The sequence below is a fragment of the Equus caballus genome, chromosome 7, assembly GCF_041296265.1.
Source record: "Equus caballus isolate H_3958 breed thoroughbred chromosome 7, TB-T2T, whole genome shotgun sequence".
NCBI lineage: Eukaryota > Metazoa > Chordata > Mammalia > Perissodactyla > Equidae > Equus > Equus caballus.
The window spans coordinates 50108016-50227075 of NC_091690.1; the positions used below are offsets into that span (position 1 = coordinate 50108016).

General features: G+C 43.3%; 1 protein-coding gene and 1 pseudogene across 4 annotated transcripts; both read left to right on the forward strand.

Moving 5' to 3' along the window:
• The first annotated feature begins 21499 nt into the window (after positions 1-21499).
• Positions 21500-76981, forward strand: LOC100066337 (zinc finger protein 709). Of its 4 annotated transcripts, none has more exons than XM_070274061.1 (4): positions 21500-21592; positions 30875-31001; positions 31460-31520; positions 31913-35147. In XM_070274061.1, the coding sequence occupies exons 2-4, from the start codon at positions 30968-30970 to the stop codon at positions 33486-33488; spliced, it is 1671 nt and encodes a 556-aa protein (XP_070130162.1). In that variant the 5' UTR covers positions 21500-21592; positions 30875-30967; the 3' UTR covers positions 33489-35147. The 4 variants fall into 4 exon arrangements, with proteins under 4 accessions (XP_070130162.1, XP_070130159.1, XP_070130161.1 ...); XM_070274058.1 differs by having other exon boundaries at positions 21550-21712; XM_070274060.1 differs by lacking the exons at positions 31460-31520; positions 31913-35147 and adding exons at positions 74397-74457; positions 74828-76981 and having other exon boundaries at positions 21575-21712.
• A 12752-nt stretch (positions 76982-89733) lies between these two features.
• On the forward strand, positions 89734-93153 carry LOC138925240 (zinc finger protein 709 pseudogene; annotated as a pseudogene).
• Positions 93154-119060: the final 25907 nt, after the last annotated feature.

Here is a 119060-nt window from a genome sequence, read left to right on the forward strand (position 1 = left end):
GGGACAATCACCCAAAGACTTCTTTAATTATCTATTGGGACACACGTAAGAAACAACCTTGTACTGCTCTCATTGACCCTGGAGCGCCAGTTACAGTGCTTCCTGGGAACCCCTCCAAACCTAAGCCAGGGGCGCCCTTTAAATTACCAGGGGTAGCAGGTGGGACAGGAGACGGCGTTCAACTTCCATTGGCTGTTGCTGTCCAAACAATCTGCATGAAAAACCTTCGGGGCCGGCCCAGTGGCACAGCGGTTAGGTTCGCACATTCTGCTTCAGTGGCCCAGGGTTCGCGGGTTCAGATCCTGAGTGCAGACATGGCACTGCTTGGCAAGTCATGCAGTGGTTGGCGTCCCATATATATTAAACAAAAGTGGAGGAAGATGGGCACAGATGTTAGCTCAGGGCTAATCTTCCGAAAAAAGAAAAAAAATCTTTTAGTGGTGGTGACCTCTCTGGCCATACCCTTTCTTGTTATAGTATGGACGCCTCAAGGTGCCACCACACCATCTGGAACAAACCCACATTCCTGGCCTTCCTGGTGGGAGCTGCCCATTGGGAGCCAGTAAACTACCACTCCTGATTAAGGACTGTAAATACCCCCAATATTATTTCCAATAGGGACTGAGGAATTACGGCCCACAATTCAAGATTTATGAAACACTGCGTCTCCTGTCGATTCTCGCATTTGGCTGGGCTAGAAGCCTGCTACTGTGGAGTGGGGCCTCACAGTCCACGATGGAAATTTAAATGCTCAGGTGCCCCGTATTAAGGCTCCCATTCCCTACATTGTCCAATTAGTAGAAGACATCCAAAGGGCTACAGAGGACTACTGTGCCATGAGCAATCTAGCTAATGTGTTCTCTTCAGTATCGATCACCAAGGAGTCCCAGTCCAATTGTTTGCATATTTGAAGGGACCCAACATACCTTTACCCGGTTGCCTATGGGTGATCTTAACAGCCAGGCTATTGCCCACAATCTTTGCTGGCAAAACCTGGATGCCCTTACAGTGTCCCCTCCCACTCTCAGACACTATATTGATGACATTGTAAGTCAGGGCCCTTCAGAGGATGTGGTGCATGAGAGCCTAGCATGGCTGGTGACCCACCTACAATGTAGAGGATGAGCTATGGCCCCACATAAAATTCAAAGGCAGCCACAACTGTTAAATTTCTGGGACTTCATAGGTCCTCTAAAGGCTGGGAAATTTCACTTGCAAATGAACATCAATTCTTAACTATTCAGCCTCCCATCAAGCTACAAGCCCAACACATCTTATTTCTCTTCACATTTTGGAGGAACACACACCACACTTAGCCATCACTCTCAGACTCATTCACGCAGTCACACAATCCCCCACAATTCATCAGGGAGAATCTCAACAGCAAGACTTACAGCTGGTGTAAAGGTCAGTTCATCAACCTCTCCCCTTGGGTGCTCCTGGCTCCTCCTTCAGATGGAGGCCCTGGCCACCATGGACTATGCGTCCTGGACCCTTGGACTAAACATGCCTCCTCCTGGTTGCCTATGGGCTTCTAGAACAGAGGGCTGCCTCCCCCAGCTGCCTGCTATACCCCATTGGAATATGAAATTCTGCCCACTCATTGGGCTTTGTTAGAAACAGAGGCCTTCACAGGACAGGGGCCTGGTCTCTGCATGCCCACATTCCTGTCACATCATGGATAAGGGATGCCTCCCAACAGTGGCTCAGCATGGCCACCAATGCCTCTTAGCTAAACTGGAAATGGTACCTTCAGGAATGGGCTACACCTGACATGGCAGATCTTTCTAAATTACAGGAGGATGTGACTTCCCTGAGCCTCACCCCATGGACCTTGAGGAACTGGTGACGGTACCCCCATTGCCTAAGCCTCTGGTGGCCTGGGTGGACCCTGGGAAGAGCTGATGGAGCTACTAAGAGTCCGTGTACTTCACAGACAGCAATGCCACCACTGGACATGGTGGAGCCTGATGGAGAGCAGTAGTGTGCCTTCCTGCCAGTGGTGCCACTCATCAAAGATGGCAAGTCAGGGTTGGCTCAGCTTTGTGAGCTGGTGGCAGTACAAATGGCTGTGCAGAGTCCCGTTGCCCATGACAAGCCTCTTGTCCACATTTTTACTGAGTCATGGGCAGTTGCTAACAGGCTAGTGGTTTGGTTGGGCCAATGGGAGTGGGACAATTTTCACATTCCAGGCCGTGGTGTTTGGAGAGCACCAATTTGGAGGGACATTCTCCAGGCACCAGTCACAATTATGGTCACTCACATTTCAGAACATACAAATGCTGTCGCATCAGAGTTACTTTTCAGAAACTCTGAAAAGTAGAATTTAGCCTTTGTAAGAGACAGGTCCATTTGTAAAGGAAATCTCCATCTGTAAAGGTGTCTCCCTCTGTGTACCAGGAAGAAGGGGGGATGACCTTCTCTCTAGAAACTCTTCTCAGTGTAGAAGGCAAGGACTCAAATCTGCATAATGACCTTACTCTTGTTTACTGTGCTTTTCTGGGAACCTCCCATAACTGACTTCCCCGACCCCCAGCATCCTCCTTTGTCTTCAGCTGAGGAGTGTATTTAAGGTGAGACACTCTGCCATTTTGGTGAGTTACTCAGTTTTTCTGGGTCTCTCCCGTGTATACATGTTATAAAGCTTTGTTTGATTGTCTCCTGTTATTCTGTCTCATGTGAATTTAATTCATTGTCCAGGCAGAAGGACCTAGAGTGGGTAGTGGAAATGTCTTCCTCCCCTACATATACATACATTTGTTTAGTTGAAATGAATCTGTAAGATAGCAAAGTGGAACTCTAGAAGACTCATTGCCAATATAGCCTTGTCCCCTCCAGTGCTGTTAATCTAGCCACCCCCAATATAGTTCTGATCATTTCTTTTTTTTTTTAAGATTTTATTTTTCCTTTTTCTCCCCAACGCCCCCTGGTACATGTTGTGTATTTTTAGTTGTGGGTCCTTCTAGTTTTGGCATGTGGGATGCCGCCTCAGCATGGCTTGATGAGTGGTCCCATGTCTGTGCCCAGGATCGGAACCAGCGAAACCCTGGGCCACCAAAGCACAGTGCACGAACTTAGCCACTCGGCCACAGGGCCGGCCCTTGATCATTTCTTGAGACTGCTGTCAGTGTTTCTTTAGATAGGTCAATGGGAATGCATATGTTTCTTAACCACATTTGTCCTTGTAATGAGCAGTCAGACTCTACATTTTGGGTGACTGCTCACAGCTTAAGTCCCACCCACCCTCTTCCCCTTGTGCCCCGACCTGGACAAGCTGAGGAGGAAGCCTGGGTGCTCTCTCCTCTAGAGCAGGCAGGAGATTCCGACCACCCCAGCCCCTGCCTGTGTGCAGAGCTCTTGCCCCGGCCCCACCCCCAGGGCCAGTGAACCCCCAGGCCAGACTCCATTCCTTGCTTTCTGAGCCCTGTGAGAGCTGCTTGAGAGGCTGGCCCTGCCCTCCCCTCAGACCTCTCTTATGTGAGTCCTGAGCCTTTTCCTATCCTGTCTGTGTGTGTGTGTGTGCCACCCTGGCATCAGTGTCAACAAGGGAACCAGCCCTCTGCAGGTGACCATAACAGTTGGCACCCTTCGCAGCATGTCCAGACATGACCCTACCCGTGGGTCTGTCTTGTCCTGCTCTGACTTGCTTACCGGCTCTGCCACCTTGTGGTGACTGGCACTGTGGGTGCAGCTTCCTGGGGAGCTCGTGCTGTGAGCTCAGTGGCCCCATGCTGCATTGCTGACCCTATAGTTCTAAGCCACAGTTGTAGGTTCAGCTGCCCAGTGCTGGCAGTTTGAAGAATTTATAGGCAGTTGGGAGCAGGACTGTTACAGGCTCTTAACATCAGCACTGATATCAGTTCCCCACAATGAACCCAGAGTATATGGGGTGAAAACTAAAACCCACCACCCCCTTTCCTGCTTCTCTAGCTCCACTCATATGTAAATACTTGTTTCTTTAAACTTGGACTCTTTGAGCTTTACAGCTAAATGGAAGATACAAATTGTTAAAAGCCCAGGTGGCCTGGAGTTGGAGGCACACTAAAGTTTAGCTAATCATGTGTCCCTGAGTTTGCCAGGAAAGCTGCTGTCTCGAGAGTATCAAGGAGCAGAGGCTTCCCAGACCTCAACTCCTCGACTCCCGGCGCTCGAACCTGCCTCAAACAAGAAGAGGAGACAACGGCGAAGGACGCCCACCTGCCATCCTCCTATCTCACCCTCCCCCCATGCCTTGCTGCAAGCAGCCTTTCAAGGCCAAACGCAGGCTGGTGGGAAAGCACCGAGCTGCACAAACTACATGTTCCCCCCTCCCCTACCCAAAACCCCAAATAAAAATCCCTACCCATTCCCCATCCGGGAGCTAGCAATTATTGAGGCATGAGCCCTTGCTTTGCTCCCTGTGCCTGGCATAGTAAAAACCTTTCCTCTTCCACTCAAGACTCTGTTTTCATTATTTGGATTGGCATCGGATTCAGAGACCGAACTTTCGGTTACAGGACTATGGATTGGGGCCTCCTTAAATGAGTCCTGGGTCGTGTTTCTGGTGGGATCTTTCTGTTTGTTAGAGTGAAGCTGTGACAGAGGCTGGGTGGGCCCTGACATACTCCAGGGATGAGGGTAGACAGGGACTATACCCTTTGCAAGAGGTGGGTCCATCACATGGTCACTCTTGAAAGAGCCGTCATTTAAAGAAAAAGAAGTGAGGGGAAAGACAGGCAGTAGGTGGCAGGCTGAGTCCACGCTTCTGACACCAGAGGGCTCCCCGGGCTGCTTCAGTACCTCTGCTGCTGCCCCTACCTCTACTGCCACAAGGATCCTGACCTTCAGGGTTGCAGGGGACAACACCCATGGTACCCCTATGACACAAGGGATTAGTTCAAACCTGACTTAAGCCCAGTTGTTATAGGGGAGGCTCAGAACCCTGGTGGTGCTAGGTGTCATATTACAGTTCCACCTGGGAACCCACTAAATTTAAGAGAGGTGCCCCTGATCATCTTAGGGGTGTTAAAGAATATAATATGGAGGACAAATAGGACAAGTATTTCATCTTTAGCCATCAGAACCGTGTTCCTGCCTAAATTCTCCATGGTCATAACACCCATCCTCATAAAATATCCCATAGTGAGCTGAGGAGTTCTGAACCAATGATCAGAGCTAAGTGATCAGAGTTAAAATTAAATGAAGTCTCTGCCACTTACAAATTGGCTTGACAAATTGGGACCCAGGGACCTTAGCACCCAAATAAAGTAGTTAATATGGCCCAATATAAATCACCCAGGGCCTTGAAGGATTGAAAACTTATAGAGGAAGCCTAGTTAGTGAAGGATTGATTATTCCCAGTGCTTTTAACAGCCCAATTTGTCCTATTAAACCTATTTGTCCTCTAGAGCTCCCAGACTTCATTCCTGTGGCTGCTCATGGATCCCCATCCTCCTTTGTATCACTGAACAGTATTTCTTTGTATGGATTCACCACTGTTTGTGTTTTCTGTTCAACTCTTGAAGGACATCTTGCTTAAAATGCTAACTCTTGCCAATTGTGAATAAAGTGCCAACAAACATTCATGTGTAGGTTTTGTGTGTTTTCAACTCATTTGGAAAAATACCAACAGCGTGATTGTTGGATCTCACTCTACATAGTAACAGTGCATTTTGATTTGAAAGAACGTTCCTGTGTTTCACTGTAGGTGGACCTAATTCCATTTCCACCAGCAATGAATGAGGCTCACCTGTAGCTTTGCATCTTCACTAATACTTGGTGTCCTGAGTGTTTTGAGTTTTACTCATTTAACAAGTGTTTGTTGATGCATCGTTGTTTTATTTGCAATTTCTTTTTATTATTGAGTTCATAATAGTTTAGATGAATGTGAGATGTTACTTGTACATTATTTCTTTTTTTGTTTTGAAGGAAGATTAGGTCTGAGCTAACATCTGTGCCCATCTTCCTCTACTTTATATGTGGGACTCCTGCCACAGCACGGCTTGCCATGCAGTGACATGACTGCACCCGGCATCTGAACCGGTGACCCCCGGGCTGCCAAAGTGGAACCTGCACACTTAACTGCCGTGCCACTGAGCCAGCTCTTGATACACTCCTCTATGATGTCTGCTCGAGGGTTCAGGGACTCCATTTTTCTTTTCTTTCTTCCTTTGTGTCTTCCATCTCTAATATTTCTGTTTGATTCTCCTTTATAGTTTAGATTTCTTTTATGAAGTAGCTCCTGAACTCCCTGAGTTGTTTCTCTACATTGTCTTTTACCTCGTTGAGTTTTTTGATGATAGCTATTTTGAATTCACTGTCATTTACATGAGATACTTCTGTGTCCTCAGGAGTGATTTCTGGGTACTTCTCATTTTTCTCTCTGGTCTGGAAATTTGATAATGGTTTTTGATATTGCTAGAAGGGGTCACTCTGTTTTTCTGCATCCTGGTATTATTAGGTTGCAGTTACCTCCCAACGCTAATGGGTGGGGGTCAAGAGCCATGTATGCTGAGCCATCAGCCCTCAGCTGAAATCCCAGGGTCTGGAGCAATGCTGGGTGGGGTTGGGGAGGGGTTCCTTCTCCTGCATGCTCTTGTTGTTTTCCCCCTCTGCTCTCACCATCTGCTCCCCTGGGGTGTTGGCTTGATGAGGTCACCTCCTGCAAAAGCTCTTGCTTCACTAGAGGTCTTCCCTCTAGGCTGCATGGGCCCTCTGGGATGCTTGCTGCTCCCACAAATGAACGGCCCCTCCCCCGTTCATTCCCTCTCAGAGGCCTCCCGCATTCCCCGATCATGGCCTTTGGGTGGGGTGAAGTTTTCACTTACCCCATTCCACCTCCTCCGAGGGGGGCTCCAGCCTCGCCACCCTCCGTAGTAGGGCTGCTTGTGTCTCTCTGACGTTATTTGTGTTGTGTTTAGATGTCCTCTGAGTATGAATGTTTTTTCGTTGTGTATTGGAGGGGGATGATTACCAGGAAAGTTCACTCTGCCTGATGCTGACGTCCTCAGTGGCTCAGGTTTGCAGGTTCAGATCCTGGGTGCAGAGCTACACCACTGTTCAGCCATGCTGTGGCAGTTACATAGGAAATCGAGGACGATTGGCACAGATGTAAGCTCAGGGCTAATTCTCCTCAAGCAAAAAAAGAAGCAGATTGCCAACACTTGTTAGTTCAGGGTGACTCTTGCTCAGAAAAAAGAAGCTGTAATGTTTTGATGAGACAGAATCTCTGGACTGTGAGCTTCAGAACAGGTTGTTAGCGTTCATTCCTCCCCTGTTGTCAGAGAAATTCTGAAGAATCTGGGAGTTGTCTTACAGCTCTTTCCTTGATCAGACAAGGTTTTGGCCAATTAGATTTCTTTGAGTGATGGCCTAAGTTAGCAGAGCACGGAAAGCTTTGGGCATATAGGAAAAGTTTTACCCTGCTTTCCTGCATGAAGCATGAGACAATTTTTTCCAGTCTTCAAAATGAGAACGTCCTTGGGTTACTAGTGGAAATATACATACATTTTGCGGGTTCCCTAAGACTGGACTCCCTGATGCTTTTAACTCTCAAACTACTCCAAACTGTATCTCTAGCAAATTCATTGTTAACCAGATATGTGTTTCCAGGGGTTGCTGGCTGCAGTTGCTTCTCCTCCAGGTAAGCAGTAATTCTCCATACTTCTCAGTTTCTCATTTGGGAAGCATTGGTTTGCCGTGTCATCTCAAATCTCGCTTGGATCTAAGGAGAAGTGTTGCTTTTCAGGTGGTTGGTTTTTTTTCTTCTTGTGAAGATGAGATCACTCAGAGCTCTTTATACATCAGAACAGAAACCATCCATTCACCTCTGTTGCTGTGTTTCCTCTTGTGAGACTATCCCATTTGCACGTGTGAATCCTACTCCTAGAGCAATGTGGGTGGTTTCAAAGTTTTCTTTTTTGTCTAAGGCATCTAAAAAGATTATGTTTTCTCTGGTTTTGGATTTATTTTTCTCATCTTCTAAAAATTCCATTACCTGAATACCCATTTGTTACCCCAAAGACATTTTCCGTTGGTTATCTTCTGTTTTATCACTGGCCTTTTGAAGGTCAGGATTAACACCCTACATAAAATGGGATTGGATGCCACGACTTTGTTGCCACACACATCAAGTGAATAAGAATATGTTCATTGCTCACAGGTACTTTCTACGGAGAGCAGGGCAAGGCTAAGCAGGCTGGAGTGGCTTGTGTGAGGGAGAATAGCTTGAACTTTAAGGTGTATTTGTGTAGAGGCTGCAGGTTTCCAAGCTTTGACCCTCCTAAGAGTTCACACAAAAAAGATACATGTGTCAACCCTCCTGACTTGTTTATCCATTGTGGGCCAGACAGGGTGAGCAGGTAGCTAAAGCTTATTGAGAGTCAAATATCAAAAATGAGGTGACGTCAGCATCATGGCAGAGTGAGATCTTCCCTTAGTCTGTCCCCCTAAGATACAATGAAAAGGATAGTCACAAACAAAGAGAAGAAATTCACAAGAGACAACAGATGTCTGAGCGATCCAAGCCGCCATATGTCTGAAGGTGGGGGTGCAGAACCCCGCCTCAGCAGGCAGTGGGAGGAAGTAAGCAGATCTCTTCTCCCTGCTGAGTGGCAGCCATTTGGGTGTGGGACTTCATGTGGTGCCTGGCACATGACTCAGAGAAGAAGGGGAGAAAGGCAGCCATCCATGGGAACACTCTCACTCTTGGAGTTGCCTCAGCCTGTGGGAATGCTCCACACCAAGGCAGCTAAGCAATTGTGAGGGTGCCCCCACCAAGCCAAACAGCCCAGGCAGGCAGACAGTGAGTGGAGAGCAGAAGTGTGCAGGACCACATGCAGGAAAGAAAGCACCCCTCCTACCTGGTGCATAGGCTCTGCCAGCCAGTCAGAGCAGGGGTCCCTGACAGAGTGACTGTGCCTGTGCCTGTGCCTATGTGTGTAAAGCAGCAGCAGCCAGCAGGCAAACAGAGATGGGCCCTGGTGGCACAGCTGCCAATAATAGGAACAACTGCCAGGGGTCATGGTGGGCTCAGAAAACACAGCTCCCGTCTCCCCCAGGGGTGGCCAGTGGACTCTGCAACCACATAGTACCACTATTTGGTGGGAAATGTCCACCCCATCGAACAGCATAAAGACGTACATTAACACACCAGACCAGAAGCAAAATGACAAGTACCTAGAAATCAATCAAGAAGTCACAGAAATGTAAAATCCAAATGACAGAAAACTCAAAATAGTTATCATAAATAAACTCAGTGAGTTACAAGAAAATTCAGAAAGACAGTTCAATAAAATCTGGAATAAAATTAATGAACACAGGGAATTTTTCACAAAAGAGCTTGAAAGTATAAAAAAAAAGTCCAATCAGAAGTGTTAGAGATGAAAAGCTATTAATGAGATGCAGAAAAATCTGGAATACTTAATGAACAGAGCTGATATTATGGAGAGCAGAATCAACAATTTAGAGCATGTAAATATAGAAATGTTTCTGATGGAGGAGGTGAGAGAACTAAGAGTCAAATGACGAAACCCTTGAGAAATACCTCACTCAATCAGGAAATGCAACATAAGGATTGTAGACATTCCAGGGGGAGAAGGGAGCAGTGAGCTTGTTCAAAGAAATAATCGCTGAAAACTTCCCAACCTGGGGAAGGAGCTGGAATTACATGTAAATGAGGCTAACAGAACCGCTAATAGCATCATAGTAAAAAGACCTTTTCCAAGGCATATATTCGTACAACTGGCAAAATTCAATGACAAAGAAAAAACAGTAAGGGCAGTAAGGCAGAAGAAAATAACCTAAAAGGAACTTCGATCAGGCTTTCAGCAGATTTCTCAGCAGAAACCTTACAGGCTAGGAGAGTGGAATAATATATTCAATATTTTGGAAGACAAAAATTTTGAGCCAAGAATATTCTATCTGGTGAAACGATCCTTCAGATAAGATGGAGAAATAGAACTTTCCCATATTAAAAGGGAAAAGCTGAGGGGGTTCATTTCCACAAGACCACCCCTACAAGAAGTGATCAAGGAGGCCCTCAGACATGAGAAAAAGGATTTAGAAAGCCTTGAGCAAAGAGATAAATAGACAAAATCAGAAAATTGCAGCGCTCTTTCAGAACAGGTTACTAAACACTTAATTATAACATTAAAGATAAATGGAAGGAAAGCATCAAGAATGACTATAATTACTTCATTTTAATCACAGACTCACAACACAAAATGGAGTAAGTTTTGACAGCAATAATTTAAATTTAAACAAAAATTTAAATAAGGGATGGCACCTACTTATACTAAGGAATTAAGAGGCTTTGAGAAAATGGACTATGTCATTTATGAAATCTTTTATACAAACCACATGGTAGGCACTAAACAAAAATCAGAACAGACACACAAATGAGAAACACAGAAAACTGGGAAAACCATCCTAGAGAATCACAAAACTCAATTGGCAGTTGGAAATACACAGGACAAGAAACAAAGAAAGCCAGAACAACCATAAAACAGGTGTTAAAATGGCAGTATCAAGCCCTCATATATCAATAATCCCTCTAAATGTAAATGGATTGAATTCTCCAATGGAAAGACACAGAGTGGCAAGATGGATTGAAAAACAAGACCCAACAATATGCTGTCTAAGGAAACATATCTCAGCTCTAAAGACAAACACAGACTCAGAGTGAAGGGATGGAAGACGATACTCCAAGCTCATGGCCCACAAAAGAAAGCAGGTGTCACAATACTTACATCAGACAAAGGAGACTTCAAGTTGAAAAGGCAATGAGAGACAACGAGGGGCAGCACACACTGATAAAAGGGACACTCCCCCAAGAGGACATAACGCTTACGAATATATATGCACCTAATGCAGTAGCACCAAAGTACATAGGGCAACTATTAACAGAACTAAAGGGAGAAATTAACAGGTACACAGTAGTAGTAGGGGATCTCAAAACCCCTCTGACACCAATGGATAGATCATCCAGACTGAAAGCCAACAAGGAAATAGTGGAATTAAATGAAAAACTAGACCAGAAGGACTTAATAGATATATATAGAAGACTCCATTAAACAACAAGATGAGTACACATTCTTCTTAAGTTCACAGGCAACATTCTCAAAGAGAGACCATATGTTGGGAAACAAGGCAGACCTTAATAAACTCAAGAAGATTGAAATCATATCAAGCATCTTTGCAGTGAAATTAGTGAAATGCTGTGAAATTAGAAGTCAACAACAAGAAAATAGCTGAGAAAGTGACAAATATATGGAGACTAAATAACATGCTACTGAACACCCAATGGATCATTGAAGAAATTAAAGGAGAAATCAAAAAATACCTGGAGACACATGAAAATGAAAATACATCATGCAACTCCTATGGGATGCAGCAAAAGTTGTCCTGGGAGGGAAATTCATAGCAATACACGCCCACCTTAACAAAAAATAAAATCTCAAAGTATCAATCCTAAACTACACCTAACAGAACTAGCAAAAATGAAAGCCCAAAGTCAGCAGAAGGAGGGCAATAATAAAAATCAGAGGGGAAATAAATGCAATAGAAACCCAAAAATCGGTAGAAAGGATCAATGAAACTAAAAGCTGGCTCTTTGAGAAGATAAACAAAATTGACAAGTCCTTTGCCAGACTCACTAAGAAAAAGTAGAGAAGGCTCAAATAAATAAAATAAGCAATGAAAGAGAAGAAATTGCAACAGATACCACAGAAATACAAAGGATTATAAGAGAATACTTTGAAAACCTATATGGCAACAAATTGGACAATCTAGAAGAAATGGATAAATTCTTAGACTCATAAAATCTCTCAAAACTGAGTCAATAAGAAATAGAGAATCCGAATAGACCAATTACAAGTAAAGAGATAGAAACAGTAATCAAAAACCTCCCTAAAAATAAAAGTCCAGGGGCCAGCCTGGTGGCGCAGCAGTTAGGTGCGTGTGTTCCGCTTTGGCAGCCCACAGTTAGCTGGTTCGGATCCTAGGTGCCAACATGGCACCACTTAGCAAGCCATGTTGTGGTAGGTGTCCCGCATACAAAGTAGAGGAAGACGGGCACGGATGTTAGCTCAAGGCCAGTCTTCCTCAGCAAAAAGAGGAGGATTGGCAGCAGATGTTAGCTCAGAGCTGATCTTCCTCAAATGAAAAAGAAAGAGAAAAAAGGAAAACAACTCCAGGACCAGATGGCTTCTCTGAAGACTTCTACCAAACATTCAAAGAAGAAGAATATCTACACTTCTCAAACTGTTCCAAAAAATTTAAGAAGATGGAATACTTGCTAACTTATTCTATGAGTCCAAAATCACCCTGATCCTAAAGCCAGACAAGGACAAAACAGAGAAAGAAAATTACAATATTGCTGATGAACATAGATGCAAAAATGCTCAACAAAATATTGGCCAACTGAGTACAGCAAGACATTAAAAGGATCCTATGCCATGATCAACTGGAATTTATACCAGGGATGCAGAGATGGTTCAACATCCACGAATCAATGTGATATACCACTTTAATAAATGAGGAATGAAAATCACATGATCATCTGAACAGATGGAGGGAAAGCATTTGACAACATCCAACATGCATTCTTGATAAAAACTATCTATAAAATGGGTATAGAAGGAAAGCTCTTCAGTATAATAAAGGGCATCTATGACAAACCTACAGCCAACATCATACTCTTGGAGAAAAACTGAATGCCATCCCTCTGAGAACAGGAAAAAGAAAACAGTGCTCACTTTTGCCACTCTTATTCAGTATACTACTGGAGGTTTTGTCCAGAGAAATCAGACAAGAAAATGAAATAAAAGGAATCCGAGTTGCCAAGGCAGAAGTGAAACTCTCACTGCAGGCAGATGACATGATTCTATTTAAGCAAACCCTAAAGAATCCATCAGAAAACTATTAGAAGTAATCAACAACTACAGCAAAGTGGCAGGGCAGAAAATCAACTTACAAACATCAGTTGTATTTCCTTGCTCTAATAACCAACTACCAGAAAGAGAACTCAAGAATACAATCACATTTACATTTGCAACAAAAACAATAAAATATCTAGTAATAGATTTAACCAAGGAGGTGAAAGCCTCGTACCACGAAAACTATAAGACATTATTAAAAGAAATCAGTGATGATATAAAGAGATGAAAAGTTATTCAATGCACGTGGATTGGAAGAATAAATAGAGTTAATATGTCTATACTACCTAAAGCAATCTACAGATTCAGTGCAATCCCAATGACATTATTCAGGGAAACAGAACCAAGAATCCTAAAATTCATATGGGGCAACAAAAGATTCCGAATAACTAAAGCCATCTTGAGAAAAAAGAGCAAAGCTGGAGGCATCACAACCACTGACTTCAAAATATATTACAAAGATATAGCAATCAAAATAGCATGGTACTGGTACAAAAACAGGTACACAGATCAGTGGAACAGAATTGAAAGCCCAGAAGTAAAACCACACATGTACTGGCAGCTAATCTTCGACAAAGGAGCCAAGCACATACCACACAGAAAGGAAAGTCTCAATGTACGGTGTAGGGAAAACTGGACAGCCATGAGCAAAAGACTGAAAGTAGACCACTATCTTTGACAAAACACCAAAATTAAGTCAAAATGGATTAAAGACTTGAAGGTAAGATGTGAAACCATAAATCTCCTAGAATAAAATATAGGCAGTACACTCTTGGACATCAGTCTTAGCAGCATGTTTTTGAATACCATGTCAACTCAGGCTGGGGAAACAAAAGAAAAGATAAACAAGTGGAATTATGTCAGACTAAAGAGCTTCTGAAAAACCAAAGAAACAAGAACAAAATGAAAAGACAACCCACCAACTTGGAGAAAATATTTGCAAATCATATATCTGATAATGGGTTTTCTCCAAGATATATAAAGATCTCATTCAACTCAACAACATAAAAAGAAACAAGTCAATCAAAAAATGAGCAGAGGATGGGGCTGGCCCCGTGGCCGAGTGGTTAAGTTCGCACGCTCCGCTGCAGGCGGCCCAGTGTTTCGTTGGTTCGAATCCTGGGCGCGGACACGGCACTGCTCATCAAACCACGCTGAGGCAGCGTCCCACATACCACAACTAGAAGAACCCACAACGAAGAATACACAACTATGTAACGGGGGCTTTGGGGAGAAAAAGGAAAAAATAAAATCTAAAAAAAAAAAAAAATGAGCAGAGGATATGAACAGACACTTTTCTGAAGAAGACAGACAGTTGGCCAACAGGCACATGAAAAGATTTTTGAACATCACTAATCATTGGGGAAATACAAATCAAAACTACAGTGAGCTGTCACCTTACACCTGTTAGACTGTGTACAATTACCAAGACAAAAAACAACAACTATTGGAAAAGATGTGGAGAAAGGGAACCCTCATATGCTGCTGGTAGGAATGCAAACTGGTGCAGCCACTATGGAAAACAGTATGAAGATTTCTCAAAAAGTAAAAATAGAAATACCATGTGGTCCAGCTATCCTGCTACTGGCTGTTTATCCAAAGAACTTGAAAAGAACAATTCAAAGAGACTTATGCACCCCTATGTTCAATGCAGCATGATTCACAATAGCTAAGATGTGGAAGCAATCCAAGTGCCCATCAACTGATGATTGGGTAAAGAAGAGATGGGACATATATACAACGGAATACTACTCAGTCGTGAAAAAAGAGAAAATCATCCCATCTCCAACAACATGGATGGACCTTGAGGGTATAATGTTAAGCTAAATAAGGCAGATGGAGAAAGACAGACATCACAGGATTTCACTGATATGTGGAAGATAAACAAACACATGGACAAAGAGGACAGATTAGTGGTTCCCAGATGGGAAGCAGGTGGGGCAGTGGGCATAAGGGGTAAAGGGGCACATATATGTAGTGACTGACAATAATAATGTACACCTGACGCTTCACAATGTTATAAACTATATGACCTCAATAAAATAAAAAGTGGAGAATGAGGTGAAAGACAATTAGTAGATCCGTCTATTTTATGAAGACACAGTTTAGACTGTAGGCTGATTGAGAGAACCAGGGAATCAGACTGCTGGAAGCACATTTGGAAGATGAGAACAGATATCAAACAGGGGCTTCAGGAAGCATTTCTTCAAAGGAGCCAGCATTTCACTGGAGTATTTGGTAGAGCAAGTTATGCCCCCAGGACACTGGTGAAAACAGTAGAGCAAGAGCCAGCAGTTAATCTCGTTTAAGCACCGGTTGTGTCCATGGAAGAGGAAGAGAGCCCCCATGCCACTGTGTCAGGACAGCAGACACAGCCAAAGCCATGCCCGATTCCAGGGGCTAAGTCGTAAGTTTTCCTCTGTGTGCAGGACATGGACTTAGCTAAACTATTCTGCCCAGTCACTGAACAAAGAAACAAGCTAATAATAATAAAGAGTCCCAGTAGGAAGGGGACCAGTACCCAGTTGCTACCATATATTACCTATAACGTGTGGATTGTATCAAAGATATGAAACATGCAAAGATTCCAGAAAGTAGGAACTGTATACTGGGGAAAAAACAGCAGTTGAACAAATAACCCAACAATTAGATGAAACCACAGTAAAATTAACAAGCGATGTCTCAGCAGAGAAAAGGGAGGTTAGGAGGCAGAGGGACAACATATTGTACGTGCACAAATTAAACACCTGTCAGCTAAGAATCCCATATTCACCAAAACTACTTTAAGGAATATAAAGATGAAATAAAGACTTTCCCAGATTAACAAAAACTGAGAGAGTATATTAATAGGCAACTGCCTTATGAGGTTATTGATGGAGTTCTTCAGGTTGAAATCAAGTGAGCCAGGATGGTAGTTGATATCAACCTAAAGAGAGAAGAACAGCAGTCCACGTAATTATGCATGTATATCGAAGACAGGATAAATACCTATTTTTTCTTTCTTTTAGCTGATATCAAGGGAACCGTATAAAATAGTATGTATTTAATGTGCTGTTGTCCTTATTCCATATAGAGCTGTAACATATGTGTAATTTGTTTCTCATTAAAAGCACAAAGGTCCTGGGTGGGAGCAAAGCTGTGTTGTGCTAAAGAAGTGACTATAGACAGCAAAGAAATAAATGTAACAAGATATTATTGGTTCTAGCATTAGTAGATGTAATCTGCATCAGAATAATACCACAAAAATGGCAAAAGAGAATAGAGCTCTGTGTGAGTAAAGATTCTGTGCATCACTGGAATGAAGTTGGTGTAATCTGAAGCTCCTTCTTATAAATTAGGAAGCATGTGTTGAATAGTAGAGCAACCCCTAAAGAAGAAAGAACTTCAAAAATAGAGTGAGGAAGTCATTTAAAAATTGCAATGCTCCAATACAAGATATTCAGTTAATGCAATAGAAAGCCATAAAGAAGGAGAGGAGAGGGGCAGCCCCATGGCCGAGTGGTTAAGTTCGCGCGCTCTGCTTCGATGGCCCAGGTTGTCAGTTCCGATCCTGGGTGCGGACACGGCACCACTCATCAGGCCATGCTGAGGCGGCGTCCCACACGCCACAACTAAAAGGACTCACAACTTAAAATATACAAATATGTACCGGGAGGCTTTGGGGAGAAAAAGGAAAAATAAAATCTTAAAAAAAAAAAAAGAAGGAGTGGAGAAACTAAAAAGAACATGAGAATTGTATAAATTAAAACTAAAAAGGCAGGTGTCATTGCAACTAGGTCAGGAATACTAAATGCGATTGCATTACACGATCCAGGCAGGAGGAAGTGATTGTCACGTCAGATTAAAACAAACAAACCATGATCTAAATACATGGTCTGTACAGGAAGCGCACTATAGATTCAAAGATACAGATTGAAAGGAAAAGCAGGGAAAAATGTACATCTGGATTCAGCCCCCCAAATTCAGCTGGAGAGATACAAATATCTAGCAAAATAGAGTTTAAAACAAAAAATATTACTAGAGCTAATAAGGAACATTGTATCATACCTGCGGGGTGAAAGTTTATGGCCTGCAACTAAAACAGTACAAAGAAATAAATTTATAGGTGTTAATGCCCGTACTAACAAGGAAGAGAGATCTCAAATCAGTAACCTACCCTTTGCTTTAACTGGCTTGAAAAGATGAGGTACCAAACCCAAAAGCAAGAAGAAAAGGAAACAAATTAGAGAACTGAGATGAAATGGACAAATTCCTAAAAGACAAAAACTAGGGAACCTAAAGCAAGAATAACTGGAAAATCGCAATAGAAGTAAACAAGTGAAGGGGTTGAATTGGTAAACAAGCGACCACCCACAAAGTAAGGCCAGGCCCAGATTGTTTCAGCACAGAAATCTCTGAAACCTTCAGAGACCCTTAATACCAATTCCCCACACACGCATCTAAAAATCAGAATGGAGAGAATAATTTGCACTCATTTTCTGAGGCCAGTTGCAGCAAATACCAGCAAAACCAATCCAGGAAGATATAAAAGAATTACGCACCATGATCAAGAAGGATCTATTCAAGGGATGAAAGGTTGGGTTAATATCCAAAATCCATTTATGTCATCAAGGATATCAACAGACTAAAAAGTAACAATGGCGTCACATCATTTCAACAGAACACAGGGAAAATAACTGACAAGATGCAGTACCCTTTCATGGTGAAAGCTCTCAGATTACCAGGAATTAAGGAACTTTCCTAACGTCATAATGAGCATCTATGGAAAAGTCACAGCTAGTATAATATTTAATTGGAAAAGATTGGCTGCTTTCCCCTAAAGAAAGGAACCAACAAAGCATGCCTGCTCTTGCGACTTCTATTCCAGAATGTACTGGAGATTTTAGCTGGAATCTTTATGCAAGAAAAGAAAAGAAAATGCATAAAGAAGGGTTAGAAAGATGTAAACCTATCTCTACTTCCAGCTGAGCTATCTTGGTTTTAGAAAAGTGTCAGGAATCCACTACAAAGTTTATTAGAACTGATAATTACAGTTAGCAACATGGTAGGATACAGGATCAAGATATAAAAATCAATTGTATTTCTATACACTTGCAATGAACAATCTGATAATGAAATGAAGAAATGCATTGACAGTAAGTTCAAAAGAAGAACATCTTTGGAATAAACTTAGCCAGAGAAGTACAAAATGGATGCCCACAAAAGTGCAAAATATGGGCAGAAGAAATTAAAAAGGTATAAATAAATGGCAAAACCTCCCAATTTCGTGAATCAGAAGACTTAACATTGTTGAAATGGCACTATTCCCCAGATGACCTGAGATTCAGCACATACCTGTCATTGATGCCAAGTGATTCCTCTGCACAAAGTGGCAGGCTCGCTCATAAAATTATGGGAATTGCAAGGGAGTCAGAGTAGTCAAAGCAATCTTGGAAACAGAAGAACAAAATGGTAGGACTAACATTTCCTGATTTCCAACTTTGTCATATGCAATGGTAATCAAGAGTGTGTGGTACTAACACAAGGACAGACATACAGATCTACGGACTAGATTGAGATTTGAGAACTAAACCCATACCTCTGTGGTCCACTGATATTTTTTAAAATTGCCAAGAACGGGGTAAGAATATTCTTTTCATAAACGGGTGCTGGGCAAGTGGATGGCCATATGCCCAAAAAGAGGTTTTATCCTTATATGAAATCACATACAATAATTTACCATAAAGGATGAAGACCCAAAACTTAGAGTAAACAATAACACAATCAGATAAAATATAGGAAAAAACTTAAGCACCTTGGGTTTGGCAAAGAATTATTAGATAAGACACCGAGAGCAAAAGCTGGAAAAAATGCGTTATTTGCACTTGATCCAATCAATCACTTTTGTGCTTCAAAGGACCCCATCGAGACGGTGAACACACCCTTTGCAACTCTTGTGCACTACTGCTGTGAATGAAAAATTATTTTGATGGTATGAATGCAACATGGCAATTCTTCTAAATATTACAAACTGAGTTACTCCCTGAACTAGCAATGCCGCTTACGGGAATGGCAGTAGATTTGAAAGCAGGGACTTCAACAGGTATACGTCCACTGCTGTTTATACTAGCATTTTACACATTTGCCACAAGGTGGAAGTAACCCAGGTGCCCTTCAACGGATGAATGGATCAAGAAAATCTGGCACATACATAAATGGTGTATCATTCAGCTTGAAAAAGAAAGCCAGTTCTGACATGGGCTACAACTGAACTGCACTTAAAAATGGTTGAAAATGTAAATTGTATGGTATACGTATGGTACCACAATCAAAAGCAGAAATTTTAAGGCAAGAGAGTGAAAACACAACCTATAGAATGGAAGAAAATTCCTCAAATCGTAATTCTGTTAAGGAACTTGTATCAAAAATACCTCAAGACCTCTTTAATCTTAATCAGAAAAAATCAAAAAACTCTATTCAAATGTGGTAAAGGATCTGAATACACTGTTTTCCAAGGAAGACAGGGAAATGCTCAAGAACATATGTAAAGATGCTGGGCATCCTTAGTGAGGAAGGAAACGCAAATCAAAACCCCAGTGAGATACCACTTCACCCCCACTAGGATGGCTGGAATCAAGATGTGAGGTAAGAAGTGTTGTTGAGGATGTATTTAGAAATTTGAACTCCCACATGTGGGTGGTGAGAATGCAAAATGGTGTAGTTACTGTGGAAAAGGCTCTGGGAGTTCCTCAAATATAAAAGCTAAAATTACCATGTGACCCATCAATTCCACTCCTGGGTACTTAGGCACATTGTGTGTGTGTGTGTGTGTGTGTGGTGAGAAGACTTCATCGGCTGTCTTCGCAAATTTCAAGTATACAAATTTTATACATATATCAAGTCATCGCACTGTGATCTCTCAATATGGACAGGTGTGTTGTTCAGTTATCCCTTGATAAAGCTAAGGGGTGGGGGAAGAGTTTCCAGGTGCATCCGACATTCATTCAAAAAGACGTCCTTTTTCTTATATCAGGGAAGGTAAGTCAACGGCCTTAGATCTGGATGTTATAGCCGTTAACATTTGAGAGGTCTCTAGGGACAAGGGCAAAAACTGATCTAAAATAAATTTCCTTCCAGTGTCAGACGTACACCTGAGAGTTTAATGAACACATGTCACACCCTGGGGTTACACTGAGAAGAGTCCTTGCACCCAGCCTAGGCTGTGGCATTCAAACTTCCCACCAGAGCCAAGTGTCCTGGGATATTTTATCTCTTTTTTTTTCTTTTTTGGAGAGGAAGATGGGCCCTAAGCAATCTGTTGCCTGTCTTCCTCTATTTTGTATGTGGGAGACCGCCAGAGGGTGGCTTTCATGAGTGGTGTGTAGGTCCACATCCGGGATCTGAACCTGTGAACCCTAGACCACCTGAAGCAGAGCGTGTGAACTTAACCACTACACACTAGGCCAGTCCCCATGGAATCTTTATCTTAAGGAGCAAGTGAGTGGGGTGGGGAGGGATGGGTGGAAGGCTCATTGCTAACAAGGATCACTAAATAAAAGGGAGCCTGACACTTTTTCACAGATGGTGAGGTCACATTTAAGTGTCAGTGTTTCTCAACATGGGTCAGAGTTCCACGGTTGGCCTCACAGCCTTATCACAAGCCCATGGCCCCTAGAGGACATAAGATCCCAGTATTTCCACGTGGCCTGGCCTGGGTCACCCTCATGGTCTGTGATGAGGATTATTTCAGGCTGATTACTTTTAAAAACACTGCAGAAGGGAAGGAGGCTCTGAGGAGTGGAATTTGCTTGCCCTTTGATGAAGATATTTGCATTTGTGAAGGAAGTCTCCATCTGTGGGGGCTTCTCCTTCTCTGCACCAGGAGGAAGCGGGGATGACCTTACCTCTAGAAACTCTTAATGGCGACGGCAAGGACTTAAGCGTTGTTTATTGTGCTTGTCTGGTAACCTCATGTAGCTGACTCCCCCCACCATCAACATCCTCTGGGAAGCACAGGACATCCTGACTTAATCCGGTCTGATTCTTATCTAAAGTTATAGGACCCAATAACCAGACCCCACCTGCACTGACATCATTTTAATGACTTGTTTTTACATGTTCTTTCCTTTGTCTTGTAAAGAGATAACTCACATACCTATACCTTAAGTTTAGCTCCAACCCTCAACATTCTGCAGCAGCTCTTGCTGCCCGTGGGTCCTGTCCCCAGGCAGCAGCTCTTTACTGGCCATGGGTCCTGTCCCCATGCTATTCCATACTATTCTCTGAATAAAAGAGCACTACTGCTAGACCTTGAGAGTACAAGAAATCCTTCTTTGGACTCCTCTGCTCGCCGAACCTGCATCAGTCTGTACTTGCGCCATTTGAAACTCAGTCAGTCCTTCCCCCTGCACACCTGGACCCCTGAGTTCACAAAGAGCTGGGTGGAAACAATAGAGGCAGCCCCAGGCCAGGAAAAAGTTCCGTTTCAACGCAAATGTGCCAGCTTAGTCTGGTTCCAGCCCGCAGCCGGCAGCCTAGGCTGGTTTGGCTGAACCCTGCAGCCTCCCTCCTCCTGTCACTCTGGCATGAGGGGGCGGGGCATTTGCGATTGTCCAATGAGGGGAGGCTCTTGGGCAGGAGGGTGGGGCCATGCACTGCACTTCCTGTGAAGGTGGCTTCCGGCTGCTGCGGCGCTGCAGGTGAGCTGTCCTCTGCTGTAAGGGTCCTGGTCGCTGTGCCAGGGCCTCTGTCGCACTGTGACCTGCACTGGCGGTGGGGGTCGTAGGAAGGACTCGGGGGACCCAGGAGCCCTAGGAATGGTGAGAGTGCGGCCCCGGGGCAAGGACACGGCAGGCGGGGCTGGTGGGAAGCTGCGGGGTGGGCCCGGCCTCCCACGGTCCCCTCCGGGCTCTGCGGCCCCGACTCCGCGGTGGCGCCGCTCGGCCCTCAGGCCCCTCCGGCCGCAGCGTGGGGGCGGGGCCGGCAGCCGGGCCCCGGGCGTCCTGTGGTCCCTGCGCGCGGCGACTTGGGCCGGAGCGTCTCTGGGCCGCTGTGCGCCCGCAGCCCCGAGTGTCCCAGACGGTGCGGGGCCCGCGGGAGGGTCCCCAGGACAGTCGGGCCTCGGGCTCCGGGGTCCGGGCGGGGAGGTACTGTGGTCTGTGGGGTCCCCAGGGCCTCCTTTCTCCTCAGGGGGCACCTGTTTTCTCTGAATTTTCCATATATTTGGGGAGCCGGGTCTCAATTCCACAGTCCTGTCCCCACAGGCTGCTCTTCCTGGGACAGACAGTAAATCCGTAAATTTTCAGATGCCTCCCCGCCCTCCCAAAGCCACTTCCCCTCTTTCATTCACAGGATGCTTGTCAACACTTGGTCCTCCATGGCGCGTTTCAACCAGACCCAATATGTTAACCGTTTATCATTATCCCCCAGAGCCATGGATGGCTCTATTTTCAAGATTATATTTGTCTGTGGATATTTTACATGAGAGGAAAGCAGAGAATAAGCACTGGGAACTACACTGCAGGAAATTCTGGTGCCTCTCCCCCTGGATCATCTGGGCCCAGACAACTTATGACAAGGTCTTTGCGTGGGGATTCCCCTTGGAAACATGTCCTGGGTGATCTGTCCCATTGGCATTGCCACACACCCCCCGGTTTCTGAACGAGAAAAAATTATTCACTGATTTAAGTATCCGTTTTTCAAGAAGGGTAAATATATTTAATCAGTAGAGCTTGGAAGACACTATAAAATAGTTCCAGACAGGCAACAAAGAGGTGAATTTCAGAAAAAATATAATATTCCTTCATTACGTTCCATTTGTTAAGAATACTTGTTTCACTCTCTCTTCCCTTGAGTGTCTGTCGTTAGTTTCTGAGGTGTGTTCCTTACTTTTGGATGCTTCCAAAGGAAATTCCGGGGCTGAGACACGCAAACCACAAGTGTTCAAGTGTGATTTCTTGTCATGGAAATGATGTCACCACAGGACCAGGAACAGAGTTGTCATCCAGATTCATGCGTCTTTGGCATAAGGGCTATTTTGAGCTGATGATTATTAAAATGCAGCAGACACAGGCAAAGCTCTGAAAACCTAGTAGAAGTTACCCTTTTGTAAGGTCAATTTACATTCTAAGAGAAACGTCCCTTTGTAAGGGTGCCTCCCTCTGTGTGCCAGGAAGGGCAGGATGACTCTGCATCTCTAGAAACTCTTACCAGTGGAGAAGGCAAGGAGTTAAATCTGCAGGACAACTTGCCCCTTGTTCACTGTGCTTTTCCTGCTGACCTCCCGTCACTAACCCCATCTTAACAGCAGGATGTTAGAGCTCTTTGTCACAGGAGGTGGCCAGCCTGGAGCCTGTGCGGGAGAGGAAGTTTTGATCTGCCAGTCAGACCTCACCCTGCCAGGTCTTTGCATCCCAGCTGGCCCTCCCTGCTCCCTTAAGCCTCAGCCCATGCTCTGGATGAGGGAGACGGAGTTGAGAGCCTGTCCTCCTGTCTCCTTGCCAATCGATGGCACAGTCAACTGTTTCATCTTTCAAAGCCTGGTGTGCCGTGGTCTCAGCTTCTGTGTGCATCAGGTGGTGAGCCCTCACTCAGTAACAGTAGTAATTCACATTTTTTCTTAAAGGAATAGACATTTGTGCTTTTCTAGTTGAAGTGGTAGAAATACCGTATAATTTTTTCCCTTATTTTCTGTGGTAGGACTGCATTTAAGTGATTTTGCTGGATTATTCCAACACTGGGTTTGTGTGATTTAAAATAACAGTGATGTTCCAGAGCATCTCCAGTGGGGAGCAGAGGCCCCCAGTCCAAGACCCAAACTAAGGTCCCCTTGAGCCTGCAGAGGGAAGGCCTTGCAGGTCCAGCTGTCCTTCCTGGGGAGCCTCCCCCACAGGTGTACTACTGCTCACACCCCCATGGAAGGAGCCTTTATCCTGAGAGGAGCTGCAGAGCCCTGGAAAGCTGGGGGTGCACATGCTCATGGGGTGGAGAGTGATGCCCTTTCTGAGGTTGTGGTTGTGGTTCCTTAGGCCTGGACATTTTAGACATTGTTTGAGTTTTGCATCCACACTGTAGGTACACTGAGAGTGTAATCTGTGCAAAATGAGAGTGTCTCTGAAGGTCAGGTGTTCCGTCCTGTGTACATAAGATTCATGAATTTGGAGTTCATGTGGGTCAGAAGCTTAAACTGAATTTGGCTGAGAGTTTCCTCACTTGTGAGGACGGGAGCCTCGGGGAGGCAGTGCTTCCATGCTCACAGGAGAGGGAGGGTGTGTGGGGCTCCCAGAGTGCATTCCTGTTGATGCTCAGGGGACCCCACCCTCCTTCACCAGGGCCTGACCCTCTCCAGGGGATCTGTCTCAACTGGGAGAGTGTACACCTCAAGTCTGGGAATATGGTCCCTTTCTGAGTGTGGGTTTCCTTCTGAACTGCAGGCCAGCAGGCTGCTTCTGTGAGCTGATTGGAATATTCCTGTTTCTGTCCTCAGATTCCTTGATCAGTTGAAGATTACAATCCTTTGATTCTAGTCTCTGTTTGCACTTGAGGTTTAAAAATGTAATTTCAGAAATATGGTGTGAGCAAGGCAAAAAATTGGTGGAAACAAACAATTTTTTTCCATTTAGACAGGAGACCCTCCAGATGTGCGATGGGTGTATTTCAGTTCTCAGGTGCATTTTCCATGTTTAGGTCAGTTTTGTGTGTCCTTGTCCCTAGAGAACTGTGACATTTAAAAGGGTGTACTATTCCTGAGACAAATGAATTGCATTTATTTTCTTGTTGTTTGTGTGTGTGTGTGTGAGAGGAAGGTTGTCGCTGAGCTACCGTCTGTGCCCATTTCCTCCATTTTATGTGGGATGCTGCCAGAGCATAGCTTGATGAGCAGTGGTCGGTCCACACCTGGGATCCAAACATGCGAACCCCAGGGCACCGAAGCAGAGCAAAGTGAACTTAAGGACTATGCCACCGGGCCAGCCGTGAATTCTGTTTTAATAGCTGTAGGGAAAAGGCAGTTGAATTTCCATTTTCATTGATCTGAGGAATCAGGTCGAAGCTTGTGTAAATCTTTGGAATTCCTAGTTCACTCAGGGCCTCATTGCAAACCCCTAAGGTAGTATAATATGCTACTCCTTCCTAAAAATATTCCCGGGGTAAATATAGTGGAGGCAGAAACAAAAATCCCCCTTGTCTTTTTTGTTAGAAAGAGATTGGTAAATTTTTTATGGTTTACAGTTGTATGTCTATTAGTGTTTAAAGGATTGACTCTTGGAATGGTTTCCTATGTAGAAATGTTAAAACTAAAAGTTATTTAAAAATGGTGATCAAACATGGGAAAATATGGCATATATAAATCTCTCCTTATGTTATTTTATGTTTTTGAGCAAGATGCACCCTGAGCCAGGATCTGTGCCCATCTTCCTCTATTTTATATGTGGGATGCCTGCCTCAGCCTGGCGTGGTAAGAGATGCGTACGTCCAAGACCAGGATCCAAACTGGTGAAGCCCATGCCTCTGAAGCAGAGCACGTGCCCTTAACCACTAGCACTGGGCCAGCCTGTGTCTCCCCTTATTTTAAGTAAATAGTACGTGGGAAGGTTTAAAAAGTTCGTAAGAGAGGAAACTGAAGGAGACTCCCTGCCTGCGGTCCTGACCCACTCTTCTCCTCTGACTCCAGCCTCCCTACATGACCAGTTTTGCTCACTGCTTCACCATCCTGCTAGTGGTTCTTTATATAAAAACAAGCCAGTGTGAATGCCTGTTTTTGCCCCCAAGTTTGTTCTTGTAATGAATGGGAGGGTTTGGTACTGCTGATGTTTGATGACTGAACACTTAAGCCTCGCCCTCCCTTTCCCCTGGGCCTTCTTCCCTGGACAGGCTGATGAGAAAGCCTGGAGGCTCCTGCACTGTGGGCTGCTGCTTGCTGGGCAGCTCCTCCTGGGCGCTGTGCTGGCCTGTGTTGCACTGTTGACCCCACCAAGCCTGGGTTCTAACTGCAGAGGACACTGAGTTGGCAGTTTTGGAAATTCTTGTCCTCTGAGTGCAGGAGTCTGGGAATCAGGCCCTCCTTAATGTGATCTTCTGTCAGTGTCTTGGGTGGCATGTGTTTGTGTGTTGAGAGTGAAGGTCAGACTGAGGCTGGAGTCGCCTTGACATTAGGGGGAGTCTGCGGTTATGAGAATGATTATACCCTGTCACTGAGCTGAGCCCATCCGATGGTCACTCCTTCAAGAGCAATTATTTCAGACAGAAAGGAGGGTCAGGAAAGTGCAGCCAGTAGGAAGCAAGATTCCAGAGGGCTCCCCAGAGCCCCTAAGTCACTCTGCCGCGGCAACAGAGGGTCTATTGCAACAAAGACCCTGACCCTCTGGGTCATAGTGACAACACCACAGTCTGAGTTTGTCAGAGCAAAGGGATTGTTTCAACCCAACTTAAGCCCAGGCACTTGAACTCTATAAAGCAACAAGTTGTCTTGCCCCTTTGTGGGCAAAGAACTCTGGAAATCTCTTGACTCAGAGATCCCCAAAATAAAAGTCAGAGTCACACTTGTATGTACACTAATAGGTCTGCAACACCAGGACACTCGTCACCCACCTTGGGGTTCTGCCACTCCTGATAGTGACCATGGCGCTTCTCAGAGGATCCAGTGCTGTGCTCCCCAGCAAGGCATTCGATGGAAGTTACCCCTCCCCTGTGGGTCTCAGGCTCCTAGAGCACAGACTGGCTTCCTGAGATCAGTTGAAGTCATGGCACAACTAGTTTATCATAAATGGATGTTGCATTTTCTCAAATCTTATTTTATATTCCTTCCCCCTCCTTTCCTTTCTGATGTTGGTAATTTCTGTCTTCTTTCTTCTCTTTGTTATCTTGACTAGATATTTCTCAATTTTATTGGTCTTGTGAAACAAGCAGCTTTTCCCTTTTCATTTTCTCCATTGATTTCCCACAATGACATTCATTTCATTAATAATTTTTTTTTCTTTGAGGAAGATTAGCCCTGAGCTAACTACTGCCAATCCTCCTCTTTTTGCTGAGGAACACTGGCCCTGAGCTGACATCTGTGCCAATCGTCCTCTACTTTGTGCATGGGACGCCTACCACAGCATGGCACCCGGGATCCCAACCAGTGAACCCTGGGCCGCCGAGAAGCATACCGTGCAAACTTAACCACTGCGCCACTTGGCCGGCCCCTCTAACTCTTATCATTTCTTTTATTGTGCTTGGTTTGGGTTTAACTTGCTCTTCTTTTTATTCTTTGCTAAGGTACATTCTTGCATTAGTGATTAGCGATCTTTGATTTTTCCAGTGTATTTGTTTGATGGCATAAATTTCCCCCTGGATACTGCTTTCGCTACATCCAAGAACCTTTGCTGTGTTGTGTTTTCAGTTTTTTAACTCAAAATAAGTTTTCATTTTTCTTGAGACTTGTAGTTTGATACTCTGTAGTATTTAGAAATGTAGTTTTGAATCACCACATATGAGGGGGCTTTCCAACTATTGCCAGTATTGCCTCCTAGAGGAATGCCTATGTGGTGTGAGAGCCTATTTTGTATGGATTCTGTTCTTTCAAGTTTGTTAAGGTGTGCTTTATGTCCCAGGGTGTGGTTTGTTCTGGTGAATGTTCCGTGTGAACCTGAGAAGAATGTATATTCTGCTGTTCTGTGAGTATTCCACAGATTACAGTGAAACCCAGCAGTTTCGCAGGGCTGTTCATTGCACCTCTGTCCTTCCTCACTTCCTGCCTACTGAAATGTCTAATTCCCGATGAGGGGGTGTTGACTTCTACAGCTGTGGTACTGGATCTGTCTATCTCTCCTGCATTCCATCAGTTCCTCCCTGAGGTGTGTTGCCCCTCTGTTGTTAGGCAGGTACACATGCAGCGTTGCTGTGCCTTCTCAGAGAATAGGCCCCTTTATCAGTACCTACTGCCCCTCTATCTCTGCATCTTCCTCAGTTTGAAATCCGCATTGTCTATGATGTCTATTCCTCTGGCAGCTTCCTTTGGATTCATGTTGGCATGGTCTGTTTTTCTCTGTCCCTTTACCCTGCATCTCTCTCTGACTTTATACTTAAAGTGGGTTTCTTGTAAACAAGGTATAATGGTTTTTGTTGTTCTGCTTTTAAAGATTGGCACCTGAGCTAACAAATGTTGCCATCTTTTCTTTTTTTTTCCTGCTTTTTCTCCCCGAATCTCCCCAGTATTTAGTTGTATATTTTAGTTGTGGTCCTTCTAGTTGTACATGGAACACCGCCTCAATATGGCCTGATGAGCGGTGCCGTGTCCGCGCCCAGGATCCAAACCCCGGCCGCCAAAGCAAAGTGCACGAACTTAACCACTCGGCCACGTGGCCATGCTGCATAATGGTAGTTTTTGAAATCTCTTACTGTGTCTTTCAGTTACAGTGACTCCGTTGATGATTAAAGTGGTTATTGATTCAGTTGGATTAATATTTCCGAAAATTTTTACTTTCCCCATTTTTACCCTTGTTTGTTTTTGTCTTTTTGCTACCTTCTTTGGCTAAAATTGAGCATTTACTATAATTCTTTTTTTCCCCTCTCTCAGCATATCAGTTACACACTTTTTAAAAAACACATTTTAGTGGTTCCCCTTAAATTTTCAGCATACATTTACAACTAAGCCACCCCTCTGCCAAGTAACACTGTGCCACTTGACTGTGTACAAGTAGCTCTTACCACACTGTCCCCAATTTTCCTTTCCCTGTGTCTTGTCACATTGCTGTCATTTATTTCACTTCTCCGTAAGCTTCTCATCACCAAATACATTGTTGCTAACATTAGTTTAAACGAAGTGTCATCTGTTGTATTAATTATAAGAAACATAAAAGATATGTCCCATCATTTTTTCTTCTTCTAATTCCCTACCTTTGTCATTTACATTCTTTCTTGTAAACTTTCTAACGATTTGATTCAAAGTATGTGTACTCAGGACTAATTTCCTCAAATTTTGTCTCAGAAAGTCCTTATTTCTTCCTGGTACTGAAGGATAATTTTGCTTGACCGAATTCTGGGAAAGTGGGTTTCATTTTCAACACTTTAAATCTTTCAGTCTCCGCTGTTCTTGTTGCATGGTTTTTGAGAAGAAGTCCAATTTAACTCAAATCTTTCTTTCTGTCGAAGGTGTGTTTCCTCTCTGGCATTCTTCAGTACATTCTCTATCTGTGATTTTTCTCTAGTTTCAGTGTGATACCCTTGGGTGTGCACTTTTGTACTTTATCGTGTTTAGTGTTCCGTGAGCTTCCTGGATGGACAGTGCGCTGGCTATCATTAATTTTACAGTATTGTGGTCATTACTACTTCACCTTTTCCTCTGTCTCTCTCTGCCTTTCTTTTCCTTCAGGTTTTCCCATTATCTGAATTTTCAACCTTACCTTAAAGAGGCTGTCCTAGGCTTCGTGGAAATTGGGTTCTTTTTTGTTATTTTTGCCCTTGCTTTAGACTCTGTAAATAGATTTTTTTTTTTTTTTTTTGACTACAGGCCTTATTAAGAACAGAACATGTTGGGCATCTTTCAAAATGTCACTTTTTTTTATTTTTCCCAAGTTCAGAGACATCTATTTACCCTATGACTTCAAGGCTTCTCTGGATCTAAGAGGGGTTGTTCATCTCAAATTTGTTCATTTTCTTCTTGTGAGATCAAGAATGACAGCTTCTAAGCTCCTTAGGTGCAGGATCAGAAGTTGGCAGGCCATCATCCAGAGTGGGTGGTCAGGAAACACTTCCTCTTGAAGTTGGAGAAAGGAAATTTTATGTTGTTTTGGAGGAAACCACTGTCAACCCTTCATGTGTTTTATAATCATGGGCAAATTTGACATCAAACCATTGTGGACTTTAAGGAGCTCCCTTGCAATCTGCAGCTATTTTTTGTGTTCTTTAAAGATTGGCACCTGAGCTAACAACTCTTGCCGATCTTCTTCTTTTTTTTCCCCTGCTTTTTTACCCCAACTCCCCAGTACATAGTTGTATATTGTAGTTGTGAGTGCCTCTGGTTGTGGTATGCTGGACGCTGCCTCAGCATCGCCTAAGGTTCGGTGCCATGTGTGAAGTGGAGTGCACAAACTGAACCACTCGGCCATGGGGGCCAGACTCAATCTGCAGTTCTTAACCTACCCCCAAGGGGAGCAAAGCTCAGGGTACGCTGTTAGCATGTGACCAGAAAGACCTCTTATGGCACATTATTATCAGAGTATGTTCTAAAAATGGTGAGAAGTAGCTCTGAGGCCCATAAGTATAGTGACCTTCTGGTCTATGTTTTCATGGCTTCTTCCTTGTGCCTGAGCTCTCAGTTCATAATAATTCCAGCCCCATCAAATCATCCAGAGTGAGAAAGGTAGAACTGAGTCTGATAGATACGACAAAGTTAAAAGTACTGTTTCACCACAAGACTATTTACATTCAGCAAGCTGCATCTGATTACCTGTAATGGCCTGGAGTAGTTTAGGACAATGTGGGCAGCTGGGCTTGGTCAAAGTTTGATTTTCACAGGCCTCCTGGTCTCTCAGTTTGTTGATGGGACCAGACCAAAAAGCTTCCAGTTGTTCACTCTGTTTCTATTCACTGACACATCCCATAGATTTCACCCTCTGCCTCATGGAGTGCTGTAACTGGTGGGTAATATGGAGGAAGATGAAAGAACTTCTCTTATGAAGAATCATTGGTCCACAAACGATAATATTTGTTTTATTTGTCTAGCATTTCTGTCATTTCCCAACACGTTCTGGAACTTGTTATTAGAGAGAAATAGGATGTAATGTCATCACAGTAAAAGTGTGTAAATATTTCCATGTGTTCATAATATTGTTAAATTGATGAGCATTGTGTACAGAAAAAAGCAAGTTTGTGATGATCACAACATAGAATGAATGTTTGGAGATAACGGAATCCCATGTAACCTTCCTAGAATTGCAGTGTAGATCCCCAGTGCTGTCAGGCTCATGTATCCTCCTCTACACACTTTTGTGGTGTTTTAGGACTCAGTGGCAATTGAGGACGTGGCTGTGAACTTCACCCCAGAGGAGTGGGCTTTACTGGATCCTTCACAGAAGAGACTCTACAGAGATGTGATGTGGGAAACCTTCAGGCACCTGGCCTCAGTAGGTAAGAACGAGGACATTCCTTCACTGCATCATTGAGAGAACAAGTGCTGCTTGCCCATCACGAGTGTTCTAGGAGACTGTCCTGGTGGCATGGCGGTTAAGTTCTCACATTCCACTTCAGCGGCCCAGGGTTTGCCAGTTCAGATCCCAGGTGCAGACATAGCACTGCTTGGCAAGCCGTGCTGTGGTAGGTGTTCCACTTACAAAGTAGAGGGAGATGGGCTTGGCTGTTTGCTCAGGGCCAGTCTTACTCAGCAAAAAGAGGAGGATTGATGGCAGATGTTAGCTCAGGTCTAATCTTCCTCAAAAAAAAAAGAGTGTTGTAAAATACAGAAGGTGGAAAGGGGAGGTTGTTCCTAAATAAAGTACAAATGGCCATAGATTATCAAATACTTAGAATCTACTAATTTTTCTTTAATGTCTAATATTTGAAATAAATGTACTTTGTCTGCATTTCAGGAATAACATGGGAAGATGATGATATTAAAGATCAGTGCAGAGAACAGGGGAGAAAAGTAAGGTGAGTCACACAATAGAAAGCTCTGTCTCATGTGAGAATCCTTGTATGTCAAGAAATTGTTTTTTTAAAGAGCAAACAAAGCAATTGCTTTGTTTTGCTTCCAGTTTAGCTATTCTTAGAAATTTTCACCAAGTATACTTTCTGAAGTGTGAGGTAGAGGTTCACTTTTTGCAAAATATTTCACTTAGAAATACTATTAGTGAACCCTGTCTATGAATATCACTGTTTGGATAATAGCAAGGGTGAAGTCCTCTTGCAGAAAATTCAGTATATTTCATTTCAGAGAATTCACAGAAGGAAGAAAACATGAACATTCCCTATAAATCATAATAAACATTAGAAATATAAAATCAATAGAGAAATCACTAACAATGTGCTTCTCATTTGTACAGAAAGCGTGTGGTAGGGAGACTCTGTGAAAATGAAGAGGGTAGTCAGTGTGGAGAAAACGTCAGCCTTCTTGCAAATCTCAGTCTGAACAAGAAAACTACAGGAGCTAAACCATGGGGATGCAGTGCATGTGAAAGAGCCTTCACACATCATTCATTGCTGAAAACACACATTAGATGTCACACTGAACATAAAACATATGACTATCAAACATATGGAGAGAAGCCATATAAATGTAAGGAATGTGGGAAAGCCTTCACTTACCTCACTTTACTTCAAACACATGAAAGAACTCATACTGGAGAGAAACCCTATCAATGTAAACAATGCAGTAAAGCATTCACTTCTTCCAGTTATCTTAAAATACATGAAAGAATTCATACTGGAGAGAAACCCTATGAATGTGAGAAATGCAGTAAAGCATTCACTTGTTCCAGTTCTCTTCAGATACATAGAAGAATTCATACTGGAGAGAAACCATATGAATGTAAGAAATGCAGTAAAGCATTCACTTGTTCCAGTTCTCTTCAAAGACATGAAAGAACTCATACTGGAGAGAAACCCTATGAATGTAAACAATGCAGTAAAGCATTCACTGCTTCCAGTTCTCTTCAAGTCCATGAAAGAAGTCACAGTGGAGAAAAACCCTACGAATGTAAACAATGTGGTAAAGCGTTCACTTCTACCAGTCATCTTTCAATACATAAAAGAACTCATACTGAAGGGAAACCCTATGAGTGTAAAAAATGCAGTAAAGCATTCTCTTCTTCCGGTTCTCTTCAAAGACATGAAAGAACTCACACTGGAGGGAAACCCTACAAATGTAAAATATGCAGTAAAGCATTCACTTTTTCCCGTTATCTTCAAAGACATGGTAGAATTCATACTGGAGAGAAACCCTATGAATGTAAAAAATGCAATAGAGCATTCACTTTTTCTAGTTATTGTCAAAGACATGAAAGAACTCACACTGGAGAGAAAGCCTACAAATGTGAAAAATGCGGTAAAGCATTCACTTGTTCCAGTTATCTTCAAAGACATGGAAGAACTCACACTGGAGAGAAACCCTACAAATGTGAAAAATGCGGTAAAATGTTCACTTGTTCCAGTTCTCTTAAAATACATGGAAGAATTCATACTGGAGAGAAACCCTATGAATGTAAAAAATGCAGTAAAACGTTCACTTTTTCCAAATCTCTTCGAGTCCATGAAAGAACTCACACTGGAGAGAAACCCTTTGAATGTAAAATATGTGGTAAAGCCTTCAGTTATCCCGCTTCTCTTTCAAAACATGAAAGAACTCACACTGGAGAGAAACCCTATGAATGTAAAAAATGTGGTAAAGCATTCACTTCTTCCATTTATCTTCAAAGACATGAAAGAACTCACACTGGAGAGAAACCATTTGAATGTAAACAGTGCAGTAAAGCATTCACTTTTTCCAAATCTCTTCAAGTCCATGAAAGAACTCACACTGGAGAGAAACCATCTGAATGTAAAATATGCAATAAAGTCTTCACTGCTTCCAGTTCTCTTCGGGTCCATGAAAGAAGTCACAGTGGAGAGAAAGCCTCATGAATGTCAGGAAAGTGAGACAGGCTTTACTTCTCATGCAAACTTTTGAGGATATGCACAAATGCACAGGAGAGGATAAACCATGTAGACATAAACAATTTGGGAAAGACTTTTGTCATCCCAGTTCTTCCTGAAGGCATGAAAGGACTCACTTGATAAAAATGTCTTGAAAGTAAACAGCATGAGAAAGACATCAATTGGCCTACATCCTTCTATGTCAAACTCCCACCAAAAAGAAATGTAAATGTAAGTCATGTGAGAAAGCTTCATGGAAATTAATTGTATATGACGTTGTGGAAAACTTTCAACATGAAAGAGTTGTTATAAAATAAATAGATTGTATCTATCAAGCCTTTCTTAAAGTGCCACATTGGACTGTGGATTTCTATTAATTACTTCAGAAATGAATATTGAGGTGAGATGATTCTGCTAGTCATCCTTCATAGATAGTAAATAAGATTCATAGGTAGTGCTTTTCCCTTACATCAGTTAATATTTTATCTTTAGTTTTTTAATAATGTTTTAATTGTTCTGTGTTAGGGGGCTATTGGAAAGTGGCGGTTTGTATTTGTTGTGATTTTCTTACTGGCCTTGTGTTTACAGTTCTTGCATGTGCCTCATCCATTGTACATATTGTACATGTTTCAGAGAAAGCTCCTTTTTGGGGGTGGTGGGTGGAGGAGCCTGTTTTTATTTTCTGTAGTATTAAACAGTTGGGAAAAATTTATGTGTGGCAAGTTTATCCAAGAATGTACTTCCTGTGAATTCTTATTTTCCTATTTGGGCCTTTGCTGTTTGTCCTTCCTTCTGACTGGTATTGGGTGAATAGACTTTGAGTTAAGTAGAGGCCTGTGGCAGGGCAACAAAATCAGAGCTAGATCTTTAAGAATCCACCCCATTGCTGCCTCCTTGTTGGAATTCCCCAATGGCCGCACTTGCATGAGATCTGGAAGGCAGAAGCACACAAGGCCTTAGGCAGATTTTCGAGCCATCACACACAGAGGGAGACAGTTACATAGGAGCTTCAAGGACACCACCTTCCATCCCTTTTTCTGGATTCTTTTCCCTTCTTGTCAAGAGTATCTTGATAACCAGCAATAACTAGTTGATTTCCATTTTGTTAGAGATGCATTTTCCACCAGTTTCACATCAAAGATCCACTTGAGTTAGGGTCTTTCTGTAAGGCCTCTTGTGTCCACCAGGAAGCCAATTCAGACTTTTGTGGTGGTAGTGTTCTCTGATTCCCCTTTTCTGTAAGTGATAATTGAATACAGTGTGATGTGTATAGGAAACATCTTCGCTGTTGATAGTGCTAGTGAGCACATTTTCCTGCTTGACCGTGCCATCTCCAATGGGATGTAAAAAGAAGCACCTGCGAGTTTGCTTGTTTGCTTCTGGTGCAGTGGCTGCCTTGACCCAGTTCTTCCGTGTGAGAACAATCACCTTTCTCACGTTGGCAAGACTGTGTGTGTTTCCTGTTACTTGTAGCTTGAATGCATTCCGTCGATGTGTTCTCCGTAACCTTTGAGTGTACGTCAATAAGACTATGTCCATCTGTTTGGGAAATGAGCACTTCTGTAGTTGTTCCATTGATGTATTTTATCAACTGTTCCAGTCCATCCTATGTTAATAAATATTAGTGTGGATTTCATTGTTACAGACTATTAATATCCATTTTTGATCATGGATTTTCAGACATACTTTACAGTGTTCTTCATTTAATCATTATACAGTTTAAGTCAATTTTATTGTGTGCAGACCAATTCAGGGATTCTTCCCCAGGCAAACTATTTCTTATTCTTTCACAGTTACAGTTATTGTCATGAAAATAATTCCTCATTCATTTTTAAGCCAACAGTTAACCATCAGGGTGTTTTTCAGTGCCCTCTTCCGGTGACCTGCAGGAATGTGCCTGCAGTCAGATAGGGCTGTCAGGAATTCTAGTAAGAATGACCACAGACCTAAAGGACCTTGAGGTGCAGCGGTAACAGTGCTCAAAGGACTTCTTACAAGATTCTGGCCTGTGTTTGGGGTTGGACTGCTATTCAAGGAGGCACGTTATTTTCTGTCTTCAGTGATGTGAGGAGGTCAACCTAATTGTATCTTTTGTAAGCTTTTTGCTTTGTGAACCGAATCATTGTTTTCTCAAAGGAAAAAACAATGGAGTGAAGGAAAGTTAAGTTTTAAGAAGTTGCAGTTAGTCATTTTAGTAAGAACAAGGAAAAGAGTCGTTTTTAGGATTTGGGCTTTTATCCTTTATCATTTTTCCCTCTATGGTCACAAAATACTGTTAGTTTTGTCTTGGAAACTGTGTACTTTTAATGAACAAGCTGTCGGACACTTTCTCTTCAGCAAGGTAAGACTTGGCCTTGCAGTGGATGCAGCCAGCTCCTGGTCCTCTGGAACAGCTTTGCCTTTCCTACTTACAGTCAAAACACCAATGTGTTTCCTATGGTGAATTAGACACTGTTTACTATGAAGTACCTCATTTAAATAGATAAATTCTCTTCTTGGTATTCTACATAGCATTTTCAATATGTCCTTTAGACTCAGCTGAGGCCTTTGAGTTTAGGGATATTGTGAGACAATGCAAACCCAGCCGGGTAAATAGGAGCACTGTGCCACTCTGAAGCCTTTGCTTCTCTGAGACTGTGCTCTTGCTGGTACCGTTTCAGCGTCCCTCACAAGCCATGCAGTGTGGAGTCCAGGTAGCTGATTACAGGTTTCCTTTCCATAGGCTTAGATGTGCAGCACATGATGTGGAAACTTGGGGAGAAGCAGTAACAGCTTCAAGGTTTAAAACAGCAAGGGGAATGGAATGTTTTCCCTTTTTTTAGTGTAAACTTATGAATTGGAGGGGTTTCATTCCAATGGACACCACGGGATTGTTCTTTTGAGGTGATGGGTGGTTTTTCATCTTTCAGTGGCAGTATTCCTATACGTTTGTGAAAACTCATGAGACCACCTGAAGTATTTTATGTATCTTTACATATGTATTATGTATAATTATTAGAAAATTAATAGTATAATTGCTTTCATGTGATAGAAGAATGTCACGGTCTCCTGAACCTGCATTTTAATGGGTTCAGATCTTTCCACTAGTGTGGGATCCTTAGGAAGGTTGCAGGACTGACAACAAGGACTCAGTCCTCAACAGGCCTGTTTTGCAACCCTCTCTTCATTGAGAAAACGTCCCCTAGGGTTGCACCTGCCCTCAGCTCATACTCCTAACAGGAGTGACTCAGACTCTGTCTTTGAGTGTAAATCAGGTTCATTGACAGGTCTTTGGAAATACCATGGTCTAAAACATAAAAGTGTATCCCAAGCAGAAGCTGCCTGGGACATCCTTATTCACGTGCAGCATCATCAGATCTCACTGCCCTCCATACACCATTTCCAGCTCTTCATTTCCCGACTCAAGCAACTCTGTGCCTGCTTACTTGGAAACATCTTTAGAAATCCACACATGTCCCACTCTGTACATTTTCTCTGAGGCAACAGGAGGGGGCTGTGAGCTGAGAGGGTGACAGAACCAGTGGTAGAAACCATGCCATGAGCACATTGAATTGGGAAACAAAAGCTCTGGAATCTTTGAAGTAACATTCCATTAGTGTCCCACTCCCCACAGTCCTTCTCAAAGATGCCTTAGCAGCTTCTCACTGAGCATCCAAGGATCTCTAAACCCCCATGGTGGACATAAATTATCCAAGGCATTCTTGTTAGAGAACTATTCTCTTCACAGGGTGCTGCACACAATTAGAGAAGCCACTACTGGCAACTGACAGAGTCTTTATGTAAATGGAGGCCCTTCCAGGGCCTGAGTGGATGATGCTCCAAGCCAGCTTCCCATTTGCCTTGGGTCCTGAATGCAGGCCCTCCCATGCTTTCTAGTGAAAAGCCACCTTATTGAAGAGTTGGGTATTTACAGCATGGAGCCAAACATTGCTCCTCTGGAATATCCCATGAGCAGTCAGGAGTGTTCCGTTCTCTGATGGAATCAATTCTGAGGAGATCATTTCCATTTTAGACACACTGGCCACTTGGAGAGTCACTTAAGAACACATGGGTGACCAGGGTGTTCATAAAGTTTATGGACAGTGTGCACCACCCCACCCGACAGAGTCCACTGCAGAGATGCTGCCTTCTGTTGCTACATCAGACAGGCCATCCTTGATCAGAGAATGGACTGAAGCATCACAGTGATCAAACAGCAGTCCTTTTAGCAGTACAGACTTTCTTGGCCTAGAATCCAACCCGTCTGTACATTTTTACAGATCCTGGGCCATTACCCATGATCTAGCTGTTGGTCCCACCAATAGCACCAACCCCTTATCCAAGGTTGCCCTCTGTCTTAAAGAATTCTGGGAATATCTTGCCTCGCAGATATCCAACTAGAAATCTGGCCACTCCTTACTCTGCCCATATGAAACCTCAGCCTGCAGAGGCTGATTTTTATTGCTCAGGGTGATAAATTGACTTAAATTTCTGAGACAAATATCAAAGCCTCAGACCAGATGGCATTAACCTTGACTTTATGGTCCCACATAATGTGAAATCACTTACAGACCTCTAACTTAAGAATCTAGGCCAAATTCAAGCGATTTCCCTCCTCTGCCATGGTTAACCCAGTGATGGACCAGTGAACCTGATGTGAAAAAGCAAGTCACTGGGAGTATCATCAATGGACACACCTGCCAGGATGAGGAAGGGGTCCATACAGCTGATGGCAAGTAGACTTGGTAGGCCCGTCCCCCCATCCCCGGGGCTCCTTGCTGTGCTCCGACCATGGTAGAGCTTGATATGGACAAATTACTCATGCCATCCTACATTAGCCTGCTGAAGCCAAAATACAAAGACTCGAAAAGATGCTCTAAATTTATTGAAACTATCAGCTCAATTCTGCAAAGAGGAAATACTGGGCTCTCAAATAAGTTCTTCGGTGGACATTTTACCTCTTCTCCCACCGCAGGCTACCCACCTCTTAGAAAGGTCTAATGGCCTCCTCAGGCCAATTTGCTTTCTTCTCAATGGGCCTTCCTGCTGTTGGAGGCAGTGATTAGACTCAATCCCAGTCTTCAGGGCTCATTGCTTTGCTGTCATCGTCAGGCTCACTGGCACCTGATAGGTAGAGGCCTTTGCCTGCTGGACATTCCTGCCAGAACAGTCACTCCTACAGGTCTCTGGTTTATTGTTAACAGTGCTCCCTGGCCACCACTGTCATATCCCACTGCCAAGTCTTCCCCTCACATCGCCTGTGGTCTGTGTGCTCTGCGTGTGGATACTTCATTTGGGGCACCTCCTTCAAAACCCCTCTGGCTCATCACATACAGATGTGCTGTTTTCCTACCATTTTCACTCACGTGCTCATTGTCATGGGAGTCACTTCCACTGACCTGGGCACACTTGAAGTCATTCAACAAACATCCTTCCTGCCATTCAAGAAATGTCCCAAACACTGAAAATTTGTGTAGGAGACAGCTCGTGTTTGAGACGTTATCCCTGAAGGAAAACCCCCTGGCATCCGTGGTAGCTGCTGACCAGTTGGCTTTAAAGTATTTATTACCCATCTGGGGAGAGCTCTCTTCCTCTATGGGGCCTGACTGTGGTATGTGGGTAGGAGAGTGTCACCAATAACACAACTAATGAGGCAACAGATTAAAGTAATATCACTTAAATATTTGAACAGAAACCCTACTTACACGTTTCTGCATCCCTCACACATTTGGATGACTCGATTCAAATGGTTTTTTGAGGCTTTGTCATCTCAAACATAATATGTTTGCACTTTTCACATAACTTTAATTAATATTCAAATCAAATTTACTTCAATAGTAGCATCAGTCAGTCAACCAACCTCAGGACTGAACAGTAATAAAGACACTGACCTCATTCTCGACATTTGACTCTCAATCAGCTGTAGACGCCTGCTCACCCTGTTAGGATCACAATGGTAAACATGTGCCCCTTTGCTTTTTGTGTCTGCAGATGGGAGGCTGAGACCTGTAAATCCTGAAGCCTCTAAACCTACACATGTTAAATGGCCAGCCTGTGGTCCTTTGCACAAGCCACATGAACAAGCTTCCCCTCGCCCTACTCTCTGTACAAAGTATTTTGGAGTAATAAACTTTTGTATTAACTTAATGCATGTGGCAACATAGTTCTGACGTCTGGTCTGAAGGTAGCGTATTAATTCTGCCCCCAAAATGGCAGTGATGAAACAGAAGGTAACTCATGGAAAATGTCTTTCTCATAATGCACAGGAGGTCAGTGTAGGCAATTCTTAAAAGATGAGAATAAGAAATCCAAATGCAGAGATCCCTATATGATGTATTTAGATTCACTGGTCAGAAAAGAAAATCTTTGAAACCACCCACATGGCTTTAGCAATAGAATCAGTAAGTGAAAATGGTGTAGTGTCCCAAGGGAAAATACAGAGCAACAGAAGTGAATGGATGATTTGTGTCCTGATTAAAAGAGTGATCGTTCTCTTCTTCACAAGAGAAAACTGAACAACCTGAAAAGCAGCACCTCTTCCTAGACGCATCAGTGAGTTGAGATGACATGGCTACCAACACCCCCAAAATGAGAAACAGGTGTAAATAGAGAATTACCGCTTACTGGGAGGAGAAGTGACTGGAGCCAGCCACCTCTAGGAACACAGAAACTTTTAGGGATGAATTTGCCAACGTGTGGACTAGTCTGAGAGTCCAAAACATTCGTGCCTCTAGTCTTAGGAAACTCTAACAAATTCATGATTTTTTCCTGTGCTATAGGGCCCCTTTTGGAAAACAAAGATAGTCCTCTAAATACCCCTCTGTTGAACTGTTAGAATCAAAGTAAACAAAGCTGCACCTAAATAAGAAAGGTGTTCCCTTCAAATGTGCTGGCGGAGGAACAACTCATAAAGACTCATGACAAATCATAACATGGTGTCACAAAAAGAAAATGACAATTCTCCAGACACTAAAGAAAATCTCAGAAGGTTGTGATCTATCTGATAGAAAATTCACAATAGCTGTCATGAGGAAACTGAATGAGCTACAAGAAAACTCAGACAGACAGTTCAATGAGCTGAGGAATATAATGATCAGAAGTACTTTACCAAAGAGATTGAAACTCTAAGAGAGGAATCCAACAGAAATCCTGGAGCTGACGAACTCAACAAATGAGATGAAGAATGCAGGAAAAAGCATTGGAAATGCAGTAGACAATATGGAAGAGAGAATCAGAAAGCTCAAGGGTAGAAATCGAGAAATGATTCGTGTGAAACAGAGAGAGATCTAAGATTTTTTGAAAATAAAGAAACTCTATGAGAACTGACTCCATTAGAAAAGGCAACATAATAGTAATGGGAATTCCAGAAGGAGAAAAGGGGGAGAAGGAAGCCGAGAGCTTATTTAAGGAAAGAATAGCTGAGAACTTCCCAAATCTGGGGAATGAAATAGATATACAATTCCACAAAGCTAAGAGAATCCCTAATTATGTCAATGCGAAAAGACCTTCTCCAAGACACATTCTATTAAAACTGTCAAAAGTCAGTGATAAAGAATTTAAAAGGCAGCCAAGGAAAAAAGCCAGTAACCTACAAAGGTATCCCAATTAGACCATCAGAAGATTTCTCCACAGAAACTCTGCAGGCCGGGAGAGAGTGGAATGACATATTCAAAATATTGAAAGATAAAAACTGCCAGCCAAGAATAGACTATCCAGCCAAGTTATCCTTCATTTATGAAGGAGAAATCAAGGCTTTGCCAGACAGACAAAACCTACAGGAGTCCACCACCTCTAGACCTGCCTTACAAGAAACGTTGAAGGGAGCTCTTCCACCTGAAGTGAAAAAGCAAAATCACTCAAGACTTTGAGTAAGGTGATAAATAGACAAACCAGAAAATTGCACGGGTATTTCAGAATCGAGTGTTAAACACTTAATTATGGCAAAAAGGTTACAGGTTAACAAATAACTAAAAATCTCTATAGCTACTTCAGTTTGGTAATGAACTCACAACATAAATTGGGATAATTTGTGACCAAAAAAACATAAAAGGGAAGGAGGAAAATCATGGAAGCGGTATAGGCAAATGAAGATAAGAAAGTATCAGCAGAAAAAGGACTATTTTATCTATGAGACGTTTTATACAAATCTCATGGTAACCACAAAACAAAATTTTAGAGCAGAGGAACAAAACATTAAAAAAGAGGAAGCTGAGAAAAACATCATTGGAAACCACAAAGTAAAATGGCAGACAGAAACACAAGGGAAAAGAAAAAATGGAGATATAGACCAATTAGAAAACAAAAGGCAGAATGGCACCGGTAAGTCCTCCTAGATCAATAATCAGCCTAAATGTAAATGGATGGAAATCACCAGTCAAAAGGCCTAGAGTGGCCACGTGGAGTAAAAGACATGACCCAACTCTACACTGCCTCCAGGACACTCAGCTCAGCTCTAAAGACAAACACGGGCTCCAAGCGAGGGGGCAGAAGAGGAGCCTCCAGGCAAATGGCAGCCAAAAGAAAGGGGGTGTGGCCATGCTGACATCAGACAAATAGACTCCAACCCCAAAACAATAACAACAGAGATGGACATTCTATACTGATAAAGGGGCTAAGCCATCAGGAAGACATAACAGTTAATAATATGTGTGCACCCAACACGGGAACACTCAAATAAATACAGCACCCATTAGCAGACCTCAAGGGAGAGATTGACAGCAACGCGATAATAGTAGGGGATTTTAACCCCCCACTTAGATCAAAGAATCTCATTTTACGGTGCATGTCACCCCACACTGGGCTCTCCAACAGGGCATCCAGTGGAACTTTCATCTCCCATATAAGGCACAGGTGTTTTTGAACGCCACTGTGGTCTTGGAAAATCCTGGCTCCTTAAATTTCCAGGAGGTAAACGGACTCCTCAATGGGCTTCCTTGCTGCCAGGGGTGCTCACCACTTTAAACTCTAGGCCATATGGCCATCGTTCTCCTCACACCAACTGGTCTCCCCCAGCCATGCTGCAGATGATTGTCATGGGGGAATCTGATGCCTTCAGCTTATGGGACAATATTATGTCGAAACAATTTGGAGTCACCTTACGCATTGAAAATGTCAAGTGTCTTTTTTTTTTTTTTGGTCAGGAAGATTGGCCCTGAGCTAACATCTGTTGCCAATCTTCCTCTATTTTATGTGGGATGCCACCACAGTATGACTTGATGAGCAGTGTGTAGGCCCATGCCCAGGATCTGAAACAGAGAACCCCAGGCCATTGAAGCGGAGCATGCACACTTAAGCACTATGCCATTGTGCTGGCTGAAAAATGTCAGTCATTTTGTCTTCCAATATTCATTGGCAGCCCAATCAGGGACAGCTGGTTAACTATGACCCCTGGTCATATACAGTCCTGGCCCATTAGAAGAACACAGACCCACTATGCTGCTGCTGGGCCACACTTCCCCACTTGGTCTGCAAATACCAGCTGAAAGTCCAGTGTTTAGTGGCTTTAGTGGAGGCTCATTTCTCCTAACCATCCCTCCCCATAGGAAGTGGGAATAATTGTATCCAGACCCAGTGATGGAATCGTGTGGGTCACTAAAAGGGAGAAGAGGCACTCAGGTCGGTTAACAGCAGCAACACAAGGAGATGACAGCATGGCAATATGGTCACAACATGTGGCCCTACCCGACTTTGGAGGAGGCCACCCATGAACTCCTGACTCACAACAGCCCCATAATCTTCACACAGGGCAGCCGTGGGCAGAGACTAAAGTATAAAATGTGGCTGCTCACTGCTGGCCTTTGTGCCATCTGGGCCATGGGCTTCTCCTCCACCCCAGAGAGGCAACCCTGGAAAGCTGCTGGAACCACACAGCCCTCACCCATGACTGCAACCCCGGATGGGGGCCCGGTGCAGCCCTAGAGGGAAGTCAACCCTAGAGGGGCTGCACCCCAAATGCCACCAGGTGTGCTACTAGCCAGGTGACTCAAGCACTCTACCTTGAATGGGACTAATGGCACCAGTGCCTAAATGTCACCGACCCTCCTCTATTTATGTACCCCACTCAATGGAAGCCGTTTGTAACTCATGATACTCAGCGCCTCTCCGCCAGCAGACTAACCCCCCTATGAGCTATTTCTTCTATCTTCACCAAATGTCACTCTTACTAACTGCCATTCCCTCAGTCCTGCCACTTTCCTCCCTTTGCCTTTTGATGAAACATCTCATGAGTTTCTGACTTTGACAAACCAATTATTGTTCCCCAGGCTGGATTTATAAGAACGCTCACTTGAAAATGCTGATGTAGTTTGCTTTCCTGATGAGTCTTCTCTGAAAGATGAACATATAAAATATAAGTTAGGATATGCAACTGTGTCTTCAATAGAAACAATAGAAGCTGGTCCTTCACCAACAGCTACCTCTGCACAACAGGCTGAACTTATGGCCCTAGCCCGAGCCTGTTATCCAGCCAAAGGGAAAACTGCCAGTATCTATGCGGACAGCAGATGTGCCTTTGGAGCAGGTCATGATTGCGGCATGGTTTGGAAACAAAGAGGTTTCCTAACGTCTACAGGTCAGTAGATAAAAACCAGCTCCTTTGTGTTCAATCTTGTGGATGCCATTCGGAGAACAAGGCCTTCAGCAGTAACACAGCTTCCTGGACATTCTTAGGCAAACATGGAGGAAAGTAAAGGTAATCATTTTGCTGATTCAGCTGCAAAAAAGTGTGGCTCTTCAAGATTACAAACTTCTCTTTGGGTTTGCCCTAAAACCAAAATTATCATTCATTTTCTGAGATATTTAAAAAATGAATCCATGGAAGCCCTTCATTTGGCTACTAGACAGGAAAAGAGAAAATGGACAGAACAAGGTTGCACGTTTCGAGGGAAGAAAAATTTATGGTCTGGTCCTACTGGCCGTCCTGTCCTTTCTGATCACCTCCAGGAATCTATTCTAAGCTTTGTTCATGATTTAATCCCTTGGGATACTGATAAGATGGTGCTTTGGGGAAAACAATATTAGGGAACCAATACACAAATTGGCTTCAAGGGTTTATCAAAGATCCACATATGTCCCAAACACAACCCTGGAGAGCCCATCCACAGTGCCATGGGCCATTTCCTTGACCTTCCGGGCCCTTCGAACATGGCAGTTGGACTTCATCCGACCATCAGCATCTCCAGGGTGTGAATATGCTTTAGGAATGGTCTGCGTGTTTTCCCCTGGACTGAAGCGTTCCCATGCTGCAGGGCACCAGGTCACACTGTGGGTAAAATTGTCCTAGAAAACATTATACCTACCTGCGGTGTCCCCTCAGAGCCTCACAGCAATCAAGGACCTCACTTTACAGGTCACAATGTGCCAACCAAGAAAGTTATTTGGAAAGTAATTAAGAGTTTTGTGTTGATGGCTCACTTGGCCTCATCTATAGGCGAAATCTCTGTGCTAGGACCCTCCCAGTGTTTGGGGACAGTAGGAAGCCTCTCTGAGTGACAGCCTCATTTTAGGAGCTGAGGACGCAGTGCAGTAGACAGGCAGCAGCCAGAGGTCCTCCTGATTGTCTCCTGGCACCTCAGGAACTTCTTTTATTACAGCCGCCTCATGCGCTGGAACAAGGGCAGTTGGCAGCCAAGTCTTGTCAGCTCACCACTCCCAAGGTCTCGCCTCAGTTCCACATGCAGGGAGTGAGACAATAGCGTCCCAACGTTTCCAACAGTCCCACCCAGCGCCTGTTAACCCTCAGCAGCAGGTACTGGGGGCGGGGTTCAGGGTGTTGCATCCTGTTCTTCCTGGGCAGCCCTGTCAGTGGAGCTGAGTGACAAGGTGCCAGGTGCTCTCGGCGCGGTGGTCTGGAGGGGAGTCTCCCCCAACATAGGCTGGGGAGCTGAGGGTGGGTTGTTCTTGGTTCAAGTGCCAAACTCTCATGTTTCTTACAAAACTTCATAGATTTTCTTGAGTAAATGTTCTTCACTTGCTGTTTGCCTTTGGGACTATTTCCAGTGGCTTGAAATGTTTGTTATTAAGTAATTTTTACCAGTTTTATTGAGGAGTAGGTCAGCAGAGCTTCTGTCACGGTCACACCACCCTAATGCACTGAGGATGAAGCCCATTCCAGGAAATACTCACCAGTTTCAAGTAGGAAGGAAGCAGAAGCTCTAACATCACTTGTGAACAAAATAGAGAGAGAGATTTGTATGCTTTGCGAAAAGCCATGGAATACTTCATAACAATCACTGTTTGGAGGATTATACAATGAGAAGTGGCTTCCCACTTAAAATGAATCACTCATTTGGCATATATTTATGAAAAATAAAGTCTGGTGTTAGAGTTTATCAGGGAAACAACCAATATGATCTCTTATGTGCATGTGTGCTCATGCATATATGTCTGTTTTCTTTTTATTTAAGAGAGTGACTCAGGGCAGCCCCAGGGCCGAGCGGTTAAGTTCTCACATTCTGCTTCGCCAGCTCAGGGTTTTTCTAGTTCAGATCCTGGACGTGGACATGGCACCACTCATCATACCATGCTGAGGTGGCATCCCACATGCCACAACTAGAAGGACCCACAACTAAAATATACAAGTATGCACAGGGGGCTTTGGGGAGAAAAAGGAAAAATAAAATTTTTTTTTTAAAGGTTTTATTTTTTTCCTTTTTCTCCCCAAAGCCTCCTGGTACATAGTTGTATACTCTTTGTTGTGGGTCCTTCTAGTTGTGACATGTGGGATGCCGCCTCAGCATGGTTCAACGAGCAGTGCCATGTCCGCGCCCAGGATTCGAACCAACGAAACACTGTGCCATTTGCAACGGAGCCCGCGAACTTAACCACTCGGCCACCAGGCCAGCCCCAGGAAAAATAAAATCTTGAAAAAACAAAAAGAAAGTGACTCATGTGGTTATGGAGACAGGGTCAAGTTAAAAATCTGCAGTCTGGCTGAGCCGGCTGGAAACCCAGGGGAAGAACTGTAGTTCAAGTCCCAGGCCGTCGAGGGGCAGAGTTTCTACTTGTTCAGGGCAAGTCTGTCTTTTCTTTTAGTTATGCTTTTTGGTGAGGAAGATGGGCCCTGAGCTAACATCTCTTGCCAATCTTCCTGTTTTTTTTCGTCCCCAAAGTCTCAGTACATAGTTGTATATCTAGTTGTAAGTCATTCTAGTTCTTCTGTGTGGGACGCTGCCACAGCATGGCCTGATGAGTGATGTGTAGGTCTGTGCCCAGAATCCAAACTGATGAACCCTGGACTGCCAAAGCACAATGTGTGACCTTAACCTCTCAGCCAGGGTCCACCCCCAAAGTCTGTCTTTGTTCTATAAAGAACTGCAATAGAGGGGCTGGCCTGGGGTCACAGCAGTTAAGTTTGCATGTTTGCTTCTTGGCGGCCCGGGGTTCGCAGGTTTGGATCCTGGGTGAGGACATGGCACCTCTTGGCACGCCATGCTGTGGTGGGCGTCCCGCGTATAAAGTAGAGGAAGATGGGCACAGATGTGAGCTCAGAGCCAGGCTTCCTCAGCAAAAAGAGGATTGGCAGCAGATGTTAGCTCAGGGTCAATCTTCCTCACAAAAACAAAACAAAACAGGGAATTAGTTGGCTGGCAGGAGGCTAGCAGGGTTCAGAAGAAATATCACCCAGTGACTTTAGAAAATAGTTCTGGGGCTGGCCCCATGGCAGAGTGGTTAATTTCCCACAGTTTGCTTTGATGGCCCAGGGTTTTGCTACTTCAGATCCTGGGCAGGGACATGGCACTGCTCATCAGGCCACATTGAGGCAGTGTCCCACATGCCACAACTAAAAGGACCCACAACTAAAATATACAACTGTGTACTTGGGAGATTTGGGGAGAAAAAGCAGAAAAACAAATAAAAAAGAAGATTGGCAAAAGTTGTGAGCTCAGATGACAATCTTTAGAAACAAAAAGAAGAAAATATTTCTGTAAAGGAGACCGACTTTTATTGAATTGCTTGTTAGAGCAACTTATGCACCGCAGGACATTGGTGGAAACAATAGAGTAATCAGGGATCAGTTAATGGAGATTACCCACTGGCTGTGGTTCCTGAAGGAGAAAGAGGGCCCTCCCAATATCACTGGCCCAGGAGGGCAGGCTTTCCCCAAGCCATGTCCCCTTCTAGGAGCTGTGTCAGAAGTTCCCCTGTGTTGGGGACATAGACTGAAATCCAGCCAGTCACTGAACAAATAAATGAGCCAATTCCAGTAAAATCCCCCAGAAGGAAGGGGACCAGTTCCTGGAGTTACTACAGTACATTACCTAAAATGTCTGATTTGCAACAAAATTACAAGACATGCAAACATACTGGGCAGAAAAACAGTAGTTGACAAAATCACGGATCTGTTACAAGGAAACCGCAGTCAACTTAACTGCTGACATCTCAGCAGGAAAAAAGGAGGTCAGAAGGCAGAGGAATAATGTCTTCAAAGTGCACAGGGAAAAAAACCTCTCAACCAGCAGTCCTGTATTTATCAGAACTACCTTGTAAAAAGGAAGGTGAAATAAGGAATCTCCCAGATCAAAAAAACTGAGAGGTTATGTTGAGAGCCAACTTGCATGCAAGAATTACTGGAGGAGCTCTTCAGGCTGAAAGCAAGTGACCCCAGGAGGTAATTCAAATCATTATAAAAAACTAAAACACCAGTATAAGTGATTATGTAAGTATGAAAGACAGAATCAGTACCTTTTGCCTCCTTTCTTCACTCAACTGATAACAAAGGACTTGTATAAAATGCTATGTATGTAAAGTGCTGTTGGGACTGTACTTCGTAGATAGGTTCTCTATGTGTAATATGTTTGCTGTTAAATGCAGAAATGACACGATGGGAGCAAAGCTGAATTGAGCTAAGAAAATGACTACAGAGGGTAAAGAAATGTGTGACAATGTATTATTGAGTTATATCATTAATGGATATAATCTGCATAAAAATACCATAAAAATGGCAAAAGAGGATAGAGCAATGTCTGAGTAATGTTTCCATGTATCACTGGAATCAAGGGACCATAAAGCTGAAGCTCATTCTTATAAATTAAGAAGGATATGTTATGGGCTGGCCCAGTGGTGCAGCGGTTAAGTTCGCACATTCCACTTTGGTGGCCCAGGGTCGCCGGTTCGGATCCCGGATGTGGGTATGGCAGTGCTTGGCAAGCCATGCTGTGGCAGGCGTCCCACATATAAAGGAGAGGCAGATGGGCACGGATGTTAGCTCAGAGCCAGTCTTCCTCAGCAAAAAAAAAAAATTGAAAACACTCTTTGGAACCCTTGTGTGCTGTTGCTGGGAAGATAAAATCATATTCAGGTCATGAAAAACAACATGGCATTTCCTCAAAAAAGTACAAATTGAGTTACCATCTGATCAACCAGTTCTATTTCTGGGTAAGTACCCAAAAGACTTGAAAGTACAGACTCAAACACATATATGTCCACTATGTCCCCTCATGTTCACATTAGCATTATCTACAATAGCCAAAAAGTAAAAGTGACCCAAGTGTCCTTCAACAGTTGAATGGATCAAAATTCTGCCAGTGGCTTTTAATAGCTCCACTGTCCAGATAGTGCCCATGATTTTCCCTAAAGACTAATGCCTAGGCATCATGGGGTCTACTTTGAAGAGAAAGACAACTATTTTGAGTTACCATCTGGGAATTTCAGAGTCTGACAACCCTGCTCACTCCGAAAATCTGGACGTTGAGTATGTAATGGCCAGTGCCCAAAGGTCAGGATATTGGTGACCATTTGGACAGGGGTGGTGACTTGTAAGCATTTATGCTGTTGATCCCATTTTAGAGGGTTTGAATTCCCCAGCTAGTATCCATACCTTGTGACATTTGCATACTTGTATTAAAAATATATAAGCATCTGTTATAACCTAATAATAGAAAGTCAAATAACTCAATGTAAAAATGACAAAGTTGTGCATACATATTTTTCCAAGAGAGATAGACAAATGGCCAAGAGCATATGAAAAACTACTGGACATCATTAGTCATCAAAGAAATGCAAATCAAGACCTCAGTGAGATACCGCTTCACAATCACTAGGATGGCTAGAATAAAAAAATCAGACAATATCAGATCTCATCAAGATACACAGTGAAATTTCAACCCTCATACATGGGTGGTACAAATATGAAATGGTGCGGCCATTCTGGAAAACAGCCTGAGAGTTCCTTAAAAAATTAAACCTTAGAATCACCATACGATGCAGCCATTCCTTTCCTAAGTATGTGCCCAAGGAAAATGAAAACACATGTTGGAACAAAACTTGTACATGAGTTTTATGGTAATGTTATTTCTAGTAGCCAAAAGGTGGAAACAGTCCAAATATCCAGGAATGGATCCGTGGATAAACAAGTTTTATCCATCCCCTGAAATTTTATTTGGCCATGATAATGAATGACGTATTTATACAGGGTCCAACACGGATGTACCTTGAAAACCTTATGCTAAGTTACTGAAGCCAGTGCCAAAGTCACTGTCAGCACACACATTGAATTATTCCATTCCTAGGAAATAGGGAGATCTATAGAGACAGAACGTAGACGAACGGTTGTCTAGGGCTGGGAATTGTGGAAGGAAGAGGAGAAGATTGGGAATGACTGCTAAAGGGCAGAAGAGTTTCTTTTTGAGGTGAGAAAAATATCAAAAATTGACTGTGGTGGGTCAGCCCTGATGGCCTAGTGCTTGCAGTTTGGCACAGTCTGCTTTGGCGACCTGGGTTCCGTTCCTGGGTGTGGAAGCGCACCCCTCGTCTGTCAGTAGCCGTGCTGTGGAGGATCATATGAATCATATGCTCGGTCTAGTCTAGTTTTTTGAGGAACCTCCATCCTGTTTTCCATAGTGGCTGCACCACTTTACATTCCCCCAATAGTACACAGGTTTCCCTTCACATCCTCACCACCGTTTGTAACTTCACACTTGTAGAGCTTTATTATTTTCTATTGATGTTTTGCAGTTTTCAGAGAATTTGTTTACTACTTAATTTCTTAAACTTATTCCTATTTTATTCTTCTTGATGCTACTATACGTAGATTTCTTCTGTTAATTTCCTTGTCAGATTGTTCATTGCAGTGTATAACATACAATTTATTTTCATACACTGATCTTGTTTCATACAAATTTGCTGTACTCAATTATCGGTTCTAATAGATTTTTTAGTGGGTTCCTTAGAGTTTTCTATTTGCAAGATAAGACACATGCAAGTGAAAATAGTTTTACATCTTCCTACCGAGCCTGGATGGTTTTTATTTCCTTTTCTTGCAAAACTGTTCTGGCTAAAACTGCCAGTACATTGTCAACTAGAAGAGGAAGGGCAGACATTCTTGCTTTGTTCCTCATTTTTCGGAGAAAATTATCAGCCTTTCCCCTTTAAATATAACATTAGCTGTGGGTGTCCCATACTTGCTCATCATCAGGCTCAGGAAATTTCCTTCAAATTCTGGTTTCCTGAGTGTTGCTCTTGTGAAAGGATGTTTAATATTGTCACGTATTTCCTCTGAGTTTATTGAGCTGATCAGGCCATTTCTGCTTTTCTGTTAATGTGACGTGTTACGTTAATGGATTTTGAGCGGTTAACCTTACCCTGCATCCCCGGAATGAATCCCACTTGTTCATGGTGTATAAACCTTTTAAGTTGTTGCTGGATTAGGTACTAGGATTAGCTGAGCTTTTTCTGGATCCATATTCACAAAGGAAATAGGTCTGTAGTTTTTTGGGATACTTTTGTCTGATTTTGGTATCACGATAACACTGGCCCCAAAATGAGTTGGAAGTGTTGTGTTGATTCTGTTTTGGGGAAGACTTTGTGAAGAGTCTCTGTTAAGCCTTGATTGGATGTTTTGGAGGATTTTGCTGTGAAAATCTCTGGGCCTGGGCTTGTCTTTACGGGTAGTTTTTTGCTTACTTATTCAACCACTTGTTCTAATTCTAATCAGATTTCCTTTTTGAGTCACTTTTGGTAGCTTGTGTTTTTCTAGGAATTTGTGCATTTCATCTAAGTAATATAATTTGCATGCAATTGTTAATTCCTTTCTAATGCTTTTGATTTCTGCAATCTCAGTAGTGATATCCCCTCCTTCATTCTGCTTCTGGGGATCTGAGTCTGCTCTCCTTTTCCCTAGGTCAGTCCAGCTATTGTCTGCTAGTTTTCTATTGTCAATCCTGTTGGTCTTGTCATAAAACTCACATTTGGTTTTATTGATTTTCTTTATGGGTTTTCTATTCTCTATTTGCTTAATTTCTGCTCTGTGTTTTATTTCCTTTTCTCAATACATTTGGTTTGGTTTCTCATCCTTTTGAATTTGAGTTAGGTAAAAGGTTTGGTCATTGATTTGGGATCTTTTTTCTTTGTTAGTTTAGGCATTTGTGGGTATAATTTCTATCTACATAGTGTTTTCAAAGTAGCCCTAAAAATTTGTTATATTGTGTCCTTTTTTTCATTCATTAAAAATATTTTCTAATTCCCTTCTTGACTTCTTTGACCCATTGGTTATTTAGGAGTGTCTTGTTTAATTGGCTCGAATTTATTCTTTTCCCCAAATTTTCCCAAGATATTGATTTCTATTTTCATTCCATTGTTGTCAGAGATCTTACTTTGTATTTTAAAATAGAAATTTCCTAGCATTTAAAATTTATGAGGTTTTTTAATGGTGAAGTTTACTCTATGCTAGAGAAAGGTCCATGTGTGGATGAGAAGCATGCGTATTCTGTTGTGTAAGGAGTTGCACATCAGATGCCACAAACCTCATTCACATGGCCCAGTAGTGATTCCAAACTTAGAAAACAGGTACAATTACCAGCCCAAGCTCTTTAACTTCATGACAGTCTAAACTCACTCTCCAGAGTTTTGTAACAGCAAACATGCAAATTAAAGAAGAAGGGGGTAAAAAATGCCCCCATGTATCTCAGGTTTTTGAGGATAGACCTTGTCTCTTCCATTCCTCCACAGATAAGGTGTTACTTCTGGGCTACTGTCTTTGTTGGGGAGCAGACCAAGAAGCACGCAGTTGGCCTTTCCCACCAGAACATGCCTCACTAAAAGGGTTAGGAAATCCACATATGTATTTTGCACATAAATAAGTACAACTATTTGCATTTTGTATCTTGGGCCTAATGAGCTTATCTATAACTTTATTAAGCATTTAATAATTTATAATTTTATAAGGTTTATGACTGGTCTTTGAACATCTTTATTGCAATGTTTATATTTTGTTTTTGATTGTTAAGACCTATTTCAACTGCTAATAATATGATCTTTCTCTCTATATTATTATTGAAAACATTTTCCCAGGTGGTGTTTCTATATATATTTTTTTTTAAGATTTTTTTTTAACAATTATTTTTTTAAAAGATTTCATTTTTCCTTTTTCTCCCAAAAGCCCCCGGTACTTAGTTGTGTATCTTTTAGTTGTGGGTCCTTCTAGTTGTGGCATGTGGGATGCCGCCTCAGCATAGCTCGATGAGTGGTGCCGTGTCTGCGCCCAGGATTCGAACTGGCGAAACCCTGAGCTGCCAAAGCAGAGGGCGCAAACTCAACCACTCGGCCACGGGGCCGGCACCCCTCTATATCTTTTATTATTAGCAATGATACGTTTACATTTTTTAGCTTTTCAAATCTATTCAAATATCATCTACATTTTTCTTGGAATATCATGACTTCCACTGCTTAAGTATACAGAAATACTTTCTCATGTTTACTTTCAGTGTTTTCATTTTATATTCTTACTGTTTAACTCTTTACCCCATATAGAATTGTTCTGCGTAAAGGAGACAGGAGAGTTCTAGACTGCCGGGATTCACGGTCTCTTTTGTTCCATCCTTGTGTCTGTTGGTAGAGCATCAGGGGCTCATCTGTCCAGTCCACAGTTTCTCAATGTTGACACTACTTCGATGTTGACAAGAGAGTACTCTGTCGAGGGGACTGTTCTGTGAATCGCAGGGCCCCTAGATGTCTGTAGCAGTGCTCCCCACCTGCCACAGTCATGACAGCCTGAAATGCTTCCAGATGCAGCCAAATGTTCCCTGAGAGGCAAAATCACCCTTCTGACAAACAACAGGTCAGTTCTTATGGTGGCAACAGACCATTAAATTATGATAAGTCATTAATTTGTGGAATTGGTGCATCTGGTGAAACTTGTTCTTCTTCCTTCTTTTTAGCAATATTTTCCAGAATACCCTTTGGAGTTATTTTCACAGATATACTTTAGGATTACTGTATTTTGAGACAGAAAAACAGATCCTGATGGAAATTTGAGTGAAACTGTTTTAAAATGTTGGTGTGTGTAGAGGGAGCTGCATCTTTGACTTGAGGAGTCCTCCATGCACCAAAGTTGATTATGTTTCCATGGAGGGGATGCGTCTGTCACCTCACCAGGACATAGGCTTGTGTGCACATAGCTCTCACACATGGCGTTGGTCCTAAACCTCCACATTTCATATATATGTTGCAGGACATGTGATTTTAATTAAATCCTCTGTGTTGTTATATATTATGTGTGTATGTACACAATGTTCAGCAAATGGACTCCATCATCAGTTGTAGTAATTTTATCTTGTCAAATAAACAGTGCTCTCATCTCCAATAACAGTATTTGCTTCTTGCATGTTATTCATCAGATGGATCACTGTGTTTTCTGACGTGAAGTTATAGAGGAAATCGATGATAAACACTTGGAGTGAGAAGAAACATGTTTGGTTCTTGTTTGGATTGGCTCCTCCTTTCGATGGGCTGCCTCTCACACAGCGGTTCCTCTTCATGCTCTGCTCACAAACATCTTCTATGAGTCCTAGGCTGGCCTGGTTGTCATCGTGCCTGAGAGTGACCACGGGATTTTAGCATGAAAAGGTGGCTAAAAATGCTATGGCACCCTCTTGAGATTTCAAGCAAGGGCAAGGGGAATCTGTTTCATGGTGGGGATCTGAATAAAGCCTGCGGGGAAGAACAGAGTTCTTTGTGATTCACACAGAGGAATCAATCCTAGTCAAGGAACCATTTGTCCTAATTTCATACAAAGAGATGAAGTTGCTTGGTGGCAAAGCTTGGTCTGAGTCAGGCAGCCTGGTGATGAATCGAGCACCCTCCTGACTGCCTGTGTAAAGTCACACCCATCACTCAGCTCCCCTAACTCTCTGTTTCCTCTCTTATCAAATAGGATCATGCTGGTGCTTCCCTGTTAGAAGTCTGTGCAGATGAAAAGCAACGAGCCAGTCCCCCTAAGGTGCTGAGTGCCGTGCCTCACACTCAGTAAGCCTCCCCAACGTGCCTTATTACTAGTGTCAGCACTCCTGTTAGTATTCTCACTGTCATTGTCATCATCATCTTGACAACGACTTAGAAAGCAGAACTTCTCTCCATGGAATTAACATTTTACACTGCAGATGACCCACTGGTTCCTTGACATGTAAGTTTGCAACTGGCCCGTAAGATTACGGAGAACTGATGCATTGAGCAGAGTCCTGTGATGACTATTTTGATTTCCTCTATGGATACTTACTTTCCCATACTTTGAAATCTTCACTATATAAATGCAGTGACAATTAGTTTTTGGTAATTCAGGCCTTCCTCACCAGATAGAACAATTTGGTTAATCCTTCTTCCCACTGCTACCTCCAACACCATGCCGATATTTCAGCTAGACCATGAAGAAAAAAGAGTTTTCAAAGTGCCAACATCTATCTATGAGGTCGTGCTGTTTAAAGGTACTTCATCACTCCCAGCACAAGGAGAATCAGTTGCGCTCTCATTGTCATTCAGAGCTAAGATCATGTTGGATGGTAATGTCAGGAGTTCTCCAGGTGACATCTGAAACTGGCTCCCATGCATGGGGGGCAAAGAGAGAGCAAAGAGAGAAGCAGCTCACTCCAGATTGGCAGATGGCCATTTGAATAAGCAAGGGAACATGTATATGAGCTTGTGTTAGGCGAGGCAAAATGAGCAGATGTCTGCACCTGCCCACCAGAATTGTAAAAGTTTCTATAGAGGCTTTGACGGGGCTCAGTAACGTCTACCGTCCAGATGGTCTCAACAGCACATTCTTTCCTCCAGGCTGCATCGTTGAAATGTCTCAGGAACATTGTGAGGCGTGTATATTCCAAGGACAGGGGAGTGAGTAAGAAGCCTCTGACTTACCAAGTCCATCTGGAATGTCAACAAGTGGTCACATCCTCTCAGTGACCTCCAACAGAGAACTTCTGGAATCTTGGGTAGCTCATTCCACTGAGGTCATTTTTCAAGGTCATGGGTAAAATATCTCTCTCCATACCTACAAATAACCCCCTGTGCTTCTTCAGTGGAGCTCTTTGCTTAGAAGACCACCTTATGGGGTATCCTTGTGTCCTCATGGGCTTCCCTCAGTGCAGGTGGATGCACCAGCACTCTAAGTACTTTTTGGCCCTCATGTTTGCCACGATGGAGACTAACAGGAAGAACCTGCAAATACCAAACACAACCTTCAGATATCACATCTCTCGTGCTGAGCACAGTGAGTAAAGGACCTTTGACAGCACCATGAGGTGACCTCAAGACAGAGCCAGGCTGTCCTTAATGTTACCTGTGAGAAGCAGAAGAGTTTATCGATTCATGAGTGGGGGAAGCACATCCTGAGTTTCTGCACACATGGGGCCACTACTGGAGCGGTGCACTTCCCACAGTGTGATGAAAGTAGGGTGGGGAGGGCAGTGATGAAATGTAGCTTCCCCGGCACCATGTTTCTGACTGTGTGAGAGCGGAGCCAGACTCATGCATCTTCCCAGGTGGATGCACATTCTTAGGATGGTGTTTCCTTTGTTTGAGGTGGAGATGAGGAGTTGGGAGTTAAAACAAACAACAGAGGCATTCCTGAGTTAGGAAGTCAGAGTGATTTCCTGGAAACCTCCTTCTAGACTATCATTTTCCAGATAGTTCCTAAAGGGAAGAAGAATAACAGAAAATGAAATGGAAATATCTTCTGCATCTCTCAATGCTTGATGCTGAATATCCACAGAACTTCTCTTCCTACGTTGGACAGGTGACTGATCAATGATGCTACTGCCCAGCTGTGTTCCCCCTTGTATGATGAGCTCTGGTGGCAAACTGGGCCCTTCTTTTCTCTCTTCATTGAGATCACTGTGGTTCTTAGGCCTGGCCCCTCAGCATTCTTCCAGGAATGCTTCTCTGTCCCTGGGTGTGCTGGAGTTATGGTTACACTTTGGGTGGACTTGAGAGGCCTGTTTGTCTCAGATGACATCAAAGGTGAGCACTTCCTCAGGGAATTGGGAGAGGAAATGAGCAGAGATGGTATCTGTGCAGACTAAATGGAAAGTATGCCTGTCCACGTGTCCCCAACACTGCTGGAATGAACGTTAGTCTCTAGTATCACAATGGAATGATCATTTCGATGAAACCCAGTTTTCCGATGTCTCATTATATTTGGATTAAATAGTGTAACCACAAGGAGCAGGTGGGTCATGGCCACAGAGAGTCATTTAACCATTGGTAAGAAAGAGTCTCTGCTTACATTTTTTATAAGATACAAATATTTTAATGTCAGAAATATTTTCTAAAGTTAACCTTTCTGAACACCCAGAAGTCATTTTTCTTCTAAAATGATGGTTTGTTTTTTCTCAAAATGCGCTTATTCTGAATCTGACTGAAGCATTGGAAGGATGCCCACCTACTGCATCCTTGGTACTGTAACTGAACTCAATGGGTTCACCTCTTGGTCAGAGCAGAGCTGAAAACACAAGCAAAGCAGAAGTAGGTGAAGAAAGTTTTATTTCTTGCAGAAGCAATGGAGAACACCAGGGATCTCTCCCAAAGCAGTGTCTCCCCAAACAAGGATTTGAGGGGTCGTTTTATTGAGATCATAGTACAGTTCATGAATATTCAGTTGAGGAAGAGGCACGGGAGCAGGGTTTATTGCCTAACCATTGCGCTCCTTTAAGCTCATTGGTAGAAGGGACACATGCGACTACATACATAGTATGATCCAGAAATGGCTGCCTGGTCCCTCCCAGAGGAGGAGAATTGAAAATATTAATGAGTTGATAATGGGGAAAGTTCACTTCAGAGCAGATCGAGGCGAACAGAACTGGCTTCGGCCAGCCTGCTTGTGGGAACCTCTGGGGGTTAGGCTCTTCCTGTAACTTTCCATGTGCAGACACTCAACAGACAATGTTAGTTTTTTATCGGATCCTCTGTACCCCTTTCTTTGCCTAGTTCCCTGGTCACCGTATCTGTCTGTGTACCTATTTGGCAAAAACTGTCAGACTACAGTTGTCAACAAACATCAAAATGGAGAGAGACTGATCATTGTCATGTGGGGACGGTGAGCCGAAGAGTTGAAAGAAAGATTTCTTGGACTCTCAAGGTCTGGCAGTAGTGCACTTTTGTTTAGAGAATAGTGTGGAATAGCATGGGGACAGGACCCATGGGCAGTCAGAGCTGCTGCTGCCATGTGTTCAGGGCTAGGGCTAAATTTATAAGGCATGGGTACATGCCTTATTTTTACTAGACAGAGAAAAGATGATGTAAAAAGTCATTAAATGGTTTCAGTGCAGATGGGGTCTGGTTATTGTGCGGTCGTATAACTTTAGATAGGAATCTGGTCATATAGACCAGCATGTAGGCCAGGATGCCCTGGGTTCTCTCCCTGGGGCAGCCTTAATCCACACCATAAAATCCATCGCATCATATAAATCAGCATGTAGGCCAGGACACCTTGGGCTTTTCCACCTGGGGCAGCCTTGATCCACATCATAAATCCCCCCCTGAACCCACTTGGCCCCAAAATCTCTTGGGGATATGGATGATGGTAAATCTTCTGTAACTACTTCTGGCTGTACAAGGTCGTAGAGCTGTCCCTAAATGGGGCCATAGGTACAGGCAGGAAGTTCAGAGGACCGGAAGGCTGCACCCGTGGAGTCCAAGGCTGACAAGGTACACGGATCCTCTGGAGACGAGAGAGTCATTTGACGAGAGGTGGTCCAGGAAGTGAAACTTTGTTGACATGTGGAGGACAAGCAACGAAATAGACAGCAAATTATAATAAGAAATACAAGCAATATGATTAATGCAATGAATGAGGCTTTGATAGTAGTCCAGAGACCTGGTCCTGACCAGGAGTTCAAACAATCATTTAGAGATAGGGTAGGGTCACACATGGATTTAATTTGGTGGCTCATATCTGATAGGAAGCCAGAGATATTTTGATGGTAGTCAGGAATATAGACACAACATTCAGTTTTTATAATGGCACAAGTGCCCCCCTGTGCTGCTGTCAAGACATCCAGTGCCATTCGGTTTTGGAGGACTGCCTTACGCATTTGGGATACTTCTAAATTGAGCAGCAAAAGGCTATGTTGTTTACCATTTCATGCCTTCATAGTAAATTTGTTTAGAGCTTCCATGTGCCAGATGACACTTTCATTTCCTAATTGGGGAAGGAAAATTGAGGCAAGGTGATCATACCAGTGGAAGACAGATCATGTTCAGTGCTGTTACGGGTTGGGTAGGTTAGCAGGAGGAGATATAGTAAATGTAGCTCTACCTTGCATCCAGACGAAGCCTAGGGTGCATGATCCAATCCATCCAGGTAGCAGCCAAGGCCATAAGTTGGAGTCACATAGCCACTGAGTGCCATTAAGAGGTAACCAATGTATGCTGGGCCGCCTATCCCAGGCAGTCCCAAACCAATCAGTATTTTTTTAAGGCTATGATATGAGAACACATATAACAGGAAATTTTCCCCATAGGTCGGGTGTTATTGGGCCACGTATCACAGGTGTGATTGGTTTGTTCCCAACATAGAGTGGCCTTTTGACTGAGTTGACCACTACTAGGAGTGAGCCAAATATATTCATCCCAAATTTGATATAGTCCGTCCTGTGTGTATCAATAGGTGCTGGGGTCCAGCCTCGGCAGAGTCCAGGTTCCCGCGGGAGAGACGGCGTCGTCGAAAGTGCAAGTGCAAGACGTGACTCGATGCAGTTGCAAACAAGTACAATTTATTTCGGGGACGGGGCATACATATATAGTGAAAAATTATGTGAGGTGGTCTGACTATTGTCGTCATAAGATCAATAGGTGGGGGGTAGTGCATAACTAAAGATAATTATTTTCCTACATGCGAGGGCTGTTATCCAAAGACCATATGTGCAGCAAGCATAGGTATCAATTGTTAGGGAAGAGGTTATATAGTTTCAAGGTCTTCAAAGAAGCTAGGAGGACCGTGAGTATATAATTAACGGAACACAGACTCCCTCATCCTTAGGGGTAGCTCATTACTTTTAGAGATATGGTTCTGCCTGTTTCCACAAGGTTTCCAGAGCAGAGAGGAAGACATTAATCAATGATAGGCTTTGAAGTAAGGAGTTCAGAAAGGAGGACGAAGGATTCTGCCTAAAGAATTGCGTTCCCTGGAGAAGTGCCTTGCACGATTCTCCTTCCATTGCCAGACCTTGTCACAATGCAATGGTAACTAGAGTGGGGGAATGCTTCCCACAGATAGGTTGGGGACTTTGCCTTTGGAACTTGTTATTTATGATCCACCTGTGACAAGGCAAATCTAGTTAGTATTTGGGCAGTACTATTGAAGGAAAAGGTTTGATTGTGGCCAGGGAACTCCCAGGTATCAGAGATGGATGGCCACAAGGAGACATTATGATTAGTAACAGATGAATCTTGTAGAAGAAAAGAGTTAGAATCTAATATCCATGAATGTGTACTATAGCTTCTACTGAAACATTATTTTTTCTCTCTAAAACCACCCTCATTTTTACAAAAGATAGCCAAATTAAGATTAACTGGTTTGCAAAATAAATGTAGTTTCAACACAACTTCGTCCAATTATTTACATAAGTGCAACAAGGATAGCAACTAATTATACAGGCTCTTTGAAACCTGCTTTGCTGGAATTTTTTTTTTTTTATGAGGAATCTCAGATTGAACTGTAAAGGCCTCTTGACACCAGAAAAGCCAAGCCAAGGACTTGCCATCAGATTTTGCCTGCAATACCTACAGGTTTGGATGGACTCCTCTCTTCTCGAGGTCACCCAAAATATTCTGAGGTTCCTTGCACCTGCCAGATGAGCAATCTTCCTTACTTACCAGGCAAGATTGCCAGAATCTCTGTAAACAAGGTACCAGGCCCATATTTCCAAGTGGCTTTATTTCCAGAGAGTCCAATCTTTGTTCCTGAAAAGCTCTCTTGTCATATCTGAGCCTGTATGTTTCTCTCAAATATGACATTCCAGTCAAAGCTTTGGTAAGATAACCAATGTGTCCTGTTATAAGGAGACCAAATTCTTAGTGAACTTATGCAAATAACTATATTTCCACGAAATAACCATACTCACAAAGATTTTCCAAATTCTGGAGGGATTGGGTAGGGAGAAAAAGCTAAATGTTTCAGTTTTGCTCATAAAGGTATAATTTCACTAAATTGTTGTGTCTTGGTTACCATAAGAGAACAGAGAAAAAGATTTCCTTAAATCTGAGAAAACAAAACAACCCATCAAAACTCAACAATATTTCAAACAGAAGTCATAAAAGAAATTATAATCATCCTCATCAGTTCACACAGTCCTGTCTAATCAATTCTAGAGCTTAATCTTCTGTTAGCAGATCTATGAGCTCAGTTTCTCCGTTAGAATTCTATAATTTCTTACCCAGTTCAGTTTTACAATCTGAAAGTTTATCAGAAACCTGTAGTTTAGAATCTTGTGTCAGATTCCTTTCCAGGAATTTCTCTGAAGATGAAACATATTTGCAAAAACAAAAAGGATCAGAGTAAAACAGCAACTATCTGCAAATGACAAAAGACTCAAAAGGGCAAATGAGAAATAAACTTGGCTACTTCTGTGATCGGACCCTACCCTATCCCTAAATGATAGGTTGGACTCCTGGTCAGGACCAGGTCTCTGGACTACTATCAAAGCCTCATTCATTGCGTTAATCATATTGCTTGTATTTCTTATTATAATTTGCTGTCTATTTCGTTGCTTGTCCTCCGCATGTCAACAAAGTTTCACTTCCTGGACCTCCTCTCGTCAAATGACTCTCTCGTCTCCAGAGGATCCGTGTACCTTGTCAGCCTTGGACTCCACGGGTGCAGCCTTCCGGTCCTCTGAACTTCCTGCCTGTACCTATGGCCCCATTTAGGGACAGCTCTACGACCTTGTACAGCCAGAAGTAGTTACAGAAGATTTACCATCATCCATATCCCCAAGAGATTTTGGGGCCAAGTGGGTTCAGGGGGGGATTTATGATGTGGATCAAGGCTGCCCCAGGTGGAAAAGCCCAAGGTGTCCTGGCCTACATGCTGATTTATATGATGCGATGGATTTTATGGTGTGGATTAAGGCTGCCCCAGGGAGAGAACCCAGGGCATCCTGGCCTACATGCTGGTCTATATGACCAGATTCCTATCTAAAGTTATACGACCGCACAATAACCAGACCCCATCTGCACTGAAACCATTTAATGACTTTTTACATCATCTTTTCTCTGTCTAGTAAAAATAAGGCATGTACCCATGCCTTATAAATTTAGCCCTAGCCCTGAACACATGGCAGCAGCAGCTCTGACTGCCCATGGGTCCTGTCCCCATGCTATTCCACACTATTCTCTAAACAAAAGTGCACTACTGCCAGACCTTGAGAGTCCAAGAAAACTTTCTTTCTACTCTTCCGTTCTCCATTCCCGCATCAATTGCATATGGTGAGGTGACCTTCAACTGTGTGTTTTTATAAACAAGGATCGCAGTCCCAGAAGTCCCCTCCCAGCACTACCTTTCAATGCGAAAGGCCCTGCAGACAACGAATTCTGTCTGGCATTCTGCTCAGACACCTAAACTCAGGGGCTGTCACTCAGACAGACGAGGGTGAGTCTTTTGAATTGTCCAATCAGACGAGGCGCCGGGGTAGGTGGGTGGGGCGAAGTGCCCCAACCCCCGGAAGTAGCTGCTGCTCCGGCGGCGCTGGGGACCGCGTCTCCCCGCCATTAAACCCTTTACTTGGCCCTGCCGCATGTTCTGTCGAGTTGTGGCCTGTAGCGACCGCATTGTCCTAGGAAGGACTCGGGGGATCCAGGAGCCCTGGAAATGGTGAGTGTGCGGCCCCGGGGTGAGGACGCGGGAGGAGAGGCTGGTGGGAAGCGGGGGGCGGGCCTGACCTCCCGCGGTCCCCTCCGGGGTCTGCGGCCCCGAGTCCGCGGCGGCGCCGCTCAGCCCTAGGGCCCCTCCGGCCCCAGCGTGGGGGCGGGGCGGGCAGCCGGGCCCCGGGCGTCCTGTGGTCCCTGCGCGCGGCGACTTGGGCCGGAGCGTCTCTGGGCCGCTGTGCGCCCGCAGCCCCGCATGTCCCAGACGGTGCGGGGCCCGCAGGACAGTCGGGCCTCGGTCTCCGGGGTCCGTGCGCGGAGGGGCTGCGGTCTGTGGGGGTCCCCAGGGCCTCATTTCTCCTCGGAGGGGACCCGTTTTCTCCTGAGTTTTCCAAATGTTTGGGGAGCAGCGTCTCAATCCACAGTCCTTTCCCCACAGGCTGCTCTTCCTGGGCCTAACAGTAAATCCGTACATTTTCAGATGCCTCCCCGCACTCCCAAAGCCATTTCTCCTCTTTCATTCACGGATCCTTATCAACACTTTGTCCTCCATGGCGCATTTCAAACAGACTCGATATTTTAAATGCTTATCATTATGCCCCAGAGCCCTGGATGACTCTATTTTCGAGATTATGTTTGTCTGTGGCTATTTTACATGAGAGGAAAGCAGAGAATAAGCACTGGGAACTACACTGTAGGAAATCCTGGTGCCTCTCCCCGGGATCATCTAGGCCCAGACATCCTATGGCAAATCCTTTTGTTGCGGGGTCGGTGAGCCGAGGAGTGAAAAGAAAGGTTTCTTGGACTTTCAAGGTCTGGCAGTGGTGCTCTTTTATTTAGAGAACAGTACGGAATAGCATGGGGACAGGACCCATGGGCAGTGAAGAGCTGTAGGCATGGGGACAGGACCCATGGGCAGTGAAGAGCTGTAGGCATGGGGACAGGACCCATGGGCAGTGAAGAGCTGTAGGCATGGGGACAGGACCCGTGGGCAGTCAGAGCTCCTGCTGCTGCCCTGAGTTGAGGGTTAGGGCTAATTTTTTAAGGCATGGATACGTGACTTATTTTTACTGGAAAAAGAAAAGATGATGTAAAAAGTCATTAAATGATTTCAGTGCAGATGGGGTTTGGTTATTGTGCGGTCATATAACTTTAGACACGAATCTGGCCATATAGATCGGTATGTAGGTGAGGATGACCCGGGCTTCTCTCCCTGGGGCAGTCCTAATTCATACCATAAAAAAAGTCCACTGGGTCATATAGTTTGGCATGTAGGCCAGGTCACTTTGGGCTTCTCTAGCTGGGGCAGCCTTAATCCACATCACTTTGGGTGGGGATTCCCCTTGGAAAAATGTCCTGAGTGATCAGTTCCATTGGCATTGCCACACCCCGCCCAGGTTTGTGAACGAGAAAAAATTATTCACTGATTTAAGTGTCCGTTTTGCAAGAAGGGTAAATGTATCTAGTTAGTAGAGCTTGAAAGACACTATAAAATAGTTCCAGAGAGGCAACAAAGAGGTGAATTTCAGAAAAAATATAACATTCCTTTGTTACGTTCCATTTTTTAAGAATACTTATTTCACTCTCTCTTCCCTTGAATGTGTGTCATTAGTTTCTGAGGTGTGTTCCTTACTTTTGGGTGCTTCCAGGGCTGAGACACGCAAACCACAAGTGTTCAAGTATGATTTCTTGTCATGGAAATAATGTCACCACCGGCCTAGGAACAGACTTGTCATCCCAAATGATGCGTCTTTGGTATAAGGGCTATTTTGAGCTGATGATTATTAAAAAAAAGCAGCCACAGGCAAAGCTCTGAAAACCTAGTAGAAGTTACCCTTTTGTAAGGTCAATTTACATTCTAAGAGAAACGTCCCTTTGTAAGGGTGCCTCCCTCTGTGTGCCAGGAAGGGCAGGATGACTCTGCATCTCTAGAAACTCTTACCAGTGGAGAAGGCAAGGAGTTAAATCTGCAGGACAACTTGCCCCTTGTTCACTGTGCTTTTCCTGCTGACATCCCGTCACTAACCCCATCTTAACAGCAGGATGTTAGAGCTCTTTGTCACAGGAGGTGGCCAGCCAGGAGCCTGTGCGGGAGAGAAAGTTTTGATCTGCCAGTCAGACCTCTCCCTGCCAGGTCTTTGCATCCCAGCTGGCCCTCCCTGCTCCCTTAAGCCTCAGCCCATGCTCTGGATGAGGGAGACGGAGTTGAGAGCCTGTCCTCCTGTCTCCTTGCCAATCGATGGCACAGTCAACTGTTTCATCTTTCAAAGCCTGGTGTGCCGTGGTCTCAGCTTCTGTGTGCATCACGTGGTGAGCCCTCGCTCAGTAACAGTAGCAACTCACATTTTTTCTTAAAATAATATACATTTGTGCTTTTCTAGTTGAAGCGGTAGAAATACCGTATAATATTTTCCCTTATTTTCTGTGGAAGGACTGCGTTTAAGTGATTTTGCTGGATTATTCCAACACTGGGTTTGTGTGATTTAAAATAACAATGATGTTCCAGAGCATCTCCAGTGGGGAGCAGAGGCCCCCAGTCCAAGACCAAAGCTAAGGCCCCCTTGAGCCTGCAGAGGGAAGGCCTTGCGGGCCCAGTTGTTCTTCCTGGGGAGCCACCCCCGCAGGTGTGCTACTGCTCACACCCCCACGGAAGGAGCCTTTATCCTGAGAGGAGCTGCAGAGCCCTGGAAAGCTGGGGGTGCATGTGCCCATGGGGTGGGGAGTGACACCCTTTCTGAGGTTGTGGTTGTGTCTGGACATTTTAGACATCGTTTGAGTTTTGCTTTGGCACTTAGGTGCACTGAGAGTGTAATCTGTGCACAGTGAGAAAGTCTTTGAAGATCAGGTGTTCTGTCCTGTGGACAAAGAGTTCATGAATTTGGAGTTCATGTGGGTCTGAAGCTTAGACTGAATCCTGCTGAGAGTTTCCTCACTTGTGAGAGTGGGAGCCCGGGGAAGGCAGTGCGTCCGTGCTCACAGGAGAGGGAGGGTGTGTGGGGCTCCCAGAGTCCATTCCTGTGGCTGCTCAAGGGTCTCCACCCTCCTTCACCAGGGCCTGACCCTCTCCAGGGGATCTGTGTCCACTCAGAGAGTCTACACCTCAAGTCTGGGAATATGGTCCCTTTCTGAGTGTGGGTTTCCTTCTGAACTGCAGGCCAGCAGGCTGCTTCTGTGAGCTGAGTGGAATATTCCTGTTTCTGTCCTCGGGTTCCTTGATCAGTTGAAGATTACAATCCTCTGATTCTAGTCTCCATTTGCACTTGGGGTTTTGAAAATGTTATTTCAGAGATATGATGTGATCAAGGCAAGAAAATTGTGGACACAAACAGTTTTTTTCCATTTAGACAAGAGAACGTCAAGATGTGAGATGGGTGTATTTCAATTCTCAGGTGCATTTTCCATGTTTAGGTCAGTTTTGTGTGTTCTTGTCCCTAGAGAACTGTGACATTTAAAAGGCTGAACTATTCCTGAGGCAAATGAATTGCATTTATTTTCTTATTGTTTGTGTGTGTGTGTGTGAGAGGAAGATTGTCACTAGCTACTGTGTGTGCCCATCTTCCTCCATTTTATGTGGGATGCTGCCACAGCATGGCTTCACGAGCAGTGGTAGGTCCACACCTGGGATCCAAACATGGGAAGCCCAGGGCGCTGAAGCAGAGCAAAGTGAACTTAACCACTATGCCACCGGGCCAGCCCCTGAATTCTGTTTTAATAGGTGTAGGGAAGAGGCAGTTGAATTTCTGTTTTCATTGATCTGAGGAATCAGATCGAAGCTTGTGTAAATCTTTGGAATTCCTAGTTCACTCAGGGCTTCATTGCAAACCCCTAAGGTATTGTGATATGCTACTCCTTCCAAAAAGCATTCCCAGGGTAAATATACTGGAGGCAGAAACCAAAATGCCCCTTGTCTTTTTTGGTAGAAAGAGATTGGTAAATTTTTTATGGTTTATAGTTGTGTGTCCATTAGTGTTTAAAGGATTAAATCTTGGAATGGTTTCCTATGTAGAAATGTTAAAACTAAAAGTTATTTAAAAATGGTGATCAAACATGGGAAAATATGGCATAAATAAATCTCTCCTTATGTTATTTTATGTTTTTGAGGAAGATGCTCCCTGAGCTGAGATCTGTGCTCATCTTCCTCTATTTTATGTGTGGGATGCCTGCCTCAGCCTGGCATGGTAAGAGGTGTGTAGGTCCACGACCAGGATCCAAACTGGTGAGTTCCAGGCCTCTGAAGCAGAGCACGTGCCCTTAACCACTGTACCACTGGGCCAGCCCGTGTCTCCCCTTATTTTAAATAAATACTGCGTGGGAAGGTTTAAAAAATTTGTAAGAGAGGAAACTGCCTGAAGGAGACTCCCTGCCTGCAATCCTGCCCCACTCCTGCTTGGACTCCAGCCTCCCTACATGACCAGTTTTGCTCACTGCCTCACCATGCTGTTAGCATTTCTTTATATGAAAACTACCAATGCGAATGCCTATTTTTGTCCCCCAAGTTTGTTCTTGTAATGAATGGGAGGGTTTGGTACTGATGATGTTTGATGACTGAACACTTAAGCCTCACCCTCCCTTTCCCCTGGGCCTTCTTCCCTGGACGGGCTGATGAGAAAGCCTGGAGGCTCCTGCACTGTGGGCTGCTGCTTGCTGGGCAGCTCCTCCTGGGCGCTGTGCTGGCCTCGGTTGCACTGTTAACCCACCAAGCAGGAGTCACCTTGACATTAGGGGGAGTCTGCGGTTATGAGGATGATTGTACACTGTCACCGAGCTGAGGCCATCCGATGGTCAATCCTTCAAGAGCAATTATTTCAGAGAGAAAGAAGGGACAGGAAGGTGCAGCCTGTAGGAAGCAGGATTCCAGAGGGCTCCCCAGTGCCCCTAAGTCACTCGGCTGCTTCTCCCAGACCTGTACCTGTTGCAACAAAGATCCCGACCCTCTGGGTTATAGTGGACCACACCACAGTCTGAGTTTGGCCCAGTGAAGAGATTAATTCAACCCAACTTAAGCCCAGGCACCTGAAACTCTATAAAGCAACCGGTTGTCTTGCCCCTTTGTGGGAAAAGAATTCTGGAAATCTCTTGACTCAGAGATCCCCAAAATAGAAGTCAGATTCACACTTGTCTGTACACTAATAGGTCTACAATAGCAGGACACTCGTCATCCACCTTGGGCTTCTTCCACTCCTGATAGTGACCATGGCACTTCTCAGAGGATCCAGTGCTGTGCTCCCCAACATGGCATCCGATGGAAGTTTCACCCCCCCGTGGGTCTCAGGCTCCTAGAGCACAGCCTGGCTTCCTGAAATCAGTTGAAGTCATGGCACAACTAGAAGGACCTACGACTAGAATATACAACCATGTATTGGGGTCTTTGGGGAGAAGAAGAAAAGCAGATTGGCAACAGATGTTAGCTCACGGCCCATCTTGATAAAAGAATAAGTTGAAGTCAGTTGAATGAGAGCTGTCTTGTTTCAGTAAAAAAGGGGTGAATTGTCATGAGTCTGTCTTCATCATTTTCTAAAAAGACAGAGGTTTTAAGTTTACAGAAACATTGATTAGAATTTTCAGTTTCCACATAACCCTTCTGTCTGCATCCACACAGGTGGCACTCTTTCACATTTGGTATCACTGTGGCACACTTCTTAGAATTTCCAAGTCCATATGGATGCATTACAGTGCATGGTGCACACTAGCATTGACCCTGTCTGTTATACACTGTGTGGGGTTTGGCAAATGTGTAATGACGTGTCCCCATCATTTCTGTATCATGGTGTCTAGTTTTGCTTCCCTGAAACTCCCCTGTGCTCCACCTGTTGACTCATCTGTCCCTGCAACCTCCAAATCCTTCACAAGTAAAGAGGTTTCTAGTGCCTGATACTTTTCTCATTTCCAGAATGTCATGTGCTTGGAATCATACACTACAGACCCTTTGTCACATTGGCTTCTTCACTTAGGAATAAGTTTTAAGGTCCCTCCATGTGTTTCCATGGCTTGATACCTCATTTCTTTTTATCATTGGACGGTGTTTTGTTGTTCGATACTTGAAGGACACCTTGTTCAAAATTCTAACTCTTGCCAATTATGAATAAAGTGCTTATAAACATTCTTATGGGCTGGCCCGGTGGCACAGCGATTAAGTGTGTATGTTCTGCTTCTCAGCAGGCCGGCGTTTGCCGGTTCAGATCCTGGGTGTTGACAAGGCATCACTTGACAAGCCATGCTGTGGCAGGCGTCCCACATATAAAGTAGAGGAAGATGGGCACGGATGTTAGCTCAGGCTCTGTCACCCTGAACAAAAAGAGGAGGATTGGCAGTAGTTAGCTCAGGGCTAATCTTCCTCAAAAAAATACCAAAGAAACAAAAGGAACACATTCTTATGTAGGTTTTGTGCAAACATAAGGTTTTTCAGCTCATTTGGGAAAATACCACGGAGCATGATTGCTGGCTCTTACTCTATGTAGTGACAGTGTATCTTATTCTGAAAGGAGGTTCCTGTCTTCCAGTGTGGGTGTTCCCAATCCCGTTTCCACCCACGATGAACTAGGATTCCCTTCGCTTTCCATCTTCACCGATATTTGCTGTTCTGAACATTTTGACTTTTACCCATTTAATAAGTGTTTAGTGATCCCCATTGTTGTTTTCTTTGCAATTTCCTAATGACATTTGATGGGGATCATGTGTCAGTTTGCTTATTTCCCATCTAGACCTCTTCTTCAGTGAGCTGTCTGCAGATCTTTCGCCCATTTTTAATTGCATGTTTTTCCTCTATTAAGGTTTAAGAATTCTTTGCATATTTCAGATACCCGTCATTTATCCAACAGTGTTTTACAGAGATTTTCTCTTACTCTGAATTGCGTTGATCTTCTCTTTACACCATCTTTCTCAGAGGAGGAATTTTTCGTTTTAATTAAGTAAAATTTCTGATGTTGTCTTTTGTGGACCATGCCTTTTGGTTTTCAATGTAAAAATTCATCAACAAACACAAGGTCATCCAGATTTTCTTCAGTGTTCTCTTGTAGGAGTTATTTCCTTTGGCATTTTACATTCAGATGTGTGATGTGTTTTGACTTATTTTCCTAAAACGTGTAAGGCCTATGTCTGTGTTTTGTGTGTGTGTATTTGCACGTGGGTATCCATCATTTCTACCACTGTTTTTTAAAATACTTTCTTTTTCATTTGAATCTCCTTTTCTTCTTTGTCAAACATCAGTTGACTCTATTCGTGTGGTTCTAGAAGGAAAGCAGTTGACTCACACATCTTGCAAGCTTGCTGTGCTCTCATTAATCCCAGGAGTCGTTTCTGTCATTGTGAGTTCTTCCAGTTGTTGCGTAGAGACAGTCATATCATATGGAACAAGCACCATGAATTCAGCTACAGGATTTGTGAAGATGTTCTTTCTCAAGAAGTGGAAGTTTCCCTCTATTACTAGTTTATCATAAATGGATGTTGCATTTTCTCAAATCTCATTTTTATATTCATTTCTCCTCCTTTCCTTTCTGATATTAGTAATTTCTGTCTTCCCTCTTCTCTTTGGTATCTTAAGTGCATATTTCTCAATTTTATTGGTCTTGTGAAACAAACAGCTTTTTTCTTTTCGTTTTGTCCATTGATTTCCCACAATGGCATTCATTTCCTTTCTGATTTTTATTATTTTTGCTGTGGGTTTAACTTCCTCTTTTTATTCTTTGCAAAGGTACATGCTTGAATTAGTGATTAGAGATCTTTGATTTTTCCAGTGTATTTGTTTCATGGCATGAATTTCCCCCATATACTCCTTTCGCTACATCCAAGAACCTTTGCTATGTTGTGTTTTCATTCTTTTAGTTCAAAATAATTTTTCATTTTTCTTGAGACTTCTAGTTTGATATTCTGTATTATTTGAAGTGTATTTTTGAATCACCACATATGAAGGGGTTTTCCAACTATTGCTGGTATCGCCTCCTAGAGGAATGCCTATGTGGTGTGAGAGCCTATTTTGTATGATTTCTGTTCTTTCAAATTTGTTAAGATGTGCTTTATGTCCCAGGGTGTGGTTTGTTTTGGTGAATGTTCCATGTGAACCTGAGAAGAATGTATATTCTGCTGTTCTGTGAGTATTCCGCAGATTACAGTGAAACCCAGCAGTTTTGCAGTGCTGTTCATTGCACCTCTGTCCTTCCTCACTTCCTGCCTACTGAAATTTCTAATTCCTGATGAGGGGGTGTTGACTTCTACAGCTGTGGTACTGGATCTGTCTATCTCTCCTGCATTCCATCAGTTCCTCCCTGAGGTGTGTTGCCCCTCTGTTGTTAGGCAGCTACACATGCAGCGTTGCTGTGCCTTCTCAGAGAATAGGCCCCTTTATCCGTACCTGCTGCCCCTCTATCTCTGCATCTTCCTCAGTTTGAAATCTGCATTGTCTATGATGCCTATTCCTCTGGCCGCTTCCTTTCAATTCGTGTTGGCATGGTCTGTTTTTCTCCATCCCTTTACCCTTCATCTATCTCTCACTTGATACTTAGAGTGGGTTTCTTGTAGACAACATATAATGATCTGTTTTTTCTTTTTTAAAGATTGGCGCCTGAGCTAACATCTGTTGCCAGTCCTTATTTTTTTTTCCTTTCTAGATTGGCACCTGAGCTAACAACCCTTGCCGGTCTTTTTTTCTTTTTTGCTTTTTCTCCCCAAATCCACACAGTATATAGTTATATCTTCTAGTTGTGGCATGTGAGATGCTGCCTCAACATGGCCTGATGAGTGGTGCCATGTCCACGCCCAGGATCCGAGCCCTGGACCACCAAAGCGGAGTGCACGAACTTAACCACTTAGCCTCAGGGCTGCCCCTATGATGGTATTTTTTGAAATCTATTACTGTGTCTTTCAGCTGTAATGAGACTGTTGATGATTAAAATTTTTATTGATTCAGTTGGATTAATATTTACAAAAATTTTTACTTTCTCCATTTTTACCCTTGTTTTTGTCTTTTTGCCACCTTCTCTGGCTAAAATTGAGCAATTTAATTCTTTTTTTCTCCTCTCTTAGCATATCTGTTACACACTTTTTAAAAAACACATTTTAGTGGTTTCCCTTAAATTTTTAGCCTACATTTACAACTAAGCCATCCCTCTGCCAAGTAACAGTGTGCCACTTGACTGTGTACAAGTACCTCTTAACACGCTGTCCCCAAGTTTCCTTTCCCTGTGTTTAAACAAAGTGTCATCTGTTGTATTAATTATAAGAAACGTAAAAGATACTTCCCCTCATTTTTTCTTCTTCTAATCCCCTACCTTTATCATTTACATTCTTTCTTGTAAACTTTTGAACAGTTTCCTTCAAAGTATGTGTACTCGGTACGAATTTCCTCAAATTTTGTCTCAGAAAGTCCGTATTTCTTCCTGGTACTGAAGGATAATTTTGCTTGACCGAATTCTGGGAAAGTGGGTTTTATTTTCAACACTTTAAATCTTTCAGTCTCCTCTGTTCTTGTTGCATGGTTTTTGAGAAGAAGTCTGATTTAACTCCAATCTTTGTTTCTTTCTATCGAAGTTGTGTTTCTTCTCTGGGATTTTTCAGTACATTCTCTGTCTGTGATGTGTCTCTAGTTTCAGGGTGATACCCTCGGGTGTGCACTTTGTACTTTATCGTGTTTAGTGTTCCGTGAGCGTCCTGGATGGACAGTGTGCTGGCTATCATTAATTTTACGGTATTTTGGTCATTACTACTTCACGTTTTCCTCTGTCTCGCTCTGCTTTTCTTTTCCTTCAGGTTTTCCCGTTATCTGGATTTTAAACCTTCTCTTATAGAGGCTGTCCTCGGCTTCATGGAAATTGGGTTCTGTCTTTCTTGTTATTTTTGCCCTTGCATTAGACTTTGGGGAAATAGATTTGTTTTTTTTTTAGTACAGGCCGTATTAAGAACAGAACATGTGGGGCATATTGCAAAATGCCATCTTTTTTTTTGTCTTTCCCAAGTTTGGAGACTTCATTTGTCCTGTGACCTCAAGGCTCTCCTGGATCTAAGAAGGGTTGTTCATTTCAAGTTTGTTCATTTTCTTCTTGTGAGATCAAGAATGACACCTTCTAAGCTCCTTTGGCACAGGGTCATAAGTCAGCAGGGCATCATCCAGAGTGGGTGGTCAGGAAACACTTCCTCTTGACGTTGAAGAAAGGAAATTTTATGTTCTTTTGGAGGAAACCACTGACAAATCCTTCATGTATTTTATAATCATGGGCAAATTTAACATCAAACCATTGTGGACTTCAAGGAGCTCGCTTGCCATCTGCAGCTCTTTTTTGTTGTTGTTTTTAAAGATTGGCACCAGCTCTAACAATTGTTGACAATCTTCTTCTTTTTTCCCCGGCTTTTTTCCCCCACGCCCCCCAGTACATAGTTGTATATTGTAGTTGTGAGTACCTCTGGTTTTGCTATGTGGGCCGCTGCCTCAGCATCACCTAATGAGTGGTGCCGTGTCCAAAGTGGAGTGCGCGAACTTAACCACTCAGCCACGGGGCCAGCCCCAATCTGCAGCTCTTAACCTACCCCTCAAGGGGAGCAGAGCTCAGGGCACACCGTTGACATTTGACTAGAAAGAGCTCTTATGGCATATTATTATCCGAGAGTGTGTTCTAAAAATGGTGGCAAGTAGCTTTGAGGCCAATGAGTGTAGGGATCTTCTGGTCTAAGTTTTCATGGCTTCTTCCTTGTGCCTGAGCTCTCAGTTCATAATAATTCCATCAAATCATCCAGAGTGAGAAAGGTAGAACCGAGTCTATGATAGATACTACACAAGTTAAAAGCAGCGTTTCACCACAAGAGGAGTTCCATTCAACCAGCTGCATCTGATTACCTGTAATGGCCTGGAGTAGTTTAGGACAGTGTGGGCAGCTGGGCTTGGTCAAAGTGTGATTTCTTAGGCCTCCTGGACTCTCACTTTGGTGATGGGACCAGAACAAAAAGCTTGCAGTTGTTCACTATGTTTTTATTCACTGAAACATCCTGTAGATTTCACTCTCTGCCTCTGCCATTTCCCAACTTGTTCTGGAACTTGTTATTAGAGAGAAGTCGGATGTAATGTCATCACAGTAAAACTGTGTAAATATTTCCATGTGTTCATAATATTGTTAAATTGATGAGACTGTGTACAGAAGAAAGCGAGTTTGTGATGATCACACATAGAAGAAATATTTGGAGATAATAGAATCCCAGGTAACCTTCCTAGAATTGGCGTATAGATCCCCAGTGCTGTCAGGCTCATGTATGCTACTCAACACGCATTTGTGGTGTTTCAGGACTCAGTGACCACTGAGGATGTGGCTGTGAACTTCACCCCAGAGGAGTGGGCTTTACTGGATCCTTCACAGAAGAAACTCTACAGAGATGTGATGTGGGAAACCTTCAGGATCCTGGCCTCAGTAGGTAAGAATGAGGACATTCCTTCATTGCATCAATGTGAGAACAACTGCTGCCTGAACATCAAGAGTGTTCTAAGGGGCTGGCCTGTTGGCATGGCGGTTACATTCACACATTCTGCTTCGGTGGCCCAGGGCTCACTGGTTCAGATGTTGGGTGCAGACATGGCACCGCTTGTCTGTGGCAGGCGTCCCACATATAAAGTAGAGGAAGATGGGCACGGATATTAGCTCAGGGCCAGTCTCCCCCAGCAAAAAGAGGAGGATTGGCAGCAGCAGTTAGCTCAGGGCTAATCTTCCCCAAAAAGAAAAAAAACAACAGTGTTCTAAGGATTAGAATGTGGAAAGGTGAGGTTGTTAGTAAATAAAGTAGAAATGGTCATAGATTATCACATACTTAGAATCTAAATTTTTTTCCATAGTTTCTAATAATTGGAATAAACGTTCTTTGTCTGCATTTCAGGAATAACATGGGAAGATCATGATATTGAAGATCAGTACAAAGACCTGGGGAGAAAACTCCGGTGAGTGACACAGTAGAAAGCTCTGTCTCATGTGAGAATCCTTGTATGTCAAGACAGTCTTTTTAAAAAGAGCAAAAAAAGAAATAGCCCTTGCTTCACATTTAGGTATTCTTCAAAGATTTTCATCAAGTACACTTTCTGAAATGTGATGCAGTGGTTCACTTTTTGCAATACATTTCACTTAGTAATAGTAATAATGAATCGTATCTATGAATATTGCTGTTTGGATAATAGCAGAAAATTCAGTATATTTATTTCAGAGAATTCACAGAAGGAAGAAAACAAACATTTCCTGTAAATCATAATAAATGTAAGAAATATAAAACCATTAATAGAGAAATCATTAACAATGTGCTTCTTGTTTGTACAGAAAGCATGTGGTAGGGAGACTCTGTGAAAGCGAAGAGGGTAGTCAATGTGGAGAAAACGTCAGCCTTCTTGCAAATCTCAGTCTGAACAAGAAAACTACAGGAGCTAAACCATGGGGATGCAGTGCATGTGGAAGAGCCTTCACACATCATTCATTGCTGAAAATGCACATTAGATGTCACACTGAACATAAAACACGTGAGTATCAAAAATATGGAGAGAAGCCACATAAATGTAAGGAATGTGGGAAAGCCTTCACTTACCTCACTTTACTTCAAACACATGAGAGAACTCATACTGGAGAGAAACCCTATGAATGTAAACAATGCAGTAAAGCATTCACTTCTTCCAGTCAACTTAAAAAACATGAAAGAAATCACACTGGAGAGAAACCCTTTGTATGTAAAAAATGCAGTAAAGCATTCACTTCTTCTGGTATTCTTTCAAGACATGGAAGAACTCATACAGGAGAGAAACCCTACGAATGTAAGCAGTGCGGTAAAGCATTCACTTCTTCCAGTTATCTTCGAATCCATGAAAGAATTCACACTGGAGAGAAGCCCTTTAAATGTAAAATATGTGGCAAAGCCTTCATTTCTACCTGTCCTCTCTCAATACATGAAAGAACTCACATGGGAGGGAAACCCTACAAATGTGAAAAATGTGGTAAAGCATTCACTTCTTCCAGTTATCTTCAAATTCATGGAAGAATTCATACTGGAGTGAAACTCTATGAATGTAAAAAATGCAGTAAAGCCTACACTTCTTCCAGTTATCTTAAAATACATGAGAGAACCCACACTGGAGAGAAACCCTTTAAGTGTAACATATGTGGTAAAGCCTTCATTTCTACCAATTGTCTCTCAGTACATGCAAGAAGTCACACTGGAGAGAAACCCTATGAATGTGAAAAATGTGGTAAAGCATTCACTTCCTCCAGTTACCTTCAAATACATGGAAGGATTCATACCGGAGAGAGACCCTATGAATGTAAAACGTGCCGTAAAGCATTCACTTCTTCCGGTCATCTTAAAAAACATGAAAGAATTCACACTGGAGAGAAACCCTTTGAATGTAAAAAATGCAGTAAAGCATTCACTTTTTCCGGTCTTCTTTCAAAACATGAAAGAACTCATACAGGAGAGAAACCCTACGAATGTAAAAAATGTGGCAAAGCATTCACTTCTTCCTGTTCTCTTCGAGTTCATGAAAGAACGCACACTGGAGAGAAACCTTATGAATGTAAAAAATGCAGTAAAGCATTCAGTGTTTCCTGTTGTCTTCGAGAGCATGAAAGAACTCACACTGGAGAGAAACCTTATGAATGTAAAAACTGCCCTAAAGCATTCAATTCTTCCAGTTCTCTTCGAGTACATGAAAGAACTCACACTGGAGAAAAACCGTATGAATGTAAAATATGCAGTAAAGTCTTCACTGCTTCCAGTTCTCTTCGAGTCCATGAAAGAAGTCACAGTGGAGAGAAAGCCTCATGAATGTCAGGAAAGTGAGACAGGCTTTACTTCTCATGCAACCTTTTGAGGCTATGCACAAATGCACACTAGAGGAGAAACCAGGTAGATATAAACAATTTGGGAAACACTTTTGTTATCTCAGTTCTTGAAGGCATGAAAGGACTCACTTGATAAAAACGTCTTGAATGTGAACAGCATGAGAAAGCCTTCATTTGGCCTACATCCTTCTCTGTGAAACTCCCACCAGCAAGAAATGTAAATGTAAGTCATATGAGAAAGCTTCATGGAATAAACTTTCAACATGAAGAGTTGTTATAAAAGTAGTAAACATATTGTATTTATCAAGCCTGTTTCTTAAAGTGCAGCATTGGACTGTGGATTTGTATTAATTACTTCAGAAATGAATATTGAGGTGAGATGATTCTGCTAGTCAGCCTTCATAAATGGTAAATAAGATTCATAGGTAGTGCTTTTCCCTTAAATCAGTTAATAATTTTGTATTTTTAGTTTTTTTATAATGTTTTAATTGTTCTGTGTTACGGGGGTATTGAAAAAATGACAGTTTGTATGTGGTGATTTTCTTACTGGCCTTGTGTTTACAGCTCCTGGATATGCCTAATTCATTGTCTATATTGTACATTTTATTTTAACTTTTAAGATTATTACAACCTTGTTAAATTTCAGTTGTAAAGTGTTGTCAGTCATGTCGTACGTGCACCACTTCACCCTTTGTGCCCTCCCCCCAAACCCCCTTTCCCCTGGTAAGCACCAATCAGTTCTCTTTGTCTGTATGTTTAACTTCCACCTATGAGTGGAGTCATACAGAGATTGTCCTTCTCTATCTGGCTTATTTCACTTAACATAATTCCTTCAAGGTCCATGCATGTTGTTGTGAATGGGATGATTTTATCCTTTTTTTATGGCTGAGTAGTATTCCATTGTATATATACACCATATCTTCTCTATCCAGTCATCTGTTGATGGGCACTTAGGTTGCTTCCACGTCTTGGCTGTTGTGAATAACGCTGCAATGATCATTGGGGTGCCTGGGACTTTTGGAATTGGTGATTTCAAATTCTTGGATAGATACCCAGTAGTGGGATGGCTGGGACATATGGTAGTTCTATTTTTAATTTTTTGAGAAACTTCCATACTGTTTTCCCTAGTGGCTGCACCAGTTTGCATTCCCACCAGCAATGTATGAGGGTTCCTTTTTCTCCACAACCTCTCCAACATTTGTCACTTTTTGTTTTGTTTATTTTTGCCATTCTAACAGGTGTAAGGTGATATCTTAGTGTAGTTTTGATTTGCATTTCCCTCATGATAGTGATGATGAGCATCTTTTCATGTGTCTATTGGCCATCCGTATATCTGCTTTGGAGAAATGTCTGTTCATGTCCCCTGCCCATTTTTGGATCGGGTTGTTTGATTTTTTGTTGTTGAGTTGTATGAGTTCTTTATAGAAAATGACTTGCAAATACTTCTTCCCAGTTAGTGGGTTGTTTTTTGTTTCAATCCTGTTTTCCTAGCCTTGAAGAAGCTCTTTAGTCTGATGCAGTCCCATTTGTTCATTCTTTCTGTTGTTTCCCTTCTCTGAGAAGAAATGGTGTCCGAAAAGATCCTTTTAATACTGATGTCAAAGAGTGTACTGCCTACATTTTCTTCTAGATGCCTTATGGTTTCAGGTGTCAGCCTTAGGTCTTTGATCCATTTTGATTTTATTTTTGTGAATGGTGAAAACGCATGGTCAATTTTCGTTCTTTTATATGTGGCTGTCCAGTTTTCCAGCACCATTTGTTGAGAGAATTTCTTTTCTCCATTGTAGGCCCTCAGGTCCTTTCTCAAAGAGTAGCTGTCCATAGATGGGTGGTTTTATTTCTGGGCTTTCAATTCTGTTCAATTGATCTGTGCAAAATACAGAGCGACAGATGTGTGTGAATGGTTTCTGTTCTGATATGTAAAGATATCTGAGTGATCGCTCTCATCTTCAGAAGAAAAATACTAAACACTCTTAAAGGGAACACCTCTTCTTCGATCCATGAGAGATTTGAGTTTACATGGCAACAATGCCCCCTACATGAGAGAAGGTGAATATAGATAATGCCCATGTACCAGGAGGCGGAGTGACTGGAGCAAGCAGCTTTCTAGGAACACATCAACATAACAAGAGATGAATTGCTAGACACACAGTATGGATTATCTTGAGAGTTAAAAACTCTAGGGAGGGGCCAGTCTTAGGGGTCCCCCCACATTCATGAATGCTTCCTTCAGCAGCCCAACGTGGTCTTCATAGTGAAGATCAGAAAAAATTGCCTCCTGCTTCATCCAGCAAATGAGGGAAAACCTTTTGATATACATGAAAAGCATATTGCTGTCTGTAAAGTAGACCATCCGTCAGATAAAACTAATGTACCCACGTCTTAACTCAGTGTATAAAGTTCAAATAGACACCTGCAGTCACCTCAGGTTCCTCTCTGCCAAAAGCAGAGGAAATATAAGTGCTCAGATCCTGTTGTAAAGTTCACGGTCCAGGGATTCTTTACCACCAAACATTGCAGGTTTCATCATCACATGAGAGGACAATTTCCCTTTGAAATCCCTGACACCATATCGGTAGGGCCCCAGGATACAAACAGTGGATGAAAACAGAGCTGCAAGACACAGATTCTACTTAAGAATGAGTTTCTAGGGAAATCCAACAGACCAGGGAGATAAGTGCAAGGACACTGCAGACCATGAAGCCCCTGACCCCTCCAGCTGCAGCAAACACGAAACATAGTCTGACTCGTATTTAAGAAATCATGAAACCTCACACTAAAGGCCTGTTTATCTCAAATCTTATAGTGACAATTCAAAAACGTGGAAATTAAGTAACATTCTTGGACAAACCATTGAGTCAAAGACAAAATCGAAGGGGAATTTAATATAAGTGTTGCTGAAGCAAGATAAATGAAATTTTCAGAATATCTTGAGACAAGCAAATGTGAAAATACAATTTAAGAAAACTTGTAGGATGAGGCATAGGGAGTAGTAAAGGGAAGTTAGTAGTGAAAAACACCTGTATTAAGAAAAAGATAGCAAGTTAACAACGTACATTTATACCTTAAGGAACAAGAAGGTAAAACCAAGATTAGCTAAAGGTAGGGAATAAGAAGTATTAAAGCCCAAACAGTTTCAATTAAAAAAAAATAAAAATAACAAACCCTAGCAATGAAGAGAGAAGATTCAGGTACATAAAATCAGAAATGAAGGAGGGCATATTACAATGGCGCCTCAAGAATAAGAAGGATAAAAAAGGACTATTATGTACGTTTGCATGGAAACAGATAACTTAGAAGCAATGGATAAATTCCTAGAAACATGTAAACTACCTCGAAATAGTTAATCATTGCCAATCCCAATGCCACTACCAAACACCACCACGTTCAGAGAATTCGCACCAATCCTTGTTAAACTTCCAAAACTGGAAGTGGGGAAAATACTTCGAAACTCATTTTAGAGGCCAGCATCTCCCTGATTATCAAAGCCAGGCAGACACTAGAATATAGGAAAAGTACAAGCCACTAGCTCTGTGTCAACTCAGCTCCACCACAGTGCCCAGATACTGGTTCAAACATTCCACTGGATGCATCTCTGCGGGGATTTCTTTCAAGAGATTACATTTCAATGGGTGGAGTTTGAGTGAATCGGCCCCCATGGGGATGCGCCTCATCCAATCAATTCTAATTCCTAATAGAGCACAGACTGCCCTTCTGAGAACAGGGAGGAATTCTGTAAGTAAGCTGCATTTGTACTGGAAGTACAGTTCTCCTGGGTTCCCAGCTTACTCATCTAGACTACAGATTTTTGATTTAACGAAGTCTTTATGTTTGCATGAGTCACTTTTTTTTTTTTTAAGATTGGCACCTGAGCTAACAACTGTTGCCAATCTTTTTTTCTTTCTTTTTTTTTCTTTCTGCTTTTTCTCCCCAAATCCCCCCAGTACATAGTTGCAGATTTTAGTTGTGGGTCCCTCTAGTTATGACACGTGGGATGCCGCCTCAACGTGGCCTGATGAGTGGTGCCATGTCCATGCCCAGGATCTGAACCAGTGAAACCCTGGGCCTCTGTACAGAGTGCGTGAACTTAACCACTTGGTCATGGGGCCAGCCCCACGTATTTGCATGAGTCACTTTCTTAAAACAAGAAAAGAACAAGTGATATATATGTATAAACAGACACACACTTACTTGTTCACATCATATTGGTTCTGTTTCCCTGGTGAGCTCTGACTAACACCGTATTTTACTTTTAACACTTTATAAGTTGAATGCATGGTTCATTTTAAAAGGGAAAGCATTTTTTTAATGTAATTCTCTAAACGTCAGTTTTTATGAAGTATTCAATACAGTTTTGCAAACCATAAAAAATAAATTTTCTGTCCTGTTCCCATATACAATGACAAGTGATATTGGAGCTGCTTCCATCCTATTTCACACTGGTGAGCACTGAGAGGAATGGGCTTCACTCTAATGTATTAGGGTGGCATAACTGTGAGAGGAGCTCTGCTGACCTACTCCCCAGTAAGACTGGTGAAAATTACTTTAATAAACATTTAAAGGCACTGGAAATGGTCCTGAAAGCAAAGATGAAATGAACATTTATTCAGGATAATCTTTGAAGTTTTGAAAGAAACATGAGAGTCTGTGGTGTTGGGACAAAGAGCACTGCCTTCCTATCTCCTCCAGCTCACACTGGTGGAGACTCTGCTCCAGACCCCTGCAGTCTAGAAGACACGGCCCCCTGTCAACTCAGCCCCCACTCACAGGGCTATCTTGCTGAGAGGGTAAATAAGTGCTGGGGAAGTGTGCTTGAAAAGTAGGGACACCATTGTTTCAGTCCCTACACATGGAACTGAGCTGATGCCCTTGGAGTGGTGAGCTGGCAATACTTGTGTGCTGATTGCCCTTCTTCCATCTCATGAGGTGAGTGTGACATAAGTCATTTGTGAGGGACCAGTAGACACAATTGAGAGCACCTCTGGCTGCTGTCTCTTTACTGCACTGAGCCCTCTGTTCCTAAAATGGGATTGTCACTCAGAGAGAGGCTTCCCATTGTCCTCAAAGGAGCTCCAGGGTCCTGTCATAGAGTTGTTTCCTGAACACGCAGGTGAGGTGAGCCACAGAACACAACGTTCTCAATCACGTTCCAAACAGTTGATGTGGTTGGCCCAAGATCATGAGAAGTTCAAGGCAAAGGACACTATCAAGAAAGTGAGGAAAGGCAATTAGCAGTAGACTGGTATCATTGTTCAAGACACAATTTTGAGTCTAGGCCAACAATTTTCTCAAAAAAGAAAAAACCCCAGGGAATTAAACTGCTGAGAGGAGGCTTCCAAGGCTCAGAACAAATACCACCTAGTGACTTCAGAAAATATTTCTGTAAAGAAGCCAGAATTTTATTGAATTTATTGATTGAGCAGATTATGCCCCAGGACATTGGTGAAAACAGTAGAACAAGCAGCCAGTAATTATTGAAGTTTACCCACTGGCTGTGGTTCATGAAAGAGAAAGAGGGCCCTCCCAATATCACTGTCCCAGGAGAGCAGGCTTTCTCAAAGCCATGTCCCATTCTAGGAGCTGTGTCAGAGATTCCACTCTGTATGAGAGACATAGACTGAAATCCAGCTAGTCAGAAACAAATAAATAAGTCAATTATAGTAAAAACTCCCAGAAGGAGAGGGATGAGTACCTGGAGTTACTACCATATATTACTTAGAATGTCTGATTTGCAACACAATTAAAGTAAATGCACAGATACAGGAAATTAGAAACCAGACGCCGTGAGAAAACAGCCGTTGAAAAAATGATCCAATTCAGACAAGGAAGCCCCAGTAAAATTAAGAGCTGGTGTCTCAGCAGAAAAAGCGAGGTCAGAAGGCAAAGGCATAGCATATTCAAAGTGCCCAAAGAACAAACCTGTCAACCAAGAATCCTATAATCAGCAAAACTACCTTGGAAAGGGGCCGGCCCTGTGGCTGAGTGGTTGAGGTTACACACTCTGCTTTGGTGGCCCTGGGTTTCACTGGTTCAGCTCCTGGGTGCCAACATGGCACTGCTCATCAAGCCATGCTGAGGTGGTGTCCCACAACTAGAAAGACCCCCAACTAAAACACACAACTATGTACTGGGGGGCTTTGAGGAGAAGAAAAAAACATTAAAAAAATAAAACTACCTGGTAAAAAAGGAAATTGAAATAAAGACATTTCCAGATAAACAAAACAGAATGTATTGATAGCCAACTGCCATGCAAGAATGAGTGAAGGAGGTCTTTAAGCTGAAAGCAAGTGATGCCGGGTGGCAATTCCTATCAATATAGAGAAACTAAGACACCAGTGTAAGGAAGGATGTAAGTCTGAAAAGAATCTGCCAATTTTCTCCATTCTTAATTGATATCAAAGGAATTGTATAAGATACTATGTATGTGAAGTGCTGTTGGGAGTATAATACGCAGAAATGTAATATATGCATAATGTTTACCATTAAATGCAGAAAAGACTGGATGCAAAGCTGTATTGAGCTAACAAGGTTACTACAGATGGTAAGGGAAGAAGAGTAACAATATATTATTGGGTTCTATTATTAATAGATGTAATCTGCATAACAATACCACAAAATGGGAAAAGGTCGTAGAGCTATATATGAGTAACATTTGCATGAATCAGTGGAATCAAGGTTGTTTAAATGTGAAGCTCATTCTTGTAAATTAAGTAGATGTTAAATAGTGGTACCCCCAAAAAACTTCAAAAATACAGTGAAAAACATTTACAAATTAAAATGCTACTTTAGGAAATATTCACTTAATGGAATAGAAAAGCTATAAAGGAGGAGTAGAGAAACTAAAACAACGTGAGAATTGTAGAAAACTAAAAGTAAAATGGTGGATGTAATTGTAACCATGTCAATAGTACTACATGTGAATGGATTACATTATCCTACAGGAGGAAGAGATTCTCACCTCAGATTTAACAAACTGTCATCTAAATATGTGCTATGTGTCAGAAACACACTTTAGATTGAAAGATACCAATAGATTGAATATAGAAGTTTGGGAAAGATACATCTGTAACCAGCCCCGACAAGACAGCTGGAGAGCTAATAAAAATATCTGCCAAATGGACCTGAAAACAGAAAATGTCACTAGAGGTATTGAGGAACATGATGTCATGCTGAAAGGGCTGCATCTCAAACACAACAGAGAACACAATTTATAGCTATCAGTGCCTATACTGGCAAGGAGAGATCTCGAATCCATAACCTAACCTTTCGCCTAAACAGACTCTAAAACATGAGGTACCAAACCCATAGCAAGGAGAAAATGAGAGAAGAAAGATGGAGCTGAAATCAATGAAATGAGGAATAGAATAACCACAGAGAAAATCACTGATACCAAAAGTGGGTTCTGCCAAAAGCTTGGGCAAATTGACAAATGCGGGAGGAGGCGCTGGTGGGAAGCGGCGGGGCGGGCCCGGCCTCCCGCGGGCCCCCCGGGGTCTGCGGCCCCGAGTCCCCGGCGGAACCTCTCTGCCCTCAGGCCCCTCCGGCCTCAGCGTGGGGGCGGGGCCGGCAGCCGGGCCCCGGGCGCCCTGTGGTCCCTGCGCGCGGCGACTTGGGCCGGAGCGTCTCCGGGCCGCTGTGCGGCCGCAGCCCCGCGTGTCCCAGACGGTGCGGGGCCCGCGGGAGGGCCCGCAGGACAGTCGGGCCTCGGTCTCCGGGGTCCGTGCGCGGAGGGGCTGCGGTCTGTGGGGTCCCCAGGGCCTCATTTCTCCTCGGAGGGGACCCGTTTTCTCCTGAGTTTTCCAAATGTTTGGGGAGCACCGTCTCAATCTACAGTCACAGGCTGCTCTTCCTGGGACTGACAGTAAATCCGTACATTTTCAGATGCCTCCCAGCACTCCCAAAGCCACTTCCCCTCTTTCCTTCACAGGATCCTCATCAACACTTTGTCCTCCATGGCGCGTTTCAAACAGACTCAATATTTTAAATGTTTATCATTATCCCCCAGAGCCCTGGAGGGCTCTATTTTCAAGATCATATTTGTCTGTGGATATTTTACATGAGAGGAAAGCAGAGAATAAGCACTAGGAACTACACTGCAGGAAATCCTGGTGCCTCTCCCGGGGATCATCCGGGCCCAGACATCCTATGGCAAGTCCTTTGGGTGGGGGTTCCCCTTGGAAACATGTGCTGGGTGATCTGTCCCATTGGTATTGTCACACACCCCAAGGTTTGTGAACGAGAAAAAATTATTCACTGATTTAAGTGTCCGTTTTTCAAGAAGGGTAAATATATCTAGTCAGTAGAGCTTGAAAGACACTATAAAGGAGTTCCAGACAGGCAACAAAGAGGTGAATTTCAGAAAAAATATAATGTTGCTTTATTATATTCCATTTGTTAAGAATACTTGTTTCACTCTCCCTTCCCTTGAGTTTCTCTCGTTAGTTTCTGAGGTGCGTTCCTTACTTTTGGGTGCTTCCAAAGGAGATTCCAGGGCTGAGACATGCAAACCGCAAGTGTTCAAGTGTGATTTCTTGTCATGGAAATAATGTCACCACCGGCCCAGGAACAGAGTTGTCATGCCAAATAGTGCGTCTTTGGCATAAGGGCTATTTTAAGCTGATGATTATCAAAAAGCAGCAGACACAGGCAAAGCTCTGAAAAGCTAGTAGAAGTTACCCCTTTGTAAGGGAAGTTTACATTCTAAGAGAAACGTCCCTTTGTAAGGGTGCCTCCCTCTGTGTGCCAGGAAGGGCAGGATGACTCTGCATCTCTAGAAACTCTGTATCCATGGAGAAGGCAATGAGTTAAATCTGCATGACAACTTGACCCTTGTTCAGCGTGCTTTTCCTGCTAACCTCCCGTCACTAACTCCATCTTAAGAGCAGGATGTTAAAGCTCTTTGTCACAGGAGGCGGCCAGCCAGGAGCCTGTGCGGAATAGAAAGTTTTGATCTGCCAGTCAGACCTCACCCTGCCAGGTCTTTGCATCCCAGCTGGCCCTCCCTGCTCCCTTAAGCCTCAGCCCACGCTTTGGATGAGGGAGACCGAGTTGACAGCCTGTCCTCCTGTCTCCTGGCCAATAGATGGCACAGTCAACTGTTTCTTCTTTCAAAGCCTGGTGTGCCATGGTCTCAGCTTCTGTGCGCATCAGGTGGCGAGCCCTCGCTCAGTAACAGTAGTAATTCACATTTTTTCTTAAAGGAATAGACATTTGTGCTTTTCTAGTTGAAGTGGTAGAAATACCGAATAATATTCTCCCTTATTTTCTGTGGAAGGACTGCGTTTAAGTGATTTTGCTGGATTATTCCAACACTGGGTTTGTGTTATTTAAAATAACGCTGAGGTTCCAGAGCATCTCCAGTGGGGAGCAGAGGCCCCCAGTCCAAGACCCAAGCTAAGGCCCCTTGGGCCTGCAAAGGGAAGGCCTTGAAGGCCCAGTTGTTTTTCCTTCCGGGGGCCTCCCCCTGCAGGTTTCCTACTGCTCACACCCCCATGGAAGGAGTCTTTCTCCTGAGACGAGCTGCAGAGCCCTGGAAAGCTGGCAGTGCACGTGCTCATGCGGTGGGCAGTGACACCCTTTCTGAGGTTGTGGTTGTGGTTCCTTAGGCCTAGATATTTTAGACATCGTTTCAGTTTTGCATCAACACTTAGGTGCACTGAGAGTGTACTCTGTGCAGGGTGAGAAAGGCTGTGAAGATCAGGTGTTCCGTCCTGTGGACAAAGGGTTCATGAATTTGGAGTTCATGTGGGTCAGAAGCTTAAACTGAACCCAGCGGAGAGTTTCCTCACATGTGAGAGTGGGACCTGGTGGAGGCAGTGCCTCCATGCTCAGAAGAGAGGGAGCGTGTGTGGGGCTCCCAGAGTGCATTCCTGTGACTGCTCAGGGGTCCCCACTCTCCTTCTCCAGGGCCTGACCCTCTCCAGGGGATCTGTCTCAACTGGCAGAGTGTACACCTCAAGTCTGGGAATATGGTCACTTTCTCAGTGTAGGTTTCCTTCTGGGCTGCAGGCCAGCAGGCTGCGTCTATGAGCTGGTTGGAATATTCCCGTTTCTGTCCTTGGATTCCTTTATCAGTTGAAGATTGCAGTCCTCTGCTTCTAGTTTCCAGTTGCACTTGGGGTTTGAAAATGTAATTTCAGAGGTGTTATGTTAGCAAGACAAGAAAATTGTGGAAATCAACAGTTTTTTTCCATTTAGACAAGAGAACGTCAAGATGTGAGATGGGTGTATTTCAATTCTCAGCTGCATTTTCCATGTTTAGGTCAATTTTGTGTGTCCTTGTCCCTAGAGAACTGTGACATTTAAAAGGCTGTACTATTCCTGAGGCAAATGAATTGCATTCATTTTCTTATGGTTTGTGTGTGTGTGAAAGAGGAAGATTTTCCCTGAGCTACCGTCTGTGCCCATCTTCCTCCATTTTATGTGGGATGCTGCCACAGCATGGCTTGATGAGCAGTGGTAGGTCCACACCTGCGATCCAAACATGCGAACCCCAGGGCACTGAAGCAGAGCAAAGTGAACTTAAGGACTATGCCGCTGGGCCAGTCCTGAATTCTGTGTCAATAGATGTAGGGAAAAGGCAGTTGAATTTCTATTTTCATTGATCTGAGGAATCAGGTCCAAGCTTGTGTAAATCTTTGGAATTCCTAGTTTACTCAGGGCTTCATTGCAGATCCCTAAGGTATTATAATATGCTACTACTTCCTAAAAATATTCTCGAGGTAAATATAGTGGAGGCACAAAGCAAAGTGCCCCTTGTCTTTTTTGGTAGAAAGAGATTGGTAAATTTTTTATGGTTTACAGTTTTATGTCCATTGGTGTTTAAAGGATTAAATCTTGGAATGGTTTCCTATGTAGAAATGTTAAAACTAAAAGTCTTTTAAAAATGGTGGTCAAACGTGGGAAAATATGATGTATATAAATCTCTCCTTATGTTATTTTATGTTTTTGAGGAAGATGTGCCCTGGGCTAAGATTGTGCTCATCTTCCTCTATTTTATATGTGGGATGCCTGCCTCAGCCTGGCGTGGTAAAAGGTGTGTAGGTCCTCGCCAGGATCCAAACTGGTGAAGCCCAGGCCTCTGAAGCAGAGCACGTGGACTTAACCACTGTACCACTGGGCCAGCCCGTGTCTCCCCTTATTTTAAATAAATACTGCGTGGGAAGGTTTAAAAAATTCGTAAGAGAGGAAACACTTAAGGAGACTCCCTGCCTGCAGTCCTGCCCCACTCCTCTGCTCAGACACCAGCCTCCCTACATGGCCAGTTTTGATCACTGCTTCACCATGCTGTTAGTGTTTCTTTATATAAAAGCAAGCCAGGGCGAATGCCTATTTTTTTTATCCCCCAAGTTTGTTCTTGTGATGAATGGGAGGGTTTGGTACTGATGATGTTTGATGACTGAACACTTATGCCTCACCCTCCCTTTCCCCTGGGCCTTCTTCCCTGGACAGGCTGATGAGAAAGCCTGGAGGCTCCTGCACTGTGGGCTGCTGCTTGCTGGGCAGCTCCTCCTGGGCGCTGTGCTGCCCTGTGTTGCACTGTTGACCCCACCAAGCCTGGGTTCTAACTGCAGAGTACTCCAGGTTGGCAGTTTGGGAAATTCTTGTCCTCTGAGTGCAGGAGTCTGGGAATCAGGCCCTCCTTAATGTGATGTTCTGTCAGTGTCTTGCGTGGCCTCTGTGTGTGTGTTGAGAGTGAAGGTGAGACTGCGGCTGGAGTTGCCTTGACATTAGGGGGAGTGTGCAGTTATGAGGATGATTGTACCCTGTCACTGAGCTGAGCCCATCCGATGGTCACTCCTTCAAGAGCAATTATTTCAGAGAGAAAAAAGGGACAGGAAAATGCAGGCAGTAGGAAGCAAGATTCCAGAGGGCTCCCCAGAGCCCCTAAGTCACTCTGCCGCTGCAACAGAGGGTCTATTGTAACAAAGACCCTGACCCTCTGGGTTATAATGACAACACCCCAGTCTGACTTTGTCAGAGCAAAGGGATTGGTTCAAACCAACTTAAGCCCAGGCACTTGAACTCTATAAAGCAACCAGTTGTCTTGCCCCTTTGTGGGAAAAGAACTCTGGAAACCTCTTGACTCAGAGATCCCCAAAATAGAAGTCAGATTCACACTCGTCTGTACACTAATAGGTCTACAATAGCAGGACGCTCGTCATCCACCTTGGGGTTCTGCTACTACTGATAGTGACCATGGCGCTTCTCAGAGGATCCAGTGCTGTGCTCCCCAACAAGGCATTCGATGTAAGTTTCCCCTCCCCTTTGGTCTCAGGCTCCTAGAGCACAGCCTGGCTTCCTGAGATCAGTTGAAGTCATGGCACAACTAGAAGGATCTTCGACTAGAATATACAACCATGTATTGGGGGCTTTTGGCAGATGAAGAATAACAAAAGCAGATTGGCAACAGATGTTAGCTCAGGGCCCATCTTGAAAAAAGAATAAGTTGAAGTCAGTTGAATGAGAGCTGTCTTGTTTCAGTAAAAAAGGGGTGAATTGTCATGAGTCTGTCTTCATCATTTTCTAAAAAGAGAGAGGTTTTAAGTTTACGGAAAAATTGATTAGAATTTACAGTTCCCACATAACCCTTGTCTCTGCATCCACACAGGTGGCACTCTTTTACATTTGGTATTACTTGTGTACACTTATTACAATTTCCAAGCCCATATGGACGCATTACAGTGCACGGTGCACATTAGCATTGACTCTGTGTGTTACACACTGTGTGGGTTTTGGCTAATGTCTAATGACGTGTCCCCATCATCTCTGTGTTGTAGAGGGTAGTTTCACTTCCCTGAAACTCCCCTGTTCTCCACCTATGGACTCATCCCTTCCTCCAATTTTCATGGCTTCTTCCTTGTGCCTGAGCTCTCAGTTCATAGTAATTCCAGCCCCGTCAAAGCATACAGCATGACAAAGGTAGAACTGAGTCCATGATCAATATTTCACAAGTTAAAAGCAGTGTTTCACCAGAAGAGGATTTCCATTCAGCCAGCTGCGTCTGATTACCTGTAATGGCCTGGCATAGTTTAGGACAGGGTGGGCAGCTGAGCTTGGTCAAAGTGTGATTTTCACTGGACTCCTAAACTCTCAGTTTGGTCATGGGAGCAGACCAAAAAGCTTCCAGTTGTTCACTGTGTTTTTATTCACTGAAACATCCCATAGATTTCACCCTCTGCCTCATGGAGTGCCGTATCCGGTGGGTAATATGGAAGAAGATGAAAGAACTTTTCTTACGAGGGATCATTGGTCCACAAATGATAATATTTATTTCATTTGTATAGCATTTCTGTCATTTCCCAACCCGTTCTGGAACTTGTTATTAGAGAGAAACAGGATGTAATGTCATCACAGTAAAACTGTGTAAATATTTCCATGTGTTCGTAATATTGTTAAATTGATGAACATGTGTGCAGAAAAAAAGCGAGTTTGTGATGATTACAACATAGAATAAATGTTTGGAGATAACAGAATCCCATGTTACCTTCCTAGAATTGGAGTATAGATCCCCAGTGCTATCAGCCTTATGCATCCTGCCCTATACACATTTGTGGTGTTTCAGGACTCAGTGGCCATTGAGGACGTGGCTGTGAACTTCACCCCAGAGGAGTGGGCTTTACTGGATCCTTCACAGAAGAGACTCTACAGAGATGTGATGTGGGAAACCTTCAGGCACCTGGCCTCAGTAGATAAGAGTGAGGACATTCCTTCACTGCATCAATGAGAGAACAAGTGCTGCTTGCCCATGAAGAGTGTTCTAAGGCCCTGGCCTGATGGTGAGGTGGTTAAGTTCGCACTTTCCGCTTTGGTGGCCTGGGGTTTGCCAGTTTGGATCCCGGGTGTGAACATGCCACTGCTTGGCAAGTCATGCTGAGGTAGGCGTCCCACTTACAAAGTAGAGGGAGATGGGGTCAGATGTCAGCTGAGGGCCAGTCTTCCTCAGCAAAAAGAGGAAGATTGATGGCAGATGTTAGCTGAGGGCTAATCTTCCTCACAAAATACAAAAAGAATGTTGTGAGATGTAGAAGGTGGAAAGAGCAGGTTACTAAATACAGTAGACATGGCCATAGATTATCAAATACTTAGAATCTACAACTTTTTCTATAATTTCTAATATTTGGAATAAACTTTCTGTGTCTGCATTTCAGTAATAACATGGGAAGATCATGATGTTAAAGATCAGTGCAAAGACCAGCAGACAAAACTACAGTGAGTGACACAGTAGAAATCTCTGTGTCGTGTACGATTCCTTGTACGTTAAGAAATTTTTTTTACAAAGAGAAAACAACGCTTGCTTCAAATTTAGGTATTCTTAGGAAATTTTCACCAAGTATACTTTCTGAAATGTGATGTAGAGGTTCACTTTTTGCAAAATAGTTCACTTAGAAATAGTATTAGTGAACCCTGTGAATGAATATCACTGTTTGGATAATAGCAAGGGTGAAGTCCTCTTGCAGAAAATTCAGTATATTTCATTTCAGAGAATTCACAGAAGGAAGAAAACATGAACATTCCCTATAAATCATAATAAACGTAAAATCCTTAATAGAGAAATGACTAACAATGTGCTTCTCATTTGTACAGAAGGCATGTGGTAGGGAGACTCTGGGAAAGTGAAGAAGGTAGTCAGTGCAGAGGAAACGTCAGCCTTCTTCCATATCTCAGAATGACCAAGAAAACTACAGGAGCTAAACCATGGGGATGCAGTGCATGTGGAAGAGCCTTCACGCATCATTCATTGCTGAAAACGCACATTACACGTCACACTGAACATAAAACATATGACTATCAAAAATATGGAGAGAAGCCATATAAATGTAAGGAATGTGGGAAAGCCTTCACTTACCTCACTTTACTTCAAACACATGAAAGAACTCATACTGGAGAGAAACCCTATGAATGTAAGAAATGCGGTAAAGCGTTCACTTCCTCCACTTATCTTCAAATCCATGTAAGAACTCACGCTGGAGAGAAGCCCTTTAAATGTAAAATATGTGGTAAAGCCTTCATTTCTACCATTTGTCTCTCAACACTCAGAAGAACTCACACTGGAGGGAAACCTTACAAATGTAAAAAGTGCAGTAAATCATTCACTTATTCCAGTTTTGCTCAAAGACATGGAAGAATTCATACTGGAGAGAAACCCTACAAATGTAAGAAATGCGATAAAACATTCACTTCTTCCACTTCTCTTTGAATACCTGAAGGAACTCACACTGGAGAGAAGCCCTTTAAATGTAAAATATCTGGTAAAGCATTCATTTCTACCAATTGTCTCTCAACACATGAAAGAACTGACACTGGAGGGAAACACTACAAATGTGAAAAATGCGGTAAAGCATTCACTTCTTCCAGTTATCTTCAAATACATGAAAGAATTCATACTGGAGAGAAACCCTACAAATGTGAAAAATGCAGTAAAGCATTCACTTGTTCCAGTTATCTTTGAGTCCATGAAAGAAGTCACAGTGGAGAGAAACCCTATGAATGTGAACAATGTGGTAAAGCGTTCACTTCTACCAGTCATCTTTCAATACATAAAAGAACTCATACTGAAGGGAAACCCTATGAATGTAAGAAATGTGGTAAAGCATTCAGTTCTTCCAGTTCTTTTCAAATACATGGAAGAATTCATATTGGAGAGAAGCCCTTTGAATGTAAAAGATGTGGTAAAGCCTTTGGTTATACTGCTTCTCTTTCAAAGCATGAAAGAAATCACACAGGAGCAAAGCCCTATGAATGTAAAAAATGCAGTAAAGCATTCACTTCTTCCAGTTCTCTTCAAATACACGAAAGAACTCACACTGGAGAGAAACCCTACAAATGTCAAAAATGTGGTAAAGCATTCGCTTCTTCCAGTTATCTTCAAATACATGGAAGAATTCATACTGAAGGGAAACCCTATGAATGTAAAAGATGCCGTAAAGCATTCATTTCTTCCAGTTATCTTCAAATACATGAAAGAACTCACACTGGAGAGAAACCCTACAAATGTCAAAAATGCGGTAAAGCATTCACTTGTTCCAGTTATCTTCAAAGACATGGAAGAACTCACACTGGAGAGAAACCCTACAAATGTCAAAAATGTGGTAAAGCATTCACTTCTTCCAGTTCTCTTCAAATACATGGAAGAATTCATACTGGAGAGAAACCCTATGAACGTCAGCAGCGTGGTAAAGCATTCACTGTTTCCAAATCTCTTCGAGTCCTTGAAAGAACTCACACTGGAGAGAAACCCTTTAAATGTGAAATACGTGATAAAGCGTTCAGTTGTATCAGCTATCTTTCAAGACATGAAAGAATTCACAGTGGAGGGAAACCCTGCGAATGTAAAAAATGCGGTAGGGCATTCACTTCTTCCAGTTATCTTCCAATACCTGAAAGAACTCACACTGGAGAGAAACCATTTGAATGTAAACAGTGCAGTAAAGCATTCACTTTTTCCAAGTCTCTTCGAGTCCATGAAAGAACTCACACTGTAGAGAAGCCCTCTGAATGTAAAATATGCAATAAAGTCTTCACTGCTTCCAGTTCTCTTCGGGTCCATGAAAGAAGTCACAGTGGAGAGAAAGCCTCATGAATGTCAGGAACGTAAGACAGGCTTTACTTCTCATACAAGCTTTTGAGGATATGCACAAATGCACAGGAGAGGATAAACCATGTGGACATAAACAATTTGGAAAGACTTTTGTCATCCCAGTTCTTCCTGAAGGCATGAAAGGACTCACTTGATAAAAACGTCTTGAATGTAAACAGCATGAGAAAGACTTCAATTGGCCTACATCCTTCTATGTGAAACTCCCACCAAAAAGAAATGTAAATGTAAGTCATGTGAGAAAGCTTCATGGAAATTAATTTGTATATAAGGTTGTGGAAAACTTTCAACATGAAAGAGTTGTTATAAAATAAATAGATTGTATCTATCAAGCCTTTCTTAAAGTGCCACATTGGCTGTGGATTTCTATTAATTACTTCAGAAATGAATATTGAGGTGAGATGATTCTGCTAGTCATCCTTCATAAATAGTAAATAAGATTCACAGGTAGTGCTTTTCCCTTACGTCAGTTAATAATATTTTATCTTTAGTTAAAAAACTAAATAATGTTTTAATTGTTCTGTGTTAGGGGGCTATTGAAAAGTGGCGGTTTGTATTTGTCGTGATTTTCTTACTGGCCTTGTATTACAGTTCCTGCACGTGCCTCATCCATTGTACATATTGTACATGTTTCAGAGAAAGCTCCTTTTTGGGGGTGGTGGGTGGAGGAGCCTGTTTTTATGTTCTGCACTATTAAACAGTTGGAAAAGAATTTATGTGTGGCAAGTTTATCCAAGAGTGTACTTCCTGTGAATTCTTGTTTTCCTATTTGGGCCTTTGCAGTTTCTCCTTCCTTCTGACTGGTATTGGGTGAATAGACTTTGAATTAAGTAGAGGCCTGTGGCAGGGCAACAAAATCTAGAGCTGGACACATCACCCCTGTACTGCATCATGTTAGTGAGGGTAATCTGAAGAGCTAGATCGTTAACAATCCGTCCCATTGCTGGCTCCTTGTTGGAATTCCCCAATGGCCTCACTTACATGAGATCTGGAAGGCAGAAGCACACAAGGCCTTAGGCAGATTTTCGAGCCATCACACAGGGAGGGAGACAGTTATGTAGGAGCTTCAAGGACACCACCTTCCATCCCTTTTTCTGGATTCTTTGCCCTTCTTGTCAAGAGTATCTTGAAAACCAGCAATAACTAGTTGATTTCCATTTTGGTAGAGATGCATTTTCCACCAGTTTCACATCAAAGATCCATTGGAGTTAGGGTCTTTCTGTAAGGCCTCTTGTGTCCACCAGGAAGCCAATTCAGACCTTTGTGGTGGGAGTGTTGTCTGATTCCCCTTTTCTGTAGGTGATAATTGAATACGGTCTGATGTGTATAGGAAACAGCTTTGCTGTTGATAGTGCTAGTGAGCACATTTTCCTGCTTGACCGTGGCATCTCCAATGCGATGTGAAAAGAAGCACCTGCGAGTTTGTTTCTTTGCTTCTGGTGCAGCGGCTGCCTTCCCCCAGTTCTTCCGTGTGAGAACACTCACCTTTCTCACATTGGGAAGACTGTGTATTTCCTGTTACTTGTAGTTTGAATGCATTTCGTCGATATGTTCTCAGTAACCCTTGAGTGTACATCAATAAGACTATGTCCATCTGTTTGGGAAATGAGCACTTCTGTAGTTGTTTCATTGATGTATTTTATGAACTGTTCCAGTCCATCCGATGTTAATAAATATTAGTGTGGATTTCATTGTTACAGACTATTAATATCCATTTTTGATCATGGATCTTCAGATATACTTTACAGTGTTCTTCATTTAATCATTGTATGGTTTAAGTCAATTTTATCATGTGCAGACCAATTCAGGGATTTCTTCCCCAGGCAAACTATTTCTTATTCTTTGACAGTCACAGTTATCGTCATGAAAATAATTCCTCATTCATTTTTAAGCCAAAAGTTAACCATCAGGGCTTTTTTCAGTGCCCTCTTCTGCTGACCTGCAGGATTGCGCCTGCAGTCAGAGAGGGGTGTCAGGAATTCTAGTAAGAATGACCACAGACCTAAAGGACCTTGAGGTGTAGCGGTAACAGTGCTCAAAGGACTTCTTACAAGATTCTGGCCTGTGTTTGTGGGTTGGACTGCTATTCAAGGAGGCACGTTATTTTCTGTCTTCAGTGATGTGAGGAGGTAAACTTAATTCTATCTTTTGTAAACTTTTTGCTTTGTGAACCGAATCATTGTTTTCTCGAAGGCAAAAACAATAGAGTGAAGGAAAGTTAAATTTTAAGAAGTTGCAGTCAGTCATTTTAGTAAGAACAAGGAAAAGAGTCGTTTTTAGGATTTGGGCTTTTATCCTTTATCATTTTTACCTCTGTGGTCACAAAATACTGTTAGTTTCATCTTGGAAACTGTACTTTTAATGAACAAGCTGTCGGACACTTTTCTCTTCAGCAGGGTAAGACTTGGCCTTGCAGTGGATGCAGCCCGCTCCTGGTCCTCTGGAACAGCTTTGCCTTTCCTACTTACAGTCAAAACACCGATGTATTTCCTATGGTGTATTGGACACTGTTTACTATGAAGTACCTCATTTAAATAGATAAATTCTCTTCTTGGTATCCTACATAGCATTTTCAATATGTCCTTTAGACTCAGCTGAGGCCTTTGAGTTTAGGGATATTGTGAGACAATGCAAACCCAGCCGGGGAAATAGGTCCACTGTGCCACTCTGAAGCCTTTCCTTCTCCGAGACTGTGCTCTTGCTGGTACCGTTTCAGCGTCCCTCACAAGCCATGCAGTGTGGAGCCCAGGTAGCTGATCACAGGTTTCCTTTCCATATGCTTAGATGTGCAGCACATGATGTGGAAACTTGGGGAGAAGCAGTAACAGCTTCAAGGTTTAAAACAGCAAGGGGAATGGAATGTTTTCCCTTTTTTTAGTGTAAACTTATGAATTGGAGGGGTTTCATTCCAATGGACACCACGGGATTGTTCTTTTGAGGTGATGGGTTGTTTTTCATCTTTTGGTGGCAGTATTCCCATACATTTGTGAAAACTCATGAGACCACCTGAAGTATTTTATGTATCTTTACATATGTATTATGTATAGTTACTAGAAAATGAATAGTATAATTGCTTTCACATGATAGAAGAATGTCAAGGTCTCCTGAATCTGCATTTTAATGTGCTCAGATCTTTCCACCACTGTGGGGTCCTTCTTAGGAAGGTTGCAGGACTGACAACAAGGACTCAGTCCTCAACAGGCCTGTTTTGCAACCCTCTCTTCATTGAGAAAACATGCCCTAGGGTTGCACCTGCCCTCAGCTCATACTCCTAACAGGAGTGACGCGAAAGGCCTCCCAGACTCTGTCTTTGAGTGTAAATCAGGTTCATTGACAGGTCTTTGGAAATACCACGGTCTAAAACATGAAAGTGCATCCCAAGCAGAGGCTGCCTGGGACATCCTTATTCATGTGCAGCATCATCAGATCTCACTGCCATCCATAGACCATTTCCAGCTCTTCATTTCCCCACTCAAGCCTACTCTGTGCCTGCTCACTTGGAAAAATCTTTAGAAATCCACACATGTCGCACTCTGTACATTTTCTCTGAGGCAACAGGAGGGGCCTGTGAGCTGAGAGGGTGGCAGAAGCAGTGGTAGAAACCATGCCATGAGCACATTCTGTCAGCCACAGTGACACAGCCTTCTCAAATTTGTCAGATCTGCTTGCTTGCTTATTCACACGACACTTAGAAATTGACTCACGTTGAATTGGGAAACAAAAGGCTCTGGACTGTTTGAAATAACATTCCATTAGTGTCCCCCTCCCCACAGTCCTTCTCAAAGATGCCTTAGCCACCTCTCATTGAGCTTCCAAGAGTCTCTAAACCCTCATGGTGGACATAAATTACCCAAGGCATTCTTGTACCAGAACTATTCTCTTCACAAGGTGCTGCACACAATTAGAGAAGCCACTGCTGGCAACTGACAGAGTCTTTATGCAAATGGAGTCCCTTCCAGGGCCTCAGTGGATGATGCTCCAAGCCAGCTTCCCATTTTGCCTTGGGTCCTGAATGCAGGACCCCCCAGGCTTTCTAGTGAAAAGCCGCCTTATTGAAGAGATGGGTATTTACAGCATGAAGCCAAACATTGCTCCTCTGGAATATCCCATGAGCAGTCAGGAGTGTTCCGTTCTCTGATGTAATCAATTCTGAGGAGATCATTTCCATTTTAGACACACTGGCCACTTGGACAGTCACTTAGGAGCACATGGGTGACCAGGGTGTTCATAAACTTTATGGACAGTGTGCACCACCCCACCCGACAGAGTCCACTGCAGAGATGCTGCCTTCTGTCGCTACATCAGACAGGCCATCCTTGATCAGAGAATGGACTGAAGCCTCAGAGTGAGCAAACAGTAGTCATGTTAGCAGTACAGACTTTCTTGGCCCAGAAACCAACCTGTCTGTACATTTTTACAGATCCTGGGCCATTACCCATGATCTAGCTGTTGGTCCCACCAATAGCACCAACTCCTTATCCAAGGTTGCCCTCTATGTCTTATGGAATTCTGGGAATATCTTGCCTCGCAGATATCCAACTGCAAATCTGGCCACTCCTTACTCTGCCCATATGAAACCTCAGCCTGCAGAGGCTGATTTTTATTGCTCAGGGTGATAAATTGACTTAAATTTCTGAGACAAATATCAACGCCTCAGACCAGATGGCATTAACCTTGACTTTATGGTCCCACATAATGTGAAACCACTCACAGACCTCTAACTTAAGAATCTAGGCCAAATTCAAGTGATTTCCCTCCTCTGCCATGGTTAACCCAGTGATGGACCAGTGAACCTGATGTGAAAAAGCAAGTCACTGGTGATATCATCAATGGACATACCTTCCAGGATGAGGAAGGGGTCCGTACAGCTGATGGCAAGTAGACTTGGTAGTCCTGTCCCCCCGTCCCCAGGGCTCCTTGCTGTGCTCAGACCGTGGTAGAACTTGATATGGACAAATTACTCATGCCATCGTACATTAGCCTGCTGAAGCCAAAATGCAAGCACTGGCCAAGATGCTCTAAATTTATTGATATTATCAGCTCAATTCTGCAAAGAGGAAATACTGGGCTCTCGAATAAGTTGTTCAGGGGACATTTTCCCTCTTCTACCACCGCAGGCTACCCACCTCCTAGGATGGTCTCATGGCCGCCTCTGGCCAATTTGCTTTCTTCTCAGTGGGCCTTCCTGCTGTTGGAGGCAGTGATTAGACTCAATCCCAGTCTTCGGGGCTCATTGCTTTGTTGTTATCGTCAGGCTCACTGGCACCTGATAGATAGAGGCCTTTCCCTGCTGGACATTCCTGCCAGAATGGTCACTCCTACAGGTCTCTGATTTATTGTAACAGTGCTCCCTGGCCACCACTGTCATATCCCACTGCCAAGACTTCCCCTCACATCGCCTGTGGTCTGTGTGCCCTGCGTGTCGATACTTCATTTGGGGTACCTCCTTCAAAACCCCTGTGGCTCATCACATACAGATGTGCTGTTTTCCTACTATTTGCACTCACGTGTTCATTGTCATGGGAGTCACTGGTAGTGACCCGGTAGCACATGAAGTCATTCATCAAACATCCTTCCTGCCAATCAAGAAATGTCCGAAACACTCAAAATTTGTGTAGGAGACAGCTCGTGTTTGAGCTGTTTTCCCTGAAGGAAAACCCCCTGGCAGCCATGGTAGCTGCTGACTAGTTGGCTTTGAAGTATTTATTACCCATCCAGGGAGAGCTCGCTTCCTCTAAGAGGGCTGCCTGTAGTATGGGGGTAGGAGGGTGTCACCAATAACACAACAAATGAGACAAGACGTTAAAATAATAATATCACTTAAATGTTTGAACAGGAACCCTACTTACATGTTTCTGGATCCCTCCACACATTTGGATGACTCGATTCAAATGGTTTTTCGAGGCTTTGTTGTCTCAAACATAGTATTTTGCACTTTTCACATAACTTTTTAATTAATATTCAGATCAAATTTATTTGAACAGTGGCATCACTCAGTCAACCAACCTCAGGGGTAAACACTAATAAAGACACTGACCTCATTTTCAACATTTGACTCTCAGTTAGCTGTAGACACCTGCTCACCCTGTAGGATCACAATGGTGAACAAGTTATGAAGGTTGACACGTGCCCCTTGGCTTTTTGTGTCTGCAGATTGGAGGCTGAGACCTGTAAATCCTGAAGCCTCTAAACCTACACATGTTAAATGGCCAGCCTGTGGTCCTTTGCACAAGCCACATGAACAAGCTTCCCCTCACCCTACTCTCTGTACAAAGTATTTTGGAGTAATAAACTTTTGTATTAACTTAATGCATGTGGCAACATACTCCTGACTTCTGGTCTGAAGGTAGAGTATTAATTCTGCCCCCAAAATGGCAGTGATGAAACAGAAGGCAACTCATGGAAAATGTCTTTCTCATAATGCACAGGAGGTCAGTGTAGGCAATTCTTAAAAGAGGAGAATAAGAAATCCAAATGCAGAGATCCCTATATGATAATGTTTTTAGATGCACTGGTGAGAAAAGAAAAACTTTGAAACCATCCACATGGCTTTAGCAATAGAATCAGTAAGTGAAAATGGTGTAGTGTCCCAAGGGAAAATACAGAGCAACAGAAGTGAATGGATGATTTGTTTTCTGATATGAAGAGTCAGAGTGATCATTCTCCTCTTCACAAGAAAAAACTGACGAACCTGAAAAGCAGCACCTCTTCCTATATCCATCAGTGACTTGAGATGACATGGCAACCAATGCTTCCAAAATGAGAGACAGGTGAATATAGAGAATTACAACTTGCTGGGAGGAGAAGTGACTGGAGCCAGCCACCTCTAGGAACACAGAAACTTTTAGGGATGAATTTGCCAATGTGTGGACTAGTCTGAGATTCAAAAACATTCGTGCCTCTAGTCTTAGGAAACTCCCCCAAATTCATGTTTTTTTCCTGTGCTATAGGGCCCCTTTTGGAAAACAAAGACACTCCTCTAAATACCTGTCTGTTGAAATGTTAGAATCAAGGTAAACAAAGCTGTCCCTCAATAAGAAAGCTGTTCACTTCAAAAGTGCTGGCAGAGGAACAACTCATAAAGAATCATGACAAATCATAACATGGTGTCACGAAAAGAAAATGACAATTCTCCAGACACTAAAGAAATTCCCAGAAGGTTGTGATCTATCTGATAGAGAATTCACAATAGCTGTCATGAGGAAACTCAGTGAGCTACAAGAAAACTCAGAGAGACAGTTCAATGAGCTGAGGAATATAATTAATGACGAGGAGTACTTTACCAAAGAGATTGAAACTCTAAAGAAAGAATGACAGCTGGCCCAGTGGCGCAGTGGTTGAGTTCGCACGTTCCGCTTCTCTGCAGCCTGGGGTTCACCAGTTTGGATCCTGGGTGCAGATATGGCAGTACTTGGCAAGCCATGTTGTGGTAGGCGTCCCACATATAAAATAGAAGAAGATGGGCATGGATATTAACTCAGGGCCAGTCTTTCTCAGCAAAAAGTGGAGGATTGGTGCCAGATGTTAGCTCTGGGCTAATCTTCCTTAAAAAAAAAAAATCAAAGGTAGAAATCTAGAAATGATTCATGTGAGACAGGAGAGAGAACTAAGATTTTTTCAAAATGAAGAAACTCTATGATAACTGACTCCATTAGAAAAGGCAACATAAGGGTAGTGGGAATTCCAGAAGGAGAAGAGGGGGAGAATGGAGCAGAGGGCTTATTTAAGAAATGAATAGCCGAGAACTTCCCAAATCTGTGGAATGAAGAAGACATACAAGTCCACAAGTCTGAGACTCCCTAATTATCTCAATGCAAAAAGACCTTCTCCAAGACACATTCTATTAAAACTGTCAAAAGTCAGTGATATAGAATTTAAAAGCCAGCCAGGGAAAAAAGCCAGTAACCTACAAAGGTATCCCAATTAGACCATCAGAAGATTTCTCAGCAGAAACTCTGCAGGCCAGGAGAGAGTGCAATGACATATTCAAAATATTGAAAGATAAAAACTTCCAGCCAAGAATACTCTGTCCAGCCAAGTTATCCTTCAGTTATGAGGGAGAAAGAAAGACTTTCCCAGACAGACAAAACCTACGGGAGTCCACCACCTCTAGACCTGCCTTACAAGAAATGTTGAAGGGCGCTCTTCCACCTGAAGTGAAAAAGCAAAATCACTCAAAACTTTGAGTAAGTTGGTAAATAGACAGACAAACCAGAAAATTGCACAGGTATTTCAGAATAGGATGTTAAACACTTAATTATGGCAAAAAGGTTAAAATTTTAAAAATAAGTAAAAATGTCTATAGCTACTTCAATTTTGTAATGAACTCACAACACAAATTGGGATAATTTGTGACAAGAAAACATAAAAGGGAAGCAGGAAAAGCATGGAAACAGTATAGGCAAATGAAGGTAAACTATCAGCAGAAAAAGGGCTATTTTGTCTATGACATGTTTTATACAAATCTCATGGTAACTAGAAAACAAAAATTTAGAGCAGAGGAACAAAGCATTAAAAAAGAGGAAACTGAGAAAAACATCATTGGAAACCACAAAGTAAAATGGCGGACAGAAACACAAGGGAAAAGAAAAAATGGAGATATAAACCAATTAGAAAACAAAAGGCAGCATGACACCGGTAAGTCCTCCTAGATCAATAATCAGCCTAAATGTAAATGGATTGAAATCACCAGTCAAAAGGCCCAGAGTGGCCACGTGGAGTAAAAGACATGACCCAACTCTCCGCTGCCTCCAGGACACTCAGCTCAGCTCTAAAGACAAACGGGCTCAAAGTGAAGGGGCAGAAGCGGAGCCTCCAGGCAAATGGCACCCGAAAGAAAGGGGGTGTGGCCATACTGACATCAGACAAATAGACTCCAACCCAAAACAGTAACAACAGAGATGGACATTAGATACTGGTAAAGGGGCTAACCCATCAGGAAGACATAACAGTTAATAATCTATGTGCACCCACACGGTAACACTCAAATATATACAGCACCCATTAGCAGACCTCAAGGGAGAGATTGACAACAACACGATAATAGTAGGGGATTTTAATGCCCCACTTACATAAAAGATCTCATTTTATGGCCCATGTAACCCAACACTGGGCTCTCCAACAGGGCATCCACTGGAACTTTCATCTCCCATGCCAGCCGCAGGCCTCTGGCATTACTGAACACCACCGAGGTCTTGGAAAATCCTGGCTCCTTAAGTTTCCAGGAGGTAAACGGAATCCTAAATGGGCTTCCGTGCTGCCAGGGGCACTCACCACTTTAAACTCTAGGCCATATGGACATCGTTCTCCTCACACCAGTTGGGCTCCCCCAGCCTGCTGCATTGGATTATCATGGGGGAATCTGATGCCTTCATCTTATGGGACAATATTATGTCCAAACAATTTTGAGTCCCCTTACACATTGAAAATGTCAAGCATCTTTTTTTTGATTTTTGGTCAGGAAGATGGCCCTCAGCTAACATCTGTGCCCATCTTCCTCTATTTTATGTGGGATGCCACCACAGTACGGCTTCATGAGCAGTGTGTAGGTTCATGCCCAGGATCTGAAACAGAGAACCTCAGGCCATTGAAGCGGAGCATGCACACTTAACCACCCTGCCACTGGGCTGGCCCAAAAATGTCAGTCATCTTGCCTTCCAATATTCATTGGCAACTCAATCAGGGACAGGTGGTTAGCTATGGCCCTCTGGTCACATAGAGTCCTGGCCCATAGAAGAACACAGAACCACTATGCTGCTGCTGAGCCACACTTGCCCACTTGGTCTGCAAATACCAGCTGAAAGTCCAGTGTTTAGTGGCTTTAGTGGAGGCTCATTTCTCCTAACCATCCCTCCCCACAGGAAGTGGCAATAATTGTATCCAGACCCACTGAATCAACCATGTGGGTCTCTGAAAGGGAGAAGAGACACTCAGGTTGGTTAACAGCAGCAACACTAGGAGATGACAGCATGGCAATATGGTCACAACATGTGGCCCTACCCGACTTTGGAGGAGGCCACCCATGAGCTCCTGACTCACAGCAGCCCCATAATCTTCACACAGGGCAGCCGTGGGCAGAGACTAAAGTATAAAATGTGGCTGCTCACTGCTGGCCTTCCTCTGTGCCTTTGTGCCATCTGGGCCATGGGCTTCTCCTCCACCCCAGAGAGGCAACCCTGGAAAGCTGCTGGAACCACACAGCCCTCACCCATGACTGCAACCCCGGATGGGGGCACGGTGCAGCCCTAGAGGGAAGTCAACCCTAGAGGGGCTGCACCCCAAATGCCACCAGGTGTGCTACTAGCCAGGTGACTCAAGTACTCTACCTTGAATGGGACTAATGGCACCAGTGCCTAAATGTCACCAACCCTCCTCTATTTATGTACCCCACTCAATGGAAGCCGTTTGTAACTCATGATACTCAGTGCCTCTCTGCCAGCAGACTAACCCCCTATGAGCTATTTCTTCTATCTTCACCAAATGTCACTCTTACTAACTGCCATTCCCTCAGTCCTGCCACTTTCCTCCCTTTGCCTTTTGATGAAACATCTCATGAGTTTCTGACTTTGACAAACCAATTATTGTTCCCCAGGCTGGATTTATAAGAACGCTCACTTGAAAATGCTGATGTAGTTTGCTTTCCTGATGAGTCTTCTCTAAAAGGTGAAAATATCAAATATAAGTTAGGATATGCAACTGTGTCTTCAATAGAACAGTAGAAGCTGGTCCTTCACCAACAGCTTCCTCTGCGCAACAGGCTGAACTTATGGCCCTAGCCCGAGCCTGTTATCCAGCCAAAGGGAAAACTGCCAGTATCTATGCGGAAAGCAGATGTGCCTTTGGAGCAGCTCATGATTTCATCATGCTTTGGAAAAAAAGAGGATTCCTAACGTCTACAGGTCAATAGATAAAAAATAGCTCCTTTGTGTTCAATCTTGTGGATGCCATTTGGAGAAAAAGGTCTTCAGGAGTAACAAAGCTTCCTGAGCATTCTAAGGCAAACGTGGAGGAAAGTAAAGGTAATCATTTTGCTGATTCAGCTGCAAAAAAGTGTGGCTCTTCAAGATTACAAACTTCTCTTTGGATTTGCCCTAAAACCAAAATTATCATTCATTTTGTCAGATATTTAAAAGATGAATCCATGGAAGCCCTCATTTGGCTACTAGACAAGAAAAGAGGAAATGGACAGAAGGAGGTTGCATGTTTCTAGGGAAGAAAAATATGGTCTGGTCCTAGTGGCCGTCCTGTCCTTTCTGATCACCTCCAGGAATCTATTCTAAGCTTTGTTCATGATTTAATCCCTTGGGATACTGATAAGATGGTGCTTTGGGGAAAACAATATTAGGGAACCAATACACAAATTGGCTTCAAGGGTTTATCAAAGATACACGTATGTCCCAAACAGAACCCTGGAGAGCCCATCCACAGTGCCATGGGCCATTTCCTTGACCTTCTGGGCCCTTCAAACATGGCAGTTGGACTTCATCCGACCATCAGCATCTCCAGGGTGTGAATATGCTTTAGGAATGGTCTGCGTGTTTTCCACTGGACTGAAGCGTTCCCATGCTGCAGGGCACCAGGTCACACTGTGGGTAAAATTCTCCTAGAAAATATTGTACCTACCTGCGGTGTCCCCTCAGAGCCTCACAGCAATCAATGACCTCATTTTACAGGTCAAACCCTGCAACCCATACGTAAAATCTGACCCGTTCTACAACATTTTCATTGTGCCTATCGTCTTCAATCCTCTGGTCTCAGTGAAAGAACTAATGGGATCCTAAAAACTGAATGGGCCAAACTCCTAGAATCTTTTCATCTCCCGTGGCTGAAAGCCTTGCCCTTGGTATTACGGAACCTTAGATCTACAGCTTTTGGAAGCATAAGCTTTCCCCATTTGAAATAACTACAGGATGACCTATGAGATTAGATCAAGGGCTGTACGAGTTTGTCCACCTTACAGGAACCATTCTGACCTACTGCAAGGAGCTCAGAATGCTCTTAAGGATAGTATTGCACTAGGAGAGCAATCCTTTCACAGGGCGCTCCTGGGAGACAAAGATGGACGTCACCACAGGCTTCCGCCAGGAGACTGTTTCCTGTAAGACAACTTCACAAGAATGTCCTACAAGCATGATGCAAAGGGCCATACCAGGTACTGTCGACTACTCCTTGTGCAGGAAACTACAGGGTATTGACTCCTGGATTCATGTTTCTCATAAAGGCACCTTCACCTGACTGCACGTCTCCCCGCACTGGAAATCTTAAATTAAAAATGTCTCCTGGGGGCTGGCCCCGAGGCTGGGTGGCTAAGTTCGTGTGCTCTGCGCCAGCAGCCCAGGGTTTCACCGGTTTGGAGCTTGGGTGTGGACAACCCAGCCTTCTACTTTCACCTACACAGTACAACTTTTTTCCTTAAGCCGGAAAATTGTCCCTGCTTTTCTCTAACTCTTTCAAGGAATGCTCAAATGCCTCTAAAAATGCTCCACCCACACCCATCCACGAAGTCCCACATACGTACACGTGGCTCTACCACAAATGTCGTCAGAGAGGCCATAGTTACTCCTGATTAATCAATGATGATGGGCAACTCCTCTCTGCAGGGCCTTCTTCCAGAGGACTGATGATGTTGTAGACAGTTTAGAGAATGATTCTATTCCCATAGGCACAAACAAGACAGATCGTTAGCTCACACTGGTGCCACCTTCTTTGCCTGCAGATGAATCCTTGAATATTTGTCCCTTGCCTGGTGTTCTTTGCCCCTTCAGGATGTATTTTGATATGTGGATATGATAGGAAACCATAGGCATATGCCTGGCTACAGAGCTGGCAAATGGGTGGTACCTGTCTCCTAGGCCGATTAACCACTGCTTTGACTAGACTTAAAGTGATGTCTCGACAAACTGATTCCACCCAGAAAACCCAAAAGCAAAGGGCCCTCTCCATCACAGAGGACCATCCTGATGACGGTCCCTCTGAATCCAAGGATAATACTTGTGGTCTCAGTCAAGGCTGTGACCTTCCTGCTGCTTATTCAGGACATATTGGACGTTATTTCCTTAGGGGACTCTTTTCTTGGTTGGGAGTTGGCATATTCCATTCCAACTGGACCTGATGATGAGGAATCTTACCAGAACTGTCAGTGCAGCTGCTCCCTCTACGGCAAATCAACAAGAGCAGCACAGAGCCCTCAGGTGCTCTAGCTTGAGCGGTCCTGGACAGGAGGACAGCCCTGGACTCTCTCCTTGCTGCCCAAGGAGGAGTCTGTGCTCCTGCCGACACCTGCCATTGCACCTGCATGAATAATTCTCAACCCATTGAATTAGAGACACTGAAGCTTGTCCAACTCGCTAAATCTCTGATGGGCCACTCTGATTTTACTCCAAGCTGGTTGATTTCCACTTTCCTGACATTCTTAGGCGGCTTCCTTCTGGGCTGGGGGCTATCCTTGGGTCTAGGCTACAAATTCTTTTATTATAATCCTAATTTGTTCTCTTTTTGTGGTTTTTTTTTCTTCTTTATCTCCCAAATGCCCCCGTACATAGTTGTATATCTTAGTTGTGGGTCCTTCTAGTTGTAGCATGTGGGACACCGCCACAATGTGACCTGACTAGCAGTGCCATTTCCGCACCCAGGATCCGAACCCTGGGCCAACACAGCAGAGCGCGCGAGCTTAACCAATGGCCACCGGGTTGGCCTGTCTTTCTGTCATTTTTAAACTGTTCATGGTGATTACTTCTCACTGTTGCATGGCTTCCCAAAACATCAAAGTCATGGTTGCTCAGAGACTTGAGACTATTCAAAAGACCTATCCAGTGAGGAACATTGAGAACAAGACCATTATCGACATCTGCAGACTAGAGCATGATGCCTAAACCTCATTACCTGGCCGCCTACTTCTTGCTCTAATGTGGTCTAGACCTTTGATTAAGTTACTCCCATGAGAGACCTCACTTTCCCCCTACATGAGACCTGATTTCCCAAGAATGAGCCTTCCGGGCAAAGAGGGAGACTCCTAAACATACGACAACAAAGAGGAGAGGCACGATGCTTTCTGCCAAAATATGTCACTCAAAAGGGGAAAACATAGATGAGGATACCTAAATGGAGTGAGATAAGTCAAGACTTCAAAAATGGAGCTGGGAGGCCGTTAAGCGAGGCTTATGCAGGTGCACAGGCAGGTGGGGACCGAACCTTTGAACTTCACCTGACCACACAAGCCATATCCTGGAACAATTTCTCTTCCAGAAATGAACACGCTGCTTAGGAACAACTTAAGGATCATTCACCTACTGGCGTGTCCACTCGCTCCCTGCCAGCACTGGTCATTAATTGTTCCAGACGCCTGATGGAAGCTTGTGGGTTTGCCTTTATAACCCACTGCTGCCTCCTTTGTCCGCTTCAGTTTCTACTCAAATTTGAGCTTCGACTCAAATCTGTGCTTCTAACATGGCAATTCCCAGGGCTCCAAATAAACCTGTTGCTTCTCCTGCAGTTCATGCCTTTTATTAATTGACGTCACCAATGTCCTGGGAGCATAACTTGCTTGACTAATTCATCCTGCAAAATTTTCTCCTTTGTAGAAATAATTTGTGATGCTGCTCTTTCATATTTGTCCTGAGTTTTGGAAGCCTCTTCTCAGCCGGCTGAGTCCCTGGTTCTTTCCAGAAGACATACTCAGTGTGCAGTGTAGGGTGTATGTTTCCTAAATACACAAATCTACTCCTATTTGCCTTTCATCTCATGCTCCACTTTGTCAAGTGTCCTCTGATTTGATCTTATCACAATGTGCCAACCAAGATAGTTATTTGGAAAGTAAGTAAGAGGTTTGTTTTGATGGCTCACTGGGCCTCATATACAGGTGATATCGCTGTGCTAGGACCCTCCAGGTGTTCGGGGACATTAGGAAGCCTCTCTGAGTGACAGTCTCATTTTAGGAGCTGAGGGCGCAGTGTAGTGGACAGGCAGCAGCCAGAGGTCCTCCTGATTGTCTCCTGGCACCTCAGGAACTTCTTATATTACAGCCGCCTCATGCGCTGGAACATGGGCAGTTGGCAGCCAAGTCTTGTCAGCTCACCACTCATAAGGTCTCGCCTCAGTTCCATGTGCAGGGACTGAGACAATAGCGTCCCAATGTTTCCAACAGACCCACCCAGCGCTTGTTACCCCTCAGCAGCAGGTACTGGGGGTGGGGTCCCCAGTGTTGCATCCTGTTCTTCCTGGGCAGCCCTGTCAGTGGAGCTGAGCGACAAGGTGCCAGGTGTTCTCGGGGCGGTGGTCTGGGGGGAGTCTCCCCCAACATGATCTGGGGGAGCTGAGGGTGGATTGTTCTTGGTTCAAGTGCCAGACTCTCATGTTTCTTACAAAACTCCATAGATTTTCTTGAGTAAATGTTCTTCATTTGGAGTTTGCCTTTGGGACCATTTCCAGTGGCTTGAAATGCTTGTTATTAAGTAATTTTCACCAGTTTTATTGAGGAGTAGGACAGCAAAGCTTCTGTCACGGTCACGCCACCCTAATGCACTGAGGATGAAGCCCATTCCAGGAAATACTCACCAGTTTACAGTAGGAAGGAAGCAGAAGCTCTAACATCACTTGTGAACAAAATTGAGAGAGAAATTTGTATGCTTAGCAAAAAGGCATCGAACACTTCATAAAAATTACTGTTTGGAGGATTATACAACAAGAAATGGCTTCCCACCTAAGATGAATCACTCCTTTGGCATATGTTTATGAAAAATAAAGTCCTGTGTTAGGGTTTCTCAGGGAAACAACCAATGTGATCGGTGATGTGCATGTGAGCTTCTGCATATATGTCTGTTTTCTTTTTATTTAAGAAAGTGACTCGGGGCAGCCCCAGGGCTGAGCAGTTAAGCTCTCACGCTCCGCTTCGCCAGCCCAGGGTTTCACTGCTTCAGATCCTGGACGTGTGCATGGCGCCACTCATCATACCGTGCTGAGGTGGCATCCCACATGCCACAACTAGGAGAACCCACAACTAAAATATACAAGTATGTACAGGGTGCTTTGGGGAGAAAAAGGAAAAATTAAATCTTTTTTTTTAAATATTTTATTTTTTTCCTTTTTCTCCCCAAAGCCTCCCAGTACATAGTTGCATACTTTTCGTTGTGGGTCCTTCTAGTTGTGGCATGTGGGATGCCGCCTCAGCACGGTTCAACGAGCAGTGCCATGCCCGTGCCCAGGATTCGAACCAACGAAACACTGGGCCGCCTGCAGTGGAGCGCGCGAACCCAACCACTCAGCCACTGGGCCAGCCCCAGGAAAAATAAAATCTTAAAAAAAAAGAAAGTGACGCATGTGGTTATGGAGACAGGGTCAAGTTAAAAATCTGCAGTCTGGCTGAGCCGGCTGGAAACCCAGGGGAAGAACTGTAGTTCAAGTCCCAGGCCGTCGAGGGGCAGAGTTTCTACTTGTTCAGGGCAAGTCTGTCTTTTCTTTTAGTTATGCTTTTTGGTGAGGAAGATGGACCCTGAGCTAACATCTCTTGCCAATCTTCCTGTTTTTTTTTTCCTCCCCAAAGTCTCAGTACATAGTTGCATATCTAGTTGTAAGTCATTCTATTTCTTCTGTGTGGCATGCTGCCACAGCACGGCCTGATGAGTGGTGTGTAGGTCTGTGCCCAGAATCCAAACCGATGAACCCTGGACTGCCAAAGCACAATGTGCGACCTTAACCTCTCAGCCATGGGGCCACCCACAAAGTATGTCTTTGTTCTATAAAGAACTGCAATAGAGGGCCTGGCCCGGGGTCACAGCAGTTAAGTTCGCACGTTTGCTTCTTGGCGGCCCGGGGTTCGCAGGTTCAGATCCCGGGTGGGGACATGGCACCTCTTGGCACGCCATGCTGTGGTGGGCGTCCCGCGTATAAAGTAGAGGAAGATGGGCACAGATGTGAGCTCAGAGCCCGGCTTCCTCAGCAAAAAGAGGATTGGCAGCAGATGTTAGCTCAGGGTCAATCTTCCTCACAAAAACAAAGCAAAACAGGGAATTAGTTGGCTGGCAGGAGGCTTGCAGGGCTCAGAAGAAATATCACCCCATGACTTTAGAAAATAGTTCTGGGGCTGGCCCCGTGGCCGAGTGGTTAAGTTCCTGCACTTTGCTTTGGCGGCCCAGGGTTTCACCACTTCGGATCCTGGGCAGGGACATGGCACCGCTCATCAGGCCACATTGAGGCGGCGTCCCACATGCCACAACTAGAAGGACCCACAACTAAAATATACAACTGTGTACTTGGGGGATTTGGGGAGAAAAAGCAGAAAAACAAATAAAAAAGAAGATTGGCAACAGTTGTGAGCTCAGGTGACAATCTTTAGAAACAAAAAGAAGAAAATATTTCTGTAAAGGAGCCAGACTTTTATTGAATTGATTCTTAGAGCAATTTAAGTGCCTCAGGACATTGGTGAAAACAATAGAGAAATCAGCCCACAGTTAATGGAGTTTACCCACTGGCTGTGGTTCCTGAAGGAGAAAGAGGGCCCTCCCAATGTCGCTGGCCCAGGAGGGCAGGCTTTCCCCAAGCCATATCCCCTTCTAGGAGCTGTGTCAGAGGTTCCCCTCTGTTGGGGACATAGACTGAAATCCAGCCAGTCACTGAACAAATAAATAAGCCAATTCCAGTAAAACCCCCCAGAAGGAAGGGGACCAGTTTCTGGAGTTACTACAGTACATTACCTAAAATGTCTGATTTGCAACAAAATTACAAGACATGCAAACATACTGGGCAGAAAAACGGTAGTTGACAAAATCACGGATCTGTTACAAGGAAACTGCAGTCAAATTAACTGCTGACATCTAAGCAGAAAAAAAGGAGGTCAGAAGGCAGAGGAATAACGTATTCAAAGTGCACAGGGGAAAAAACCTCTCAACCAGCAGTCCCGTATTTATCAGAACTACCTTGTAAAAAGGAAGGTAAAATAAGGAAAATCCCAGATCAAAAAAACTGAGAGGTTATATTGAGAGCCAACTTGCATGCAAGAATTACTGGAGGAGCTCTTCAGGCTGAAAGCAAGTGACCCCAGGAGGTAATTCAAATCATTATAAAAAACTAAAACACCAGTATAAGTGATTATGTAAGTATGAAAGACAGAATCAGTACCTATTTCCTCCTCTCGTCACTCAACTGATAACAAAGGACTTGTATAAAATGCTATGTATGTAAAGTGCTGTTGGGACTGTACTACGTAGAAAGGTTCTCTATGTGTAATATGTTTGCCATTAAATGCAGAAATGACACAATGGGAGCAGAGCTGTATTGAGCTAAGAAAATGACTACAGAGGGTGAAGAAATGTGTGACAATGTATTATTGAGATATATCATTAATGGATATAATCTGCATAAAAATACCACAAAAATGGCAAAAGAGGATAGAGCAATGTCTGAGTAATGTTTCCATGTATCACTGGAATCAAGGGAGCATAAAGCTGAAGCTCATTCTTATAAATTAAGAAGTATATGTTATGGGCCTGCCTGGTGGTGCAGCGGTTAAGTTCGCACATTCCACTTTGGTGGCCCGGGGTCGCCGGTTTGGATCCGGGATGTAGGCATGGCACTGCTTGGCAAGCCATGCTGTGGCAGGCGTCCCACATATAAAGGAGAGGCAGATGGGCACGGATGTTAGCTCAGAGCCAGTCTTCCACAGCAAAAAAAAAATTGAAAACACTCTTTGGAACCCTTGTGTGCTGTTGCTGGGAAGATAAAATCATATTCAGGTCATGAAAAACAACATGGCATTTCCTCAAAAAAGTACAAATTGAGTTACCATCTGATCAACCAGTTCTATTTCTGGGTAAGTACCCAAAAGACTTGAAAGTACAGACTCAAACACATATATGTCCACTATGTCCCCTCATGTTCACATTAGCATTATCTACAATAGCCAAAAAGTAAAAGTGACCCAAGTGTCCTTCAACAGTTGAATGGATCAAAATTCTGCCAGTGGCTTTTAATAGCTCCACTGTCCAGATAGTGCCCATGATTTTCCCTAAAAACTAATGCCTAGGCATCATGAGGTCAACTTTGAAAATAAAAACAACTATTGTGAATTACTATCTGGGAATTTCAGAGTCTGACAGCCGTGCTCACAACCAGAATCTGGACGTTGAGTATGTAATGGCCAGTGCCCAAAGGTCAAGATATTGGTGACCATTTGGACAGGGGTGGTGACTTGTAAGCATTTATGCTGTTGATCCCACTTTAGAGGGTTTGAATTCCCCAGCCAGTATCCATACCTTGTGACATTTACATACTTGTATTAAAAATATATAAGCATCTGTTATAACCTAATAATAAAAAGTCAAATAACTCAATTTAAAAATGACAAAGTTGTGCATACATATTTTTCCAAGAGAGAGAGACAAATGGCCAAGAGCATATGAAAAACTACTGGACATTATTAGTCATCAAGGAAATGCAAATCAAGACCTCAGTGAGATACCGCTTCACAATCACTAGGATGGCTAGAATCAAAAAATCAGACAATATCAGATCTCGTCAATATGCACAGTGAAATTTCAACCCTCATACATGGGTGGTTCAAATATGAAATGGTGCGGCCATTCTGGAAAACAGCCTGAGAGTTCCTTAAAAAATTAAACCTTAGAATCACCATACGATGCAGCCATTCCTTTCCTAAGTATGTGCCCAAGGAAAATGAAAACACATGTTGGAACAAAACTTGTACATGAGTTTTATTCTAATGTTATTTCTAGTAGCCAAAAGATGGAAACAGTCCAAATATCCAGGAATGGATCCGTGGATAAACAAGTTTTATCCATCCCCTGGAATATTATTTGGCCAGGATAATGAATGACGTATTTATACAGGGTCCAACACGGATGTACCTTGAAAACCTTATGCTAAGTTACTGAAGCCAGTGCCAAAGTCACTGTCAGCACACACATTGAATTATTCCATTCCTAGGAAATAGGGAGATCTATAGAGACAGAACGTAGACGAACGGTTGTCTAGGGCTGGGAATTGCGGAAGGAAGAGGAGAAGATTGGGAATGACTGCTAAAGGGCAGAAGAGTTTCTTTCTGAGGTGAGAAAAATGTCAAAAATTGACTGTGGTGGGCCAGCCCTCATGGCCTAGTGCTTAAAGTTTGGCACAGTCTGTTTTGGCGACCTGAGTTCGGTTCCTGGGTGTGGAAGCGCACCCCTCGTCTGTCAGTAGTCGAGCTGTGGAGGATCATAAGAATCATATGGTGGGTCTATTTCAGTTTTTTGAGGAACCTCCATCCTGTTTTCCATAGTGGCTGCACCACTTTACATTCCACCACCAACAGTACACAGGGTTCCCTTCACAGCCTCACCACCGTTTGTTATTTCACACTTGTAGAGCTTTATTATTTTCTACTGATGTTTTGCAGTTTTCAGAGAATTTGTTTACTACTTAATTTCTTAAACTTATTCCTATATTATTCTTCTTGATGCTACTATACGTAGATTTCTTCTGTTAATTTCATTGTCAGATTGTTCATTGCAATGTATAAAATACAATTTATTTTTATGTACTGACCTTGTATCATACAAATTTGCTGTACTACATTATCGGTTCTAATAGATTTTTTAGTGGGTTCCTTAGAGTTTTCTATTTACAAGATAAGACATGTGCAAGTGAAGATAGTTTTACATCTTCCTACTGAGGCTGGATGGTTTTTATTTCCGTTTCTTGCAACACTGTTGTGGCTAAATTGCCAGTACATTGTCAACTAGAAGTGGAAGGCAGACATTCTTGTTTTGTTCCCCATTTTTTGGTGAAAATAATCAGCCTTTGCCCTTTAAATATAACATTAGCTGTGGGTGTCCCATACTTGCTCATCATCAGGCTCAGGAAATTTCCTTCAAATTCTGGTTTCCTGAGTGTTGCTCTTGTGAAACGATGTTTAATGTTGTCAAGTATTTCCTCTGACTGTATTGAGCTGATCAGGCCATTTCTGCTTTTCTATTAATGTGACGTGTTACGTTAATGGATTTTGAGCGGTTAACCCGACCCTGCATCCCCAGAATGAATTCCACTTGTTCATGGTGTATAAACCTTTTAAGTTGTTGCTGGATTAGGTACTAGGATTAGTTGAGGTTTTTCTGGATCCATATTCACAAAGGAAATAGGTCTGTAGTTTTTTGGGATACTTTTGTCTGATTTTGTTATCACGGTAACACTGGCCCGAAAGTGAGTTGGAAGTGTTGTGTTGATTCTGTTTTGGGGGAGACTTTGTGAAGAGTCCCTGTTAAGCCTTGATTGGATGTTTTGGAGGATTCTGCTGTGACACCCTCTGGGCCTGGGCTTTTCTTTATGGGTAGTTTTTTGCTTACTAATTCAACCACTTGTTGTAATTCTACTCAGATTTCCATTTTGAGTCACTTTTGGTAGCTTGTGTTTTTCTAGGAATTTGTGCATTTCATCTAAGTAATCTAATTTGCATGCAATTATTAATTCCTTTCTAAGGCTTTTGATTTCTGTAATCTCAGTAGTGATATCCCCTCCTTCATTCTGCTTCTGGGGATCTGAGTCTGCTCTCCTTTTCCCTAGGTCAGTCCAGCTATCGTCTGCTAGTTTTCTATTATTAATTCTGCTGGTCTTGTCATAAAACCCACATTGGGTTTCATTGATTTTCTTTATGGGTATTCTATTCTCTGTTTGCTTAATTTCTTTTTTTTTTTTAAAGATTTTATTTTTTTTCCTTTTTCTCCCAAAAGCCCCCCAGTACATAGTTGTATATTCTTCATTGTGGGTCCTCCTAGTTGTGGCATGTGGGACGCCGCCTCAGCGTGGTTTGATGAGCAGTGCCATGTCCCCGCCCAGGATTCGAACCAACAAAAGACTGGGCCCCCTGCAGTGGAGCGCGTGTATTTAACCTCTCAGCCACAGGGCCAGCGCATTAATTTCTGTTCTATGTTTTATTTCCTTTTCTCAATACATTTGGTTTGGTTTCTCATCCTTTTGGATTTGAATTAGGTGAAAGGTTTGGTCATTGATTTGGGATGTTTCTTCTTTGTTAGTTTAGGCATTTGTGGGTATAATTTTTATCCAAGTAGTGTTTTCAACATAGCCCATAAAAATTTGTTATATTGTCTCCTTTTTTTCATTCATTAAAAATGCTTTCTAATTCCCTTCTTGACTTCTTTGACCCATTGGTTATTTAGGAGTGCCGTGTTTAATTGGCTCAAATTTGTTTTTTTCCGTAAATTTTCCCAAGATATTGATTTCTATTTTCATTCCATTGTTGTCCGACATCTTAGTTTGCATTTTAAAATTTAAATTTCCTAGCATTTAAAATTTATGAAGTTTTTTAATGGCTGGTACAATTACCAGCCCAAGCTCTTTAAATTCATGACAGTCTAAACTCACTCTCCATAGTTTTGTAACAGCAAACATGCAAATTAAAGAAGAAGGGGGTAAAAAATGCCCCCATGTATCTCAGGTTTTTGAGGATAGACCTTATCTCTTACATTCATCCACAGATAAGGTGCTACTTCCGGGCTACTGTCTTTGTTGGGGAACAGACCAAGAAGCAGGCAGTTGGCCTTTCTCATCAGAACATGCCTCACTAAAAGGGTTAGGAAATCCACATATGTATTTTGCACATAAATAAGTACAACTATTTTCATTTTATATCTTGGGCCTAATGAGCTAATCTATAACTTTATTAAGCATTTAATAATTTATAATTTTATAAGGTTTATGACTGGTCTTTGAACATCTTTATTGGAATATTTATATTTTGTTTTTGATTATTAAGACCTATTTCAACTGCTAATAATATGATCTTTCTCTCTATATTATTATTGAAAACATTTTCCCAGCTGGTGTTTCTACATATATATTTTTTAAAAATCTTTTTTTTAACAAGTATTTCTTTAAAAGATCTCATTTTTCCTTTTTCTCCCCAAAGCACCCACTACTTAGTTGTGTATCTTTTAGTTGTGGGTCCTTCTAGTTGTGGCATGTGGGATGCCGCCTCAGCATAGCTTGATGAGAGGTGCCATGACTGAGCCCAGGATTCGAACTGGGGAAACCCTGAGCTGCCAAAGCAGAGGGCGCGAACTCGACCACTCGGCCACGGGGCCGGCCCCCCTCTATTGTCTTTTATTACTAGCAATGATATGTTTACAATTTTTAGTTTTTCAAATCTATTGAAATTTCATCTGCATTTTTCTTGGAATATCATGACTTCCACTGCTTAAGTATACAGAAATACTTTCTCATGTTTACTTTCAGTGTTTTCATTTTATATTTTTACTGTTTTACTCTTTACCCCATATAGAATTGTTCTGCGTGAAGGAGACAGGAGAGTTCTAGACTGCTGGGATTCACCGTCTCTTTTGTTCCATCCTTGTGTCTGTTGGTAGAGCATCAGGGGCTCATCTGCCCAGTCCACAGTTTCTCAATGTTGACACTACTTCGATGTTGACAAGAGAGTACTCTGTCGAGGGGACTGTTCTGTGAATCGCAGGGCCCCTAGATGTCTGTGGCAGTGCTCCCCACCTGCCACAGTCATGACAGCCCGAAATGCCTCCAGATGCAGCCAAATGTTCCCTGAGAGGCAAAATCACCCTTCTGACAACCAACTGGTCAGTTCTTATGGTGGCAACAGAACATTAAATTATGACAACTCATTAATTTGTGGAATTAGTGCATCTGGTGAAACTTGTTCTTCATCCTTCATTATTCACAGTAGATTCCTGGATACCCTTAGGACTTATTTTCAGAGATATACTTTAGGATTATTGTATTTTGAGACAGAAAAACAGATCCTAATGCAAATTTGAATGGAACTGTCTTTTAAAATATTGGTGGGGGTGTAGAGGGAGCTGTATCTAGGACTTGAGGAGACCTCCATGCACCACAGTTGATTATGTTTCCATGGAGGGGATGCGTCTGTCACCTCACCAGGACATAGGCTTGTGTGCACATAGCTCTCACACATGGCATTGGCCCTAAACCTCCACATTTCATATATATGATGCAGGACATGTGATTTTTATTAAATCCTCTGTGTTGTTATATATTATGTGTGTATTTACACAATGTTCAGCAAATTGATTCCATCATCAGTTGTAGTAATTTTATCTTGTCAAATAAACAGTGCTCTCATCTCCAATAACAGTATTTGCTTCTTCCATCTTATTCATCAGATGGATCACTGTGTTTTCTGATGTGAAGTTACAGAGGAAAGCGATCATAAGCACTAGGAGTGGGAAGAAACGTGTTTGGTTCTTGTTTGGATTGGCTCCTCCTTTCGATGGGCTGCCTCTCACACAGCGGTTCCTCTCCATGCTCTGCTCCCAAACATCTTCTATGAGTCCTAGGCTGGCCTGGTTCTCATTGTGCCTGGGGGGTGACCACAGGATTTTAGCACGAAAAGGTCACTAGAAATACTGTGGCACCCTCTTCAGATTTCAACCAGGGGCAAGGACAATCGGTTCCATAGTGGGGATTTGAATAAGGCCTGCGGGGAAGAACAGAGTTATTTGTGACTCACACAGAGGAATGAGTCCTAGTCAAGGAACCACTTGTCCTAATTTCATAATAAGAGGTGAAGTGTGCTTGGTGGCTAAGCTTGGTCTGAGTCAGGCAGCCTGGTGATGAATCGAGCCCCGTCCTGACTGCCTGTGTAAAGTCACAGCCGTCACTCAGCTCCCCTAAGTCTCAGTTTCCTCTCTTATCAAATAGGATCATGCTGGTGCTTCCCTGTTAGAAGTCTGTGCAGATGAAAAGCAATGAGCCAGTCCCCCTAAGGTGCTGAGTGCCGTGCCTCACACTCAGTAAGCCTCCCCAACGTGCCTTATTATTAGTGTCAGCACTCCTGTTAGTATTCTCACTGTCATTTTCATCATCATCTTGATAACTACTTAGAAAGCAGAACTTCTCTCCATGGAATTAACATTTTACACTGCAGATGACCCACTGGTTCCTTGACATGTGAGGTTGCAGTTGCAACTGGCCTGTGAGACTATGGAGAACTGATGCATTCAGCAGAGTCCTGTGATGACTATTCTGATTTCCTCTATGGATAGTTACTATCCCATATTTTGAAATCTTCACTATATAAATGCAGTGACAATTAGTTTTTGGTAATTCATGCCTTCCTCACCACATAGAACAATTTGGTTACTCCTTCTTCCCACTGCTACCTCCAACACCATGCCAATATTTCAGCCAGACCATGAAGAAAAAACAGTTTTAAAAGTGGCGACATCTGTCTTCAGGTCGTGCCGTTTAAAGGTACTTCATCATTCCCAGCACAAAGAGAATCAGTTGTGCTCTCATTGTCATTCAGAGCTAAGATCGTGTTGGATGGCCACCTCGGGAGTTCTCCAGGTGACATCTGAAACTGGCTCCCATGCATGGGGGGCAGAGAGAGAGCAAAGAGAGAAGCAGCTCACTCCAGATTGGCAGATGGCCGTTTGAATAAGCAAGGGAACATATATATGAGCTTGTGTTAGGCGAGGCAAAATGAGCAGATGTCTGCACCTGCCCACCAGAATCTTCAACGTTTCTATACAGGCTTTGACGGGGCTCAGTAATATCTACCGTCCAGATGATCTCAACAGCACATTCTTCTCTCCAGGCCGCGTCATTGAAATGTCTCAGGAACATTGGGAGGAGTGTAGATTCCAAGGACAGGGGAGTCAGAAGCCTCTGACTTACCAAGTCCATCTGGAGTGTCAACCAGTGGTCACATCCTCTCAGTGACTTCCTGCAACAGAACAGCTTCTGGAATCTTGGGCACTTCATTCCACTGGGGCCATTTTTCAAGGCCGTGGGAAAAACATTTCTCCATACCTACAAAGAACTCCCTGTGCTGCTTCAGTGGAGCTCTTTGTTTGCTGAGAAGACCACCTTGTGGTCATGGGCTTCCCTCAGTGCAGCTGGATGCACCAGCGCTCTAAGTACATTTTGCCCTCATGTTTGCCATGATGGAGACTAACAGGAAGAACGTGCAATTACCAAACACAGCCTTAAGGTATCACATCTCTCGTGCTGAGCACAGTGAGTAAAGGACCTTTGAGAGCACCTTGAGGTGACCTCAAGACACAGCCAGGCTGTCCTTAGTGTTACCTGTGAGAAGCAGAACAGTTTATGGGTTCATGAGTGCGGGAAGCACAT

Coding starts and splice junctions, on each gene's coding strand:
- LOC100066337 (XM_070274058.1), top strand. Junction 31,002..31,459: donor CAGGCACCTGGCCTCAGTAG/GTAAGAACGAGG, acceptor TCTGCATTTCAG/GAATAACATGGGAAGATGAT. Junction 31,521..31,912: donor GAACAGGGGAGAAAAGTAAG/GTGAGTCACACA, acceptor TCATTTGTACAG/AAAGCGTGTGGTAGGGAGAC.